This window comes from Mauremys mutica, chromosome 17 (genome assembly GCF_020497125.1).
Source record: "Mauremys mutica isolate MM-2020 ecotype Southern chromosome 17, ASM2049712v1, whole genome shotgun sequence".
Lineage (NCBI taxonomy): Eukaryota > Metazoa > Chordata > Testudines > Geoemydidae > Mauremys > Mauremys mutica.
This window is the reverse complement of record NC_059088.1, coordinates 13,780,890-13,917,785: the sequence shown is the minus strand read 5'-3', so window position 1 is coordinate 13,917,785 and position 136,896 is coordinate 13,780,890. Positions and strand designations below refer to the sequence as shown.

General features: G+C 57.0%; 5 protein-coding genes across 7 annotated transcripts; 3 read left to right on the top strand and 2 right to left on the bottom strand.

Moving 5' to 3' along the window:
- Positions 1 to 14,049: 14,049 nt before the first annotated feature.
- On the bottom strand, positions 14,050 to 17,856 carry CTU1 (cytosolic thiouridylase subunit 1). Its single transcript, XM_044991908.1, has 3 exons — positions 17,738 to 17,856; positions 16,665 to 17,172; positions 14,050 to 16,243 (listed from the first exon to the last, which is right to left on the bottom strand). Exons 1-3 carry the CDS (start codon positions 17,843 to 17,845, stop codon positions 15,615 to 15,617), a joined length of 1,245 nt encoding a protein of 414 aa, XP_044847843.1. The 5' UTR covers positions 17,846 to 17,856; the 3' UTR covers positions 14,050 to 15,614.
- A 3,888-nt stretch (positions 17,857 to 21,744) lies between these two features.
- On the top strand, positions 21,745 to 34,243 carry LOC123352083 (beta-1,4-galactosyltransferase 3-like). Of its 2 annotated transcripts, XM_044991811.1 has the most exons (8): positions 21,745 to 21,793; positions 28,224 to 28,310; positions 30,162 to 30,500; positions 30,873 to 31,108; positions 31,655 to 31,842; positions 32,435 to 32,557; positions 32,895 to 32,999; positions 33,624 to 34,243. In XM_044991811.1, exons 3-8 carry the CDS (start codon positions 30,227 to 30,229, stop codon positions 33,772 to 33,774), a joined length of 1,077 nt encoding a protein of 358 aa, XP_044847746.1. In that variant the 5' UTR covers positions 21,745 to 21,793; positions 28,224 to 28,310; positions 30,162 to 30,226; the 3' UTR covers positions 33,775 to 34,243. The 2 variants fall into 2 exon arrangements, with proteins under 2 accessions (XP_044847746.1, XP_044847747.1); XM_044991812.1 differs by lacking the exons at positions 21,745 to 21,793; positions 28,224 to 28,310 and adding an exon at positions 29,330 to 29,429.
- An 11,984-nt stretch (positions 34,244 to 46,227) lies between these two features.
- LOC123351411 (transmembrane immune signaling adaptor TYROBP) lies at positions 46,228 to 54,659 on the top strand. 2 transcript variants are annotated; one of them, XM_044990732.1, is made up of 5 exons: positions 46,238 to 46,494; positions 51,424 to 51,444; positions 52,144 to 52,281; positions 53,594 to 53,640; positions 54,235 to 54,659. In XM_044990732.1, the coding sequence occupies exons 1-5, from the start codon at positions 46,434 to 46,436 to the stop codon at positions 54,295 to 54,297; spliced, it is 330 nt and encodes a 109-aa protein (XP_044846667.1). In that variant the 5' UTR covers positions 46,238 to 46,433; the 3' UTR covers positions 54,298 to 54,659. The 2 variants fall into 2 exon arrangements, with proteins under 2 accessions (XP_044846668.1, XP_044846667.1); XM_044990733.1 differs by lacking the exon at positions 51,424 to 51,444 and having other exon boundaries at positions 46,228 to 46,494.
- A 1,092-nt stretch (positions 54,660 to 55,751) lies between these two features.
- Positions 55,752 to 87,812, bottom strand: LOC123352004 (B-cell receptor CD22-like). Its single transcript, XM_044991688.1, has 17 exons — positions 87,659 to 87,812; positions 87,048 to 87,329; positions 86,047 to 86,310; positions 83,064 to 83,327; positions 82,505 to 82,786; positions 81,020 to 81,154; positions 75,938 to 76,112; positions 71,021 to 71,145; positions 70,178 to 70,582; positions 68,151 to 68,441; positions 67,472 to 67,732; positions 65,627 to 65,890; positions 64,916 to 65,179; positions 63,401 to 63,664; positions 59,710 to 59,736; positions 59,007 to 59,144; positions 55,752 to 57,023 (listed from the first exon to the last, which is right to left on the bottom strand). The coding sequence occupies exons 1-17, from the start codon at positions 87,810 to 87,812 to the stop codon at positions 56,980 to 56,982; spliced, it is 3,639 nt and encodes a 1,212-aa protein (XP_044847623.1). The 3' UTR covers positions 55,752 to 56,979.
- Positions 87,813 to 113,498: 25,686 nt separating this feature from the next.
- On the top strand, positions 113,499 to 115,417 carry LOC123352003 (sialoadhesin-like). The gene is made up of 2 exons (XM_044991687.1): positions 113,499 to 113,572; positions 114,987 to 115,417. Exons 1-2 carry the CDS (start codon positions 113,533 to 113,535, stop codon positions 115,415 to 115,417), a joined length of 471 nt encoding a protein of 156 aa, XP_044847622.1. The 5' UTR covers positions 113,499 to 113,532.
- Positions 115,418 to 136,896: the final 21,479 nt, after the last annotated feature.

The window sequence follows — 136,896 nt, the reverse complement described above, 5'->3', positions numbered from 1 at the left end:
AATCAGGTTCTATCAACCTCGGTCCCGCTGGGCTCCTCCATCACTTCAGTATCTGAGCACCTTACAAACGTGAATGGACCAGATCCCCGCACTGGGGCAAACCAGCTAGGGTCAATCGGCCGTAGCTCCATTGGAGTCAATGGGGCCAGACCCCAGCTGGGGTCAATGGGCCGTAGCTCCATTGGAGTCAATGGGGCCAGACCCCAGCTGGGGTCAATGGGCCGTAGCTCCATTGGAGTCAATGGGGCCAGACCCAGCTGGGGTCAATCGACTGTAGCTCCATTGCAGCTTAGAAGCTGAAGGCCTTGTCCTCATGCAAAAGTTTTTCGGTATAACCTAAGGCAGAAGCGTTGCTTTTTTTCGTTTAGTTGATGTCACTTGGGAGGGGGGTTAAGCTGAGCCGGAGAATGTCACTGTTCTACCAGCACAAGAGCATCCCTGGGGCAGGAGGTTAGAGCAGCGGACCCAGTACACCTGGCCTTTGAAGACAAGGCCTAACAGCCTCATTAAAATCCTTCCCTTGGAATCTGGTCAGTTGCATTTAGCTGCAATGCTGGGGCAGTGGGTTTGCTGCGTGTGTAGTTTGTCATGCTGACCAGTATCGTCTGGTTGTTTCCTTGCACTTTTTCTTGGCCTGTTTGTTGACTCTACCTATTGCCAATAGTCTTACACTCTAATGGGAGGGCCTGTCTTTGTGTTAGAGCTTCGTACAGCGCCTGGCACAATGGGGCCCTGGTTTCCATTTGCTACCATAAGACAAACAAGTCACAATAATTGGCCGGGGACCGTGTGCCTTCACCCTATAAACGGACTGATAGTCAGTATGGATTCTAATCACAGCGTCTTGCGATCATGTGACGCTTTATTGACCTCAAGTATCAGAGGGGTAGCCGTGTTAGTCTGGATCTGTAAAAGCAACAAAGAATCCTGTGGCACCTTATAGACTAACAGACGTTTTGCAGCATGAGCTTTCGTGGGTGAATACCCACTTCTTCAGATGCAAGACTGAATGTGAATACCCACTTGCATCTGAAGAAGTGGGTATTCACCCACGAAAGCTCATGCTGCAAAACGTCTGTTAGTCTATAAGGTGCCACAGGATTCTTTGTTGCTTTTATTGACCTCAGTCACTCCCTACACAGCTGGGAATGTGCACCCGTCTCTAGAGCCCCGCAAATCCGGAGGGATCCGCTAAATATCTTGGACCATTTTTGCGATACCAGGGTTGATGCGAATACAAATTTTGTATCTGCACAGGGCTCTGACAGTAAAAGCTGCGTGGGCAGCTGTGAGGAATCGTGGTGTGGACCCTCCACCTGCCCTGGGCAGGGGGCCTGGGGGGCAGGGTTCAGGGACGCTGGGCGAGGGATGCTCAGGCCTCCCGCCGAGGCAAGTGGAGGGACCCAGGCTCCGCACAGCTGCCAGCGCAGCTCTCCCCGGCCCGGCTCCGGTGGCTGGGGGAGGGAGGGGGTCGGAGCTGCAGCCTGGCCATGTTATCCTTGTAAGAAGCACACGGGATCTTTTTCAGGGGAAAAGGCCATACACCGCATTTATTGGAAACACAATTAGCATAGGCATTCAATCACACCACACACACACACACAGTCCCACCAGTCGATGTTATAGTTAGCAATCCAGAGTCTGGATCAATCTCGTGGCCAGCTAGGTTGATCACGGGTAGGGAGGAGCCGGGTTCCATCGGTCGTGGCACGATGCTCTGGGGAAGCCTTGGCAGGAGGAACCCAAAGTTTCACAGCAAGGGCCCCTGTTTATGTAGCGATTTTCCTTCATTGGGACCAATGAGTTTTGCACCATCCTGCTGTAATCAATTGTTGTTTGATGAGTGCTTCTTTTGGGGTTTTTTTTAATTAAGTTTTTTAGGGAGTTACCCCAGGCTGGTTTTGATTACAGCTATTCTGTCCCCATTGATAGGTGCTTGTTTTATTTTTAGAGTTGTTAATTTCCTCTTTTTTGACATTTTAATAGGGGCGTGTGGTAATTTTCTGGTGCCCTTGCGTCTGTCCTCGGTTCCTCCCTAGAACATCTGATTGGGCGATGGCCTTCACACTTACCTTCTAACACACACATTCCTCATTCACACACAAAACAGAATTGATTTACACAGAACGTTTGAACAAGAACATCAGATTGCAAGGCAAGAGAAAACGATCACGGCATTCTCTTACTTATTTTAAAAGTGGTGTTACTGACTTGAAATCAGCTCAGACACAGATTCTGGCTGATGCATCTCTACCAGTGCCCCATTAGGCCATTCCTTTCTGCTATTCAACAAGAGTGGTTGGCAGGATATGATCAAATCATACACCGATACGTTTAATACATGCTACATTATTATCTCATTATTCTTCATTCTAAATTATATAAAATGGAAACATAAAATCCTACTACTACATATCCCCTTTTGATCCCTCAAGAACAATTCTTGAGTGGGTCCTATTTTATACAACTTTTTCACAGCAAAATACTGAGAGGCCATTTGAGCGTGTGGTTTTAATTTTAACGAATATCCTTTTTGTCCAACAGCACATACAACACATTCCTAGCAAGCAAACACAACTAACACAACTAGGTAATGGGTGAAACATAATAGACAATATGCCCTTAGAAGTCAGGGACCAGACTGTAAAAACGTTGATAGGCTGTCAGGTCTTTTTGAGACCTAGCAATTTTTAGCATGTCTCCATTGGCATGTAATGTTTGAATGACACGCTGTGACGACGTGGGGAGTTTTCTTGGTTTTTTTCATGTTTTCCAGGGGGTTGCATGCAGAGGGAGGGGGACTCAGTGTCCCCGGGTGTTACTGGTTTAACGAGGGGAGGGGAGAGGGAGTTTGTTGGTACAGAGGACCAGAGAGGGAACGTGGGACCCCGGCCGATGGCCTGGAGGATGGAGACCCCAGCGACTGGTGACCTGACGACCCGGAGAACCAGGTCACAGCTGGTTCTGGCCAGAGGGAGGACAATGGGCTGCGGGGAGAGGACCCCAGTGACCTGACCAGCCGGTTCCAGCCAGAGGGGCCGGAGGGGGGCTGAGAGGAGAGGAGGCCCAGGCCACCCTGTTTACGACCCTGTTTCCTTGGAGAGAAGCCAATGGACAGAGGGGGGTTGGGGCTGGGGATATCGGAGGCCCAGCTGGGAAGCAGTGGGGCTCTGGGCTGGAGAGGGGGAGCAGGCAGGGCCCACCTGGATGCAGAGGGACTGGGATGTGCTGGGCTGAGGGAGGCCAGGCCTGAGAGTTTCCTGTGCTGTGTTCAATGCTCAATAAATCCTCCTGTTTTACGCTGGCTGAGAGTCGCTCCGGGCTAGGGAACAGGGGAGCATCAACCCTTTTGGGAGGTGGAGACCCCAGGGGTCCAGAGCAAGGGGACTCCCTGAGGGGGCCCACGGCAGAGACAGACGTGCTAAGGCTCAGAGAGGTGCGGCTCCAGGAGGTGGAGGGGCCTAACCCCCGAGAGAGAGTGGACCCCCGCGAAGGGCTGTCGCACTGGAAGGGGCACCCCCCCCACAGACCGCATGGGGCCAAGAGTGGGCACGATCTATGAGTCCATGACACATGCTTCCCTACGTCCCTCGTGTTTGTTGTAAAAACTGAGTCACCTTGGTTTCTGACCACAAGTGATCAGTTAGATCTTGCCAGTCAGGACCAAGGGTAACAGAGAAATTAACCAGGGTAGCAGTTATCGTGCTCTGTGCTCTTTCCCTTTTTGGTAAATAGTACGTGTGATTGCTAGTGTATAATACGTCCACATTCATCCACTGGGGGTTGGCTGATACCTCCATCCTCCCAAAATACTGTTTTCCAGGTTGTAACACAGACACATTGTCTGTTGTACAAAACACGCGTCACATTCTCTAGTTCGTCCCATATGCGTTTCCAATGAGGTATCTCTGCTATATGGTTCTGTAGTGACAGGTAGGGGACAAGCACACCCATTTCTGAGGGTCCACTCCGTACACCCTCGAGTGTCCACTAAGTTCTCCTCTTTCCCAGCCCACTTACCCCATAACCCAGGGGAGCCAAAAGGATCCCATGGTCAATTTTGGGAGCGGGCTCACTTTCCATATTTGTGTTTCCACAGACCCTTGGTGAGCAATTTTAACAAGAATTTCACCTAACAACAAAATCAGGCTTAACCATGCTGGAAACATATTGCACCCATTCGTGTCTGTGGGTGTCGAACAAGGACCTCGTCTGTTGTTTTAAAAGATGCCCAAACGTTCTCAGATATTACCCAAAACATTTCATGCTCCAGCGATGCTAAACTAAGAATTTGCAGCTCAGTACATCCCATGGCCAAGGCAGTTTTAGTCCCTAATTCTATTTGTTGTTTATACAGAAGCCAGGAGGTGGTGTTCAGCCACCGCCACATATTCCATGGTGCTTTTAGGTTTCCCAGACCTATTTGTAGCAAGTCCACAGTAGCATTTGCCTGCTTGGGAATGAGACTCTCTTGCAGTTGTGCCAAGAAACTTAATTTAGTCTTAATTACCTCCAGCTGTAGAGTATTCATAAGCCCTGCTCCAAAAACAATCTCCTGCATCTCATTTTGCTCGGCCATTGGGGTGTTGAGGTGTTTTTATTTAGGCTGTTATGATAGGAAGGGAGGAGGGGGAACATTTGGGTTCCAATTTAGACATGTTTGGCTGAGTTCAATCTGTACCAATTTTCCTTTTTACAAGTAGTGGATTTAACAAGACTTTTCCTGGATTGCTTTGAGTCACAAACAATTTTGGTTTCTTTATTTTAATTGCGATGTCTCTTTCGAATGCATCGTCCCTGGTCCAGGTTCTGGTGCGTGTGTCCGGGAACCATAGGTTCAGTTCACTAAGGGGTATGGGCAAGTACCCCACAATAACCATCTTAACAGGCTCATCCCACTGCTATGGTAATCGTGGGTAGCTGGAACGCCAGGTGGTATCCCCATAGGGACCTTCTATTTTAACCCCTATTTCCTAGTGGTTTGGTATTTCTGTGGTGTTTATAAGGTACACTCTAAGTCCCACGTCCCCTTCCCAGGCAAATACATTGGTATTTCCTAAGGGTCTTAAGAGTTAGCTAAGGGGAGGGATAGCTCAGTGGTTTGAGCATTGGCTTGCTAAACCTAGGGTTATGAGCTCAATCCTTGAGGGGGCCATTTAGGAATCCAGGGCAAAAATTGGTCCTGCCTAGTGAAGGCAGGGGACTGGACTTGATGACCTTCCAAGGTCCCTCCCAGCTCCATGAGATAGGTGTTTATACCGTTCCATGAGGATTACTGGATCAGAGGTAGGAATCCATGATTGGCTAGCAAGGGAGTGAACTATTTCTTAGATATTAGCTTATGAGGCCAGCTGCTGCTGCTTGTGTCAGGGACGGATATAAACTGTTCAGGAAGGACAGGCAGGGGAGGAAAGGTGGAGGAGTTGCACTGTATGTAAGAGAGCAGTATGATTGCTCTGAGCTCCAGGATGAAACTGGAGAAAAGCCTGTTGAGAGTGTTTGGGTTCAGTTTAGAGGTGAGAGCAACAAGGGTGATGTCGTGGTGGGCATGTGCTATAGACCACCAGACCAGGAGAATGACGTAGACAAGGCTTTCTTTGGACAATTAACTGAAGTTTCCAGAACACAGGCCCTGGTTCTAATGGAGGACTTCAACTGACGTCTAGTTGGCAGCTGGTATCAAGCGGAGTTCCCCAGGGGTCAGTCCTGGGGCCGGTTTTGTTAAACATCTTCATTAATGATCTGGATGATGGGATTAATTGCACCCTCAGCAAGTTTTCAGATAACACTAAGCTGGGGGGAGAGGTAGATACGCTGGAGGGTAGGGATAGGGTCCAGAGTGACCTAAAAAATTAGAGGCTTGGGCCAAAAGAAATCTGACGAGGTTCACCAAGGACAAGTGCAGAGTCCTGCACTTAGGACGGAAGAATCCCAGGCACCGCTACAGGCTGGCAGGGCCTCCCTAGCCATTCTGATGCCCTACGCAGCCCCCTCGCAGGGGGAGGGGCAGGCCTCCAGTGGGGGGCCAGCCCCAGGCCTCTGCAGGGGGGGTAGGAGCAGGCTTGGGGGGCAGGGGGAACCACCCCCCAGCAGGAGCCAGCGGAGTGGAGTAGGTTGGGGCCGGGTCGCTCCACTTCCTGCCGCCGGTGAGTGCAGGGCCCCCGACCCCTGCTGCAGTTCTCAGGGGAGTGGGGGTGGGGACGGAGGCTTTGGGGAAGGGGTGGAGTGGGGGCAGGGCTGGGGCAGAGCAGGGGTAGGAAGAGGTGGGGCTGGGGCAGAGCAGGGCCGGGGGCCATGGGGAAGAGGCAGAGCAGGGGCTGGAGCCGCACGCAGCTGTGTAGGGCACCAGGAACTTTGGTGCCCCAAATTTTCTGGTGCCCTACGCAGTTGCATACTTTGCGTAGGGGTAGGGACGGCCCTGCAGGCTGGGGACCGACTGGCTAAGCAGCAGTTCTGCAGAAAAAGCCCTGGGGTTACAGTGGAGGAGAAGCTGGATATGAGGCAGCAGGATGCCCTTGTTGCCAAGAAGGCTACCAGCATATTGGGCTGCACGAGTAGGGGCATTGCCAGCAGATCGAGGGACATGATTATTCCCCTCTATTTGGCACTGGTGAGGCCACATCTGCAGTATTGCGTCCAGTTTTGGTCTCTCCACTACAGAAAGGATGTGGACAAACTGGAGAGAGTCCAGTGGAGGGCAATGAAAATGAATAGGGGGCTGGAGCACATGACTTATGAGGAGAGGCTGAGGGAACTGGGGTTATTTAGTCTGCAGAAGAGAAGAGTGAGGGGGGATTTGATAGCACCCTTCAACTATCTGAAGGGGGGTTCGAAAGAGCTCAGCTCTTCTCAGTGGTGGCAGATGACAGAACAAGGAGCAATGGTCTCAAGTTGCAGTGGGGGAGGTCTAGGTTGGATATTAGGAAACACTATTTCACTAGGAGGGTGGTGAAGCACTGGAATGGGTTCCCTAGGGGGGGGGTGGAGTCTCCATCCTTAGAGGTTTTTAAGGTCAGGCTTGACAAGCCCCTGGCTGGGATGATTTAGTTGGGAATTGGTCCTGCTTTGAGCAGAGGGTTGGACTAGATACCTCCTGAGGTCCCTTCCAACCCTGAGATTCTATGATTCTCTCATGATTGCTCTATTTGGACAGTGAACGTTCCCAGAAGTAGGTAAAGCCAAACCTTAACACTGGAGTCTCATTTTCTGTGGATTAAAATTGTGGTGGTGAAGCAGCGCCTCGTGCTCAGGTTCTGGGAAGTCCTTTTCTGCAAAAATCACCGTCAGCATAAATATACACAGGCCGTGGGGAATTTTCCTATTGCCTTAAAACTTGATACATTCCGTGGAGCTCGGCACGCTGAGCCAATCCATGGTCTAGATGTCCCTGAATGACGTCCTCTTCTAAGTCAATGGCAGCGTATTTTACACATTTTTCCCCCTTTTACTACCATTGCACTCCCGTCAATAAACTAGACTTGCTTTTCTTGACCCACGGTATCTAATTCTTCCAGTGGGGGATGCCTCAACCAAGGCAATTCTTGGCTCCAGAGTGACCTCTGGACATTCGGGTCGGTTCCCTTTTTCAATTAGGCCACGTGTTAGCAAGTCCGGCTTGGACACTGTTTCTATGATCACCCCTCTGTTAACTAAAGTAAGTGTCCACTGGGCCATTCGGGTGGTTGAGACTTTACCTCCCATCAGTTTCCCTGATAAAATGTACTCGAGGGAAGTGTGGGTGCTTTGAATAGTAATAGGGGCCGTTCCTATGAGCGGCACAAAATATTGTACTGCCCAGACGGCGGCTAGATCCTCGCATTCACAGGGATCAACATTTGTTTCTGCGCCTTGTAATTGTCTAGATTCATACGCGGCTGGCACTCGTTTTTCCTTTTCATTGGTCTGTAACAGTGTGGCAGCCAAGGCCCTGTTATTAGCTGCCAAACAAATAACACAAGGCTGTGATTCACCGGGGAAACGCAGGGCTGAGGCTGTGAGGGCCTTGTGTTTCAGCAGGGTTAACGCGGACAGGGGTCCTGCTCTTTCCCCCGTTCCCATTTTGTCTTTTCCTTTAGCCGTTTCCACAATGGGTGAGTGATTTCAGCATATTTATACACGTGTGGGCTAAGGAAATGGAATCCTTTCAGCAGTACTTATTAACATTACCTTGATTCCAGTGTTTAATATTAACATCAAATTTATTAAAAGTATCTTGTTATACCAGGCTTTTTATTTAGACAATTGGTTTTTGAGGCCAGTATGTTCAATGCCCTCTTGAAATTTTTGCCTAGGCTTTTTAATTTAATTATAGCTTTGAGGTTTTGGTGAATTGAAAGGTAGGGGTGTCACGGATATAAGCAAACCCCTTTTGTACCTATCTTTAGACTTTAGCACTGAATACACCTACAAAAAGAATATTTGTTCTACTTAGGGTTAACCTGGGTTTGGTTGGTTGGTTGCCTTGACTCCTTTTTCCATCTTCCTCTGGAGGGTCATAATTTGAGCCTTTTGGTTTTGGGTAGTTTGTTTGCTGACCAGGTTTGCTGACCTTTATCTGCGGCTCTTTTGTGCTGCCATATATGGGCAGTTCTCGCCTTCCTCTATCAGTTAGGTCAGTTGCATGAACACAGCGGCTTTCTGGCTTGCTTCTGGCTCCAAAGCCAAGCAGCTCAGAGACTCTGTCTTAAAAGGGACCCAATCAACTTTCACCAGAGTTCTGATTACTTTTAACTTTCAACTCCTGCTTCCAAAACACACAGCCGTCTGGAAAAGAAAACACAACCTATGGTGGCTCCCTTTGGAGCCCTAATAGGATTTTAATTAAGTGGCACTGTTTTGTTTGCATTTCTTGTATCCCTTCTACAATAAACACTGCACCCGGCCTGGGGAGAATGCACATTCCGTTCATAGTTTAACTTCCATAACTGTTTGGTTTGTGCTTACAGAGTTTTCAAGTACCCTTATCAAAGTGACAGTCTCATTACTCAGAGCCACCTTAAGGCTCAGTGTTTCTAATGTTGCCTTTTTTATTTTGTGCACCTCACCCCTGCTGGTGCTCCAGAGGGGCCCTTTTTAAAAAAATCTTTTTATTATTTTACTACAGTTTTTATTTGTTATTTTGTTACCACATAACAAACCCAGAATTTCTTCCCATTCTTCTGGTTTTGACTGCCCTGCTGCAGCCACGACTTCGGTCTTTGAAAAGATATTGAACATTATAAAGCATTGAGGTACCTTAAGGATTAAATGCTAAATCCCAAAGCCAAACACCACTAGTGACCTGTGTCTGGCAAAAAGCGTTTCTCAGCCATGCAACTCTGAATGAAAGATTCACATGGATTTCAGTGGTATTATTTCAAAACCAAACCAAACCAATTCATCTTAAACCTACACAACAAGAGTTTTGCAAACCAGCAGTGTTGGTTTAGGTCAGGGGTCGGCAGCCTTTCAGAAGTGCTGTGCCGAGTCTTCATTCATTCACTCTAATTTAAGGTTTCGCGTGCCAGTGATACATTTTAATGTTTTTAGAAGGTCTCTTTCTATAAGTCTATAATATAGAACTAAACTATTGTGTGTAAAGTAAATAAGGTTTTTAAAATGTTTAAGAAATTTCATGAAAAATTAATTAAATTGCAGAGTCCCCCGGGTCGGTGGCCAGGACCTGGGCAGTGTGAGTGCCACTGAAAATCAGCTCATGTGCCGCCTTCGGCAGCTGTGCCATAGGTTGCCTACCCCTGGTTTAGATCCTAAACACTCCACATATTTACATAATCCATTTATCCGCACAGATACATACATACTCTCTTGCTCAACATCCCTTCCATTGCTTTCATTTTTACACAGCTGTACATAATTACATTTGTAGACATTTGGGGGCAGTTACGTTCCACTAGAAAACCCCTTACGTTCTTTTAGCGAATTTGACTACATTGTTCATGGTCAGATGATTTCAATCAGATTGTCTCTTTGCCTGGCTTATTTACAGACATTCCTTTGGGAAAGGGCCCATTTTCCCTTCAGAATGGCTGCAGAGAAACCAAGAATTTTCTTTCTATAACACTTGTAAAAGTGTTGTTTTTTTAAACATTCAACTGCTTATTTCCCTTCAGCCTCTGCGGAGTTAACGTCTCACTCTCTTTCCTTAAATCACTTGCTTATTTTCCAAAAAGACTCCTCCATCAGCCCAGATTTCACCATTCCAAGTATTGTCCCAGGGATCTGAAATCCCCAGGCCTGTGCTTACTGCTTCCCTTACTCCTGCCACTCTGCCCCGAGGCCTCCTAACCTGTTTTCCAATCTCTATTTGCCGCCTGCCTGGGCCCGCTCCTGCTTTCCTCGCTGAACCGTCCCTTCCGCGGACACGGGCTTTGTTCCACTACCAGTATAGCAAGGAGGGTGGGCTCCTCAGGTAGCCCCCACCCCTCCTGGTCCCTTTCCTTAAATATTCCTCTCAAAATTGTGAAATCACAATATCACTCACAAAAATACTACACTGCCCAACCTCCGATATCCTTCAGAGTTGGGTCTCACATAGAAAATACCACTTGAACTTTTTTTTTTAAACCCCTATAACTTTTCCACGCCCACGCTTGTGCTGGGACTTACACAACAGAAAACGTCTATACCCACTAAAAACTCTTCCTGACAGAGCAGGAGGGGGGAACGCTAAGCCCCCACCTTTTGGGCTCGATCCTGCTACGACCGAGGGTATATTCACCTATGCAACTTTGCCTGGACAGACAGGTAGGAACGAGGACTCTAATCCTCTCCCTTAGGCCCTGGTACCTCTACGACCGGGGGTGTATATACCTAGACAGTTTGTACAAACAGTTTACACATCTCTCTTATCTGTATAGTTTTCCCTGACAAATGGGTTGGAGCAAAGATGCTAATCCTCCCCGTATTGCCCGGTATCTCTACGACCAGGGGTGTGCACACCTGAATGATGGATCACTTTATACACGTGGGATACCTTTTAGCAGCATTTTCAGTAATCGTGTCTTTTCCCTTTCACAATTCTCCACCAAAAATGTTATGCTTATAAGAAGCACACAGGATCTTTTTCAGGGGAAAAGACAATACGCCGCGTGTATTGGAAATACAACAATTAGCATAGGCATTCAGTCACACACACACACACACACGCGATGTTATAGTTACCAGTCCAGAGACTGGATCAATCTAATGGCCAGCTCGGTTGATCACGGGTCGGGAGGAGCCAGGTTCCATCGGTCGTGACATGATGCTCCAGGGAAGTCTTGGCAGGACGAACCCAAAGTTTCAGGGCAATGGCAAGGCACCTTGTTTATATATTTTCGTTCATTGGGACCAATGAGTTTTGCACCGTCCTGCTGTAATCAATTGTTGTTTGGCGAGTGCTTCTTTTCTTAAATTGTTTTTCTTATTTTTAATTAAGTCTCTCGGGGAGTTACCCCAGGCTGGTTTTGATCACAGCTATCTTGTCCCCATGGATATGTGCCTGTCTTACTTTTAGAGTCCTCAATCTGCCTTCTTCTGACATGTCAACAGGGGCGTGTGGGAATTTTCTGGCGCCCTTGCGTCTGTCCTCGGTTCCTCCCTAGAACATCTGGTTCAGTGATGGCCTTCACACTTATCTTCTAACATACACATTCCTTATTTGCACACAAAACGTGATTGATTTACACAGAGCATTTGAACAGGAACATCAAATTGCAATGCAGGAGAAAATCACTGCTCTTTTACTTATTTTAAAATGCTAAACCTGCAACAAAGTGGTGACCCTAAAGGTCTGTCACTGCCTTAAAAATCTCAGACCCAGGGTACATCCAGACTACCCACCGTATCGGCGGGTAGCGATCGATTTTTCGGGGATGAGACGCGATATATCGATTCCCGAATGCGCTCCTGTCGACTCCGGAACTCCACCGGAGCGAGCGGCGGTAGCGGAGTCGACACGGGGAGCCGCGGGCGTCGATCCTGCGCAGTGAGGACCCGAGGTAAATCGATCTAAGATACTTCGACTTCAGCTACGCTATTCACGTAGCTGAAGTTGTGTATCTTAGATCGATACCCCTCCCCCCCCCAGTGTAGACCAGCCTCCAGATGCTGGCTGATGCATCTCTACCAACGGCCCATTAGGCCATTCCTTTCTGCTGTTCAAAAAGGATGGCTGGCAGAATATAATCAAATCATACACCAATACATGCTACAATATTATTCTTTATTCTTCATTCTACATTATATAAAATGCAAACATAAAATCCGACTGCTACATTGGGCTCTCAGCACACTCAGGCAGCATCGCGGATTTCAATGGAATCTCGATGCCTAAGGTGACTTGCCCCAGCCCACAGAGGAAGTCTGTAGTGCAGCAGAGAATCGCCTGAGTTCCCAAGTCACAGACTAGTGCCCAACAACCACTGGCCCATCCTTCCCCTGGAGCTGGTGTTTTCAATCTGTGAATCTCAAAGCGCTTCACAAAGTTCAGTATCAATACGCCCATATTAGACAAGGGGAAACTGAGTCACAGAAGGGGAGTCAGCCAGCCGGCAGGAATAGCACTTGAAATGAGTCATTTAGACACTTCCCCTCACCCCCCGAATCCACACGTCCCCACCGAACATTTTGATTTTGACGAAATGGCCGTTCCAACGGCCAAGAGAACTTGCCTCAGGGTTTTCTGCCTGGCCGTTGAGCTAGAGCAGAGCTCAGAGGTACAGTGGTTTTTCCGACCTTTGCTAGGGTCTGTCAGGTGATTAAATTCAGGGCCTATTATCTGAAACCGAGATGAGGTAGGGGTGGGGCTACAGGACCATGGTGAGCTCCAGGGCGGAAAAGACTGAGACCTTCGGCCTAGAGAATCAGATGGAAAATGTTACCGTCCTAAAGGGCGGCTGGTTGTTTAAACCCATTATAGAGCAGGGCTCCCCCTTTGAATATATTTCAGGCTGTGATTACCCCCCCACCCCCCAACAAGAAGTGACAGCAAATCACTGGACATACTCACAGGAGCAGTAAATGACACGTGTCCGCATTATCCCTGCAATCAATGGCGCTGAACCCCCTACGCTGCCCAGGCTGGAGATCAGCTCCTTCAGCCAGCCTAGGGCTGCCAACTCTGACTGAAGCCATTCCAGGAGATTTTTTTTCCCCAACATAGTGTCATTTTCTTAAAATATCCTATTATAATTCCTGGATTGCTTTCAGTGGTCACTGGGACATGAATGCCAATTCCAGGAGACTCCAGGCCAATCCTGGAAAGTTGGCAACCCTACCCCAGCCGCATCTGTCTGGGCATTGCTGGCTCACCCCACCTCCAGTGCCTACCTGGTCTCTGGACCTGGGCTAGTAAGAGCCTGCATTGGCTTCGGCTCTGTCCTCATCTCCCTCTGGCCTGGTGTAGCCAGTGATTTGAGACGATTGTTCATTTGCATGATCTGATTAACACGTTATGTCCTATGTAATCACTGTGTGCGCAATACTCACACTGTAGGACTACAGAAGCGTACGACTGATCAGTACGTAGCAGGAATAATCACGTATTAAGTATCCGAGTAAGTCGGGTTGAAACGCAAGGCCTGTGGGCTGAGGCCTGCAAGATTTTAGCTTAGCTAGTTTAGGCCTTGGAGCTAAGAAATGCTGACAGACGTAAGTGAGCGAAGAAAAACCCAACGCCCTAAGATGAGGGGGAAAAGAGGGGCCAAGAGGTACTGAGAAAAATTAACTGGAAGATGAATTTTAAATCCTAAAAATGCTGTAAAGGCACATCTGTTTCCAGCACGTGCCTTAACCACCGGAGCCAGGCTCTGCGCCAGTGCTAATGAGAATGAAGAGAGCCCACACAACCTATAGAAATCAGGGTCCCTTGAGTTTGTAGGGGACGATGTGCAGAAGGTCGCTATAGGCAGAATCACATTATAAAACCAGGGGGTCCAGAGCGGGAAAATTGAGCTCGCTATGGGAATCTCCAGCTCAAACCATGAGACCCATCAGACCTAAGACTATTAGTGAGGATGTGAGTGTAACTATATTGTAACTTGTGCGTAGAATTGCGATCGGCTTGGGTGATAACTTTAATTGTAATTTGAATAAAAACCTATAAAACAGACTAGACCTTGTACTTGTGAATGTCTGTGTGGTCTCTACCCTTGGTCTTTGTGTTCCTTGAGATTCCATCTAAAGCACGTAGCAGGGGTGACTTTCACTCTGTTAAGCTTGAAACGGGAGCAGCTAGATCTGAACCCACGGTGGTGTGTTACGTTACAAAATTCACATTACATGAAATAAATGGCCACACTGGCGTGCAAACTGTCCTCCTAGGTCTCTACTTTGCGCTTCTTGCTGCTGAGTCGTAATAAAAGTGAAACCTCATCCTCTCCCAGGTATAAGGCGCTGCTGCTGGCGGCAGCACTGCCTTCAGAGCGGCCAGAAAGCTGTACCCACGCCCGCACCAGTTCCCCTTTTCCTCTGACAGTGTCCTTCAACTATGGCACCCCCAGGTCTCAGAACCCCCCTATAATAGCCTTGCCACCCCCTTTTGGGTTGGGACCCCCAGTTTGAGAATTCTTGTTCTAGAGAATAAATGGACATTGCATCCCCGCTATAGAACAGGAATGGCAGAGAAAGGTTCCTACATGCCATTTAGTTCCACAGGGTGGATTTACTAAAAATCATTTCTGTAAAACTCTTTGCATCACTTCTGACCCTTGTGGTTTGAACCGGGCAATCTGTGACCCGGGAAAACCCGGGGCTGTGTAATCAGGCTACACGCTGTAGGTTTCTCCTGCCCCAAGACTTTCAGGAAAAAATTACCCAGCCCCAAATCAGACTGAAAAGTCCAAAGTCTCTAATATTGACATGAGAAAAACTTTTTCTTCGGTTCCAATCCCTCAAGCAGTTTCCTTTCCAATCGTTTTGAAAGATCTCATCTCTAGTTTGGACCTTTGCCCCCTTAACATGTGAATTTGCTCAAATTTCTAACCAAAAAGTTGTTTCCACTGGGAATAAAATGAAGCTCAACGTCAAACCCTGTTACAAAAAAACCTGGGAGTCGGGTGTTTCCAAATTTTGGTTTCTACGTTTTTTGGTAGAAAAACCCCTATTTTGTTCCAAATATCTCAAGCAGCCCTGTCTGAGTTTAACCCTGCGAGCCAGGTTTTTAGTTTTTAAGGGGCTGTCTGGCTTTTGGTATGTGCCTGCCAAAGATTAGAGAGGCTGTTTACCGCGTGATTTCTTCTTCCGCAAATGGTTTTATCATCAGCTCTTTCACATGCCCTTATAATCTCCTGGTACCATGAGCCATTGCTTCGTACTGAGCACTTAGCACAACCAGCTCTCAAAGCAGTTTACAAAATATAAGCTGCATTATCTCAGTTCTAGGGGGGGTGGGAGGGGGCAACTGAGTCACGGCGAGGTAAAGGTGACTTACCTAGTCACACTGTGACTTGGAAATGGAACCCAGGAGTCCTGGCTCCCAGCCCCCTCTGCTCTAACCACGAGACCCCACTCCCCTTCCAGAGCCAGGGAGAGACGCAGGAGTCCTGGCTCCCATCTCCCCCGTTGCATCCCACTCGCCCCCAAGCGGGGCTGTGGACAGGAGCTCGGCTGTTCTCAGTGGCACCCCCCACACCACTTCAGAAGTCCAGGTCCCGTGGGCCCCTCAGCTCCCGTCTGCCCCCCGGCTCCTCATCTGTCCCCAGCTCCCCCCAAGGCTCCTGCTCCTCTGGCGGCTCCTCCTCGTCCGGAGCCCCCAGGCGCCTGCGCTCCTCCTGGGTGAGGGGCTGCCCGTCCCGCAGCTTATCCCGCAGGCGCCGGTGTTTGCCGATGCCCAGCTTGGGCAGGCCGCGGTCGAGCCCCTCCAGCAGGACGCAGGCCTTGCACAGGGGCTGGCTGGCCACGTAGCCGCAGCGCTGGCAGGTGCCGCGGGCCGGCATGCGGAGGTCGGAGCGCAGCGAAAGCCGTTCGCGCGAGTGGCCCAGGTCAGCAACGGCACTGGGCCGGGCGGCCTCCAGTTCCTTGAGCAGGGCGCGGGCGTAGCCGCGGTAGGCCTGGGGGGCGTAGACGCACTCGGTGCTGAAGTAGTCCAGGCCCTGGAAGTAGGCGTAGAGGACGATCTCCTTCTCGTAGGCGTGGCGCAGGGGCTTGCAGCGGGGCACGGCCCCCTCCCCTGCTGGCCCCGCGCCTGCCCCCCGACGCAGCCGGCCCACGTCGCCCCGCAGGAAGTTCATCAGCACCGTCTCAGCCACGTCATCCGCGTTGTGGCCTGCGGGAGAGGGCGGAGGAGTCAGGCCGGAGAGGGCCCCCGGGTCAGACCCTGCGGTGACCCTTCCCCCAGTACAGAGCCCCCCAAAGCAGACCCCATAGCACCCCCTCCTCCAGCACAGAGCCCCTCCAAAATAAGACCGAACAATGTCCCCTTCTCCCCAGCAGAGCCCTCTCCCTGCAATTCAGCTCCCTCTGCCTCCATCGCATAGGACCCCCGCCCCCACGCACACTTGGGGAGATGTTGTGCATGCTGAGCAGCAACCCTCTAGCTGACACCCCACCCTATCCGCCCCCAGGGCGATCCTGGCCTCACCTCTGGCCCCCACTCTCCCATGCCACATGCTCCCCGTGGGCTCTCCTGCCCCCCCGCCCCCATCTTGCCCCTCCCAGCAGCAGGGCCCCCGGCCGCTCCCCCTCACCTGTGGCGATCTTGTCGGCACCCATCAGCAGGGCACCCCGGTCGAGGGCCTGGCGCCGGAAGACGCCGCAGAAGGTGCAGTTGTTGCGGGGGCCGAGGTGGCGGGCGATGCGGTCCATGCTCCAGCCGTAGAGTTGGCGGTAGGAGACCACGTGCAGGGGCAGGCCGGAGCGGCGCTGGTGGCGGCGCACGGCGGCCAGGGAGGCGTCGCGGTACCCGGCGATGCCCTCGTCCACGGAGAGCAGCAGCAGGCGCAGGCCATAGCCGTGGCGCTGGTCAAGGAGCTGCAGCAGGTAGGCCAGCACCGTGGAGTCCTTGCCGCCCGAGGCACCGATGGCCACGGTCTCGCCGGGCCGGAAGAGCCGCCCAGCCACGATGGCCTGGTGCGTCTCCTCCTCGAAGGCTGCCAGGAAGCAGGCGCGGCACAGGGCATGGCCCGTCTTGGGGCGCCGCAGGGCAGCCGGGCTGGCGCCGCAGGCAGAGCAGGTGGCCGGCATGGTGGGGGGGGGCTGGGAGAGATGGAGTGAGGGTTAGAGGGGGAGCACCCAGGCCAGCCCCCCAACTCACCCAGCCCCCCACTGCCCCTGCCCATTCCCCTGCCTCAGTCAGCCCCCCACTGCCCTCTGCCCAGCCCCTACCCAACTCCCCATCTCCCTGCCTCACCCAGCCCCCCATTGCCCTCCACCCAGGCCTCTGTCCCAGCATTCCCCCCCCAACACCCCACCTCCACCCAGCCTCCATTGCCCCCTGCCCAGTCCCCCACCTCACCCAGCCCCTCCACCGTCCTCACCCAGTTCCCACCCAACCAAGCGCCCCAGCCCCTGGCACAGCCCCTGCACCCGCTCCCCAGCCCCCCTCCCATAAACAGCCTCCCTCCCCTCAGCCCCCCACCCCCTCCTCTTAGCCCCCCCTTCCCCAAGCCCCCTGCCCAGCCCAGCCCCCACAAGCCACCCCCTCCCCATAGTGCCCCGCTCCACCTCTTGCCCCCCCCGCCTCCTCCCCGCACAATCTCCTCCCCGACCCTCCCGCGGGGCGCACAAGCAGAGCCCGGGGGGGGGAGGGGGTCTGACTCACCCGCTGTGGGAGCTGGAGTCTCTGCTCCTCCTGCCCCACACGCTGGCGGCGCACACTAGCCAACTCCCAGCATGCACCTGGCCAGAGCCTGTAACTCCCAGCATGCATCTGCCTACAACTCCCAGCATGCACCTGGCCAGAGACTGCCTCTCCCAGCATGCACCTGCCTACAATTCCCAGCATACACCTGGCCAGAGACGGCCCCTCCCGGCAGCCACCAGCAGAACAATAACCCCTCTCCCCATTGTTCCCTGCGCTTCCCAGCCCTTCCTGCGCTCCCCCTGCTGGTGCCCCCCAGCCCTGGGCCGTGCCCTGCAGCTCAGACTTCTGCCCTCCCAGTCCCTCACCCAGCCCTAGGGGAGGAGATGGTGCCAAGGGGCAGCCTGGGACCAGCAGTGGGGGGCCCAGCAGTGTGTCTGTCCTGCCCAGACCCCTGCTGACCACACCTCCCCTCCCCAGTTAACATCCTCCCTGTCACGATCACTGCAGGCCCCGATGCCCCTGTGCAGTGCTATGGGGGTGCCAGGCCACAGGGAGTGGGGCAGGGGACCCAGCAGGGGGCACTGGGCTGCAGGGAGACGGCAAGGGGCTCGGTAGAGGATGCTGTGCTGCGGGGAGCAGGGTGGGGGCTCAGCAGGGGGCCCTGTGATGCGGGCAGCAGGGTGGGGGCTCAGCAGGGGGCGCTGTGCTGCAGGCAGCAGGGTGGGGGCTCAGCAGGGGGCGCTGTGCTGCGGGGAGCAGTGCGGGGGCTCAGCAGGGGCCGCTGTGATGCAGGCAGCAGGGTGGGGGCTCAGCAGGGGGTGCTGTGATGCAGGCAGCAGTGCGGGGGCTCAGCAGGGGGCGCTGTGCTGCGGGGAGCAGGGTGGGGGCTCAGCAGGGGGCGCTGTGCTGCGCGGAGCAGGGTGGGGGCTCAGCAGGGGGTGCTGTGATGCAGGGAGCAGGTGGGGGCTCAGCAGGGGGCGCTGTGCTGCGGGGAGCAGGGTGGGGGCTCAGCAGGGGGTGCTGTGATGCAGGGAGCAGGTGGGGGCTCAGCAGGGGCGCTGTGCTGCGGGGAGCAGGGTGGGGGCTCAGCAGGGGGCGCTGTGCTGCAGGGAGCAGGGTGGGGGCTCAGCAGGGGGCGCTGTGATGCAGGCAGCAGGGTGGGGGCTCAGCAGGGGGCGCTGTGATGCAGGGAGCAGGGTGGAGGGCTCAGCAGGGGGTGCTGTGATGCAGGGAGCAAGGTGGAGGGCTCAGCAGGGGGTGCTGTGATGCAGGGAGCAGGTGGGGGCTCAGCAGGGGGTGCTGTGATGCAGGGAGCAAGGTGGAGGGCTCAGCAGGGGGTGCTGTGATGCAGGAAGCAGGATGGGGGCTCAGCAGGGGGTGCCGTGCTGCAGGGAGCATGGTGGGGGGCTCAGCTGGGGGCGCTGCGCTGCAGGGAGCAGGTGGGGGGTTCAGCGGGGGTCAGTGCAGTGTTGTGCAACTGTCAAACAGCTGCCCCTCCCCAGAGGTAGCTGCATTTCAGCACAGTGCAATTCCTATTGTTCCATTCACAACATTGCCCCGTAGCACCGTGCTGGAGCATCAGGGCCAGCACTGACTACCAGGGGAGAGCGCCCTGCCCTGCTCCCTGCAGCACAGCACCCCCTAAGGCCCTGCTGGGACATCGGGCTGGTCCTGACCCCCCCACCATACACACACACCGGGCAGAGCCTCTCCACTGAGCTGCCCCTATGTGCACAAACCAACCCTAAACTAAAGTGGCGTCTGGCCACATTCAAGCTCTGGAAGAAGCAGGTCTGGGTGGGAGATGCGGGGTGAGTCTCTCGCCAACTGTTTATAAGAAGCACATGTGGGACAGAGCTGTGTGTGGGAAGGGGGATGGGGGGAATAGCATTTTCTGTGCCCTCTGGATGCCAGAGCCATCTCTGCGGTGGGTAGGAGCATGGGCCAGGCAGAGCAGAGCTGGGATGTGGGGAGCTGCAGGGCAGGATCTCACCCACCCGGGGAGGGGACAGAGCCACACGCCCTGCATCACTCGGACACACGGCCTCAGTTGGGACAGGATATTTCAGGGACAGGAATGTGGAGACATACCCCAGATCAGAACAGACCCTGGTCTTTCCCTAACCCAGACAGACGTGAGGGAAATGCAGCCAGCTCCGGGGCGGGGCAGCTGGGAAACAACCCCATGGGGATGGCTCGCCCAGCACTGAGGTGCAGCCAGCTCTGGGCGGGACAGTGAGCAAACAGCCATACATAACGCCGCATGATGGCTGGCCCAGCGCTGAGATGCAGCCACCTCTGGGGTGGGGCAGCTCGGGAACAGCTGCACGGTGACACTGCACAGTAATTAAGTACCAGAAGTGAAGAGTATGTGAAATTCCCTGCAGGACGGGCCCCCTGCTGAGTCCCCACCCTGCTCCCTGCAGCATGGCACCCCTTACTGAGCCCCCACCCTGCTTCCTGCAGCACAGTGCCCCCTCTGAGCCCCCAGTCGGCTCCCTGCAGCACGGCGCCCTACCAGGACACTGGGGTTATTAGCACTGAGTGGAGGAGGGAGCGTCTCTATCCCCGGCCAGCTGGCATCATATCCTGCTGCCTCATGACTCTCCCACATGCCTCATCTGGGGGGCTGGGGCCCAGCTGCTCCGCAGATGCTTCCTGTTGTTCCTTCATCTCCCTGGCCCAGGGCCGGCCTGGCCTCTCATTTCCACCCCTCATGGCTTCAAGCCGGGGGATACTGGGGGCCTGCATGATGGGAATCAGGATGGGGGTCACCCCAGTCAGCTGCGGCTGGGGGGGATGGGGGATGTAGCTCCTCTCCACAGCAGCCATGGGGTGAGATCAAGATGCCAGGTTGGAGGCAGCTGGGGCCATGGGGCCAGGAAAGAGATACCTGGCTACCACGGCCAGACGGGACCATCTTCTAGTCGGCCCCCCTGGCCTGGGAACTGCCCCCCAAATCGTCCATCAAGCCGATCTCTTTGAGCAACACCCCGAGGGGATTTTAAACCCGCCAGTGATGGAGAATCCCCTGCGGCCACTAGGAAATTATCCCCAAGGGGAATTACTCCCACATTGCTAAAAAAATTCCCTCTTATTTCCCATCTGGATTCATCTAACTTCAAATCCTGGCAGTCAGTGGGTGTTACAGGGGCCCCTGCTGGATCAAAAAGCCCGGTATTAAATATTCGTCCCCCACGCAGGTGTTCACGGACAGGGATCAGGTCCCCCCTTAACTTTCCTTTGTTCGGCTCAACAGGCAGAGCTGCTGGAGTCTCTCACCCTAAGGCAGGGTTTCCAACCCTGAAATCATTCCCCCTGGATTCTTCTCTGGCCCCCTCCCCGATTCATCAGCAATCGGGGGCACCAGGTCTGGGCCTGGTTTGCCAGCCCAGTCACCTTGGGGCCAGATCCAGAGGGAAAAAACCCTCTCTGCTCCCACTCATGCCTCCCCAGTTGGTGCACCACAGGAGCGCCTCAGCATTACCCCGGGACTGTCATGTGCAGCTGCTGAACCCCCACAGCCCCCCTGATCTTTCTCAGCAGCGCCGGTCCCCAGGGGGGAGCCCCCAGCCTGTGGGTCTGGCTGACGCTCTTTGCTCCAACAAAGTGGGGATTTGCCGCAGCATTTTTTGCCAGGCCACTGCGTGCCTCAGTTTCCCCCGTGTTTGGCACAGCTTCCCCGGGTGGCGAGTGATGGGGGAGGAGAGGGAAAGGGGCAAGCTAGAGCCATGGGCCTGAGCAGGGGGTAAAAAGTCCACACACACCCGCCCCGCCAGCTGTGAGGTACAGCCCCCCCTACTGCCCCCCCCCGCGTAGATAGTTGGTCTCTCCCCCTCCCCCCTCCCAAGTTGGTCTCTCCCGCCACTCCCAGGTTGGTGTCTCCCCCTGTGGACGGTCTCTCGGAACCCCCGCTCGCCTCTGACCCTCCGGCCGAGCCCCGCCCCCTCTCTCGGCCAATGGGAGCCCAGCCGCCCCGGTGACGCGATAGCCCCGCCCCCGGCGGGGCAGGGAGGAGCGGGGGCGCGCAGCGGGCACGTGCCCGGCCCGGCCGCCCGGAGACAGAGCGAGAGGGTGAGAGCCGGGGCCCGCGCCCCGCCCCCCGTGGGGAGCCCCCTCCCCTCTGCGCCCCCCGGGGTATCCCCTGTGCACCCCCCGGGGACCCCCGCCCCCTGGTCACCCCTCCCCTATGCACCCCCGGGATATCCCCTGTCCCGTCCCCCGTGGGGAGCCCCCTCCCCTCTGCGCCCCCCGGGGTATCCCCCGCCCCCTGGTCACCCCTCCCCTCTGCGCCCCCCCCCGGGGTATCCCCCGCCCCCCGTGGGGAGCCCCCTCCCCTCTGCGCCCCCCGTGGTCTCCCCCGCCCCCCGTGGGGAGCCCCCTCCCCTCGGTGCCCCCGGGGTATCCCCCGCCCCCCGTGGGGAGCCCCCTCCCCTCTGCGCCCCCCCGGGTTATCCCCCGCCCCGGACCCACCCCGCCCCTCTGCGCCCCCCCGGGGTATCCCCCGCCCCGCCCCCCGTGGGGAGCCCCCTCCCCTCTGTGCCCCCCGGGGTATCCCCTGTGCACCCCCCGGGGACCCCCGCCCCCTGGTCACCCCTCCCCTGTGCACCCCTGGGATATCCCCTGCCCCGCCCCCCCTGGGGAGCCCCCTCCCCTCTGCGCCCCCTGGGGTATCCCCCACCCCCTACCCACCCCTCCCCTCTGCGCCCCCCCGGGGTATCCCCCGCCCCGCCCCCCGTGGGGAGCCCCCTCCCCTGTGCGCCCCCCCCGGGGTATCCTTCGTCCCCTACCCACCCCTCCCCTCTGCGCCCCCTGGGGACCCCCGCCCCCGGTCACCCCTCCCCTCTGCGCCCCCCGGGGTATCCCCCGCCCCCCCCCGCCCCCTCCCCTGTGCGCCCCCCGGGGGACCCCCGCCCCCTGGTCACCCCTCCCCTGTGCGCCCCCCGGGGTGTCCCCCGCCCCCCGTGGGGAGCCCCCTCCCCTCTGCGCCCCCCGGGGACCCCCGCCCCCTGGTCACCCCTCCCCTGTGCGCCCCGGGGTGTCCCCCGCCCCGCCCCCCGTGGGGAGCCCCCTCCCCTCTGCGCCCCCCGGGGTATCGCCCGCCCCCCGTGGGGAGCCCCCTCCCCTCTGCGCCTCCCCCCGGGGTATCCCCCGCCCCCTCCCCACCCCTCCCCTGTGCACCCCCGGGGTATCCCCCGCCCCCTGGTCAGCCCTCCCCTGTGCACCCCCGGGGTATCCCCCGTCCCCTACCCACCCCTCCCCTCTGCGCCCCCCGGGGTATCCCCCGTCCCCTACCCACCCCTCCCCTGTGCACCCCCCGTGGTATCCCCCGCCCCCTGTGGGGAGCCCTCTCCCTTCTCCGCCCCATGGGTATCCTCCCCCCGGGAGCACCTCTCCCGCTGCTCCCTCCCCTGTGCGCCCCCGGGGTGTCCCCCGCCCCCCATCCACCTCCCCGCCTGCCCCTGGGGTATCTCCCCTGGGAGCACCTCTCCCCTGTGCACACCCAGGGACCCCCACCCCCTGGTCACCCCTCCCCTGTGCGCCCTCGGGGTGTCCCCTGTCCCGCCCCCTGTGGGGAGCCCCCTCCCTTCCCCTCTGTGCCCCCAGGGTATCCCCTGCCCCGGGAGCACCTCTCCCCTGAGCACCCCTGGGATATCCCCTGTCCCGCCCCTCCCCTGTGCGCCCCCCCGGGATATCCCCTGTCCCGCCCCTCCCCTGTGCACCCCCGGGGTGTCCCCCGCCCCACCCCTTGTGGGGAGCCGCCTGCCCTGTGCACCCCTGGGGTATCCCCCGCCCACCCCTCCCCGTGTGCCTCCGGGGAACCCCCCCCACTGGGAGCACCTCCCCCCCTTGCTGCTCCCTCCCCTGTGCACCCCCCCCCGGGGACCCCCGCCCCCTAGTCACCCCTCCCCTTTGCGCCCCCAGGGTATCCCCTGCCCCGCCCCCTCCTCTGTGCGCCCCCGGGGTATCCCCCCTGGGAGCACCTCCCCCCCTGCTGCTCCCTCCCCTCTGCGTCCCCCGGGGTATCCCCCGTCCACCCCTCCCGGTGTGCTTTTGGGGTACCCCCCACGGGGGGAGCTCCTCCTCTGCTGCTCCCTGCCCTGTGCACCCCTAGCATATTCCCTGCCCCCTGTTCACCCCTGGGGTATCCCCTGCCCCCTGTTCAGCCCTCCCCTGTTCCCCCCTCCCCGGGTATCCCCTGCCCCGCCCCCCCAGAGCACCTCCTCCCCCTGCTGCTTCCTCCCCTGTGCACCTCTGGGATATCCCCAGCTTCCTGCTCACCCCTCCCCTGTGTGCCTCTGGGGTACCCCCCACGGTGAGTGCCCCCTCCCTCCTTCCCCTATGCTTCCTCCCATGTGCACCCCTGCGGTACCTCCTGCCCCCCCACAGAGAGCTTCCCCACCCCTTCCCCTGTGCACCCCTGGGATACCCCGTCCCCTACTCCCACAGCCCACCCCCATGAGGAGCACCTTCTGCTGTGCATGCCTAGGGTACCTCACGCCCCACCCCCCATTGGGAGCCCCCTCCCCTGTGCACCCCCAGGGTACCTCCCACCCCTGCTTCCACCAGCCTGTCCCCCATGGGGAGCACCCCCTCCCCCTCCTCCATGCACCCCCGGGGTATGACCTGCCCCCCACGGAGAGCAGGCTGCCTCCCCTGGGTACCCCCCCACCCCTGCTTCCCCCAGCCTGCCCCCTGTGGGGGGCGCCCCCCCCGCCCCCTCCTCTGTGCAGCCCCGGGGTACCTCCTGCCCCCTGCTCTTCCCAGGCCATCCCCCACGGGGATCGCTCCCTCCCCCTATGGGAGTATGTGGGGGTGGGCAGGCTGACCCCCCCCCCCCGGGAAGGGTAATGAGCTGGGGTGCTCCTCGAACTCCAGGTGCTCGGCGTTCGGCCCTGCCCCATGGGGCTCCTCATGCCGGCCCTGCCCCCATGCCCGTTGGAGGGCCGGATCAGCCCTTTGGGCCCTTCCCTGCCCCCCTGGGTCAGACCTCACATCTAGCTGGGATCTCACCCGCTCCGTGCCCGCCCCCCTCACTCCGCCCCTGGGCCCCTCCAGCCTGCTGCCCCCGTCCTCTTGGGCTGGGCAGGAGCGCAGGGCCGGGAAGCGTGGCGGTGGCCGGCTGTCGGCGCTGGGGGGTCTCCGGGCGGCAGGGGAGATGCTCGCCCAGCCCTTGGGGCGCTGGGCTATAGAGTTGCAGGCCTGGCACCCCTGCTCCTGACCCCACTCCCCTCCCAGAGCTCGGATAGAACTCAGGAGTCCTGGTTCCCGGCCCTCCTCCTTCCACCCCCTAGATCCCACTCTCCTTCCAGAGCTGGGTCCACCTCCGTCCAAGTCCCACCCGCCCAGCCCGAGGCAGTGCCGAGCAGAAGCTGCCAAGCCCCTGGTTACGCAGCAGCCTGTGGAACTCGCTGCCACTGGAAGTCCCTGCGGCCAGAAACAAAGCGACTCTCCAAACGGACGGCGCCACGTGCACAGGGGGTTTTATTCCTTCCTGACCCAGTTTCACCCGCAGACGCTGCTGGATGCCAGCACTACCCAGTTCCAGCGTCTCTCTCCCGGTGACTGAGAGGCCAAGCCGGTCTCATGAGCTCATCAGGACTCCTGGGTTCTCTCCCCAGCTCTGGGAGGGGAGTGGGGTCTAGTGGTTAGAGTAAGGGGGGCCTGGGAATTAGGACTTCTGGGTTCTCTCCCCAGCTCCGAGAGGGGGAATGGGGTCTAATGCGAAGGTGGGGAGATGGGATCAAGACTCCCAGGTTCTGCCCCTATCTCTGGGAGGCGAGCGAGGTCTGGTGGTTAGAGCGGGGACGGATGGAGCTGGGACTATCCCGGCGCTGTCAGTCCCAGCATGCAGTGGGGCGGTTCCTTGGCCCGTCGGATCGGTTCTGGTGCCGAGTTTCCCCTGGCCTCTGCTTTTCGCCAGCGCTTTCTGGGCGACTTTTCCCTGTGTGCGGCAGGATGAGGCCAGCGCTGCGCCTGGGCCTGGGGGGTGCTGGTTGACGGGGGCGGAGGAGAGACCCCCAGCGTGATCGCGGGACGGGAGAAGAGGCCCGGTAGCGAGCCCGTCGCAGCGAGGACGGAGCAGCGAGGGTCGGGGTGCGGGGGGGGAAATGGGAGGCTCGTGGATCTAGCCAGGAACCAGTGGCTGGAGGTTAAAGCCGGGCAAATTCCACCTCAGGCGTGGGGTGGGGCCACGGGGCCGGGCCGGGAGCTGGCGGGACCCCCGGTGTTGCGGCCCTTTATAAAGCAGCTGGTGGGGAAACTGAGGCACAGAGCAGGGGCGTGGCTTGGCCTTGCTCGTCCCGCTTCCCTCTCTCCCTCCCCCCGTGGGCACCCACCCCCTCCCCCCACATTCCACCCCGTGCCTGCACTGCCCCCCAGCACAGGGGCCAGACCCCCAGGGCTAGCTCAGCACTGCCGGGACCTCCCATCTCCAGCTGAGGGTCCCGGGACTCCCCCCCCCCCACGCACCCCGTGGGCTCCCGTTAGCCGGGCGGGTGCCGGCTCTGGGCGTGGACCTGGCCCTGTCTCCGAAAGGGCCTGTGTCGGGCCGTTGGTCTGGGCCTGGCTCCGTGCCCGTCTCCCTGCTGGCTCTGTGCCCCTCCTGGGTGCAATCCCCATGCGGTGCCCAGCTGCCTGGGCCCTGCTGGCTGTTAATGAGCCATTGTCTGGCGAGGGAGCCTGCTGGCGGCTGGCTGCAGGGGAGTCGGTGGAGCAGAACCCGTCCCTGCTTCTGGGGATGGATCAGGGCTAGCACCCACTGGGGGGGGGGGGAAGGGCCCCATTCCACCCCCCTGAGCCAGGCGGTCCCCTGGCCTGGGGCCGGATTGGGGTGCAGGGGTTGGCATGGCCTTGCTGTGCGGAATGGTGCCAAGGGCCATGCTGTTGGCTCACGTCCATCCCCCTGACGTCAGGTCTGCGCACGGCCAGCGCTTGTGTAAATGCCACATTAGTGCCGGTGCACGGAGGAGTCAGCTGAGCTTAGAAGGTGGGGTGGGGCGGGGCTGGGAGCCAGGACTCCTGGGTTGTATCCCCAGCTCTGGGATGGGAGCGGGGTCTAGTGGTTAGAGCTGTGGGGGCTGGGAGCCCGGACTCCTGGGTTCTATCCTTGGAAGAGGAGTGGGGTCTAGTGGTTAGAGCGAGGGGGGTTGGGGCGTGTTGAGGACCAGGACTCCTGGGTTCTATCCCCAGCTCTGGGAGGGGAGTGGGGTCTCGTGGTTAGAGCTGTGGGGGCTGGGAGTCAGGACTCCTGGGTTCTATCCCTGTCTCGCATGCCCATTCCTTCGCTGCAGACTTGCAGTCCTTGCTGGGGTGGAGCCGGCTAGGGAAGGCAGGGGGGTTGAGGTCTCACACGGGAGCAGTGTTGGCTCATTTCACCTTGCGGCTTTACTGGTATTTGTCTGTGGTGGGGCGCGCAGCTGGTTCCCTGCACAGACAGAGGTAGAGCAACCTCGGACTTCGATCCTTCCCCGTGTTTCCCCTCTGGGCAGTGTACACCGAAACTGCAGTGTAGAACAAAGAGAGGCTGGGTTTGCATCAGGGCGTGAACACTCGCTCGTCCTGCGCTGCTGACGTAAATCCACCCCCAGCTCTGGGATAAGGGCAGGTCACTGGGTGGCTGTTCCCCGGCTGCCCCACCCCAGAAGTGGCTGCATCTCAACACTGGGCGAGCCATCCCCAGGTGGCACTCCCGTGGGACCTTTGTAACCCAGCCAGGGACTCAAACACGCTCCATCCTGCTTTCTTCCTCGCGCCGCAGGCTGATAGCTGCCGGCGGTGAGGTGGGGGGGTCTGGGCACACGCCTCACGCTGTCAGGAAGGGGCATCTGGCAGGCACCCTGTGGTGGGGTTTGCTGCTTTCCAAACCTCGGGCCCTTTAAGAGGGATGAGGAGTGGCTGCCTGGCAACCCCTGGTTGTCTAAGCAACAGCACGCTGGCTCGCCCGGCAAGGGGGGGGGGGGGCTGAATCCAGCGGGCTCTGTGCCTGCCCCCTGGGGTCCAGGCTGGGTTTCTGGGGCCCTGGCATGGCCCATGCCCGCCTTGGGGTGAGAGCCCAGGTGCCCTGGCATCTCTCGCTGGGCAGGGCTGGGCATGGGTGGGAGACCTGCAGGGAGCGGAGCTGGGGGCTCTGTGCTGTGGGGAGCAGGGCGGGGGCTCAGTAGGGGGGGTGCCGGGCTGCAGGGAGCGGGGCAGGGGGGCAGCTCTGCTGCAGGGAATGGGGCAGCTGGGGGGTTCATTTCCTTTTCCCTTGGGAACCCCAATTTCCACAAGCCCTGCCCCATTTCCCCTTGGACGTTTTTCTCCTGGCGCAGCGTTGTTGGGGTCGTGGCCAGCTGCCGCGCTCTCCCCCAGAGGTGGCTGCATTTCAGCGCTAGGTAAAGCGGTGGGATGGGAAAAGGGGGTGGGTCTTTTGTCTCAGCCCCTATTCCACTCCCCCCCCCCCCGCTTCCCCACTGTATCCTTCCTGCTTCCTCTCACACTCTCCTCCTCTTCCTCCCCCCAGGCGCCCCACGGACACAGCCCAGAGCCAGCTGCAGGGAGTGAGAGCCGTCCCGGCGGAGCGGGCTGGGGGGGCGCTGCCCATCTCGAGGTGAGTACCCCGGATTCCGCTCCCCCAGGCCAGGCTGGGCACTGGAGCAAACTGGGGGGTGGGGACACAGGGCCTTTGCCTTGTAGGGGGGCGCTGGCTCTGATCCAGCCCTGTGGAGGTGGGGTTGGGGAGACCCTGGACCCCTCCTGCCCTGGCGTGGGCAGAGGCTGGGCACCAGCTGTCAGTCCAGGATACGGATCAGAGCGGCCAGGCCCTGGAATTGCACAAGTCTGGTCAATCCGGAGAAACCAGTTCCCAGACCTAGGGAGCGGGGGCAGGGGACACCATGATGGGTAGCGGCTGGGAGCCAGGACACCTGGGTTCTGTGCTGGGGAGGGGAGTGGGGTCAAGTGGGTAGAGCGGGGGGAGGAGGGACTGGGAGCCAGGACGCCTGGGTTCCCTTGGTGCTGTTGGCCTTGCTGCTGGAATGATCCCCTCCCCCTAACAGCAGCAGGCCCAGGGACAAAGGGTTCCTGCAAAGTATGTCAAACATCCAGCCCCGGGGCACATGAAAGCAGCCGCCTTCAGGGGTCAGGGCCTGGACGCTGGGCTAGGTGGAGCCGAATCCCAGCAGGGGAGCACCCCACAGCCAGGACCCAACCAAGCCAGCCTCAGCGCCAACCACTGCATCCCCCTCCCAGAGCAGGAGATAGAACCCAGGAGTCCTGCCTTCCAACCCCACATCCCTCCCAGAGCAGGGGATAGAACCCAGGAGTCCTGCCTTCCGCCCCCACACCCCTCCCAGAGCAGGGGATAGAACCCAGGAGTCCTGCCTTCTGCCCCCACACCCCTCCCAGAGCAGGGGATAGAACCCAGGAGTCCTGGCTCCCAGGCTCCTCCCCTTCCCAACCACTAGACCCCAATCCCATCCCAGAGCTGGGATAGGACCCAGGAGTCCTGGCTGGCTCCCAGCTGTCTGGTGGGAGGGGCGGGGAACCTGGGCGGAGACACTTGTTGAGCCAGGGGCTGGCTGGCTTTTGTCTTCCCTGATTTCCCCATTCCTGCCACCCCTCCTGCAGCAGCATCTGACTCACACCTCAGGCAGGTGAGGTTGTGAGCCGGTATCCAGGACGCCTGGGTTCTTCCAGAACGCCTGGGTTCTTCGCCAGGCACTGGGAGGTGAGTGGAGGCTAGGGGGTTAGAGCAGAGGGCTGGGGAGCCAGGACTCCTGGGTTCTCTCCCCTGCTCTGGGAGGGAAGAGGGGCTTGGGGGTCAGAGCAGGGGGACGGGGAGCCAGGACTCCTGGGTTCTCTCCCCTGCTCTGGGAGGGAAGAGGGTCTAGGGGGTTAGAGCAGGGAGGGGCTGGGGAGCCAGGACTCCTGGGTTCTCTCCCCTGCTCTGGGAAGGAAGAGGGTCTAGGGGGTTAGAGCAGGGAGGGGCTGGGGAGCCAGGACTCCTGGGTTCTCTCCCCTGCTCTGGGAGGGAAGAGGGTCTAGGGGGTTAGAGCAGGGAGGGGCTGGGGAGCCAGGACTCCTGGGTTCTCTCCCCTGCTCTGGGAGGGAAGAGGGGCTTGGGGGTTAGAGCAGGGAGGGGCTGGGAGCCAGGACTCCTGGGTTCTCTCCCCTGCTCTGGGAGGGAAGAGGGGCTTGGGGGTTAGAGCAGGGAGGGGCTGGGAGCCAGGACTCCTGGGTTCTCTCCCCTGCTCTGGGAGGGAAGAGGGGCTTGGGGGTCAGAGCAGGGGGACGGGGAGCCAGGACTCCTGGGTTCTCTCCCCTGCTCTGGGAGGGAAGAGGGGCTCGGGGGTCAGAGCAGGGGGGCGGGGAGCCAGGACAGGTTCTTGGGGATCAGTGGGGTTGGTTTACAGGTGGCCCAGGGGCTCATGCTACCTTCCTCCTCCCGGCCTGTCCCCAGGACGCGGGGCCGTAGCCGTCCCCGCCCGCCCGCCGGCCATGGCTAGATGATCCCGGCCCCGCGCCATGCTGCAGTCCCGCGGCCGGTACCTGCTGCTCCTGCTGGGGGTGCAGCTGGTGGTGATGGCGCTGCTGTACCACGAGGGCTACCGCCGGCGGGTCGCCTACTTCCTGGGCATCTTCTACAAAGGGGGGGCCCCGGCCGGGCTGGGGGGCCCACAGGGCGCCGCCCATAACGCCTCGCTGCCCGGCGACGTCTACGCCAACCTCAGCCTCATCGCCCGGCCCCCGCTGCGGCCCGAGGAACTGCCCTACTGCCCTGAGACCTCCCCGTTCCTAGGTAAGGGGCGCTCGGAGCCCTGGCTCCGGGGGGTGGGGGGGGGGAGTGGTGACCGTAGGGGGTGCTGGGCTCAGGACAGCTGGGTTCTGTCCCGTCTCTGGGAGGGGAGTGGGGTCTAGTGGGTAGAGCGAGGGGTTTGGAGTCAGGACTCCTGGGTTCTCTCCCTGGCTCGGTCGGGAGAGTGGGGTCTAGTGGTTAGACCAGGGCAGCTGGGAACCTGGACTCCTGAGTTCTGTCCCTGGCTGTGGGAGTGGGACAGAGATTTGGGGGCTCCTATGGATTTGAAGCCTCTCTGTGGGGTATGGGGGGGCGGCCCCCCAGAGCTGTGAACCCCAAGTTTGCTAGGGCTCAGACGTTTGCTTTGCCCTGCAGGGGGCCCGATCCGGGTGACCTTCCCCCCGGGGCTGACCCTGGAGGAGATTGTGCGCAAGAACCCCTACGTGACGGCCGGGGGCAGGTACCAGCCCCCCGACTGCGACCCCCTGCACCGCACGGCCGTCATCATCCCCCACCGCAACCGGGAGCAGCACCTGCGCTACCTCCTCTACTTCCTGCACCCGTTCCTGCAGCGCCAGCAGCTCAGCTACGGCATCTACATCATCCACCAGGTGCATTGGGTGCCGGGGGGCGGGGGGGGAGCGCGTCGGCTCTTGGGGGTTAGAGCAGGATGAGCTGGGAGACAGGACTCCTGGGTTCTATCCCGGCTCTGGGAGGGGAGTAGAGTCTAGTGATTATAGCAGGGAGGCTGGGGGCCAGGACTCCTGGGTTCTATTCCGGCTTGGGGCAATGAGTGGGGCATATAGGTTAGAGCAGGGGGGCTGGGAGCCAGGACTCCTGGGTTCCCTCCCGGCTCTGGGAGGGGAGTGATGTCTAGTGGTTAGAGTAGGGAGATTGGGGGCCAGGACTCCTGGGTTCTTTCCTGGCTTGGGGTGATTAGTGGGGCATATAGGTTAGAGCACGTGGGCTGGGAGCCAGGACTCCTGGGTTCTATCCCGGCTTGAGGCAATGAGTGGGGCATATAGGTTAGAGCACGTGGGCTGGGAGCCAGGACTCCTGGGTTCTATCCCGGCTCTGGGAGGAGGGTGTGGGCTAGTGGTTAGAGCAGGGGGCTGGCAGTAACCCTCCGTTGTCCCCCCCCTCTTCCCACCCGCCAGGCAGGGAACTACACCTTTAACCGGGCCAAGCTGCTGAACGTGGGGTTCAAGGAGGCGATGAAGGATGAGGACTGGGACTGCATGTTCTTCCACGACGTTGACCTCATCCCTGAGGACGACCGCAACCTGTACACCTGCGACCGCTTCCCCAAGCACGCCGCCGTCGCCATGGACAAATTCGGATACAAGTGGGTCCCTGCACCCCCACCCCAGAGGTGGCTGCATCTCCATGCTGGGCAAAGGGTGCCCAGATAACCGGCCCGCCACGTCTTCACGCCGGGCAAGGATAACCAGCCCCTGAGCACCACCACAGAGGTGCTGTGTCTCCGTGCCAGGCGAGGGGTCCCTGGATAACCAGCCCTGCACCCCACCCCAGAGGTGGCTGCATCTCCATGCTGGGCGAGAGGTCCCCGAATAAGCATGCCCCGCCCCAGAGGTGGCTGCATCTCCATGGTGGGCGAGGGGTGCCCAGATAACCAGCCCGCCATGTCTTTACGCCGGGCGAGGGATCCCTGGATAACCAACCCCCGAGCCCCACCCCAGAGGGGCTGCATCTTGCCAGGCAAGGGGTCCCCGTATAATCGGAGCTCGTGCCCCGCTCCAGAGGTGGCCACATCTCCATGCTGAGCGAGGGGGTAACCTGTATAACCAGCCCCCGTGCTCCACCCCAGCGGGGGCCGCATCTCTGGCAAGTGTGATTGACAGCCTGGATTCACCCTCCCCCACCATCACTGCCCATCTGGAGTGCCCCCCGCTGACGCTGCCCCCTCTTCCCGGTAGGTTGCCCTACAAGACGTACTTCGGGGGGGTGTCGGCTTTGACCCCGGAGCAGTACATGAAGATGAATGGTTTCCCCAACAACTACTGGGGCTGGGGGGGCGAAGACGATGACATCGCTGTGAGGTAGGGGGCGGGGCCGTGGGAGAGGGGGCGGGGCCTTGGGCAGCCTCACAGCCAATCACCCCTTTGGGTTCTCCCACCCGGGGTGGGTGGGGGTGAGGATTCTCATATGACACCTGCTGGGCTAGCCCAGGTTTATGGGAGGGGCCACACGGTCTGTTATACAGGTGGGGAAACTGAGGCACATGTGTGGCATAGCCGGGGAGAGAACCCAGGAGTCCTGGCTCCCGGCCCCCCTGCCGTGAGGCTGGATGGGCCTGTGGGTGGGATGGGCGGGGGGACGACAGGATACCAGGCTCGATGGGCCCGTGGTTTTTAACCCTGCCTCCTCTCCCCGCAGGGTGGCGCTGAGCGGGATGCTGATCTCCCGGCCCTCCATCCAGCACGGCCGCTACCGCATGATCAAACACGGCCATGACAAGGGCAACGAGCAGAACCCCAGGAGGTGACGGGGGCAGGGGAACGGTGGGGTGGGGGTGGGGGGAGGGATCCCCTCAGTGGGCGAGGGGAGTGGTGTTGGGAGCTCGGGGATCCAGGCAGCGGGGGAGGGGAGCAGCGTGTGGGGGTTTGGTGGGGGGGAATCCTGGCAGTGGGGGAGGGGAATGGGGAGGGGCGTGGTGGTGGGGGTTCTTGGCAGCAGGGGAGGGGAATGGAGTGGGGCTTGGTGTGGTGGGGATCCTGGCGGGGGGGGGGGTTCCTGGCAGCAGGGGAGGGGAATGCGGTGGGGCTTGCATGGGTGGGAGGAGGATCCTGGCAGCGAGGGAGGGGAATGGAGTGGGGCTTGGTGGGGGGGGGATCCTGGTGGTGGGGGGGGATCCTGGCAGCGGGGGAGGGGAATGGGGTGGGGCTTGGTGGGGGGGGGATCCTGGTGGTGGGGGGGGATATTGGCAGCAGGGGGGGAATGAGGTGGGGCTTGGTGGGGGGGATCCTGGCAGCGGGGGAGGGGAATGGGGTGGGGCTTGGTGAGGAGGGGAAATCGTGTGGGAATTGGGCATCATCCCAGCAGTGGGCAGGATGGGGGGGGGGGTCCCTTGTCCGGCTAACCCCATCCCCCCCCCACCCCCCCCAGGTTTAACCTGCTGGCCAAGACGCGTCGGACCTGGCGCCAGGACGGCATGAACACGCTGGACTATCAGCTGCTGGCCAGGGAGCTCCAGCCCCTCTACACCAACATCACCGTCGCCATCGGCACCGAGAAGGGCCTGCGCCGCCCCACGTGACCTCCCCGCCCGCACGGGGGCTGGGACTTGGGGGGGGGGCGTGGCTGGCCCCCGGCCTGGACCCCCCGATCCACCCTGGACTGAGCAACCAAAGATGCCCAGCTGGAGGGGGTGGGGCCTTGGGCTGGTGCGGAGGGGGGAGCGATTGGGCCCCTGAGCTGGGGCAGGGGATGTGGGGTGCACCAGGGAGTGGGGCCCTGATTGGGGGGGAATTGGGCCCCCAAGCTGGTTGGGGGGGGTGCAGGCAGGGGAGGGGGCCCCTGATGCCCCTGCTCCTAGAGGGCGAAGGGGGGAGGGAATCAGGGCCTGACTCCCCCAGAGCCATTCACCAGGGCTGGTTTTTTATACAGATGTCTCTCGGGGGGGCGGGGTTTGTCTCGGGGGGGCGGGGTTTGCTGTCCTGCCCATAGAGGGGGCTGCCCCCCCTGTGCACAGACTTTCTTATTAAAGTGCAATTTATTTTACTGCAGCCGTGTTCCCCTCCCCCCAGCCTTGTTTGTTCTTGGGCGGGGGAGGGGGGCATTGGCCATGGACAGGGCTGGGCCACCTGGCTGCCATGGGGGGGCACCGGCCGTGCTGGGCCCATGGGGGAGGGGAGGCATTGGCCATGCCACGGCCCCAGCTCTGATTGCCCTGGGGCTGCCAGCACCTGTGTCCCTCTTCTCTGCCCCCAGGGGCTCCCCAGAACGCCAGGCCCCAGCGCCCAGCTCCCTCCTGCAGCAACAAGCGCTGCCAGAGACCCACCCTCCCCTGGGCTGATGGGATGAGTTGGGGGAGGGGGGGGGAGCATGAGACTCTGGACCCCCTCCCCCACAGCCCCCCATGCAGTGCCCAGGGCCTGGGGCTACCTCCCCAAATGGAGATGGGGCTCCTGGTCACGCAGCCGTAGGTGGGGGGAGGGGACTGAGGGGCACCAGCAGAGCCGGGTGGGGAGGGGCAGGGCTCGTGTGGCAGGGGGCTGCAGGTTAGGATTGAGGGGAGCCCAGGGCTGGGCTATCTAGGGGCTGTGGGTGGGGATTGAGGAGCGGTGGGGGGGCAGGAGAGCTCAGGCCTGGGTCCCCCAGTGTCACCACAACCCTACACTGCAATTCTCTAGCGGGGCTCATTCCCTGGTGCGGGGGGGGGGGGGGATCTCCCGCAGCTGCTTCCTCCCCCTCTCCCAGCTGAAGGAAGTGAGAGTGAAAAAGAGCAGTTAAAAGAAACACACATTCCCCCCCCCCCAGCCCCGGCTGCAGGAAGATCTGGCCTGGGGGGCGGCTCCGGAATCTCAGCCGTCAGTTAACAATACAGTTCTGCTTCGAGCCCCTGCCAGTGGGGAGAAAAGCTGAAAAGTCTGGGGAGCTGCCCCGGGGACACGCGACACTGCCTGAGTCTGCCGAGAGCCTGAGCCCAGTGCTGGGAGAGGAGGGAGAACTGTGCCAGGTGGGAGCGACGCTGCCTGAGTCTGCCAAGAGCCTGAGCCGTTCACTGGGCAGAGCTAGGCCAGGTCCTGGGGGGGTGGGGGGAGGTGTCACTGGGTCCAATTCTCGTACAGCTGGGCCTGATCCTCGGCAGGCAGAGAAAGTTCCTGGTCCTCCAGCCCAGCAGCATTTCAGGGACGCTGGGCGTGGCCCCCCTGCCTGGGCCCCTGGCGTCCTCCCCTGCCCCCCCGGTTGGCATCAGAGTTGCCGCAGGCCCTGTGCAGCTTCCTGGCTGGGGGTGCCCAGGAATCCCCCAGCTGGTCGCAGTGCAGGGAGAGGGTGTCCCCAGCTGGGCCCACAGAAAGCTGCGGTGTGAGGCCGGCCGGGGCCTCCACCTGTAGCCTGTTCGCCTGGGGCAGGGGGCAGTAGCCAAACCAGGGATAAAGCCCAGGAGTCCTGGCTCCCATCCACCTCCCCTGGCTCTGCCCACTAGACCCCACTCCCCTCCCAGAGCTCACATAGAACCCAGGAGTCCTGGCTCCCATCCACCTCCCCTGGCTCTGCCCACTAGACCCCACTCCCCTCCCAGAGCTCACATAGAACCCAGGAGTCCTGGCTCCCATCCACCTCCCCTGGCTGTGACCACTAGACCCCACTCCCCTCCCAGAGCTCACATAGAACCCAGGAGTCCTGGCTCCCATCCACCTCCCCTGGCTCTGCCCACTAGACCCCACTCCCCTCCCAGAGCTCACATAGAACCCAGGAGTCCTGGCTCCCATCCACCTCCCCTGGCTCTGACCACTAGACCCCACTCCCCTCCCAGAGCTCACATAGAACCCAGGAGTCCTGGCTCCCAGCCCAGGGCTTGAGCCCTCTGTCTCAGCCATGCCAGATGGCCCATCATCCTCACCCCACTGCGATGCCCCGCTGTTGGGTGGGGTCGCCTGGCCCCATGCCTGTTAAACATAACACAGCCTGGGGTGAGAGTCGCTTCAATTCTTTCACTCACCTGTCGGGGCGGGGCCTGTGCTCCAGCCAGAGAGGGCTGCGTGCCAAGTGTGGGGGGGGGGGTCCCTGGGGAGTTTAGCTGCTGCCCCCGGGGAAAGGGGATTTGAATGGCCCCGCTTGGGTAACCCTCCCAAGGGTCTGGTTTGCTCTGCGATCGGCGCTATCGCAGCCAACCACCAGGTGGCGCTGCTGTCTCCTGTCGCCTGCAACTCTGGGAGTTCTCTGCTGGGGTTTTAGGACTTGTGCGTCGGGACTCCTGGGTTCTATCCCTGGGAAAGGGAGGGGGGGATCTGGTGGGTTAGAGCAGAGGGGCTGGGAGCCAGGACTCCTGGGTTCTGTCCCTGGCTCAGGGAGTGGAGGGGGATCTGGTGGGTTAGAGCAGAGGGGCTGGGAGCCAGGACTCCTGGGTTCTATACCTGGGAAAAGGGCTGGGGATCTGGTGGGTTAGAGCAGAGGGGCTGGGAGCCAGGACTCCTGGGTTCTATCCCTGGGAAAGGGGCAGGGGATCTGGTGGGTTAGAGCAGAGGGGCTGGGAGCCAGGACTCCTGGGTTCTATCCCTGGGAAAGGGGCAGGGGATCTGGTGGGTTAGAGCAGAGGGGCTGGGAGCCAGGACTCCTGGGTTCTGTCCCCAGGTCTAAGAGGGGAGTGGGGCCTGGGGGGTAGAGCAGGTGGCACTGGGGCCAGCATGTGTGTGTGAGTGAGGAATCATGCATGCATTGTTGTTGGTCTCTGGTCCTGTGCATGCATTTTTCCTTGCATGTTGCAGCTGGAGCATGTGGGCAGGCTTTTGCACCTGTGCATTTGGAGCTGAGTGTGCAGTTTGGTGCATGGAGGGGGTGCATTTTTGCACGAATCCGTGTGCATGCATGTCACGGATCCACAGGAGAGCCCTGCAGTGGGACTGGATCTCATGGGTTCAGTAGGACCCGCTGCCATAATAGTAGGGGTGGGTGAAATATACTTTGTTGCTGGTGGGCAAATACCCTAGACTGCAGCAATTTGCAGGAACACATGAAATCTTCCATCCGTTTGGCAGAAAGAGAATCTCAGCAATGCAAAGCCAGTCTGCCTGGTTTTAAATGAAAGTTTTCATACTTCAGGTTAAGCGAGGGATAGAAAGAGATTTCCTGTCTCTTATAACAGGAGTGAAAGTATACAGGGCTTAAGCAAGATTTGTTTGATTCTTTCAGTGATAAAAATTGTGTCTGAATTCTGTTTATATAGATCATATCTTCACCCACCGGCTTTATGCTGGTTTTTTTAGCAGTGTGGGGGAATCTGTCTTTCTTGTGGGATTTGCAGGATCGAAGATTTCTGGGATGAAAATGGAAGAAAGGCGGGAGTGGGTGGGAGCAGGTCCTGCAGGTGGGACGCGCAGGGGTCTATCATGCGTGTGTCGCTGTCGGCCCGTGCGTGAATTTTTGCTTGCACGTCGCTGCGGGAGCGTGTGGGCGTGCGCTTGCCCATGTGCGCTTGGAGCTGAGCGGGCATCTCGGTGCGTCGGGGGGTGTGTGCATTTTTGCACGGATCCGCGTGTGCACGTGTCACAGATCCAGGGGGCCAGCCCTGGGGAGGCCCCCGTCAGCGTGTCAGTTTCCCCCCCCACACACACACACTAGGAGCAACCACCTGGCGTCACCGCCTCCTGGGACCTAACCTCGGAGTCTTCCACCCCCCTGCGTCACGCCAAGAACAGAAAGTTACGGCCTGGTCCATCTGGGTCAGTCTGGAGTCCTCTGACCCAGCTGTAACTCCAGTCCAGACGCTTCTCGCTTCCAGCACCCCACAAGTAACAACCCCACCAGACCCCTCCTCAGCCCTTTGTTCTCCGGCTTGTCAGACCCTCCTGGCTCCCTGCTGCGGGGTCCATCCACGGGTATTAGCTGCTAGGTGCCAAATGTCCAGGCAGTTGGTATGGCCATTATCTTCTCAGAGGCTCCATGGGTGTGGGGCCCAGGCAGGTCGGTGTCAGCCACACCCGGCTTTCTGCAAAGAGTAAATGTTAGCCAAAAGGGCCCGTTCTCCCCGGAGCTTACCCAATTACACCAAGGAGGCACGGAGGATCAGAGAGACGAGTACCATTATCTTTATTGATCGGTCAGCTGAGCGGGTGCTCTCATCTCGGCTCGTGCCAAAGAGAGAGACACACCTTACATGGCCAGATGGGCCTACCTTTATACCCCGAAACAAACAACTTAGCCTACGTTTGTCTACGTCATTTGGTTGACCTGTAGAACCTGTACATGCATCTATTAGGGGATAATTGGATACGCAGGATACATATATCATTTTGTGGGGGCTACAAGAGACATACAGCTGTTGAGGATACATTTGTCATTCTGAAGGGGACACAAGATACATCCGTTGACCCTTTGTACTAGATACTTTGGATGCATACATGTGAACACAGCTGCATACACTTGGGGAGCCAACATATACTTGGGGAGCCAAACAAAACTGATAAGCGAAATAGCTGACTTAGGTAGATACACGGCCTTCAGTCTAATGAGTTCTGTAAGCTTTCCAACACAGTTTGGACAAGCATAACATAACTTTGGTTTACTCAGGCCTAATACAGAAAGGCTTCATTAGCACTATAATTTTCCAACAACTCCCCCCTTTGAGAATACTCACCAAACCTTTTGGCTGAGTTTTCTCACACTTTGAGGCCAAAAAGCAATGAAGCTCTGCAGAAATATTTACAACTGCTCTTTTAAGCTTAGTCACCCCCAACCCAGGAATGAATGCATGGACGAAAGAGTGGAACCTTGTTCATTTAACAACTAAGGGATCGGGGCACTGACTATAACTCAGGTAGGCATACTTAATGGTTTAATTTCCCAGATGCCTCGGTGAATAATTTAGTCCCATATGCATCCTCCCCATGGACCCGGCAGGATTCGGTATGTGGGAGCCCACATCCACCCTAACCGGTCCATATGCTTGGAAGGAGCACTGTAAATGTACACACTTTCATCCAGAAAGTGTCCAAATATGTTTCCATGACCACAGATCAGATGGTACTCCTGATATGTCTGTAAGGGCAGTGGGTCAAGTCTGGTGCTCAAGATCACTTCAAATGGCCATCAGCTGGTCATCGAGGAAATCCTGAAATTTTAAACATACTAGATCCCACTGCAATACCTTCCCAGCCTCAGTGATATTCAATACCATCTCTGTCAGTAACTTCTGGGTTATAGAACTAAGGGTGGAAATGACATGTAACTCACCAACTTCAGCCTATACTTGGGTTAGCTGAACTTCAGAAATAAGGCTAGTGGCCCTTTCTAGTCGGCCCAATTTCTTATTATGTTCTTGGCCTTTAAGAATATTCCAAATGGCTGCTACACTATTGGCCCCAGCCCACAGGGATCTGGTCAATTCCCTTTCCTTCTATAGGAAATAACCCAGGCTTTTTGTTGTGCTAATCTAATGGCAGCCCCTTGTGAGCAATCTGGGTATGTAAAAGTGATCTGAAAACTGGATAAAGGCAATGTCATTTAAAATCCAATTAGGGAGGGCAATACATACTAAAGGATTTATCCAAAACACAGGGCGCAGCCTGTAGAATAAACCCCAAAATTCAATTAATACCACATTTCCAAACAGGATCCCACAAGTTTCTTCCTGCCAGTGTAGAATTTTTGTTTCTTTACCAGGGTCAGTTCTCAATGTCCTTTTTAGTCAGGAATTCCTGGACTTTGGCAATGTCAGTGGAGTGAGTGTTTTTTTCTTCTTTCCCAAAACAATTGTAGTTTAGCATTTTACAGGGGAGAGATTATCAGCACATCACCCTGTAATGGTTTTTGATTCTTCTAGAAAAGTTCAAAGGCACAGTAGGTCTGTCAGCGGACAAGGGAGAGGTTAGCTAGCACGTCACCTTGTCCTTTTTCCCTGCTGTCCAGAAGCACAGTTGAACTAGAAGAAAGAATAGGCTAATCATATAGGAGAGTTCTCCTGATGTGGACGGGTCTTTTTGCAGTGAGAATCATGGGTCCAAGCAATCAGTCTTTGGCACATCACAGCGGTGTTGGTAGTCAGCAGGACTTAATAAGGGCCGTTCCAGCATGGAGCCAAAGCAGTCTTTCGCTGGAGGTCTTTCACATTGATCCGGTCTTCTCGTTCCATGGAGTGGCAGGGCTGCTAGGGTCTTCGGGTAGTGCGTCTTTACCTGTGTAAAAAGGAAACCTAACACATTGCATTAGTGTCTTTGCAGATTGTACAGCCCCCCTTTTCTGGTTGTTAGCCAAGTGTCCTTGAACGAAGTCAGTGTATCTCTTTTTTTTTTTTTGGACTGAGCTTGCTAGTTAAAGTTTTTCTCATTTAACTCGTTCTTTTTCCTTTTCCCCTTTTTGGCTTCCCTTTTTAACCTACAAAGGAAACTTTTACTTTTTACTTATACACCTTTTGTTAACAATGAACACATACACATTGCTGTTATACAGTACATTAGTCTTATTATTTAATGTATGCCACATATACCCTTCTACTAAAATAACCTTATTACAGAGCTTTGGAACAACAAGCCAGGACAAGCACACCCACTTTGATGAGTTCATTTAATACAAGCTCTAGTTCAATAGCTTCCCACCATCCCCAGCCCTCTGGCTAGAAATCTGAGGTAGCCAGAAGGATCCCATGTACAATATGGGGAGTGGGTTAACTTTTTATGTCCTTGCTTCCAAAGACTGTTAGTATGCAGTTTGGCCAATGCAGTTTTTTTCTTTTACTTAAGAAAATACATAAGACTTTAGTATATCACATTTTTCTGATGTATCCAAACACTTTGTATTTTAAGTTGAACAAAACAAATATCTGCATTTCAATTCAAGCCTTCTGCTTTATTTCAAACCAGACCATCCCATGAAAATATTAATCACAACAATTTGGCTACAAGACAAACACCACAAGACAGAACATAGAACACAAAACTTAATTTTTACTCTGCCAGTAAATCACGATACGTTGAATGCTGTTCAGCTGGCATTAGTTTTCTTTGATTATCTGAAAGACCAAAACAGAGGTCTACCCCTTCTGGGCAGTCAATTATTGCTTAAAATATACAAATACCCTTGTTGATTTCAGGCAAAACAAGGGAATTATCCCATATTGTCTTATATGTGTTTCATAGACAGCCCAGATTTCAGTGGCTTTTACCTTATCAGTTAGATAATTTGCATTAATACAGATGCTTTCTGGCTTGCTTTTTACTTTTAACTCCTGCTTTTAAACACTGAAAGAAAACATCACCACTTATAGTGCCTTAGAGCCTAATAAATTTTCATTTACATAGCACTGTATACATTCTTCAGCTAATTCAACAAAATTGTTCATAGCCAAATGATTACAATCTAATAATTTCTTTGCCTGAATTTATTTACAAACATTTAAAAAAAACACCAAGAACTTTTCTCTTTAGCATTTTTACAAAGTTCAACTACTATTCCCTCCAGCAACTACAGAGTTAACTTTTCACTCTCCTTTAAAAATCACTTGCCCTTCCCTTAAATCACTTGCCTGTCTTCCAACAGCCACTTACCAATTCAAATCACCATTCCAAATATCATTCTGAGTATTTGAAATCCCCATGCTTACACTTACTTTCTCCTTCCTTCCACTAGACCCTCAAAAGTTTCCAACCTGTTCTCCAAGCTCTCTGTCTGTTGCCTGGCCGCCTGGGCCCGATCCTTTTTTTTTTTTTTTTTTTTTTTTTTGGCGCTGAACCGTTTCTTTCATGGGCTTCTGCCCCCACCCTTCTGGTTTTTTTTTTTTTTTTTTCCTAAAACATTTTATTCACAAGACGACCCGAGTCCTCCCTCGTGAGGCTTGCCACCTGGGCAAAACGCATGGCCCACTGGCGTTAACTATTTAATTGCCTCTTGTAGCAAACACACTGCTGTTACGGCATATGCTGAGCACGAATGGTTACATTTTAACAAGTCCCTGAAGGACTGGTACTTGCTTAGCCAGGGCTTCCTTTTCTCCAACTACTCTATTGCCCAGTCCTGCTACGACTGGGGGTAGATCCTTTCACCTGCCACCCTTCCTGGTCAACCAGGGTGGAGAGAGGAATGCTAAACCCTTCTCCAGTTCTCAGACTTACTGCAGCTGAGAATGGGCACACCTTTAATTATGCAATCCTCAACATATAACACCAACAGAACCAAATAAAACAAACATAAAACAACAAGGGTAAAACAAATAGATGGTGTAAATTCTGCAGGGCTCCCCCATTCTCTATTGCTCACCAAACTGTGACAAATTTCTGTTACCAATTATCCCTCATGTCAGGTGATCAAACTGACACTGCAGGACGTTGCAGGAGGATAGAGAAAATACACCATATAACCAAATTTTAAAGCTTCATTAAAATGATAAAACAACAATGGAGAGCGTTGGGAACGCTTCCACATCACTCATAAAAAATACGAATGCCCCATACTTACACATATCCAGACTGGCCACGTCTGTATATAACATTCAGAAAAGGGGAATAGGTGGACGGGAGATTATCCTGTATATAGCTTGTTCAGAATTTCCAACATGCTTCCGCTCTTGGGAAGGCTGTTCTTTTACACCCTGGAATCTCCTGCGGTGTCTCTTTCAGAGATTCTAGTCCAGGTCAGCTACCTCTGGCTTCTCCAGTGTCACCAAGCCACACCAGCACCGGCATCCGTCACAAAGTCAGACTGTTGGATCTCACCAAACAGTTAAGCTTTGCAAATGTAATCTCAGTTCTGTAACTTGTACTGCCTTTGGTTTGCTTGACCTTGAGCATAAAACAACTTTCTCTTTTTATCTCTGGGCGAAGCTGAGTTTTAAATTAACCCGTTTCTAGACAAATTGCTCACACTGTGTCAGAGGCTTTTCTTTGGTGATTAAAAGCTCCTCTGAGATATATGATCTTATCTAGATTAAAGGTACCTTTTAATGGGCATTGTTTAGATGGATCTTCACGCGTATAAAGATTCCAATTCTCTAAATACCTGCAGGTTTTAGAACCATAATGTACGTACATATAATATGCTGGGGTACCCTTAGGGGGTGAGGTGGAATGTTTAGACTGTCCCTTACCCACACGGAAAAGAAGGGGGGGGGAGAGAAGATGGGTTCACACGCTCCTAGACCCGATTACAGTTTTGGCTTCCAGCATACCAATAGAACAAGAAACAAAAGTACCCCTACCAAAAAGAAAAGCCAGCCCTGGGGCTGCTCTAAGTCCCAGTAATTGTTCAGCACGGCCCACGGACTCGTGGAGTTAATGGAATTATTCATTAGCCGTGTCTGAACCTAGGTACCTTAACCAGAAAGCTTTTACCCACACTCACCTTCCTATTTGTGGGTTCCTTTACCATTAGGGGCCCAAGGTCCCAACCCTCACTCTTCGGGGGCGTTAATCCTCAAACCCAGGAGGTAACGCACTTACCACGCCCGGAGTGGCCACGTCTGGCAGGTGGACTCCCCTCTTCTGGTACTGTCTTGCCTCCGTGTCGTTTGGAGTTCTCTATGGAGGGGGCGTAGCCGTCCCGGCCGATTGCGGCGACCCGGAGCTTGAGCAAACCAATAGCTCAAGGTGGCCACTCTCCTGAGCCGTCCTCGGCCGCCGGTCAGCGCCCCCAACAGGGAGAGAAGTCCCATCTGGGGTGCCATTTGTTAGCCAAAAGGGCCCGTTCTCCCCGGAGCTTACCCAATTACACCAAGGAGGCACGGAGGATCAGAGAGACGAGTACCATTATCTTTATTGATCGGTCAGCTGAGCGGGTGCTCTCATCTCGGCTCGTGCCAAAGAGAGAGACACACCTTACATGGCCAGATGGGCCTACCTTTATACCCCGAAACAAACAACTTAGCCTACGTTTGTCTACGTCATTTGGTTGACCTGTAGAACCTGTACATGCATCTATTAGGGGATAATTGGATACGCAGGATACATATATCATTTTGTGGGGGCTACAAGAGACATACAGCTGTTGAGGATACATTTGTCATTCTGAAGGGGACACAAGATACATCCGTTGACCCTTTGTACTAGATACTTTGGATGCATACATGTGAACACAGCTGCATACACTTGGGGAGCCAACATATACTTGGGGAGCCAAACAAAACTGATAAGCGAAATAGCTGACTTAGGTAGATACACGGCCTTCAGTCTAATGAGTTCTGTAAGCTTTCCAACACAGTTTGGACAAGCATAACATAACTTTGGTTTACTCAGGCCTAATACAGAAAGGCTTCATTAGCACTATAATTTTCCAACATAAACAACCTTTTCCCACCACCTGGGGAACCATGCACCACTGAGGGGAAACTGAGGCACCCACCACATTCCCACAAAATGTCAGAAAAGTGCCCCGCTGTCCCAGCGCGTTGCTATAGCTGCATGGCTGTGGTCGTGCGTTGGTAAGATAAGGCTGCAGAGGCAAGTATTTATGCCTTGGTGCACGACTTTGTGTGTGTGCGTGCACGTGCATTGCCATACAGGCGTTTGGGTGGGCAGGTGCATTCATTTGTGTGTTGTGCATTTGCAGAGGGGGATGTGTACATGCAGTTTTCTTGGTGCCTTTGTGAAGAAGATGTGTGCGTGCATCCCTGGGGGGGTATTTTTGTGAGTATATGTGTGTGTATATTTGCAGAGGCATCTGTGCACAAAGGGGTGTGCATTTTTGCACTGTTTTGCACTTGTGTGCATCTGTTTGTGTTGGCAGGTGCATGCATTTGTTCCTGAAGGTGTGTGCACCGATGATGTGTGTTTGCATCCATTGGGGGTGTGCATTTTGTGCAGGAGGGGTGTGGGCATCTGGTGTGTGTGCCTTGTGCATAAGGGGTGTGTATTTTTGCCTGCCATTATGTGTGTATTAGCTCAAACACATTGTGTGTGTATGTGCGTCTGTGGGCATTTGTTTCTCTCCCGTACGTGTGGTGCTTTTGTGCCGGGCTCCATGTGCATGTAGCACGGGTGCGTTGCTTTTCGCATGCACCGACAGGTATTTTGCACGTGTACTGGTGGCTGTGTGCAACCTCACACACGCTTTAGCACTAGTGGGTGTGTTACTGCTCACACCCTTTCTCCTCTGTCCCCCCTCCCCGTGCCACGGACGGGGGAGGGGTGTGGGCGTGGAAGTGGCTGCAGGTTTCCGGTGACCAGGCTCAGTTCCCAAATGGGGAGGGGCTTGGATTAGGCTCCGCCTCCTCTGGGGCAGCGGGGGGAGGGGTGTACAATAATGCAAGGCGCAGTGGGTGTGTGGGGACAGTGCTTGGCAGAATGGGGTGTCTGGGGGAGCAGTGAAGTGTGAGGGTGCAGTGAGGTGCAGTGTGGGAGTGGGGTTCAGTGGGGGTGGGGGGATGCAGTGGAGCACTGTGCAGGGGCAAGGGGGTGAAGTTCCGTGGGGATGGGGGATGCAGTGACTGGTGCAGTGCAGTAGGGTGTGGATTGTGGGGTATAGTGGTGCGGTGCCTTGCAGTGCGGTGTGGGGGTGCAGTGCCCTGTGCAATTAGGCATGGGGGTGCAGTGAATAGTGTAGTGTGGTGATTCAGTGCTCAGCACAGGGAGGGCGCAGTGAGGCATGGAGTGTAGTGGGGTGCAGGGGTGCAGTGCCCTGTGCAGTTTGGCATGGGGCACACTGAGGTGTGATGCAGTGCCTAGCGCAGTGGAGTACAGGGAGGCATGGGGTGCAGTGCCCCGTACAGTGGGTTGCACTGAGACGGGGGTGCAGAGGTGAGGAGGGGGAGGTGCAGTGCCAGGCACAGTCTGGGGGCGCAGTGACCGGTGCAGCGAGGTGCAGTGATGCAGTGCCCAGCGCAGTGGAGTACAGGGAGGCATGGGGTGCAGTGTCCCGTACAGTGGGTTGCACTGAGACGGGGGTGCAGAGGTGAGGAGGGGGAGGTGTAGTGCCAGGCACAGTCTGGGGGCGCAGTGACCGGTGCAGTGATGCAGTGCCCAGCGCAGTGGAGTACAGGGAGGCACGGGGTGCGATGCTCAGTACAGTGGGTTGCAGTGGGGCGGGGGTGCAGAGGATTGCAGTGCGATGGGGGAGGTGCAGTGCCAGGCACAGTGGGGAGGCAGTAGTTAATGCCGTGGTAGGGGCGGGCTGTGCACTGCGGTCTCTCGCTCCCCCACCTCCCCCCGGCCGCATCCCTTCCTCTTTTCGAGGGTTTCCTGTCCGTGCTGTCGCTTGGCTCCGTCCCCAGCACCCGGCCCCTCCCGCAGGGACCCCAGCGCCCGGCAGAGACCTCCGCACCCCAGCACCATGGGACCTCCGGGCCCCCCACCCCTCCACACCCTACTGGGCTTGGCCTGGGCACTGCTGGGTGAGTCTGACCCCCCGCCACAGCTCCCCCAAACCTCCCCTGCATTGCAGCTCCCCCAGATCTATCCCCTCCCCCACAGCCCCCCAGCTATATCCCAGCCCCCCTAGACTCCCCCACCAAGCAACAGCCCCCCAGCACTCCAGAGGAGCGTTGCCCGTGGATGCCCATGGGATGCTGGGGACCCCTCCGGGGCTGGGGGGTATTGGGGGCAGGAATGGTGGTCCCAGCAGGGTCCTGTCTCCTCCTCCACCCTGCCCACCCTCTGCTGTGGGCTTCCCAACCCCCTCTCCCCCCAGGGCCTCCCCTTCTGCACCCCCTGCTGCTTCCCCTTTCCAAGAAGAGACTCAGCAAAGAGCAACACGAAGGGGACGGGCAAGGCCAGGACTCCTGGGTTCTCTCCCCAGCTCTGGGAGGGGGAGTGGGATCTAGTGGTTAGAGCAGGGGGGCTAAGAGCCAGGACTCCTGGATTCTCTCCCCAGCTCTGGGAGGGGAGTGGGGTCTAGTGGTTAAAGCAGGGGAGGCTGGGAGCCAGGACTCCTGGGTTCTCTCCCTGGCTCTGGGAGGGGAGTGGGGTCTAGTGGTTAAAGCAGGGGAGGCTGGGAGCCAGGACTCCTGGGTTCTCTCCCTGGCTCTGGGAGGGGAGTGGGGTCTAGTGGTTAAAGCAGGGGAGGCTGGGAGCCAGGACTCCTGGGTTCTCTCCCTGGCTCTGGGAGGGGAGTGGGGTCTAGTGGTTAAAGCAGGGGAGGCTGGGAGCCAGGACTCCTGGGTTCTCTCCCCGGCTCTGGGAGGAGAGTGGGGTCTAGTGGCTAAAGCAGGGGAGGCTGGGAGCCAGCTAGGAGCAGGAGTGTGTGGGGTTGGGACAGGGAGCCATGGCTCCTGGGTTCCACCCATGCCGGGCCTTGATCAAGTCCCTTACCCTTATCTGTGCCTCAGTTTCCCTTGGCTGAGTGATGTTAATGGGATGTCACAGATGGAGCTAGCAGTGGAAGTGTGGGGGGGGCACAAGCTGTCTGGGTGCCCTGTGGGGCTCAGGCTCCTACTTATGGGTCTCCCCTCCCCCCACACTTCTCTGTATCCTTCCTCCTTCAATCTCCAGCCATAACGTGCTTAAAAATACCCAGCCACAAGACTCGAGCTTCCGGCCGCCTCAGCCCTGGCACACCCTGGTCACATTAATGCAATGGAACCCAGGAGAGCAGGCGCCAAACCCCTCTGCTCTAACCACTAGACCTCACTGCCTTCCCAGAGCCAGGGAGAGAACTCAGGAGTCCTGGTGCCAGCCCCAGGGGTCTATGATACGTAGGGGTCATTGGTACGGTGCCCCAGTGGCATGGTGACCTCAGGGTGTTAGACACAGCCTAAGAGGGAGATTGGGGGGCGGGATCCTGCTGTCCCCCAGTACAAACACAGAGCAGGGGCAGGCCTCAAGCAGAGAAACCAGAGCTGTGAAACTGACCACGGGTGGGGCCTGCAGCAGCTAGGGCCAGGCAAACTGATCGGAAACACTTGCGGGGTGTGTGTGTGTGTGTGTGTGTGTGTGTCACTGCACAGATAGCACATAGGAGCTGAGATCAGACCCCAGCCCTGCCCCCACTGAAGTCAGGGGTGACTCCGGATCAACGCGGGGGAGCTGAGATCAGACCCCAGCCCTGCCCCCGCTGCAGTCAGGGGTGACTCCGGATCAACGCGGGGGAGCTGAGATCAGACCCCAGCCCTGCCCCCGCTGCAGTCGGGGGGTGACTCCGGATCAACGCGGGGGTGCTGAGATCAGACCCCAGCCCTGCCCCCGCTGCAGTCAGGGGTGACTCCGGATCGACCTGGGGGAGCTGAGATCAGACCCCAGCCCTGCCCCCGCTGCAGTCTGGGTGTGACATTGGATCGACCCGCAGGAGCTGAGATCAGACCCAAGCCCTGCCCCTGCTGCAGTCAGGGGTGACTCCGGATCAACGTGGGGGAGTTGAGATCAGACCCCAGCCCTGCCCCCGCTGCAGTCAGGGGTGACTCCGGATCAATGCGGGGGAGTTGAGATCAGACCCCAGCCCTGCCCCCGCTGCAGTCAGGGGTGACTCCGGATCGACCCCGGGGGAGCTGAGATCAGGACAGTCTCGCAGATAGGACCTTCGGAAGGGACTTTGCCCCAGGTCTCACAGTCACCCCGCTGCAGTCAGGGGTGACTCCGGATCGACCCGGGGGAGCTGAGATCAAACCCCAGCCCTGCCCCCGCTGCAGTCAGGGGTGACTCTGGATCAATGCGGGGGAGTTGAGATCAGACCCCAGCCCTGCCCCCGCCGCAGTCAGGGGTGACTCCGGATCGACCCGGGGGAGCTGAGATCAAACCCCAGCCCTGCCCCCGCTGCAGTCAGGGGTGACTCTGGATCAATGCGGGGGAGTTGAGATCAGACCCCAGCCCTGCCCCCGCCGCAGTCAGGGGTGACTCCGGATCGACCCGGGGGAGCTGAGATCAGACCCCAGCCCTGCCCCCGCTGCAGTCGGGGGGTGACTCCGGATCAACAGAGGGGTGCTGAGATCAGACCCCAGACCTGCCCCCGCTGCAGTCGTGGGGTGACTCCGGATCAACACGGGGGTGCTGAGATCAGACCCCAGCCCTGCCCCCGCTGCAGTCAGGGTGTGACATTGGATCGACCCGGGGGGAGCTGAGATCAGACCCCAGCCCTGCCCCCACTGCAGTCAGGGGTGACTCCGGATCGACCCGGGGGAGCTGAGATCAGACCCCAGCCCTGCCCCCACTGCAGTCAGGAGTGACTCTGGATTGACCCCGGGGGAGCTGAGATCAGATCCCAGCCCTGCCCCTGCTGCAGTCAGGGGTGACTCCGGATCGACCCGGGGGAGCTGAGATCAGACCCCAGCCCTGCCCCCACTGCAGTCAGGGGTGACTCCGGATCGACCCGGGGGAGCTGAGATCAGACCCCAGCCCTGCCCCCACTGCAGTCAGGGGTGACTCCGGATCGACCCCGGGGGAGCTGAGATCAGATCCCAGCCCTGCCCCTGCTGCAGTCAGGGGTGACTCCGGATCGACCCCGGGGGAGCTGAGATCAGACCCCAGCCCTGCCCCTGCTGCAGTCAGGGTGTGACATTGGATCGACCCGGGGGGAGCTGAGATCAGACCCCAGCCCTGCCCCTGCTGCAGTCAGGGGTGACTCCGGATCGACCCGGGGGAGCTGAGATCAGGACAGTCTCGCAGATAGGACCTTCGGAAGGGACTTTGCCCCAGGTCTCACAGTGAAGCTGGAGCCGTGTCCGTCCCAGGCGGATGTTAGCGCAGATGGCTGGGGAGGGAACATTGGCATTGGATCAAGGTGCGCCGGGGAGCGATAAGCGAGCCGGGGAGCCGTAGGCGTCTGGAAACGGACCTCGCGGAGCTCGACCGCTCGGCTCGGCCAACAGCCCCATGGCCCATAAGAGCGATTCCCTCCCCTGCCCGCCTCCTCGTGCTAATAATCCAATTTACACAGCAGTCTGGGGCAGATCTGGGATGAGAACCCAGGAGTCCTGGCTCCTGGCCATCCCCCCCAACCACTAGCCCCCACTTCTCTCTCAGAGCTGGGGAGAGAACACAGGAGTCCTGGCGGAGGTGAAAGTAAGCCGGTCTGGTATGGTACGGCATACCAGCAAGAGCCAGTACGCCGTGCTGGACCGCACCGGCTTCCACGGCGGGGATTGAAAGGGCTCAGAGCTCCCTGCCGCTGTGGGCAGCCCAGAGCCCTTTAAATCCCGGCCGCGGCTCTGGAGGCCGGGCTGGGGCCAGGATTTAAAGGGCTCGGGGGCTCCCCTCAGCGGCAGGGACTAGGGACCAAATGGCTGGGCAGCAGTTCTGCAGAAAAGGACCTAGGGGTTACGGTGGACGAAAAGCTGAATATGAGTCAACAGTGTGCCCTTGTTGCCAAGAAGGCTAATGGCATTTTGGGTTGTATAAGTAGGGGCATTTCCAGCAGATCGAGGGATGTGATCATTCCCCTCTACTCAGCACTGGTGAGGCCTCATCTGGAGTACTGTGTCCAGTTTTGGGCCCCACACTACAAGAAGGATGTGGATAAATTGGAGAGAGTCCAGCGGAGGGCAACAAAAATGATCAGGGGGCTGGAGCACATGACTTATGAGGAGAGGCTGAGGGAACTGGGATTGTTTAGCCTGCAGAAGAGAAGAATGAGGGGGGATTTGATAGCTGCTTTCAACTACCTGAAAGGGGGTTCCAAAGAGGATGGATCTAGACTGTTCTCAGTGGTACCAGATGACAGAACAAGGAGTAATGGTCTCAAGTTGCAGAGGGGGAGGTTTAGGTTGGATATTAGCAAAAATGTTTTCACTCAGAGAGTGGTGAAGCACTGGAATGGGTTCCCTAGGGAGGTGGTGGAATCTCCTTCCTTAGAGGTTTTTAAGGTCAGGCTTGACCAAGCCCTGGCTGGGATGATTTAGTTGGGTTTGGTCCTGCTTTGAGCAGGGGGTTGGACTAGATACCTCCTGAGGTCCCTTCCAACCCTGAGATTCTATGATTCTATGGCAGGAGCTCTGGGCCCTTTAAATCCCTGCCCCAGCCCGGCAAAGCTTGGGGTTCTCCCCGGTGGCCGGAGCCCCGGGCCCTTTAATTTTCCCCTGAGCCCCAGGGGGGGCTCCCAGCCACCTCTGCAGCTGGGAGCCCCTGGTTGATTTAAAGGCCCTGGGTCTCCCAGCCACAGCTGGTGCCCCAGGGCCTTTAAATCTTGAGAGGCCACGCCCCTTCTTGGTGAGGCCACGCCCCCTCAGGATTCCTGCAGTACCTGTAAATTACTTTCACCCCTGCCTCCTGGTCTAACCACTAGCTCCCACTTCCCTCCCAGAGCTGGGGAGAGAACCCAGGAGTCCTGGTTCCCAGCTCCCAGCCCCCTCCTCCCCCCACCCATTAGACTGAGGATCCTTTTCTTTGTCTTGCAGGTTCTGTTAACGCACAGAGAGGTGAGGAGCCGCCCCACACCTAGGGGCTGGAACTCGGGGGGCTGGGGGCTGGCCGCGTCCTCTGGCTTGAGGGGGTTTCCAGTTTGGTTCAGTGGCTCTCAGCTGCCCCCCACACTCCCACTGTGCAAATTGTTCCAGTGCCCCTGCCCCACACCCCATTCTGCCCCTGCCCCCCAGCTTGCTTCCCTGCCCCCTGCATCTATACTCCCCACTCCCTGCCCCCCACTGCCTCTACTCCCCCACCCTGCCCCACACCCCATTCTTTCCCTGCCCCCCTGCATCTCTACTCCTCCACCCCTTCCCTGCCCCCCATTGCCTCTACTCCCCCACCCTGCCCCACACCATATTCCTTCCCTGCCCCCCAACTTGCTTTCCTCCCCTCCCTGCCCCCCTGCATCTCTACTCCCCCACCCCCTCCCTGCCCCCACAGCCCTTCCGTGCCCCACCACTCTGGTCTCAGCCTCCTGCCCCAGCTGGCTACCCTCCATTTCATGCCCCCTTTGCCTTCTCTCTCTCAACCCCCACCCCTCCTGGCCCGCTGCTCCCAACCCCCCTCTCCTTCTCTCCCTGCGCCCCACTCCCCAATCTCCTCCCCCTCCTCCCCCACATCCTGCCCCTCCTCCCCCCTCTCTCCTCCCCCCCCGTACCCCACAGATCCCTGGCTCGATGCCCATCTCTCTCTCTCTGCCCCCTGCCCAGATTGCACTGGCTGCCCCCAGCTGAGCGGGGGGCTGATCGCGGGGCTGGTCGTGGGGGACCTGCTGCTGACGCTGCTCATCGCTCTGGCTGTCTACTGCCTGGCTGGCAAGATCCACCACCTCCGGGGGAGCGCACAGGGTACGGCACCGGGGGTGGGGTTGGGGGTCATACAGGGAACGGGGGGTCACCCAGGGGATGGGGCGGGGGATGAATTTGGGGGGTGCACAGGGTATGGGGTTGGGAGTCACCCAGGGGATGGGGTGGGCGAAGGATCGGGGACACCCAGGGGATGGGGTGGGGAGGAATTTGGGGGTGCACAGGGTATGGGGTTGGGGGTCATACAGGGAATGGGGGGCACCCAGGGGATGGGGTTGAGGAGGAATTTGGGGGGTGCACAGGGTATGGGGTTGGGGGTCATACAGGGAAAGGGGGGCACCAGGGGATGGGGTAGGGGCAGAAGTTTGGGCTGCACACGCTAAGGGGTAGGGCGTCGTACAGGGAATGGGGGGCACCCAGGGGATGGGGTTGGGGAGGAATTTGGGGGGTGCACAGGGAATGGGGTTGGGGGTCAACCAGGGAAGGGGGGCCACCCAGGGGATGGGGTTGGGGAGGAATTTGGGGGTGCACAGGGTATGGGGTTGGGGGTCGTACAGGGAATGGGGGGCACCCAGGGTATGGGGTTGGGGAGGAATTTGGGGGTGCACAGGGTATGGGGTTGGGGGTCGTACAGGGAATGGGGGGCAGCCAGGGGATGGGGTTGGGGAGGAATTTGGGGGTGCACAGGGTATGGGGTTGGGGGTCATACAGGGAATGGGGGGCACCCAGGGGATGGGGTGGGGAGGAATTTGGGGGTGCACAGGGTATGGGGTTGGGAGTCACCCAGGGGATGGGGTGGGGGAAGGATCGGGGGCAGCCAGGGGATGGGGTTGGGGAGGAATTTGGGGGTGCACAGGGTATGGGGTTGGGGGTCATACAGGGAATGGGGGGCACCCAGGGGATGGGGTGGGGAGGAATTTGGGGGAGCACAGGGTATGGGGTTGGGAGTCACCCAGGGGATGGGGTGGGGGAAGGATCGGGGGCAGCCAGGGGATGGGGTTGGGGAGGAATTTGGGGGGTGCACAGGGGATGGGGTTGGGGGTCGTACAGGGAATGGGGGGCACCCAGGGGATGCGGTGGGGAGGAATTTGGGGGAGCACAGGGGATGGGGTTGGGAGTCACCCGGGATTGGGGTGGGGGAGGGATCGGGGGCAGCCAGGGGATGGGGTTGGGGAGGGGGCCAGGGACACCCAGGAAAAGTGGGGGCTCCCAGCGAGAAGGGTTGAGTGGGACTGCATGGGAGGGAGTGTCTCTGCTGCCACCTGCTGGCAGGATGGGCCCTGCTCTTTCTGTGTCCGTTTGTCCCTGATCCCCCCCTGCACGCACAGACGGACGTTCATTTCTTTCCCCCCAGCGGAGGTCAAGAAGCCCCCCGCCACTGAGATGGAGTCGCCGTACCAGGTGAGCAGGACCTGCTGTTTCCACTGGCCCCCGCCCCTCGACCCCACAATGTATCACGACCGGCCTTGTCTCAGCCACGTGTCAGGGCCCCGCACTGACCAGAGTGCCTGGGGATTTGCCCTCAGTTACAGCCACTAGCTGGCAGGGATCTCGGCTCCTGACTGCTACGAATGATCCTTGGCACCATCACTTACCCTCCCAGACCCTGCACAGGGAGGGGGCAGGGAAAATAGCATTAGCCCTGTTTGATATGATGGGGAAACCAAGGCACAGATCAGGATGTGATTTGAATTGGTGGCAGAGCTGGGGATAGAACTCAGGAGTCCTGGCTCCCAGTCCCCCCTGCTCTAACCACTAGACCCCACTGCCCTCCCCACGCTGGGGTAGAACCCAGGAGTCCTGGCTCCCAGTCCCCCCTGCTCTAACCACTAGACCCCACTGCCCTCCCCACGCTGGGGTAGAACCCAGGAGTCCTGGCTCCCAGTCCCCCTGCTCTAACCACTAGACCCCACTGCCCTCCCCACGCTGGGGTAGAACCCAGGAGTCCTGGCTCCCAGGAGCCCTCTCTGACGCTCTCCGTTTCTCCTCTTGTAGGAGCTCCAGGGTCAGAGATTGGATATTTACAGTGACCTGAAGAAGTCGGGAGCCAATTATTAATGCCCCGTCTCCGTCCCATGCCCGCTCTGCACCCAAGCGGCTGGTGCCAGGGTGTCGAATCCATGCAGCCTGCGTTGTTTATCTCCGTGCCACCCGCTCTGAGCACCGTTCCGTGCAAACATGCAGCCCCCCTCAATCTGCAGCGTTGATCCCACCCCGCATAGGCGCCGACTCCGTGGGTGCTCCGGGGCTGGGGCACCGACAGGGAAACAGCAGCTCCCCCAACCCGCCTCCCTACCCCAGCTCACCTCCGCCTCCTCCCCTGAGCGCACTGCCCCGTCCTGCTTCTCCCCCCTCCCTCCCAGTGCTTGTGCCGCAAAACAGCTGTTTCGCCCGGCAAGCGCTGGGAGAGAGGAGGAGGAATGCGCCACGCTCAGGGAAGGGGCGGAGCCAGGGTGGGAATTTGGGGAGGGGTCCAATAGGGGCAGGGAGGGGGCGGAGTTAGGGCAGGGCCGGGGCAGGGCCAGGGCGGGGTGGGGGCCGCAAGCTCCCACAGGCGCCAAGTTCTTCAGAGATGCATTTCCTCTCTGCTGGACTCATTTAATCTCCAGTTCAAGTGCCCTGCTTGTGTCCGGGTGAGGGGGTCACAAAGACCCCGACCCTGGTCGTGGTTTTTCGATCTTAACAAAGTTTTTGGACTGGGAATTTCCTTCCTTGCTGGTTTTTCTCCTCAACGTTATTGGTACAATTTCAGCTTTAACAACGTCTTCCCCCAGGGAATTTTCTTAGTCGTTTTTCCTTCACCGACGTTATTGGTACAATTTCAACGTTAGCCACGTTTTTTTTTGCTTGGAAATTTCCTGACTTGCTTTTTTTTTTTCCGTTAAAGTTCTTGGGCTGATGTTCACAAAGTTTTTTGGCTGGAAATTTCCAAAGTTGCTTTTTTGCTTTATGGAAATTCTTTGTCCTGTTTCTATTTAAATGAAATGTTTAGCTTGTGAATGATCATAGTTTTTTCTCTATTCCATTCCGGTTGCTATCACTGGCCCTAGGTCAGTGTTAAAGGTTTTTTGACGGAGGTTTCTGAGTTGCCGTTTTTTTTCCTGGTTAAAGCTATTGGGCCAATTTCCACGTTAACGTTTTTTCGGCCAGGAATTTCTCAGATTTGTTGTTTCTGTTCGTGTGGAAGTGCTTGGCACGATTTCAAGTTTAATAAAGCTTTTTTGCTGAGAGTTTCCTCAGAGGCAGACGCATCTGTTGACAGAACAAGGAGCGATGGTCTCAAGTTGCAGTGGGGGAGGTCTAGGTTGAATATTAGGAAACACTATTTCACTCGGAGGGTGGTGAAGCACTGGAATGGGTTCCCTAGGGAGGTGGTGGAATCTCCTTCCTTAGAGGTTTTTAAGGCCCGGCTTGACAAAGCCCTGGCTGGGATGATTTAGTTGGGGTTGGTCCTGCTTTGAGCAGGGGGTTGGACTAGATACCTCCTGAGGTCCCTTCCAACCCTGGTATTCTGTGATTCTATCTCAGCACCTGGTGAGCCATCACCATGAGGTGTTATGTGCGGCTGTTACCCCGCTGCCTCGCCCCAGAGGTGGCTGCATCTCAACACCGGCTGAGTCATGCCTGTAGTTAAGATGGCTAAAGTGCTAGCGCCCCCTAGAGAGGGAAGGCCCCGTGTCCCATTCCCTGCACCCCTGAGCTAGCCAGACCCAAACCCTGGGATTGGATGGGAGCCGGTGCCCCCAGAGGGGAAAGACCCGGTGTCCCATTCCCCACCCCCCTGAGAGCCAGCCAGTCGCTGCCCTGGGGCTGGATTGGAGCTGCAGAGAACAGGGTGGGGGCTCAGTAGGGGGCGCCGGGCTGCAGGGAGTCGCAATAAAGCACCACTGGAGTCAAAATAAACAGGCCCCATTTGTTTTAATGGGAAAGGTGAAGAGAAGCAGGGAGGTGGCTTCTAGCTCCAAATCCTTTGACGCTTGGGGCTGATGGGGGTCGGGTGGGGGCAGAGGGGGGGTGTCTTGTGTTTCCTCCCCCCATCCCTGGGGGTGGCTGGGTAGCACCCCCAAAAGTTGGCCCTCCCTCAGCGTTAGCCCAGGAGCTCACTGGCTCCCTTTCATTGCCCCCCAATGTGAGCCCCCACCAGCTTCCCCCCCCCAGATCTGGGGTGTCCCTCTGGCAATCGGAGTGTTTCCCCCACCGATCCAGCCCTTCCCCTGCTCGGAATGGAGCTAAATTCTGCACCCCCTGAGCTGATCCCAGAGTCCCCCCTCCAGGGCTCAGCCCCCCTAAATTACAACCCCCCAAAGGGGAATGAGCCCCCAAATCGACTGCCTTTACATTCACCCCCAAACTGGGGAAAGCCCTTGGGATTGGCCATGAAACTGGGAACCCCCGGCTGCACCCAAGCTGGGGCTAGGGCCTGTGATTCTGTCACCCAACAGCAGGGGGCAGTGGGGAGCCAAGAGTCCACCTGCCTGCACCCCAAATCCCTGACCACAGCAGCTCCCCCCGCACCTGGCACCCCCCGTGTCCCATTTCTCACCCCACCCCCTCTGCCGCCAAGCCAGCCAGTCCCCCGACCTGGGACTGGATTGGAGCCAGCGCCCCCAGAGGGGAAAGGCCCCGTGTCCCATGTGTTGGGGCAAGGAAGCGCTGGTATCAGCGGAGAATGTCTATCCCCCGGTGGCGAGGATGGTGGCAGGAGTGGGATCAGCTAGGTACTTGGGGGGGGGGGGAGGGTCAGTTGACTCTTCCAGGCATGTTCATATAAACCTTCTGGTCTTCTACAGAGCGAGACAAGCAAAGAGCATCCGTTAGCAAACAGCCAGTCTGAGTCGGGAGGAGGGGAAATGGCGGCGGGGCAGGGGGTGGGGATCCCGGCAACAGGAGAGGGGGTGGCATGGGGGGATCCAGTGAGGAAGGGGGTGATGTGGGGCACACAGGTTGGTGGGGATCCCAGCAGCAGGGGAGAGGGCAGTAGGCCGGGGGGATCCTGGCAGTGGCAGAGGGGGTGGCATGGGGGGGATCCCGGCTGGGGGGGGAGGGGCAGTAGGCTGGGGGGATCCTGGCACTGGCAGAGGGGGTGGCATGGGGGGGATCCCGGTGGGGGGGAGGGGCAGTAGGCGGGGGGGATCCTGGCAGTGGCAGAGGGGGTGGCATGGGGGGGATCCCGGTGGGGGGGGAGGGGCAGTAGGCCGGGGGGATCCCGGCAGTGGCAGAGGGGGTGGCATGGGGGGGATCCCGGTGGGGGGGAGGGGCAGTAGGCCGGGGGGATCCCGGCAGTGGCAGAGGGGGTGGCATGGGGGGGATCCCGGTGGGGGGGGAGGGGCAGTAGGCCGGGGGGATCCCGGCAGTGGCAGAGGGGGTGGCATGGGGGGGATCCCGGCGGGGGGGAGGGGCAGTAGGCCGGGGGGATCCTGGCACTGGCAGAGGGGGTGGCAGGGGGGGGATCCCGGCAGGGGGGGAGGGGCAGTAGGCCGGGGGGATCCTGGCACTGGCAGAGGGGGTGGCATGGGGGGGATCCCGGGGGGGAGGGGCGGTAGGCCAGGGGGATCCCGGCAGAGGCAGGGGGGGGGGCATGGGGGGATCCTGGCAGGGGGGGAGGGGCAGTAGGCCGGGGGGATCCCGGCAGTGGCAGAGGGGGTGGCATGGGGGGAATCCCGGCAGTGGGGGAGGGGCAGTAGGCCGGGGGGATCCTGGCAGTGGCAGAGGGGGTGGCATGGGGGGGATCCCGGCAGGGGGGGAGGGGCAGTAGGCCGGGGGGATCCTGGCAGTGGCAGAGGGGGTGGCATGGGGGGGATCCCGGCAGCAGGGGCGGCTCTAGGCACCAGCAAAACAAGCTGGTGCCTAGGGCGGCAAAATCTAGGGGGCGTCCCCTGCCGCCGGGGGGGCGGCAGGCTGGGCCGGGGGACCTGCCGCAGTCATGCCTGCGGCAGGTCCGCTCGTCCCGGGCTCCGGTTGAGCTGCCGCAGTCATGCCTGCGGGAGCTTAACCGGAGCCGCGGGAAGAGGAGACCCGCCGCAGGACCGGGGAAGGGCGGCGCAGCGCACCGCGCTGCTTGGGGCAGCCTCATTTCTAGAGCCGCCCCTGCCCGGCAGTGGGGGAAGGGCAGTAGGCCGGGGGGATCCTGGCACTGGCAGAGGGGGTGGCATGGGGGGGATCCCGGTGGGGGGGAGGGGCAGTAGGCCGGGGGGAACCGGGCACAGGCAGAGGGGGTGGCATGGGGGGGATCCCGGGCGGGGGGGAGGGGCAGTAGGCCGGGGGGATCCCGGCAGTGGCAGAGGGGGTGGCATGGGGGGGATCCCGGCGGGGGGGGAGGGGCAGTAGGCCGGGGGGATCCTGGCAGTGGCAGAGGGGGTGGCATGGGGGGGATCCCGGCAGGGGGGGAGGGGCAGTAGGCCGGGGGGATCCTGGTAGTGGCAGAGGGGGTGGCATGGGGGGGATCCCGGCAGGGGGGGAGGGGCAGTAGGCCAGGGGGATCCTGGCAGTGGCAGAGGGGGTGGCACGGGCGGATCCCGGCAGTGGGGGAGGGGCAGTAGGCCGGGGGGATCCTGGCAGTGGCAGAGGGGGTGGCATGGGGGGGATCCCGGCAGTGGGGGAGGGGCAGTAGGCCGGGGGGATCCTGGCAGTGGCAGAGGGGGTGGCATGGGGGGATCCCGGCAGTGGGGGGCAGTAGGCCGGGGGGATCCTGGCAGTGGCAGAGGGGGTGGCATGGGGGGGATCCCAGCGGGGGGGAAGGGTTGGGGCATCTCCCCCCCAACACTCACCGCTGTTGTCCCTGGGTTTGCCGCAGCGTTTGGTGCAGTGATACACCCCGGCGATGAGGAGCAGGGTGAAGACTAGGTCTCCGAGCACCAGGCCGACGATGACGGGCGTCTGGATCTGGTAGCAATCCCCGCACGGCTCTGCAGGAGAGCGGCTGTGAGCCCCATAGCGCAGCGCGGCATTAGGGGCGCTGGGCTGCGGGGAGCGGGGCGGGGGGCTCGGCCGGGGGCGCTGGGCTGCGGGGAGCGGGGCGGGGGGGGCTCGGCCGGGGGCGCTGGGCTGCGGGGAGCAGGATGAGGGGGCTCAGCAGGGGGCGCTGGGCTGCGGGGAGCGGGGCGGGGGGGGCTCGGGAGGGGGCGCTGGGCTGCGGGGAGCGGGGCGGGAGGCTCGGCCGGGGGCGCTGGGCTGCGGGGAGCGGGGCGGGGGGGCTCGGCCGGGGGCGCTGGGCTGCGGGGAGCGGGGCGGGGGGGGCTCGGCAGGGGGCGCTGGGCTGCGGGGAGCGGGGCGGGGGGGCTCGGCCGGGGGCGCTGGGCTGTGCGGAGCGGGGCGGGGGGGCTCGGCCGGGGGCGCTGGGCTGCGGGGAGCGAGGTGAGTGGGTGTGTTTGCTGCCCCCTGCTGGAGGGGCTGAGCCCTGTGCTATGTGGCGGGGCCTCCCCCCCCCGCAGTCCCGCTCTCCGTGGCTCGGCTCCGTCCGGCTTCACTCACCCTGTGCCTGGGCGGAGACGGCGTCTGCTGCGGAGAGAAAGGAAACGGGGCGTGATTCAGCTCCAGCCCCACTTCTACGAGCGTCTGCCCCTGTGCCCCCCTTGTCCCCTGCCCCCCTCAACGCCCCGACGCCCTAGCCCCCCCTTGGTCCCCGCCCCGCCGATCCAGTAACGCAGCAGTTCCCTGGGGGGTTACTCAGTAACGATCAAAAACCCAAGGAAATTCCCTCCCCAAAAACTCCGTTCAGCTGCAATTCAATTGGCTTCTTTCTGCTCCGCCCCCACTGCAGCCCTCCCCCCAGGCCCCCTCACTCCCGACCCACAGCCCCCCCGTCAGCCCAGCCCTGGGCTCCCCCCAGCTCTGCCGGTGTCCCTCACTCCCGACCCACAGCCCCCCCATCAACCCAGCCCTGGGCTCCCCCCAGCTCTGCCGGTGCCCCTCACTCCCGACCCGCAGCCCCCGCCAGCCCAGCCCTGGGCTCCCCACCCCCCAGCTCTGACCCACAGCCCCCCTTGCTGTACAGAGCAGTACCCAGTTTCCTTGCCCAGCTGTGGGGGGCTCTGGCTGTGGATATGTGGGGGCTGAGGGGTGGGGAATGGCCACTCTGTGCGGGGGAGCCGGGTGTGCTCACGACCCCCCTGGGCAGCGTCTGCTGGGGTTCAGCAGCGACGAGGAAGCGAAAGGGACGTTTTGAGACACTTCCCTGTCCCTGCTCCCAGCCTGGGGATTGCACAAGGGGATGTGGCAGCAGCAGGAGCTCGACCGCATCTTCTCTGGGGAGATCTGCCCAACCCCCTCCCTGCTGCTCTCCCTGCCAGGGGCCATCGTCCCCCCCCACACACACACACAATCCCCTCGGGTCACAGCCCGCCGTGCCCACAGCTCCCCCCATCTGTCACTTAGTACAAGGGGATTGTCCCCAGAGCCTGGGAGCCCGAACTCCTGGGTTCCCCGCAGTGTTGCCAGTGGAGAGGGGTCTAGTGGATTAGAGCAGGGGCGGAGGGGTTGGGAGCCCGGACTCCTGGGTTCTCCCCACTGCTGCCAGCGGAGCGGGGTCTAGTGGGTTACAGTGGAGGGGGTGGGGGCTGGGAGCCGGGACTCCTGGGTTCTGTCCCCGGCGCTGGGAGGGGAGTGGGGTCTGGTGGTTTAGAGCAGTGGGCTGGGAGCCCGGACTCCTGGGTTCTCCCCACTGCTGCCAGCGGAGTGGGGTCTAGTGGATTAGAGCAGAGGGGGCGCGGGCTGGGAGCCCGGACTCCTGGGTTCTCCCCACTGCTGCCAGCGGAGCGGGGTCTAGTGGGTTACAGTGGAGGGGGTGGGGGCTGGGAGCCCGGACTCCTGGGTTCTGTCCTAGGCGCGGGGAGGGGAGTGGGGTCTGGTGTTTTAGAGCAGGGGGGCTGGGAGCCCGGACTCCTGGGTTCTCCTCACTGCTGCCAGCAGAGTGGGGTCTAGTGGATTAGAGCAGGGGCGGAGGGGTTGGGAGCCCGGACTCCTGGGTTCTCTCCCCAGGCGCCAGGTGGACACTCACCAATGAGGAGGCAGAGGAAGGGCAGGGCAGGGCCCCACATGACGAGCTCGCCCCGGGCAGGCCTCCGGGCAGCACCACCGGCGCTCAGCCGCTCTCCCCTCCGGCAGCGGCCAGGCGATTGCTACACGTTTGTGACGTCCCACCTGGGGCCCAGCACCCGCCACAGTCACCCACATCCGGGGCTGGAGCACGGCCCAGGGAGCCCAGGGCAAAGACACACAGGATGTGGGGGAGTGGAGAGCGCAGGGGCTGAGTCACATTTGCCAGTCACATTTGCCAGCCCCCCCCTGCTCTAACCACTAGACCCCCCTCCCCTCCCAGAGCCAGGGAGAGAACCCAGGAGTCCTGGTTCCCAGCCCCCCTGCTGTAACCCCAGACACCAGCTGAGGGTCTGGCCCCATTGACTCCAACGGGGATCCGGCCCATTGCCGCCCACTGGGCTCTGCCAGTCTCTCCTCGCACCGCGTGAGCGGAGCCCTCGTGCCGGCTGGGAGCAGGTTTCTGTTTACAAACTGTCTCCCCCGAACACGCCTCACTCGGCTGGCTTTGAAATTCACTGTGATCCTTCGCCCGCCTCCCTCCCCGCCCCGTCCCAGACACGCCCTGGCGCTGAGCGGGAGCCCCCGCCCCTCGGACCCTTCACCTGCACTGTGGACAGAACCTGGGGTTTATGCACCGTTACTGCCCCTTCACCCTTGGGCTCACCCCATGGCAAGAGAAAACCCCCTGCTCCACTGCGGACACAACCTAGCCCACGCAGCGCTCCCATGAGACACGCCAGCTCTCGCAACATACGTGTGCGCCTCTTTCCCCTGACGCCACAACCAGGCAGGGGGCACAGAGAGTGGCTCACAGACACTCCCCAAGGAGTGCAGCCTCCCCCCCCAAGGTCAGCCCATGCCCCAGTCACATCTCTGCCAAGCTGCTCCAACCAACCAACCCACCTGGGGGCAAGGTGACCAGAGAGCAAGTGTGAAAAATTGGGACCCTTTTTTGTTTGTGGGTGGGTGGTGGGGTGTGGTGTGGTGTGGGGATAATTGAGCATTTAAGACAAAGTCCATAATACTGGGACGATCCCGCTGTTGTCGGGATGGCTGGTCACATCCCCAGGGGGCAGAGTTAAGGTTACCTGGCTGTAACCTAGGTGGAGGGGGAGGGGAGGGGAGGGAAATCAATCCACTCCCCAGTTCTGTGCTACAGAATTCCTCTTGCCGGCTCTAAACTACTTATCTGCACAAGCCACGAATTTCTGTCCTCGCCCGAGACTCCGGCCGGATTTTCGATAGCAACCCTTGAAATCCGACAGGTGGTGACTATACTAGGAGCCGCTTCCCCTAGGCATCCCCAGAAGACAACTACCCACCCCCCACCCTCCCAGAATGGCCTCTTGCTACGTAACTCGCCAGCGATCACCCCCGCACCGTAGCCAGCCCAGCTAGAGGCTGGGGATTTGCCTTTCCAATGCAGAATAAGCCCTACACTAGAGCGATTTCTGTCACCCTCCATAATACGGCCTGGGATGGGGACTCCGGAGAGTCGGAGCTCTTCTGCTTTCACCTACGCTCACCCGGGGCGTTCTACTGACCATTAAATACAGCGTCACTCCTGCCCCTGAGCCGACTGGCCCAGCACCCGCGCTCTTGAGGGCAGAGATGTCGTCAAAGGAGAAAAACCGGGCCATGCGTGTCACGCCCTGTCTCGGCCCCGCTGACGTGTCGCCTCCTGAAGCCGGGGGTCGCCGGCCTGCAATCCCTGCTGGCTGCTGGGTTCCCCGGCCGGCGTCCCACGGACGCCTGCAAAACGCCCAATTCATTCAGGGTCCCCAAGCGGCTCTGGGGAGAAGGCTGGATCGGACCGGGGTGCACGCTGGCCGCCAGTTCCGTCCCGCCTGGCAGCACACGCTGCTGAGCGCAGGGGGGTGGGGGGCGCGTGGAGATGCCTGCCTGTCATGCCAAAGTCCACACATGCAGTTTTTTTTTTAAGGCCAAAACATGAGAGACAAAGACGATTTTTCTAATGGGAGAAAACTGAATTTTTTTGCTCTTTGAAAAGCACCAATGGAATTAAAATGTTGAGCTGGAAGAACAAATAATTTTTTTCCTCAAAATTTTGCAGCAGAAAATTCCAAGAGACCTTCGACTGGGAAGCCAGGTGGCGATTACTTACACTGCACAGCCACTGAGACAGGCGGAGACTGTCTAGAGCCGATCGCGTTCTGAGCCTCACAGCTGTAGCTACCGGACCGCTCCTCTGTGGCAGGGAAGGTCAGGACGCTCTCCTGGGTCTCCTGATACCAGCTGTTATCCTTGTACCACGTGTACTTGGTCACCGGGGGGTTACTGCTGCCCACGGAGCAGTTCAGCGTCACCGCGTCGCCTTCCCGGATGCGCGGGGGGTTTTGGAGGGTGATTCGTACCCCCTTGGGGGGGTCTGGAAAATAATCCCGGTCAGGGTGTGTCTCGGTGTTCAGTGGGGGGGTGTTATAGGCAGGAAATAAAAAGGAGGGAGCTGCCTCAAGCATAGCTGATGCTGCCTAAACTGGACCCAGTTCTCCAGATGAGGCCTCACCAATGTCGAATAGAGGGGAATGATCACGTCCCTCGATCTGCTGGCAATGCCCCTACTTATACAGCCCAAAATGCCGTTAGCCTTCTTGGCAACAAGGGCACACTGCTGACTCCTATCCAGCTTCTCGTCCACTGTAACCCCTAGGTACTTTTCTGCAGAACTGCTGCCCAGCCATTCGGTCCCTAGTCTGTAGCAGTGCATGGGATTCTTCCGTCCTAAGTGCAGGACTCTGCACTTGTCCTTGTTGAACCTCAGATTTGTTTTGGCCCAATCCTCCAATTTGTCTAGGTCCCTCTGTATCCTGTCCCTACCCTCCAGCGTATCAACCACTCCTCCCAGTTTAGTGTCATCTGCAAACTTGCTAAGGGTGCAGTCCACGCCATCCTCCAGATCGTTAATGAAGATATTGAACAAAACCGGCCCCAGGACCGACCATGGGGCACTCTGCTTGATACCGGCTGCCAACTAGACATGGAACCATTGATCACTACCTGTTGAGCCCGACGATCTAGCCAGCTTTCTATCCACCTTATAGTGCATTCATCCAGCCCGTACTGCTTTAACTTGCTGGCAAGAATACTGTGGGAGACCGTATCAAAAGCTTTGCTAAAGTCAAGGAATAGTCAAGAAAAGTCAAGAAATCGACTCCCCCAACGCATCTCACTCAGCTGGCTTTGAAATTGGCTGTTACCCTTCGCCCGCCCCCGTCCCCGCCCCGTCACAGACACGCCCTGGTGCTGAGCAGGAGCCCCCGCCCCTCGGACCCTTCACCTGCACCGTGGACAGAACCCGGCGTTTATGCACCTTCGCCCTTGGGCTCACCCCATGGCAAGAGAAACCCCCCTGCCTCACTGCGGACACAACCTAGCCCACCCAGCACTCCCATGAGACACGCCAGCCCTCGCAACATACGTATGCGCCCCTTTCCCCTGACCCCACAACCAGGCAGGGGGCACAGAGAGTGGCTCACAGACACTCCCCAAGGAGTGCAGCTCCCCCCGCCAAGATCACCCCATGTCCCAGTCACCTCTCTGCCAAGCTGCTCCAACTAACCCACCTGGGGAGAAAATTCCAAGAGACCTTCGACTGGGAAGCCAGGAGGCGATAACTTACACTGCACAGCCACTGAGACAGGCGGAGACTGTCTAGAGCCGATCGCGTTCTGAGCCTCACAGCTGTAGCTACCGGACCGCTCCTTTGTGGCAGGGAAGGTCAGGACCCTTTCCTGGGTCTCCTGATACCAGCTGTCATCCTTGTACCACATGTACTTGGTCACCGGGGGGTTACTGCTGCCCACCAAGCAGTTCAGTGTCACCACGTCACCTTCCCGGATGCGCTGGGGGTTTTGGAGGGTGATTCGTACCTCCTTGGGGGGGTCTGGAAAAGAATCCAGGTCGGGGTGTGTCTCGATGTTCAAGGGGGGGTTATAGGCAGGAAATAAAAAGGAGGGAACTGCCCCAAGCATGGCCAATGCCTGCCTGAGTCTGCAGAGAGCCTGAGCCCATCGCTCCAGGACGGGGGATCCATCCCCGGGTGTTAACTCCCAGCTCCATTGCGCTGAGGTCCTGTGTCCAAGCAGGGGCTCTGTGAGGCAGGAGGGGGAGAGCATCCCACCCATGAACAGACACCTTGGGTGCTGAGGTACAAACTGGGATCCCACCGCTCACACCAATGCTTCTGTAGAGAGCGGAAGGAGGTCCTAGGGGGAGGCTACAGCTCCTGCCCCTCTGGGATTCATACAGACTCTGCCCCACCAAGCTGGAGTGCAGATCCTGGATACCCCAACCAACTGCAGCGCCCCCTGCTGGTCCCCTGGCTACTCACACTGTATGTCTACTGTAATGGCCGGCGACTCCGACATCCCGACTCTGTTCTGAGGCTTGCAGTGGTGGGAACCGGACTGGTTGGGATGGATCTTGTCGAAGCGAAGCTCCTGCTGGGTTTGTTCTGGGATGTGCTGCCCGTTTCTGTACCATGTGTAGCTGCTGACGGGCGGATGAGCCCTGCAGGAGCATTTGAGCACAACCGTGGTCCCTTCCTGGATTGGAGAGCCGGTCACCAGTTCAACACGCACATCCTTTGGGGCGTCTGGGGAATAAAAAGGCCCTCATTTAAATGAATTATTCTGTGGGAAACCGTAAGTGACTTGACCAAGGTTACCCAGAGAGTCCAGTGGCAGAGAACAAACTGAACTTAGTTCCCTGGTGAACACCTGACGCACAGGGCAATTCTGTCTTTAGAGGTACGGTGGGGAAACTGAGGCAGTGTCAATGCCCAGCCCTGCCTGATTTGGGGAAATGGCCATTATTTCTCTCAGGAAGTTTTGGAGGGTTACATCTGAAATATTCATGTTTTCAACGAAAACTCCCCAAACGTTTCCCATGAAAAAAAATCAATCTCTAGTCTGTGATGGGGTGTTCTCCCACACTGGAAAGCAAGGGGTTAAAAGCAGCCTTGTGAGGCTGCGCAGGGAGCAGCCAATCGCAGAGCGGCTGAATGGAACAGCCAATCAAGTCCCCCAAGGCTCACATAAAAGAAGCTGCAGGGGCAGCAGCAGAGGCAGTCAGTGTCTGCAGGGTGCCCAAGGAGAGGGGACGGGGTTCTTAGCAGGCTGGGGGGCCCTGAGACGAGGGCGAAGGAGATGCTGGGGCCATGGGGAAGTGGCCCAGGGAACTCGAGCAGCAGGTCTGCAGGTGGTGACGATGACGGGCGACATCACCAGGAGGGGGTTAATCCCCCAGACGGCCAGCAGGAGGCACCGCTCTGGCGAGTGAACCCCATCACACGGTCTCAGGAAACGTTCAAAACCCTGAATATATTTGGATTTTCAACGGGCTGCGGCCCACCCCCACCCCACAAAACCAAACCAATTGTCCAGTGACACGAATGATCTGTCTGTGACAGTTTTCTGTCTGTCTCCAACAGCTGCGGGGGCAGGGGGAGGGAAAGTGCTTTTTGGTCTGTGGGTTTTTTAGCACAATCTGGGACATTTCACCCCAAAAGCAAGTGTTCCTCTTGCATCACACGTTGTTTTCTGCATACGCCAGGGACCAAGTGTGACCCACCAAATTCGAGGTGACAGGTTGAAAAACCTTTCAAACGTTTGAAACAGCCAAGTCGCTTCTGCTTCAAAATGGGCCGACTTGGGGAGGGGAAATGTCACATTTTTTAAATGACAAATTTTCCGGTTTTCTCCTGTTTGCCCCTGAGTGCAATAAAATAAATTGTTCCTTTGTGTGTGTGTGTGTGTGCGCGCATGCGCGCGCGCACACACACACACACACACACACACCTCCCTACTGCCCCATGCTGGAGAAGTCGAATCCTGCTCTGTCTGTGTAAGCACTCCCCCTGCTGGAGGGAATGGGTCAGATCCGCCTCTCTGTGTGAGAGACTAGGCACATTGCCCTCTGCTGGCTGGAACCAGAATTGTCACACTGTGTGTCAGAGGCCTTGTACTGCTAAGAGCTAATGGAGATTCCCCTTTAACTTTAGTTCCTGTCTTTTCTAAGGCCACAAGCCCTGCCTATTTCACCTCCTCTGATGACCACATCACGAGCACCTACGGAAGAACCTCCTAATCTCCCTCCTTGCGCTCAGCAGAGGTATCTAGTCTCGGGCAGTTCCACTGACCCTGCCTTCCCGTCTGGCCCCAGCCCCCACACTCACACTGAACGTCTATCCGCAGCGCTGGGGATGGGACCGTGCGAATTTCATTGGTGGCTTCGCAGTGATAGGAACCGGAATGCTCGTCCCCCTTGGCTTCAAACTCCAGCCTCTGCCCCTGGTGCAGCCACTGTGAGTCCTTATACCAGTTGTATGTGGAGACCGGGGGGTTGCTGCCCTTGGTTACACACATCAGCACGAGTCTGTCCCCCTCTCGGATGGTCTCTCCGGGTGTCGCTTTCACCTGGACTCCTTGAGGGGCATCTGGAGCAAACCAACACACGGGTGAACAGCTGAGATATGGACACTGTCCAGACGTGGGGCAGGGAATGGGACACGGGGCCTTTTCCCTCCAGGGGGCGCCAGCTCCCATCCAGGGCAGGGACTGGCTGGCTCAGGGGGACGGGGGATGGGGCCTTTCCCCTCTAGGGGGCGCTGGCTCTGACCCTCGTGCCCATCCCTGCCCAGCGAGACGGCCCCACCCTTCCTTCAAAATACAGCCAGCTCCCGCCCCATTGGCCAATCTGCTTCCACCCACCTGGACCCCAGTCCACCTCCCTGGTGCCCCCCAGGAACTGCAGCCCATACAGGGCTTTATGGGTCAGTGCCAGAGTTACTGGTGGGGCTGGTGCTGTCAGACCCAGAGGCACCCAGTTCAACCCCCCCCCACACACACACTCACATTTCACGTCCAGCACCACGCTGCTCTCGGAGCTCGGTGTCCCAGCCGGGGGGCTGAGCCGGCAGGTTAAACTTGTCCCATGGTCCTGCCAGGTGGGCGTGAAAGTCAGTGAGCTCTGAGTCCTTCCACTGTCCATCCTCGTGGTGGGCTCAGGGGTCCCATGCCCCAAACTGACCCACGTCAGGGTTATGGGGTAGTCGGGGCAGTAATAGGCTATGGAGCAAACTGCCTGGGCCGGGATTGACTCCCTGAGCTCGCCGGGTGCTTGGATTTGAGGAGCTGGAGGTGAAGCTGCGTCAGGGGGACAAAGGGGAAGTTATTATGGAGAACACTTTATTATTAGGTGGTGGTAGATGTTCGGCTGCGTGTGTGTGTGTGTGTGTGTGTGTTCTCTGTGTGCTGTCCCAGCTCTGCGCAGACACCTTGAGCGAACTGCCCAATGACCACTAGATCCGTTAAGGTACGAAGGCACCAGGCCAGGTTTACTGTCGACAAAGCAGGATAGTAGCACCTGGCAGACTCTACGAGGACACTAAGACATGGATGCCCGTTACAATGGACACAGCTCAGTCCATGGTGGGACTTTCCACTGCCCCCTCGGCTGACCAAAGATTCTCTCTCTGAGGCTTTGTCTGCACTGGAACTTCATCGGCAAAACTTTTGCCATTCAGGGGTGTTAAAAAACCCACACACCCCGAATGACAAAAGTTTTACCGACAAAAAGTGCAGGTGTGAACAGTGCTTTGTGGGCAGAAGTGCTATCCCGCCGACAAAGATGCTGCTGCTCATGGGGGGTGGAATTTTTTTTGTCGGCAGGAGATCTCTCTCCTGCGAACAAACAGCGGCTACACTGCGCACCTCTTAGCAGCAGGGCTGTAGCGGCACAGCAGTGTCGCTGAAAGGTGCCTAGTGTAGACAAAGCCTTAGACACATCCTTATACCCTGCTATAAACAAGTTCCGTACTGTCAGCCTGATCTTATCTGTTAGGAGGGGTCAATGTGTTCCCGTTATCCTGGGGGAAGGTTTTTGTACCTTCCTCGGTACCACTTAATCTCGGGCTGTGTGTGCGTGAGTGCTCTGTGCCTAGCACTTCTTAGCAATGTGAATCTCTGCACAATCAGCCCTGTTCTTGCCACATTCTGTGAGCAGGGCCTGCCTCACACCAGGCCTCTGATACAAGGGCTCGCGTCACAGGCTCTCTTCCTACTGCATTAGGTACGTTACGGTAGAGTCCCTGCCCCAGGTGAGATCTGGGCCCTGTTGGGCTGGGCGCTGCCCAGACACAGCGAGAGACAGTCCCTGCCCCAAAGAGACCACAGTGGAAATAGGCAGAGGATTATTCTCCCTGATTTTCATTTGGGGAAACTGAGGCACAGAGAGCTGAAATGACTTTCCCTGGGGCATCCGGGGGGAAAGAAAACATGAAATGACAAAACCCAACCCCCGACATCCTTCCTTGTGCTGCACTTGGGGTGAAAAGGGAATAAAAAGCAAGTGGAAAAGTGAAATTCAAGATTTGTGAGTAAAATATTTCAGGAGAAATGTGGAAAAACACCATAAAACAGAACAAACTTTGACGTTTTCCACCCAAACCCTTGTTCTGTTTTGCTAGAGGCTCTGCTGAACAGCACAGAGGATAACAACCTACTGCTTCTGCTAGGTAAGGACCCATCTCCTTTAGCTCGACTGGCAGAGGTCAGTGCTGCTCTCGTGCAGACAAGGAGTTCAAGGCTGGCTGTAGCCCCAGACTTTAGCGAGAGTCATTGCCTCATTAAAGGGATGGGACAGAGGTGGAGAAAATAGGAACAGCCGGCCTGGATGTCATCCCAGGTGCACTGAGCTGCATCCCCAGCGATGGCTGCTACCAGAGCCGGGTCTAGTGTTTGGGGGGCCTGGGAGCCAGGACTCCTGGGTTCTCCCCCCAGCTCTGGGAGGGGAGTGGTGTTGAGTGGTTAGAGCAGGGGGGGGGGTGGGCTATGAATCTTTAATCTGTTCCTACAAGGAAGCCCAGGACTTTCCCTCTTACCTGTCACATTCACACTGATCCTAGTCATCGACTTCTTCTCCTCCTGCTTCCGCTTGGGGTTCGAGATGATCAGTCTCAGCCCGTACGAGCCGTTCTCGCTGGCCCGCAGGTCAGACAGCTGCAGGCTGCAATCTCTCTCCAGGTCCCCCAGGAACCTCACGCGCCCTGCGAAGGCCGGGCTGATGGCGGCGTTGTGTTTATACAGGATGGTGCCACTGAAATCTTTCTTCTCAGAGTCATACACAGGGTTCAGGTACCAGGCCAGGGAGCTGATGATCAGTTTGTTTGTTCTTATGGGGGTCCCGACACAGGCTTGATAGTGGCACGGGATGGACAGACAGGCCCCCGTCCAAGCGATCAGGGACTCGGGGACCTCGACAGGTGGGTCACATTGACACAGGAAGCCTGGAAGCAGCAGAGTGACAGAAATGGCAGTGAGGGGCAGGCTGGCCGGGTGCTTCGGTGCCGAACTGGGACTCAGGAGATCGGGGTTTGATTCCCAGCACTAAACTCCCTGTTCAGCTCATGGTGTGGCTCTGGGCCTCAGTTTCCCCATCTGTACAATGAGGAGAACCCAGGAGTCCTGGCACCCAGTTCCTCCCCCCCACTCTAATCACTGGACCCCACTCCCCTCCCAGGGCCAGGGATAGAACCCAGGAGTCCTGAATCCCTGCCCAACCCCCTATCATTGAATTGCACCAATCTAATGCAAGAGGAGTAAATCTCACAGAGGAACATCTCCCTCTGGGCTTGTGACCCCCTGGCCGGGTCTCTCCTCCCTTCTCCCCTGCCCCCAGGGCTCTGAGGGAGCCAGATGTTCAGGGCGAGGGGAAGGGGCCTTACCCGGGAGGAACAGCAGCCAGATGAGACGCCTCATGGTGACCCCTGGGCAGCCGCGGCGCCGGGGAGCAGAGGAAAGAGCAAAGGGCTGGTCAGTTCCTGCGATGACCCAGAGCAACATCAGCCACCTGGAGCGGAGAGAGACCAGCTAGAGGGGAGACTGCAGGGAACCCGCTACCTGCCCTAACCACTAGACCCCACTCCCCTCCCAAGGGTGAGAGAGAAGCCAGGCGTCCTGGGTCCCAGTCCCCCTGCTCTGACTAACTAGCCCTGCCAAAAGGCAGATGAAATAGCTGCCGGATGGGTTTGTCGCACATGGCGTGGTGCAAAGGGCATCACATTTACATAGGGAGGGGAACCGTTACACACCCTGCTGCACTGGGTTCTGTTACTACAGGTCTTGGTACAACCCCACCCACACCCCCCAGGAGCTCACACCGGATGCCTCTAATCGGTTAGGGGTGGGGGCTGGGAGCCAGGACTCCTGGGTTCAATCCCTGGCTCCAGGTGGGGAGCAGAGTCTAGTGGTTAGAGCAGCAGAAAAGCCCAGAACTCTGAGCCCACTTGTGAATGAGGGTCTTTCATTCACCCCCGTGCCTCAGTTTCCCCAGATGCACAGCGGGAACCCAGACGCACGTCTGCTGTCAGGCTGTGCATCGCCGCAGGCCGGGCACGGGGCGGTCCAGAGTCAAAGGCCCCGGCTGCTTCTCATGTTTGACCCTGTAGAGGAGCAGACTCACCCCTGTGGCGCCTCCTGCTGGTGACTTCTGGGAATTAGCTCAGTTCAGCTCTGGAGCGGCCTCTGCAGGCCGGTGATCCATCTGTCCTCTGGCCCCCATGCCCCTCCTTGGACCCAGTGCCCTTTTACAGGGGGTGCTGCCCCTGGCAGTAACTCCTTTCTCTCTGGGTCTCCCCACCCCGGGGAACCCCCACCCTCTATCCCCACCTTGCCTCAGTATCAGGCTACTGCCAGTCATTGTCTAGCCCCACGCCCTGGGGCAGGCTGCAGTATCAGCCACTCAGCACTGGCAAGGAGGGCTTGGACCTGCTGCCTTGGCCTACCCCTGGGCTGCCCTCTGCAACCCCCAGTACCTGTTAGCCCAATGCTAGGCCGCAGCCTGGGGCTTTCCAGGCTGGAGCCCCCCAGCTCCTCTGCCTTTCCCCAGCCCTGCTTCACCCAGGTACCCTGTGTCCAGCTCCCTGCAGCCAGGCCCTTCTAGAGAGACTCCCTAGGCTGTTGGCTCCCAGCCTCTTATAGGGGCCAGCTGGGCCTGATTGGGGCCTGGCCACAGCTGAGCCTGTTTCCCCCAGTCAGCCCAGGCTTCTCGCCCAGCCTAAAGCTGCTTTCTCCAGCCACAGCCCCGTCCCAGGGCTCTTTTTAACCCCTTCAGGGCAGGAGCAGGGGTCCACCCTGCTACAGATCCCCAACTCCCTGTTCTTTTATTAGTCAGCCCCTGAAATCAGTTGGGTTCTGAGGTCCTGTAGATCCTCCCCTTAGGCTGGGGGCGGGGGGATCCCTTAGCAGTGGGGGGCTTCCGCCCGCCCAGTTCCCGGAAACCCAATAGGTACAGATCCCCAACTTAGGGGACGGGGGCGAAGAGCCCTGAGAAGGCTCCTCCCCCACTTCCCAGCAGCGCAGGGCACCAGAGCAGCTGTTTCCCCCGCGTCAAGGGTCACTGGCTGGGCCTCGGCCCGGGGTATTTTTGTCACAGAGACGCTGCCACTTCCTCTGGGCATTGAGCAAACCAAAGTGAGGGGGAGGACGTGGGACAGCGGCCTCAGGGCATGAGAACCGGCATTGTCTGCCCCTGCCTCCCTCGCAGCACAGCGCCCCCTAGTGCCTCTACCCTGCCCCCCCACAGCACAGCACCCTGTAGAGCCTCCATCCCCCCGCAGCACAGTGCCCCCTAGTGCCCCCATCCTGCCCCCTGCACCACAGCACCCTGTAGAGCCTCCACCCCCCCGCAGTACAGCGCCCCCTAGTGCGTCTACCCCCCGCAGCACAGTGCCCCTAGTGCCTCTACCCCGCCCCCCCGCAACACAGCGCCCCCTAGTGCCTCTACCCCGCCCCCCCACAGCACAGCACCCTGTAGAGCCTCCATCCCCCCGCAGCACAGTGCCCCCTAGTGCCCCCATCCTGCCCCCTGCACCACAGCACCCTGTAGAGCCTCCTCCCCCCCGCAGCTCAGCGCCCACTAGTGCGTCTACCCCCCTGCAGCACAGTGCCCCTAGTGCCTCTACCCCGCCCCCCCGCAGCACAGCGCCCCCTAGTGCCTCTACCCCGCCCCCCCCGCAGCACAGCGCCCCCTAGTGCCTCTACCCCGCCCCCCCCGCAGCACAGCGCCCCCTAGGGCCTCTACCCTGCCCCCCGCAGCACAGCACCCCCTAGTGCCTCTACCCCGCCCCCCCCCGCAGCACAGCACCCCCTAGTGCCTCTACCCCGCCCCCCTGCACCACAGTGCCCCCTAGGGCCCCCACCCTGCCCCCTGCACCACAGCACCCTGTAGAGCCTCCACCCCCCCGCAGCACAGCGCCCCCACCCCACCCCCTGCAGCACAGCGCCCCCTAGTGTCCCCACCCTGCCCCCTGCAGCACAGCGCCCCCTAGCACCTCCACCCCACCACCTGCAGCACAGCGCCCCCTAGCGCCCCCACTCTGCCCCCTGCACCACAGCACCCTGTAGTGCCTCCACTCCCCCTGCAGCACAGCGCCCCCTAGTGCCCCCCCCTGCCCTCTGTAGCACAGCTCCCGCCAGCACACGCCCCCGCCCTCTGCAGCACAGCGCCCCTTAGTGCCAGGGAGAGTTCACGGCTCCCAGGAGCAGAGACCTATTGATTGGAGGGGTGGGGGCAGTCGACCAACCAGATGGAGGGAAATGGGGGACACACAGAGCTCCCCTCATCTGGTCAGAGCAGCCACAGCTCCAGCCGGCTCTGAAATTGATGGTAGATCTGGGAACCGGCTGGGGGTACCATTGACGCCTTCCAGCCCTGCCCCCAGCCCCAGCTCAGCTCTGCCCAGTGTCCCAATGGGGAGGGGGCACAGACTGAGCCCCTGGCATGGGGGGAGCTGGTAGGGGGGGAAGTGGGAATGGGGGACTCGGAGGACCCCTGGCCTGGGGGTTAGATTGGGGGGCCCTGGTGCAGAGGGGAAACGGGGGCACCGAGAGCCCCGGCTAAGGGGAAAGAGGTTTCAGGGAGTCCCTGACCCAGAGGCGGTGGGAGGGGGGCACACACGGAGCTGTGGGGATGGCGAGAGCTCTGCCAACAGCCACTATGAAGTGTGCTGCCCCCAGTTGATTGTTTCTCCTGAGCCCCAGTGCACCCCAAGGGGCTGGGTTAGCCTGGGAGCACAGGAGGGCAGGGACCATCTCTCAGTGTGTCTGGGGGGCACTCGGCGCAACGGGGCTGCACTGAGCTGGGAAAAGAACCCAGGAGTCCTGGCTCCCAGCCCCCTGCTCTAACCACTAGCCCCCACTGCCATCAGCAGGAGAAGGTGCAAGTACCTTATAGCGCGTCCTGCAGCCGCGGCTCCGGCAGCCAATCTGGCCAGGGGAAGCTGAGCAGCTTTGGAGGGCAAAAGGGGAAGTGGCACTGGGTGGGGCGGAGGTGAGATTTCTGCGGTTTCCCCCATGGGGGCGAGCGGGGGGCCAGGCCCCAGAGCACCTTGAAAGGCGGCTCCAAACGTCCCCCTTTTGCTGACATGCAGGGGGTTGTTTAGCAGCGTCTGAGTCCTTCACTTTCCTCCCTCTGGCTCAGCAGGGCCGGGCACGATCCGGGCATGGAGGGGAGATGGGCAGGGAGCAGGGTGGGGGAGGGGCTCTCCCCTGGCAGGCAGGACCGGCCCCAATGCCCCAGCCCGGCACTAGGGGGCGCTGGGCCACAGGGGAATAGGAAGGTCACTAATTGCTCAGGAGATCTCAGCCCAGACCTGCGCTCAGCCTGGGGCACAGACACTAGGGGGCGATGGTGCCCTGGGCACGGGGGTGGGGTGGAACAGACAATCCTACCTGGAACCTCAGCCCCGTTCCATGCAGAGGGGCCTTCCCTGGCCCCGCGTCCACGTCCCCCCCACGTGGGCCCAGACAGAATTACAGCGAGGGGCGGCCTGGCCTGGGCTGCGGGTTCCTTAGCACTGCGGGGCTGCGGGCTGGGCCCAGGACAGCGCTGACCCCTAGGGGTTGGGTTTCACCCTGGGGGGGGCTGTCCCCCTTTCCCGCCCCTGGGGAATCACTAGCTGCAAAGTGGCCAGAAAGAAAAACCCTTTGTTGTGAATGGAGCCATGTGCTCAGGGGAGTGAGGGGTTGGAGCCACAATTTGGGGGCACATCGTTTCAATGGCAAAACTGAGCCCCTCCCTCAGCTTCTGTCTATCAGCCCCTCTCCTGGCCTGGTCTCCACCTCCTGGCCCAGCCCTTCCTGCCCCCACCAGCAGATGTTCTGGACCTGCCCCAGATCCCCTGGGCATGCTCAGGAGCAGCAGTGCAGGAGACCTGGATGAGGAGCGTTTCTAGCAGACATGTCGGACAGCCCAGCCGATGGAGAGCGACGCAATGGGGTCAGAACAAAGTGCCCTGCGCTAACCACTAGACTCCTCCCCACATTGGGGATAGAACCCAGGAGTCCTGGCTCCCAAGCTCTGCCTCCCACTCACTAGACCTCACTCTCCTCCCAGAGCTGGGGATAGAACCCAGGAGTCCTGGCTACTAGTCCCCTGCTCTAACCACTCCTCCCCCCACTGCCCACAGGGCCAGACACACACACACACACCTCCAGCTGGGGGTGTGATCGCTGGTCTTCAGCCCCTCTCTCCCACCGTGTGTCGTTCTGTGTCCCCAGCAGGAATCCTGCGCTCCGGGGATATCGCCAGCCCCTCGGACAGTCCTGGAGACGATTATAGCAGCCTGGGGGGCTATTCTAACCGAGCCCGGCCGAGGTCCCTGCGAGCCGTGGTCCCCTCTGCGCTGCCAGGACCCTGAACCCGAGGAGACTCCACCGTCAACACCCCAACCGGCCTGTGTTCACCCTCCTCTAGGAGCCGGGAAACCCCCTGAACCAGCTCACGCCCACTGCTCGGCCCCCAGCGGCTGCGGAGCCCTAGGGTGACCAGATGTCCGGATTTTATAGGGACAGTCACGATTTTTGGGTTTTTTTCTTACATAAGCTCCTATTACCCCCCACCCCCATAGCGATTTTTCACATTTGCTGACTGGTCACCCTACGGAGCCCGGGTGCAGCCCAAACCCCGCTTAGGGCTGGGAATCGCTGCTGTCACATGCCGGGTTCTTCTGTCTTTGACTTGAGCTGGGAATTTCCTGCTTGTCTCCTCTTCGGGATTTGAAATCTCCCGAGTTCTCCTCTGCTTTGCACCTTGGTACTTGCAAGTTAATCGAAGATTTTTGTCTAGTGGGCTGTGAGGTTCCCCTCTGGTGTTATCCGGACCAGTGATCTGCTAGGTCACTCCAGTCCTTGCCTCTGGGAGCCGGCCCTACCCTGCTGTGCTGTGAGACCCCCACTCCTGGGCTGTTCACACACAGCCTCTGCCATGTCAGCTGCTCCTTGGATTGTGCAACCGAATGACACTAGCCAACATCTCCGGTCTCAGACACAACCCTGCAGTGCCCAGTTATGCCCGCTGGATGCTGCAAGCGTATATGAGTTTGTCAGTTGAACAGAGCAATTGGTATGTACCAGGCTTGTTTTCCCAAGGGGAGTCTCTGACACGCTTCAAACCAAACGCACGGCTCCAGGCAGAACAAACAAACAGATTTATTAACTATAAAGATAGATTATAAGTCAAAGCTCAACAAGTCAGATTTGAGGAATCAAATGAAATAAAAGGAAAACACACTCTAAGCTGATCTTAACACTTTCAATGTCCTTAGACACTGAGATGCTTCTCCCCACAGGCTGGCTGGGTGCTCTGCAGCCAGGCTCTCCCCTTTGATCAGCGCTTCAGTCCCTTGGTGCTGGTGTCTAGTCTGTCGATGTAGGTGGAAGAGAGAGGAAGAGCCTGGCAAATGTCTCCCCCTTTTATCATGTCCTTTCTTCCCTCTTAGCTTTGCCCCTCCCCCCTTCAGAGCCAGGTGAGCATCCCCTCATCGCCGTCCCAAACTGCCCCAAGGAAGGGGGGTGACTCCTTCAAGGGTCTAACAGATTCTTTTGCTGCTGCCTAGGCCAGCGTCCTTTGTTCCTGTGAGGCTGGGCTGGGTTTGTCCCATCCATGCCCTGATGAGGTGTGAACTGCCCCTCTGCTCTTGGAGAGTTTTTGCTGGGGGCTTATCTTAAGCCATGAAGACACATTTTCAGCCTCATAACTATATACATGGAATTATAACCTGTACACTACTATAACCCTTGGTGTTCATATCTCAGCTGCTAGAAGAAGGCCTCATCCTCCCTGATTGAACTAACCTCATTATCTCTAGACTGATTCTTACCTGCCTCTGGAAACTTCCACTTCATGCATCTGATGAAGTGGGTATTCACCCATGAAAGCTCATGCTCCAATACATCTGTTAGTCTATAAGGTGGCACAGGACTCAGTCGGTTACTACTATAACATTACTGTAACAACAATCCTCAGTGCATCATGAGCCTTCAGAAGACACCCGAAATGACAAACTTTGCATTAGATACCACTCAATCATATTATAAGGATGAATATGGGGGTAAAGGGTGTTCCCACGAGCTACAGGTACTTCCACTGTTTTTTATAAAGTTGATATAGAAAAAAAATGACCTAATCCCTGCATTTTGGTGCTATTTATTCCCAGACGAAGTCCCCAGTGGAGTGATGGCCATGTCACCGCAGCTGGGGGTCTGGCCCCATTCATTCCAATGGAGCAACGGCCGATTGGCCCCAGCATAGGTGCCAACTCCATTGAATGGTGGGTGCCTAGCATGCACAGGCAACCTCCCGTCAGTGTTTCCTCCTCCCTCCCCGCACCTCCCGCCTGCCGCAATCAGCTGTTTCATGGTGCAGAAGGCTGGGGGAAGGGGAGAGGAACGAGGATGCAGCATGCTCGGGGGTGGGAAGAGGTGGGCAGGGGTGAGGTAGGGGTGTGGCCTTGAGGGAAGGGGTGGAGTGCGGTTGAGGACTGGGGCAGAGCCAGGGGTCAAGCACCCCCAGCACAATGGAAAGTCGGCGCTTGTGAACCCCCGCTGGGATCTGGCCCCGTTGAGCGATGGCTTCTCTTTGTGTTTAAGGTCCCGGACGTGCAGAGGGGTCCCCGGCTGGTCGGGATTTCGGCGGAGCTCAGTGGGAACCAGCTCGGAGAGAGTCCAACTGGCTGTAAATATCCTGGGTCGGTCCTTGGAGTTCCTGTAGCCCAAACAGAGACCCAGTGAGATCCCTGCTCAACGGGCCCAGGGCCAGCGGGGTGGGTGCTGCCAGGACCGGACACTGAGCCGGTAGCAGGACGGGGTCTGACACACACACTCAGGCATCACCGGATCCACCCAGCAGGGGGCAGGGATTTGCACTACGGGGGATGGGGAGTAGTGGCTGCACCCGCACACACCCCTGCCAGCAGGGGGCAGCAGGGCCCAGGGGGAGGGTAACAGACCCTGCACTCACCTCATAGGGTGACTCCGTCTCTGGCCCGAGGGAAAACTCAGCACCTCGTGGGAAAGAGAAAATAGTTTCTGTCATTAGATCTGGGTCCCCCCAAACCACCAGCCCCCTGAATCCCCCAAGTGTCTCCCACCAGCCCCCCTGAACCACCAGCCCCCCGATCCCCTGATTGTCCCCAAATATCTCCTTCAAGCTCCCCCACACCACCAGCCCCCTGAATATGCCCTAGTTTCTCCCACCAGCCATCCCAAACCACCAGCCCCTGGATCCCCCAAGTGTCTCATGAGCCCCCCTCCCCAAACCACTGCCCTCCACCCCCTGGAGCCTTTGTTTTTATCTAAAGTGAATGCCAGTGAGGTGACATTACAGCAGTGAGGGGCCGGTGCTGGCGGCTGCCATCTCCGCTCAGCAGAGTCACCTCAGCCTGGTTTAGATCCAGCGTCACCGGGACACAGGGAGGCCCAGGCCAGTAACACAGACCGTGGCAGGCACAAGGTCCCGTCTCTGCTCAGTTGTTCTAAAGTCACCAGCTGAGTGATGACTGTCACCGCGTGTCCAACTCCTAGATGGATCCATGCACCAGCGAGAGCTACACACGGACTCACAGCCTCCAAGGCAGTGCGAGGGGCTGCTGGGTCTCCCATGGATCGATCGTCAGCAGAGGGATGGTTCCCGCTGGAGTTTTCCCAGATAAAGCTCAATTACCCCATTCTGCCCCCCCCCCTTTTTATAAGGCGAGTCGGCCTATAGCGACCTTCAGTGCATGTACCTGAAAGTTTCCCCACTTTTCCCTTATGGGTCTGCGTCCCCATGACACTTAAGCCCCCCCGATTTCTATAGGTGGGGCCCTACCAAATTCATGGCCATGAAAAATGCGCCATGGACCATGAAATCTGGTCTCCCCCCTGTGAAGTCTGATCTTTTATGTGCTTTTACCCTGTACAATACAGATTTCATGGGGAGACCAGCGTTTCTCAAAGTGGGGGTCCTGACTCAAAAGGGAATTGCAGGGGGGTCACAAGGTTATTTTAGGGGGGTCTTGGTATTGCCACCCTTACTTCTGCGCTGCCTTCAGAGCTGGCTGGCCAGAGAGGGCAGTCGGTGGCCGTAGAGCGGCGGCTGTTGGCCGAGCGTCGAGCTCTGAAGGCAGCGCCGTCGCCAGCAGCAGCACCGAAGTGAGAGTAGCAGTACAACAACCCCCCTATAATAACTTTGCAACCCCCCGCCCCCAACTCCTCTTTGGGTCAGGATTCTACAATTACAACACCGTGAAATTTCAGATTTAAAAAAGCGGAAATCCTGAAATTTACTATTTTTAAAATCCTGTGGCCGGGAATTGACCAAAATGGACTGTGAATTTGGTAGGGTCCTCGCTAGATGTTGTGTATTTTCTCTTTGATCTCATTAGCACTGACACACGACCCGCAGCCTGTGGTGCAGACACACGCTGGAGCCAGAGGTGCAGCTACAGCATTTTTCTGATTTAAAACTAATCTTCCGGCTGATTGTTGGTAACATTGCCCCTTGGTGCCTCTTTTCCCAGCATCTCGGGGCATCGGGGTTTCCTTCGCTCACTTACGTCTGTCAGCGTTTCTTAGCTCCGAGGCCCAAAATAGCGAAGCTAAAGTCTTGCAGGTCTCGGCCTACAGGCCTCATGTTCCAGCCTCCTGCCTTCGCTCTAATACAGCGGTTCTCAAACTGTGGGTCGCGACCCGATTTTAATGGGGTCGCCAGGGCCAGCGTTAGACTCGCTGGGACTCAGGGCCGAAGCTGAAGCCCGAGCTCCAGCCCCACCTGGAATGGCAGGGCTCAGACTGTGGCCCCCTCTGGAGCCCATCTGGGGGGGGAGGGGGCTCGGGTTCTGCCCTCTCCCGGGGTCGCAGTAACTCTGTGGTCAGAAGGGGTCACGGTGCAATGGAGTCTGAGAACCGCTGCTCCAATACATGGTTATTCCTGCTAAATACTGATCAGTCTTAGACCTCTGTAGCCCCACAGCTCCCCGCTACTGACCAGACAGTGACTTTATGTTAATGAATCAGAACATCACACAGTAAATGAATCATAAACTAAAATCCTTGGCTACACCCCTGCATTCCCCCAAGTGTCTCCCCCAGCCGTCCCAGACCACCATCCCCCCACCCGCTGTATTTCCCCATCTCCCACCAGCCCCCACAAATCACCCATGTCTCAGCAGCCCCCCAGCCCTGTGTTACCTCATGTGTCTTCCACCAGCCCCCCAAACCACCAGCCTCCACCCCCCAAATCACCCACTGTCTCCCCCCAAACCACTGGTCCCAACCCCCCAAATTCTCCCAAGTGTCTCCCATCATCCCCCCATCTCCCCATATGTCTTCTACCAGCCCCCCAAAATCACCCACCCCCTGCACCAGCCCCATCCCTGTTCCCACTCACCCAGCCCAGCTCTTACCTTCCGCGGCCCCCTTGTCTCCTGCCTGCCTCTGGCCTCTCACGAGCAGGTAACAAACCCCCAAGTTAACAAGGACGAGGAGCAGGATGGCAACCACAATGCAGGCCATGAGGCTGGGGCTCAGACAGTGGCAATCTGAGGGAAGACAGGGGCTGATGTCACCGGTGTGGGGTGCTGACAGCCCGGCCCAGTGGCCCAACCTGGGCAGCACGGGGCCCGGCGGGATCAGAACCCACAGCCCAAGGGTTTGCCAGCCTGCGCCTTGGGTGTGCCTGGGGTACCAGGGACTCTCAGGATCTTCTGCGGATGGCCATGGTGACGGCGGAAGCGGGGGGCGCTGGGGGGCGGAGCGAGTCGTCCCCACCTGGTTCTGACCCTCACAGCGATATTCTCCAGCATGCCTGGCTGTGACACCTTGAAGCGCCAGCTCCGGCTGCGACCCCCACAGCCCAGGGGCGGCTCCAGGCCCCAGCACGCCAAGCGGGAGGTCCGCCAAAGCCGCAGGAGCAGCGGACCCTCCTCAGGCAAGCCGCTGAAGGCAGCCTGCCTGCCGTGCTTGAGGCGGCAAAATGCCTAGACCCCCTCTGCCCCAGCCTGGTGTTATCCTTGTAGCAGGCAAGGTGACATCAGCGGGGACACTGCTGTTGAAGGGGCAGGTTACATTCACAGGGTCCCCTTTGTGCAGGTGTAGCCGTGATGTTCGCGCCTTTAGAGATGTCTGGAAATGGGGGAAGAAAGGAGCCGGGGAAAGGATGAGAAAAGTGGGGTTGTGTGTCCTGGGCTGGTGCCACTTTAAATAGGTGGTGAGCCTCTGGGGCGCTCGCCGTGTTCACGCTTTAGAAAGCAGCCGTGCGTGCGGGTAGCTCGGCCTGGCGGCTGCGTGTGGTTAATAGACACGCGTATTGGAGCCCTGCCGGCTGGTGGGGTCCCTCCCCTGATCATTGTCACTGAAAAGGCAAAGGACACTTCAACAAGTGGGAGGGGCTCTGGGGCAAATGGGCACTTCTCAGAGACAGAGTTGGGGGGGGGCCTGGCCCAGAGAGGGGAAGGGTTTCAGGGGAGGAGATGAGGGGCAAGGCCTGACCCATGTGGATCCTGGGGGCGAGAACAGGCAGGATGGCAGGGGGATAAAGGACAGGGGGCCCCACAGAAGGATCTGGGGGCTCACGGTAGGTGTGGGGGGGCATGGGAGGGCATGTCCCAGACAGAAATGGGGCCCAGACTGAGCTGGGAGCCCAAGGCAGGTATGAGGGGGACACAAACTGAATTTGTTACTGCTGGACCCAGCCACAGGGGTGATGCAGAGGAGCAGGGGGGCCCAGCCCTGGCAGCTCTGGGGTTGACCAAACGTGGTGATTACGAGGCTGAAGTGGGTGGGGTGAAGCAGGGGGATGAGGCAGGGGCACATGGGGCTGTTCCAGGAGGCCGTGTGGGGCGTATCGGGGGCTGCGAGGGAGGAGGCTCTCGCCAGCCCTTGCTGCTTACATTGAACTTCGACCAATTCCCTCGCAGAGAGGCTCAGATACCCCCAGCCGGGGCCGGAGACCCAGACCCCGCACGCGTAGCTCCCTCCGTCAGAGACGGCTGCCTTGTCAACACGTAAATCCTGCCTGGTTTCTGGCAGCCACACGTCCCCGCGGGACCAGATGTACCCGGCGACGGGCTGCAGGGCAGCAGCCTGGCAGTGCAGGGTAAAACCGTCGCCTTCCCTCAGCGCTGCCTTCCCTGCCGGCCACGGAACCTCGACCCTGGGCACGTTGGGGGCGACTGAGGGTGAGAGTCAAATGAGAGTTCATCAGTGGGGCCCTGGGACTGAATGAAGGGGCAGATCCCTCCCCGTCCAGTCGTGCAGGGAAAGAATATTTCCTAAAGCCAGATGACAGTTTTTGAGGGAATAGAACCCAGGAGTCCTGATTCCCAACCCCACCCCACTCTCACCCACAGACCCACTCCCCTCTCTGTGCCAGGGATAGAACCCAGGCATCCTGGCTCCCAGCCCTCTCCCCCCCGTTCTACCCATGCCATGTCTAGCAGCACAGCTCACCTGTCCCCAGGGGCTGAGACTGGTTGGAGTCACACTCATCCCTGTATCCATCCACCTGGCATCTCAGCGCCGCGCCGGGGTCCAGCTGGGACGGGGATATTTGCAGCTCGGTGGCCCCAGCTCTGCCCTGGGTTTGCCCTGGGCTCCGCCGCGCGCCATCTCGGTCGTACCAGGAGGGGCGATGGGGGCAGGTGGCCCCCACGGAGCAGGTGAGGGAGGGTTCCGGTTCCATTCGGTGCCCCAGGGAGGGCTGGCACGGATGGGCTGTGAGGAGAGGAGGGGTGAGGAGCCATTGAACCCTGCTGGGCCCTGGGGCTGGCACCTCCCAGGGGCTGCGGCCTGGCTGCAGAACGGGGAGCAGCCCCCAGGGGGCGGGCGCGGCCCAGCCTGGGAGCTCGGCTGCCCGGGGCAATGAGGGCTCGTGGCAATGGGGGAGAGCAGCAAAAGTTGGCCTGAGATACGGGGAGCACTGGGTCTGCCCGGGGGGGGGGGGGGCAGCCGCCAGTGGGGGCACCACACGTCGGGCCTCAGAGCAGAGCCCTAAGCGGGACTGTTTTGAATTTTGTCCCATTCCTGTTGTTCAAGTGCCCGGCTTTGGTTTTTGCATTTTCATCCCTCTCCTGTCCCAGCCACAAAAATCTTAGATCCCGCAAATCCCGCAAGAGAGACAGATTCCCCCACGCTGCTAAAAACCAACCAATCGAGAGAAACCGGTGGGTGAAGATATGATCGATACATAAATGGCTATTAGCCAGGATGGGTAAGGAATGGTGTCTCTAGCCTCTGTTCATCAGAGGATGGAGATGGATGGCAGGAGAGAGATCACTTGATCATTGCCTGTTAGGTTCACTCCCTCTGGGGCACCTGGCATTGGCCACTGTCGGTAGACAGATACTGGGCTAGATGGACCTTTGGTCTGACCCAGTACGGCCATTCTTATGTTCTTATGTTCTTACCAATGGAATTCAGACCCAATTTTTACCACTAAAAGAATCAAACAAATCTTGCCTGAGCCAGGTACAAACACACTGTAACTCCTGTTATCACAGAACGCGTCTCTGACCTGCCTTGGGCCAGTGCATTTCCCCAGGTTTGGTGCAAGGGAGAGAAACATGGAGAGGAAAGAGAAGCTCAAACAAAATATTTAGCAATTTCCCCAGTAGGCGACTCTTGGTACGTTTATAAGATTTAGTGTTTTCCCGCCAATTCCCACAGCCTATATTTTTGCCCACCTGAACCCACCCACAACTAAGCACATTTTACCTGCTCCCGCTGTTCTGCCGGGGGGTCCTGCAGGGCCCCAGTCCCACTATCAGGCTCCCCCCGAGAGCCCCTCACGCCTGCTGCATTACGCTGGCTGCAGGGTCAGTCTCAGCGGCTCTTCAGCACAGGCCAAGGGTTAGACAGAGTGACGGGGACACGGGTCTGACAACACAGCCCAGGCGTCTGACCCACAAGTCCCCTTTGCTCTAACCACTATCCCCCACTTCCCCTAGAGCTGGGGAGAGAACCCAGGAGTCCTGGGAGAGGCCAGCATCAGCTCAGCCCCCAAACCAGGGGCTTTAAAACACAATTGGGGATGTTGTGTTGTGGGGCTGTCTGAGCCCTCCGCCCTCTACTGGTGTGGGGTGACAGTGAGCCCAGCCAGTGCTCCACTGTGAACTGGGGAAGGGGAGTTTGGAGATGCCTCCCCCAACATCAGTCCATCCCCTGCCCAGCAATTAATCATCCCAGCCCCCAATTACTCCTGTCCCATCAAGTTCTCCCATCAGTCCAGGCCAACCCCCTCCCCCAAAGCTGTCCAGCCCCCTTCATTCTAGTCTGTCCTCTCCATCCCATTAATTCACCTCCCCCTCAGTTCAGTCCCCCTAAATCACACAGCCAGCTCCCCAAGACCTCTGGCGAAGGCAGTGATGGGCACAGGGAAGGATGAGCCATAGAATCTAAGGCCAGAAGGACCAGCTGGGTGACACAGGCCCCAGGACTCCCCTGAATTCATTCCCATTTGAACGAGAGCAGATCCTTTAGCAAAACCTCCCAGTGTGATTTAAACATCCCCCGGGACGGAGAATCCACCACGTTCCCAGATCGTTGTTTCAATGGCAAATTCTCCTCCCTGTTTAACATTTGCACCTTATTGCCAGGCTGAATTTGTCTAGTTTCAGCTTCCAGCCCCTGGGTCTCTGTCTGCTCGGCCGACGGGCCCATGATCAACGTTCTCTTCTCCGCGTAGGATCTGCCAGACGGGGCTCACGTCCCCCCTTCCCCTTCCCCTGGTTCAGCTAAACACACGGAGTCCTGGAGTCTCTCCCCCTAGGGCAGGTTTTCCAACCCCTGACTCTGTCTCCTGGCTCGTCTCTGACCCCTCCCCAGCTGATCAGCACCTCCTGGGAGTGCAGGCCCCAGAACTGGGCACAGGACCCCGGCCGCGGTCACACCAGGGCCAGATCCAGGGGAAAATCCCCTCTCTGCTCGATTCCAGATTGCCCTGTTCATGCACCCCGGGATCGCACTAGCCCTGCTGGCCACCGCGGCGCTGGGAGCTCCTTGTGAGCTCGTGATAAGAACATAAGAACATAAGAAAGGCCGTACCGGGTCAGACCAAAGGTCCATCTAGCCCAGTATCTGTCTACCGACAGTGGCCAATGCCAGGTGCCCCTGAGGGAGTGAACCTAACAGGCAATGATCAAGTGATCTTCCTCCTGCCATCCATCTCCATCCTCTGACGAACAGAGGCTAGGGACACCATTCTTACCCATCCTGGCTAATAGCCATTTATGGACTTAGCCACCATGAATTTATCCAGTTCCCTTTTAAACATTGTTATAGTCCTAGCCTTCACAACCTCCTCAGGTAAGGAGTTCCACCGCGATCCACCGCGATCGCCACAACGACCCTCCCGAGCTGGGCCTGCGGCACAAAGGCACAACCCCAGCCCCTCCCCCACCCCGGAGGTCTCTTTTCACACATCCCCGGCACTTACACCGCACAGTGATGGTGATGGGGGCGGACGGGGACTGGCCGATCCCATTGTCGGCCTGGCAGTGATACTCCCCAGCCTGCTCCGCCGTGATGTTCTTCAACACCATTTCCCGCCGGGATCCCTCCAGCTGCCGGCCGCCCCGGTACCAGGTGTAGGAGTTGGGGGCGGGGAGGCTGCTGGTGTAATTGCAGGTTAGCGTCACCGATTCCCCTTCTTGCAGGCTGGTGCCCGGCGCTGCCGTAATGCAGACACATGTGGGGGCGTCTGGGGGGCGAGACGGAGACACGGGGCGTGAATGGAGAGAGACAGAGTGGGGGGACCTGGCCCAGAGGGGGGAAGGGATCCAGGGCAGGGGGTGAGGGGCAGGGCCTGGCCCATGTGGCTGAAGGGGTCCAGAAGAGGCAGGGTGTCATGGGGATAAGGGGGAGGGGTCCCTCAGAAGGGTCTGGGGGCTCAAGGCAGGTCGGGGGGAGAAGGGTCTGGCCCAGAGCAAGCTGGGGGCCTGGGGCAGGTGAGGGGTGGGACGGGGCCTGGCCTATATGGGCCTAGGGGTCTGGCGGGGGGGCAGAGACTGTCCCAGAGGAGTCCGGGGACACAAGGCAGATGGAGGGGCAGGGCCTGGCACAGAGGCGGCTGGACACCCAGGAAGGTGGAAGGGGACAGGGCCCAGCTCAGTGTGGAAAGGGGCCCCAGGGCAGGTAGGGGGATGGGCAGTGGCCCAGAGGGGGCTGGGGGCCCAGGGCAGGTGTGGGGGGGACACAAACTGAATTTGTCGCTGCTGGGCCCAGCCATGGGAGCCCAGAGGAGCAGGTGGCCCAGCCTAGAGCCAGCAGCACTGGGATTAACCAAATCTGGTTATTAGGTAGCAGGGGTAGAATATGGGGCTGGGTCTCATGAGGTGGGCACGGTGAAGCAGGGAGATGGGGCAGGGGCACATGAGGCTGCTCCAGGAGTGTCGGGGGCTGTGAGGGAGGAGGCTCTCGCCAGCCCTCGCTACTTACACTTAACTTTGACCGATTCCCTCGCAGAGAGGCTCAGAGACCCCCAGCCGGGGCCGGAGACCCAGACCCCGCACGCGTAGCTCCCTCCGTCAGAGACGGCTGCCTTGTCAACACGTAAATCCTGCCCGGCTTCTGGCAGCCACACGTCCCCGCGGGACCAGACGTACCTTGCGACTGGCCGCAGGGCAGCAGCCTGGCAGCGCAGGGTAAACCCATCGCCTTCCCTCAGCGCTGCCTTCCCTGCCGGCCACGAAACCTCGACCCAGGGCACGTTGGGGGCGACTGAGGGAGAGAGTAGGGTGAGAGTTTGTCAGCGGGGCCCCGGGACTGAACGAAGGGGCAGGTCCCTCCCCGTCCAGTCCCATGGGGCAAGAATAGAGCCAGATGGCAGTTTTTGAGCTGGGGAAAGAACCCAGACTCCTGACTTCGAGTCTCCCCCTCTTTGGCACACTAGACCACCCCTCTCCCCAAAGTGGGAATAGAAACCAAGAATCCTGACTCCCTGCTCCCCCCTCTAGCCACTAGTCACCACTCTTCTCCCCTCCCTGTGTCAGGGATAGAACCCAGCCCCCTCCTGCTCTACCCATGCCATGTCTAGCAGCAGAGCTCACCTGTCCCCAGGGGCTGGGATGGGGCAGAGTCACACTCATCCCTGTATCCATCCACCTGGCATCTCAGCGCCGCAGTCCAGCTGGGACGGGGATATTCGCAGCTCGGTCGCCCCAGCCCTGCACTGGGTTTGCTCTGGGCTCTGCAGTGCACCATCTCGGTCGTACCAGGAGGGGCGATGGGGGCAGGCGGCCTCCACGGAGCAGGTGAGGGAGGGTCCCGGTTCCAGTCGGTGCCCCAGGGAGGGCTGGCACGGATGGGCTGTGAGTAGGGTGACCAGATGTCCTGATTTTATAGGGACAGTCCCAATTTTGGGGTCTTTTTCTTATATAGGCTTCTATTACCTTCCACCCCCTGTCCAGATTTTTCACACTTGCTGTCTGGTCACCCTAGCTGTGAGGAGAGGAGGGGTGAGGAGTGTGATGGAGCAAGGCCGGATGGCTACAGGAAAGTACTGAGGAGCAGGTATGTTAGCTCCAGGCTAAGCAAATCCCTAGTACCATGGGAACCAAAATGGCAGTTGCTCCAGGCTAATCAAGGCACCTGGGGCCAATTAAGAACTTTCTAGAAGGCACCAGAGAGAGCTACATTGATTGGAGCACCTGCAGCCAATCAGGACAGGCTAATCAAGGCACCTGGTATAAAAAGGGGCGCTCACTCCAGTCTGGGGAGGAGGAGCCAGAGGAAGGAAGTGCGCATGAGGAGCTGGGAGCAAGAGACACAAGGAACTAAGAACTGAGAGGGGGTACTACTGGAGGATTGAGGAAAACACCATACAATCAAGCAGCATCAGACACCAAGAGGATCCTGTGGTGAGGATAAAGAAGGTGTTTGAAGGAGGCTATGGGGAAGTAGCCCAGGGAGCTGTAGCGGTCAAGCAGTGGTTACAAGTAGCACTATAGAGACTGCTGCAATTCACAGGGCCCTGGGCTGGAACCCAGAGTAGAGGGCAGGCCCGGGTTCCCCCCTAGCCCCGCTACTCCTAATCAGACATAGGAGTAGTTGGTCCAGACTATGGGTTTCATCCAAGGGGAAAACCACTGAGGGGAAGAAATCCACCAATAAGCGCAGGACCTACTAGAGGAGAGGAGGAACTTTGCCACAACTGGTGGCAGAGGTGGGATCTTTGGTGTGCACAGCGCGGCGGAAGAAGGAGGGTGATTTAAAAACACACAAAAAAAAAAGGGAAGGGGGTTTACAATTTGTTACCACAATGGATGATGTAGTACGGGCACTGATACAAGCCACGGCGGCCCAGCAGGAGGCTACCCGTGTCCAGGCAGCTGCCCAGCAAGAAGCAGTGCGGCTGCAGCAAGAAACTAATCGCCTGTTGATGGACCAAGCTGTTCAAGACGGAGCTATGTTGCAAGAACTGGTAAGCCAGGTAAAGACCCTTGCAGAGCTGAACTGTGGGCATGATGGGACACGGCTCATACGGGCTAACCATTGGCTGCAGAAAATGACGAGGGAAGATGATGTAGAGGCATACCTTCTGGCCTTTGAGAGGACAGCCCTATGGGAGGCCTGGCCTCGAGATCAGTGGTCTTGCATCCTTGCCCCATTCCTGTGTGGAGAGGCCCAGAAGGCCTACCATGATCTGCCTTAAGAAGCTGCAGCAGACTACTCCCAGCTGAAGGCAGAGATCTTGGCCAGATCTGGGGTAACATCCGCAGTACGGGCCCAGCGGTATCATGAGTGGAGGTACCGGAAAGACAAAACCCCATGATCCCAATTATATGACCTCGTCCACCTCGCACGAAAGTGGTTGCAAACAGAATCCCGGAGTCCGGAAGAGATACTAGAGGTTCTGGTCATCGACCGGTACACGAGGGCACTGCCACCAGATCTCCGCAAATGGGTAGGCCAGAACGATCCGTGCACCTATGATGAGATGATCACGCTCGTAGAAAGACGCATGACAGCCAGGGAATTGACCCAACTACGCAAGGAAAGCCCCTTCCGTAGCAAACACCCAACCCCAACCCTGGAAGGAGGGACAGCCAAACCCCTGGGGAGTCCTAGGTGGAGGAAGAGGGGGGCTGAAAACCAACAGAGACTCCAGAAGGAAGGGATAGGCCTGAGTGGAGGGAACCCTGGGACTAAACCCCCTGGCCCACAGGATGGGAGACTGACTAGAAATAGTTATAGATGTTATGCATGTGGGGAGTGGGGACACATAGCAGCACAATGTCCCAGCACCGAAGAGCCTATGCAATGCAACTTGGGGGATTGGGAGGTCCCATGCTCCCTTATCCACCTTGCATGCGTTGCGTTAGCCCCACATAACTATACCAGGCCAGTGAAGATAAATGGAACAGAGACTACAGCACTGGTGGACTCAGGAAGTGCTATCACCCTTATATTGGGTAAGCTGGTAAAAAGTAGCCAGCTGCTGCAAGCCAAACGTGTAGCAGTGACATGTGTGCATGGGGCCATGAGCCAATACCCCACTGTAGCGGAGTGGCTATCCGCTCCCGCCTGGTGGGGCTTTAAAACAGCCCTGGAAAGGGGCTTTTGGCTGAGCTGACTAGGGAAGTGGCTGCAGCTGGAGGCCACGCCCCAAACTGAACAGGGATTATAAGAAGGCAGGGAAGCCAGGAGCAATCAGTCTCTCTCTGCTTCCAGAGAGAGATGGGCCTGGCTGCTTAGGGCTTGAGACTAGATACCTGAGTGAAGCAGGGCTGGGGGACAGGCTGAGGAGCTAGGGAAGCTGATAGTGCAGTCTGCCCCAGGGTGTGGGGCTAGACCATGACTGTCAGTGGCCACTACTGAGGCAAAGTGGGGATAGTAGGGTGGGGGTTCCCCTGGGAGGGGGAGACCCAATTATAGTAAAGGGGGCACCGGGTCCTGGGAGGGACACGGGGCTGATAGTAAGAAGGGGGATCACCGGCCTGCAGAGGGCGCTCCGGGCTGAAAAAGAGCCAATTCCCCGGGAAAACAAGCAGGAGGCGCCACGGCGGTGAGTCGGCCCGTTTACACCCACCATCCCAGTGGAGATAGAGGTTCAGGGGAACCCCATTGAGGTGACAGTGGGCGTTGTACCTAAACTCCCATATCCTGTAGTTATTGGGAGAGACTATCCAGGGTTTGATAATTTACTTCCCCCTGAGAGGCTGCAGGGAAGTGGAGACCCTGTTGACAGTGACTCATCATTGGGAGAATGTCAACCCCCCATGTTTTCTGAGTTTTCTCAGGATCTATTCTCAGCCCCCCAAAAGGCCCGGAAGACAAAAAAAGAAAGGAAGGCTGCGAAGGCTTTGGGAACCCAGATTCTGACCCAGGGCCAGAAGACTGCGCTAGTAGGCAGACGGGCACGAGCAGCCAACAGAGAAACTACCAACACGGAAGGTGAGCCGGAGGCTGGCCCCAGCAGTCTCTATAGTGCTCCGTGTAACCACTGCTTGACTGCTACAGCTCCCTGGGCTACTTCCCCATAGCCTCCTTCAAACACCTTCTTTATCCTCACCACAGGATCCTCCTGGTGTCTGATGCTGCTTGATTGTATGGTGTTTTCCTCAATCCTCCAGTAGTCCCCTCTCAATTCTTAGTTCCTTGTGTCTCTTGCTCCCAGCTCCTCATGCACACTTCTTTCCTCTGGCTCCTCCTCCCCAGACTGGAGTGAGCTCCCCTTTTTATACCAGGTGCCTTGATTAGCCTGTCCTGATTGGCTGCAGGTGCTCCAATCAATGTAGCTCTCTCCGGTGCCTTCTAGAAAGTTCTTAATTGGCCCCAGGTGCCTTGATTAGCCTGGAGCAACTGCCATTTTGGTTCCCATGGTACTAGGGATTTGCTTAGCCTGGAGCTAACATACCTGCTCCTCAGTACTTTCCTGTAGCCATCCGGCCTTGCTCCATCACATATCTCCCCCCTCTGCTCAACACCATAGGGTTGGGGAACTTGGGACGCCAGGCAGTGTGCTCGTGAAAGACCATCAGCGTTGCCGTGGTGGCATCCAGCCCTAAGCCGTATACGGAACTGGAATGGTTGGAGGGATAAGAACCACCTGGTGACCCTTGCATTCTTTTCCTTATTCCTCTCCATCCACTGGAGGGGTGCGTGGTCCGTCACAAGAGTAAATCGCTGGCCCAAGAGGTAATAACGCAGCGTCTCCAGCCCATTTGACAGCGAGGCATTCTCTCTTGACTACTGCATACTTCTGTTCTCGTGGGAGCAGCTTTCTGCTTAGGTAGAGAATCGGGTGTTCTTCATCTCCAATCATTTGTGACAGAACTGCCCCCAACCCCACCTCAGACGCATCTGTCTGTAAAATAAATTCCTTGGTAAAGTCTGGGGCTATGAGTATGGGGTCATTACAGAGGGCCGTCCGAAGGTCTACAAATGCCCCCTCTGCAGCGTCGGTCCGCTTTACCATGTCTGGACCTTGAGCCTTCACCAGGTCCGTTAGAGGACTTGCCCTACTGGCGAAGTGGGGAATAAACCGTCGGTAGTAGCCTACCACGCCTAGGAATGCACGGACCTCCTTCTTTCGGGTCGGCCGGGGCCAGTTTTGAATCGATTCTAGTTTATTAGTTTGGGGCTTCACTATACCCCTTCCTACAATATATCCCAGGTACCTAGCCTCTGCTAGTCCTATGGCACACTTAGCAGTATTAGCGGTGAGGCCAGCCCGCCTTAAGGTGCGTAGCACTGCCTCAACCTTCTCCAAGTGGGTTCCCCAGTCTGGCGTATGGATGATGACATCATCTAGGTATGCAGCTGCATAACTAGTATGGGGGCGCAGCAGCTTATCCATGAGGTGCTGGAATGTGGCTGGGGCCTCATGTAACCCAAAAGGGAGAACAGTGTACTGGAATAGCCCGTCTGGGGTGGAGAATGCTGTCTTTTCTTTCGCTTCTTTGGTCAGGGGAATCTGCCAATACCCTTTTGTCAGATCCAGTGTAGTCAAGAAACGGGCACTACCCAGTCGGTCAACCAGTTCGTCGATGCGTGGTATGGGGTATGCATCAAACTGGGATACTTCATTCAGTCGGCAAAAGTCATTACAGAATCTTGTGGTACCATCAAGTTTGGGCACTAGAACAATTGGACTGCACCACTGACTGTAGGATTCTTCAATAACGCCTAATTCTAACATTTTCTTTACTTCAGCCTTGATTTCTTCTCTTTTGGCTGCTGGGATTCGGTAGAGTCTCAGTGTTATTTTGGCTCCAGGGATCGTGCGGATATGGTGATAGGTCTCAGTTGTCCGCCCCGGTTTTGTAGAGAAAACATCTCGGTTACGATTAATCATATCGGTTGCCTCGATCTTTTGGATTGGCGTCAAGTCGGGTGATATCTTTACTTGCTCATGTACGTTATCCTCCTGGGGAAGAGTCTCCCGGGTGACTAAGCATGCCTCTCGATCATGCCAAGGTTTTAGAAGATTGATGTGGTAAATTTGCTCCAGTTTTCTGCGGCCTGGCTGCCGTACCTTATAGTTTACTTCTCCCACGGCTTCAATTACTTCATAGGGTCCCTGCCACTGGGCCAACAGCTTGCTTTCTGCTGTGGGCACAAGGACCATTACTCGATCCCCCGGTTGGAACCGTCGAAGCTTTGCTTGGTGGTTATAATGGGTCCGTTGGGTCTCCTGTGCTTTTTCCAAGTGTTCTCGTACAATGGGTGTAACCTGGGCTATCCGATCCCTCATCTGTAGTACATGCTCAACTATGTTCCTTCCAGGATTTGGCTCCTCTTCCCAGGCTTCTCTGGCTATATCCAATATGCCTCGGGGGTGGCGCCCATATAGTAGTTCGAATGGAGAGAAACCTGTGGAGGCTTGTGGAACTTCCCGGATGGCAAACATGAGGTAAGGCAATAGGGTATCCCAGTCTTTCCCATCCCGGCTCACCATTTTCCTGATCATGGCCTTGAGGGTCCTATTTCCACAAGGCCGTCTGTTTGTGGTTGGTATACAGAGGTCCGTAGGGCTTGTATATGGAGCAATGAACAGAGATCTTTCATCAATTTAGACACGAAAGGTGTCCCTTGATCAGTCAGCATCTCCTTGGGAAGCCCAACCCGGGAAAAGATCTGTACTAACTCCTTAGCTATTGTCTTGGAAGCTGTGTTGCATAGGGGGACAGCTTCCGGGTATCGGGTTGCATAGTCTAGTACAACCAGCACATGTTGGTGGCCCCGAGCTGTCTTCTCTAGGGGCCCAATCAGATCCATGGCTATGCGCTCAAATGGTACCTCTATTATTGGAAGAGGTATCAAAGGGGCCCGTAAGTGTGGGCGAGGGCTATGTAGCTGACACTCTGGACAAGAGGTGCAGTACCGCCTGACATCTTCATGTATTCCTGGCCAGAAGAACCTCCGCAGGATCCTGGCCTGGGTTTTCTCTACCCCTAAGTGTCCTCCAAACAAGTGACTGTGGGTGAGGCTCAATATGGCTTTTTGATGTTTTCGGGGCACCAGAAGTTGATGTATCTCCTGCTCCTGCATTTGCACCACACGGTACAGGAGATCTTTCTTCACTATAAAGTAGGGTACTGGACCTCTGACCTTCCCTTCCACTGCTATCCCATCTATCTCAGCCACCTCTTTCCTGATGTTATCATATCTGGGGTCCTCTGCCTGGTCCCGTCCGAACGTCTCTCTCCCAGGACTAACCTGCCTGAGCTCCCAGGGGCCGGCTTCTGCTTCTTCCAATGGCCTGTCGCCCTCATGGGCTGGAACCCGGAGTAGAGGGCGGGCCCGGGTTCCCCCCGAGCCCCGCTACTCCTAATCAGACATAGGAGTAGTTGGTCCAGACTGTGGGTTTCATCCAAGGGGAAAACCACTGAGGGGAAGAAATCCGCCAATAAGCGCAGGACCTACTAGAGGAGAGGAGGAACTTTGCCACAGGAGCCATTGAACCCTGCTGGGCCCTGGGGCTGGCACCTCCCAGGGGCCATGGCCTGGCTGCAGAGCGGGGAGCAGCCCCCAGGGGGCGGGCGCAGCCCAGCCTGGGAGCTCGGCTGCCCGGGGCAATGAGAGCTCGTGGCAATACAGGAAAGCAGCAAAAGTTGGCCTGAGACACAGGGTGCAATGGAATTCAGACACAGTTATTACCACCAAAAGAATCAAACAAATCTTGCTTGAACCAGGTACAAACACACTGTAACTCCTGTTATCACCGAACGTGTCTCTGACCTGCCTTGGGACAGTGCATTTCCCCAGGTTTGGAGCGAGGGAGAGAAACATGGAGAGGAAAGAGAAGCTCACAGAAATATTTTGCAATTTCTCCAATAGGCGACTCTTGGTACATATAAGGGGACTGTTGCCTCCTTACTAACATTCAGTGTGGGGGTGTTTGGTTGCTAGCTCCCAGCACTAAAAGGTGCGGGGTCGATAGGAAATCAGGAGCCTGAGACTGAGTCCCCAGGAACAATGGCGAGAGGCCAGTGCTCCAGGTCAGCCTGATGGACAGGGCGGGCAGGCTCATCAGGGATGCAGGAGGCCAGGGGGGTCCCATCCTCCCTGAGAGCTGGAGTTGCCTGGGTCAGACAGAGCCGGGCTGAGCTAAGAGGGGAGCAGGGGTCCCGGGCTGAGCTGCTGGGAGCAGAGCTGCAGCCCCAAAGCCAGAGCACAGCCCAGAGGGAGCAGACCTGCCTTGGGAGCAAAGCTGCAGCAACCAGAGCCAGAGGGGCCAGAGAAGCAGCCCAGGGAGCTGGAGGCAGAGCAGCAGCAGCCGGGCTGAGGCAGAGTGGAGCTGGGGCTGGATCAGTCCAGAGCCAGGTGCGGTGAGCAGCTGGGGAGAGCGAGGGGGACCCTGGGCAGTGGGCCCAGTGCAGGGAGATGCCTCAGCTAAGAGGCTCTGCAGGCCAGGCTTGGAGGGGGATCATAACCCTGACAGGGCGGGGGCGACACTGGGAAGAAGGGTCCTGCCACCCAGAGCCTGAGAGTGTGTGGTCACCGCCAGAGCAAGTGTCCAACCCGCAGCGTCCCTGCAGCACAGCCAGGGCCTGAGAAGGAGGCCTGGGACCTACAAGGAACAGACTGTGAACTGCCCTGATGTTCCAGAGACACTGCGATGTTCCCTGCCACGGAGCGGGGTGACGTGTTTTCCTTTAACCTTTCCCATTTCTCCTTATTCCTTTTTAAATTAATTGCTGATTAAATAACTTGTATTTGCTTTAAATTGTATGATGTGATCAGTAGGTCAGGGAGGTGCCCAGTGCAGAGAGAGCCCCCCGGAGTGGGGACACCCAGGCCCCTGTCCTAGGGGATCACAGCAGGGTTGAGGGTCGAGCCCCCCAGGAACCCTGGGCCCAGCCTTGTCGGGGTTACGAGGACTCTGCCAGACAGGAGAGTGGAAGGGGAGCCCTCCAGGGCAGGGAGGCCTCTGGGTAAAGGAAGTGGGAGTGAGGACTCAGATCCTTCCGCTCGCCCATTTCACTGGGGTAGCGCAAAAGCCAGGAAAGTTCCCCACAATAGTGGGACCGTTCCCCCGCTTACATACATTTATGAGATTTAGTGTTTTCCTGCCAATTCCCACAGCCTGTTTTTTTGCCCACCTGAACCCCCCAACAACAAAGCACATTTTACCCGCTCCTGCTGTTCTGCCAGGGGGTCCTCAGGGTCCCAGTCCCACTATCGGGCTCCCCCTGAGAGCCCCTCACGCCTGCTGCATTACGCTGGCTGCAGGGTCAGTCTCAGCGGCTCTTCAGCACAGGCCAAGGGTTAGACAGAGTGACGGGGACGCGGGTCTGACAACACAGCCCAGAAGTCTGACCCACAAGCCCCCCTGCTCTAACCACTATCCCCCCCTTCCCCTAGAGCTGGGGAGAGAACCCAGGAGTCCTGGCTCCCAGCTCTAACCACTTGGATTTCAAAGCAAGGCAGGAGAGTGTGTGTGTGTGTCCCTGCTGCCCCCTGCTGGAGGGGATGAGCTCTGCTCTGTGTGTGTGCACTCGTGTGTGGTGCCCTCTCTGAGGTTATCCAAGGCCTCTGTGTTGAACAGGGGGTGCTGGACGGAACCTGGTTACCGGAGACACTGAGCTGCTGTCCTGGCTCACTCATCGATGCGTTACGGCTGCTGCCATTGGTCACTACTTCGAACCGGAAGCGGTAGGTGCCCTGATCGCTGGGGCGCAGCCCCGCCACCCGCAGGGAGCAGTTGTGCTGCAGGTCCCCCAGGTAGCGGACGCGCCCCTTGAAATCACCATGGACACGAGCCTCGTCCGAGTGATACACGATTTGATCCATGTCCCGTGTCCAGTTCACGGCACTGACCGTCCACCCTGCGGGGTAAGTGAAGGAGCAGGGGATGGTCACGCAGGAGCCGACCCATCCAGCCAGGGGCCCTAATGCGAGTGTCACATTCCACTCCTGTGCGTAGGTACCTGCTGGGGACAGGAATCAGGGATCAGACCCGCGCCCGGCCCCAGCGAGTTGGGATTTTGGAGAGCTCCCCCCCGCCCTGCAACATCAGCCCGTCCCCTGCCCAGCAGTTAATCACCCCAGCCCCCAGACAGGACGTGGCGCAGGAAAAACAGCAGCCCGGGGGCCGAGAGCGGCTGAGGCCCTCGCTGCTCAGCCCAGGGTGGCCGGGGCTAGACCAGGCTGACTCTGCCCTGAGGACCAGGCGTGTTCTCCACCGGGGTGAAACCAGCAGCAAGGACCCGGCCGCTCGGGGTCAGGGTCAAGGCCAGACGCCCCCTAGGCTTGAACTGGAGCCTCCTGGCAGTGTAGACGCACTCCCAGGGCTGGGAAACGGCCCCCACCAGTCCCCTGGGCGGCAGCGCGGCGCGTCTGTGTGAATTACTCACCGCTCAGAAGGCAGAAGGCAGCGACCAGCACCAAGGCCATCTCCGTCCAGCACAGAGCGCTCAGCCGGCCTGGGGGGGAAAGGGCCAGGAATGAGTCACCTAAGGCTTGGAGACTGGGCCGATGGAGCCATTTAATTTCCATTCCTGCGTGCTTTGTGAGCTGTGTATGCAGGGCTCACACCTCAGAGGTGCAATGCAGCCACCTCTGGGGAGGGACACGTGGCTGTTTGGCAGCTAACAGCAATGCGAAGGACGCTTTCAGACAAGATAAGAGGAAGGTTCCTGTGTGGAGCTGACACATGTAGGGAGATTCAGGGAGGGGGAAGGGAATAAACCATGTTAGGGTGCAGCAGGGACCCCAGGGAGTCGTCCTGACGCCTTGGGATAGAGCCATGTGGGGGAAGGGTATCACAGGCACAAGGAGCAGGGTTGGGGTTCAGTGTCTCAGCTGGGAACAGCAAAGCCCCAGAAGCAGAGATCAGCCCTGACTGCGAGGGGGGAGCACCCCCTATGGAGCCCCCCGGCCCATCCTGCAGCTCCGCCCCCCAAGCGCTTTCTCTCCAATAGCTGGATTGTTTATCAGGGGCTCTGACCACAGCCTGGGCAGAGCCAGTATCGGATGTTACCTAACCATTCTGAGAACATCTCTCTGGGTAATGGTGCAACTGGCCAGCAAGGGTCTGAGAGCCTGGGTGTGTCAGGAAATATATTTCCCTTTGCAGAGCTGGGACTAGAATCCAGGAGTCGTGGCTCCCAGCTTCCCCTCCTTTAACCCACTAGCCCCCAGAGCTGAGATAGGACCCAAGAGTCCCGGCTTGCAGCCACCACCTCTAACCCAAATACCAGGCTCCCTCTCCAAACAGTAGCTCCATCTGATGTGTTCTCTCCCATAGGACCTCAGGTCCCTTCACAATCTGCCCAGCTGTTGAGCTTTTCAAGCAGCAGTGAAATGCAGCCTGCTCTGGGGTGGGGCAGGGCAGCCGTGTAACAGTGCAGGATGATGTTGCCCTGCCATGTTCGGTCCCTGTATCTTACACCGTGAGCTCGTCAGACAGGAACTGGCTCTCACGCCGTGTTTGGGAAGCACCCTGTATATTTACAGTGCTAGCACAAGTTGCTGTGGTCTAGTGGCGAGAACAGAGCTGTGGGACCCAGGACTGTGGTTTCTCCTCCTAGATGTGCCATGGCCCTGCTGTACGATTCAGTTCCCTGTTCTGTGCTTCAGTTTTTCCTCCCACCCATTGTCTATTGTAATTGCCATTTCTTTGGGGCAGGGACTGTCTCTGGCTGTGTCCATGCAGCACGCTGCTCCCCAGACCCCGATCTCAGCTGGGGCCCCTCCCATAAGATTCTCTCACCATTGAATCTCCTTTCAGTGATGTAGAGATGCGAAGAATCATTCTCCCCCATCTGGCCTTTTGCCCCAAAACAAGGAACAGCGGCTCTTACCTGGGCCCTGGGCCTGGGGTAGCAGCTAGGACTCTGGTCTGATCCCACCGCTAACACTAACGGAAGAGAAGGGCGGTTGGGGCAGGTAACTAGTAATCGTGTTCATCTACATCTGTGGCAATAGCCCCAGGCACCGTGAGTGGCTGATGGCTCAGGGGAGGAAAGGGAACCATGATAGTGTCTTCATGACCTTTAACGGAAATGTATTTGTTATTTAGGTGGCAATAAAGTCTAATGGTTAGAGTGGCTGTGGCATGCTGTACTGCAAAGCAGCCCCCTGGGACCCTCATATTCACCACTGTCACATAGGTATGATGTGTTGTGTACCAAGTCTGCCTTGTGAGGTATCAGTTTAAAAGGCTGGATCTGTTGAACATTAATGCCCTGTTGGACTGACTGTGCTGTCGTTGCATGGGGGGCTGTGACGTTTTGCTACGTGTGTGTTACTGAGATATGTTGTGAGGTGGGGAACCCCCCACAACCAGCCTTTCGGGTACAACACTGGAGCAGCCAGACATGCTGATGGCCCATTAAAGGATTCCACACTCCCAAGGACTATCCCAGGAACCGCGTACAATGGAGACTTCTCAGGCCCTGTCTACACTGGCAAGTGTCTGAGCAGTAAAGCAGCTTCCTGCGCTGTAACTCCTGAGGTGCACACGCTGCCAAGCCACTTAGTGCACAGAAACTGTGCAGTTGTAGCACTTTAAAAAAAACACCCCAAGAGGTGTAGAGCTTCCTGCCCAGATGCATGCAGCTGGAGCTACAGCGCCGCGGTGCCAGTGTAGACACCATGGCGATTACAGCGCTGTGATTGGCCTCCGGGAGGTGTCCCACAATGCCTGTTCTTGCCTCTCTGGTCACCGGTTTGAACTCTACTGCCCTGCCCTCAGGTGACCAGCCCTGTACATTCCTTTGCAAATTTGAAAGTCCCCTTCCCGTTCACTCGGTGACGCGTGCAGTGGTCTCAGCGCATCTTTCCAGGTGGCCCTGCCTGCTCCATGCACCAGCCGATCCCCAGCTTGGAGCAAAGCTGAGCTGCTGGACCTCATCAGCATTTGGGGAGAGGAGGAAGTGCAGTCCCAGCTGCGCTCCAGCCATAGGAATTATGATACCTACAAACAGATTTCACAATGCATGAGAGAAAGGGGCCATGGCTGGGACACACTGCAGTGCAGGGTCAAAGTGAAGGAGCTGGAGAACACCTACCACAAGGTGCGGAAGGCAAACGCCGCTCCGGTGCTGCACCCACAAGCTGCTGGTTCTACAAAGAGCTGGACGCGATATTCGGTGGTGCCCCACCTCCACTGTGCCAGTTGAGAGTGGACCGAGTCTCAGCTGTTGGAGATTGTCAAAGTGCAAAGAAGAGAGGAGACCCCTAGTCAGTGGGTCTGATTTTGGGAATCGTTGAAGTGAGTTGTTGGGGGCAGGAGGGTTGCAGAAAGCAGGCTTGTCTCCCACCTCATGCCTACTCTGAGCGGCAGAACGGGCTGTTGATAGACTCCCTCACTTCACAGGAATCTCCCTGAGATATCTCCAGGAAACTCTTGTGGAGATACTGGGCAATCTGCTGCCACAGGTTCTTCTGCAGAGCTGCTTTGTTTCTTGCCGCATTAACGGTAACGTTCCCGCACCACTGTGCCATCACAGGGTAGTGGGGACCATGTCTGCACGCAGGCGAGCTGTATAGGGGCCTGGGCGGAAGCTACAGGCTGGGAGAAGACCCTCCCTTGATTCCCTGCTCACCCTCAGCAGCGATATCGCTTCCATAATGATCATCTCCTGTGGAAAGTGTGGGGACAGGAATGATTATCAGCCCCCCCCTACAGTGCTGGCTCTCCCCATAGCCCAGGTCGCCAGTGTACAGCAGGGTCCGGGAAGAGTGATTTACCCTGCCCCTGCGGCTACTCACCATTTTGGGGTCTTGTGGCTCATGTGTGCTTGCCTGGGGTCAGCCAGTTAGTGTCAGGTGTGTGAGTACTGGCTGTGTTTTAAATCCCATAATCAGTGTTGTCTGTGTTGCAAACAATACTGCTTCTGTAAAATGTTGTGTTTAAACTTCACAGAAATTACCTGGGGAGCCCAGCCTCCGGCTTTGTTATCACTGGCTGAACAGCTGCGCAGAATGAGAAAGTGGCCAAGAAGAACTCAGGAGGACTTTCTGCGTGAGGTCATGATGCCCTCCACCGCCGAGAAACAGGAATTGCAGGAGTGGCGGGACAGCGAGAAGAGGGACTGAAAGGAGAATCCTGAGATTCTATGATTCTATGATGAGAACGCGGCTCGCCAGAATGAAGCCACGGAGCGGCTCATAACGGTTATGGAGCGCCAAGCAGACACGCTCCGGGCCATACTCGCTCTTCAAACTAAGCAGATCCGCGCCCACCCTGCCCTGCAGCCACTGTCGCAAATCTCTTTCCCATGTGCCCCCCCTCCACACACACAAACTGCCAACACACTCTTATCAACTCCTGGCTCCAGTCTGTACCCACAGCATCTCCCTTCCCCCCCTCCCCCCCGCACAGTCCAGCACTGCGGACTCCCACTACCAAATGCACTCAACACCCAACCCTCTGTAGTTAGGCCCTGCTGAAGTATGGTACCCGCTACATTGTACTCCAAAGGAGAAGGTTGGATATGTTCCCTAGCCATATACAAATCTTTAGCCGTACCAGAACCCCTCCTCCTCCTCCTGGGATCTTCCCTTCCCCCAGCTCTGTCCCTCCTGATGTTTTTGTTTGTTTGTTTGACTCTCTCCTCTGGTTGTTGTCTTTAAATAAAATAATTGTGTTGGTGTGAAAGCAATCTTTATTCTATTAATTGAAAGCAAAAAGAGCCCTGCAAAACAACATACAATTATGTTAAGGCCTCTTATTGCATCATGTACACCAACCGCCTCCTAGCATTACAAGCAGTGCAATTCCGAGCATAGCAACAAATATTAGTGGCTTTCAGCTTCAAATTGCTGCCCCAAGGCATCCCTGATCCTTATAGCCCTGTGCTGTGCCTCCAAGCGCTGAGCCTCTGCCTTCCAGCCCTGAGTGAAGCTTTCACCCTTCCCTTCACAAATATAATGGAGCATTCAGCACGCGGCTATAAGCCTAGGAATATTGTCATCGGCCAGGTCCAGCTTCCCACAGAGGCAGCGCCAGCGGGCTTTTAAACGGCCAAAAGCACACTCAACAGTCATTCTACACTTCCTCAGCCTGTTGTTGAACCGCTTCTTGCTGCTGTCAAGTTGCCCCGTGTATGGCTTCATGATCCACGGCATTAAGGGGTAGAAGGGGTCTTCCAGGATCACAACAGACATTTCGACTTCCCCTATGATGATGATCTGGTCTGGGAAGAAAGTCCCTGCTAGTACATTTTTTTCTTCAGTAGGCCCTGCTGTGTTATTGCCAGGGGCGGCTCTAGGGCTTTTGCCGCCCAAAGCACGGCAGGCAGGCTGCCTCCGGCGGTTTGCCTGCGGAGGGTCCGGACCAGCGGACCCTCCGCAGGCAAGCCGCCGGAGGCAGCCTGCCTGCCGCCCTCGCGGCACCGGCAGAGCGCCCCCCACGGCTTGCCGCCCCAAGCACGCGCTTGGCGTGCTGGGGCCTGGAGCCGCCCCTGGTTATTGCTAAGCAAAACAGGCCATCAAGGCAAACTCATTATAACCCACTTTGATCTCTACACTCACTGCTTATAATCCCTTGAAATCCATCGGTATGTAGTGAATAAACTTGGTTTCTGATTGGGCGTGTCTGCAGTCTTTACATCTGGAGACCCTTTCGGTGGTTCTCAGGCAGGTTTTCAGTGACTCAGCCCTCTGGCCGAGTCACACTGTCTGCACATTAGCCAGCAGGGGCGGCTCTATGTTTTGTGCCGCCCCAAGCACAGCAGTCAGGTGGCCTTTGGCGGCATGCCTGCGGGCAGTCCGTGGTCACTCGGATTCGGTGGTGTTTCTGCGGGTGATCTGCTGGTCCCACGGCTTCGGCATACCCACTGCCGAATTGCTGCCGAAACCCTGACTGCCACCCTCACAGCAACTGGTGGGCCGCCTCCCGCGGCTTGTCGCCCCAGGCATGCGCTAGCTGCGCTGGTGCCTGGAACCACCCGTTAGCCAGCACAAACCCCTTTCGAGGGATACAGTCCACAGGGCCTGTCTCTCTCTAGCCCTCCTTGGGCTAGAGTCTTTAAGTAGCCCAGCTCTGATATGGGGCCGTATCCCCAGGGCTTCCTCCCTGGAGACACCATCTTCCTGCAGCCCTCCCCAGGCTCAGTCCTTCCTCAGTCCCTAACAGCCAGCCAGGAGCCTCTCGCTCCCCTGGTCCCTGCCAGCAGACTTAGCTGCCCATAGTCCTGCTGCTCTTCCAGGCAACCAGGCCTGAAGTCCATTCATTGCCTGCTCCATGCAGCAACTAACTATTGCTCTGGGCTGCAGCTCCTCTTATATGGCCCTCCTGGGCCCTGACTGGCTGCTTCCCCTGCAGCCACTCTAGCCTGCTTGGAGGACCTCTCCAGTGCTCCTTTCCTGGTAGAGACCTGAGGCCTTCAGCAGGGGCCTTTGGTCCTAGTCCACCCCATCACAATTGGATAATAAACATACACTGTTCAGGCTTCTGACCAGGGCAGGATGGTACAGACCTGGGATCTTAGCTGGAGAGCTGGGGGATCGGCTGGAGCCTCTATTGTTGGTTCATGAGTGTCTGGGAGACCATTACTGGAACTCAGCTGGGTGCAGGGATTTCCTAGCCCTCTCCGAATTTCCCTAATACTCCCCCACCCCCAGTTTTGTGAACTAGTTACATGCAGTGTTGTGTCGGAGAAAAACTCAGTTCTCTCCCTACAGGGTACTCACACAGGAGAGACTCACAAAAATGACCACGACTCTCCTACACCTCCCTTCAGGAAAGAGCGTCGGCTAGTCTCTGGGAGATGGCGCCGCTTACTCTGATTGCATCCAGTGAGATGATCAGACTGTCAGTAGCTCACACGGAAAGGAAGGGGAGGGAAGATGGGTTCACACACTCCTAGACCCAGGTAGCTTCCTCGCCGGACTATGCCAGGCCGAGTCAGCCCACCATGGGTCGGATCTCCTAAAGATCCACTAGTTACCGGGCTTGCGTTAGAGTAGTCCTGATCATGAGCATTTGCTTCACAGGGTATTCTGGGCGTCTTCCGGTAACAGCCACTCACACTGGTGTACACACACACACACACACCAAGGCCTCTTTTTTTTTTTTTTTCCTTTTTAACCTTTTTATCTCTTTTTAAATTTTTTTTTTTTAACCACGATTGATCTTTACCTGGTCCGGACCAATACCATGAGGCGGTATGACAACCCCTCTTGAGGCGGTAAAAACCCCTCAGCACCGGTGCATTCTAATGCATTTACCTATGCATTACCTTATGCATTTACCTATGCATTTCCTTGTTGGCCAACTCAGCAGTTCCCAATACTGCTATAAACTAACCTTGTTGGGGCCTTTCCCCAATACCACTCTGCATCTGATCTTGCTGCACAGTCAATAAGTTCAGATGGCGTGAGCCCAACAGAGACAGACGTCCCCACGGACAGTCCTCCTCCGATACCCCAATAGAGATTTCAAAAGGTCTCATACCTCTCATGTGGCGCCATGGGGTTCGAAGGGGAATGATCCGTAGTAGCCGTCTGTGGGTCCGTGGGCGTTGCCATCCCGGACGAGCCCCCAAATTGTCGGAGAAAAACTCAGTTCTCGCTTTTTGTTTGGGTGCAGCAAAATCAAATACTTTATTATTTCTCCAGTAATTACAATGGAGGGAGAGAGTGCCATAGGACACAGGGTCGCCCCAGTCCTGGACAGGTCTCTCAACTGGTAAACAATTACAGCAAGCCTTTATACTTTTGTTACAGACAATAACTAGCAATAATACAGACAATAGAGAGCAACACTACATTTTGTTTATACATAAGCCTATCTGCTATCTTATTTGTCTCACTCCTAAGAAAAGCAAGCCTGCATATTTGGTTATCAGTTACAAGGTCGTAATAACTTTGTACACAGTTCTTGTCCTCTCGCCTCGCACTATCCTTGCTTCTACAAGTCTCACGTCATTAGGGTTACAGTATGGCCTGACTCTTGCTAACTGACTGACATGCATTAAAATCCCCTTCAAATCCTTGTTAATTATTTCCCTGCTTCCACAGTTGCCAATTTAGTGATTGTTTGGAAATTTGAATTGAAATTGAAACATTAATACGCACTTTAAAAGCATATAAAGTGTATGATAAAATACGTGTAGCTGAAAAAAATATTAGATTTGAAAAGTATGAACATAGATTAGCTTCCTTATACTGGGGGGAGGGATAGCTCAGTGGTTAGAGCATTGGCCAGCTAAACCCAGGGTTGTGACCTGTCACAGACTCACAGATCGTGCCCACTCGTGGCCCCGTGCGGTCCGTGGGGGGTGCCCCTTCCAGTGCGACAACCCTTCTCGGGGGTCCACTCTCTCTCGGGGTCAGGCCCCTCCACCTCCTAGCTGCCCCTCTCTGAGCCTCAGCATGTCTGTCTCTCGCTGTGGGCCCCCTCAGGGGGTCCCCTCGCTCTGGACCCCCCCGGGCCTCCACCCCCAAAGGGGTTGATGCCCCCTGTTCTCTAGCCCGGAGTGACTCTCAGCCAGCGTAAAACAGGAGGGTTTATTGAGGGTTGAACACAGCACAGGAAACTCTCAGGGCCTCAGGCCTGGCCTCCCTTAGCACAACACATCCCAGTCTCTCTGCATCCAGGTGGGCTCTGCCTGCTCCCCCTCTCCAGCCCCGAGCCCCCCTGCTTCCCAGCTGGGCCTCCAATATCCCAAGCCCCGCCTCTGTCCATTGTCTTCTCTCCAGGTAAACAGGGTCGTAAACAGGGTGGCCTGGGTCTCCTCTCCTCTCAGCCCCCCTCTGGCCCCTCTGGCTGGAACCGGCTAGTCAGGTCACCGGGGTCCTCTCTCCGCAGCCCATTGTCCTCCCACTGGCCAGAACCAGCTGCGACTCCTGAGCTGGATCACCGGGTCACCAGGTCACCGATTGCTGGGGTCTCCATCCTCCAGGCTATCGGCCGGGGTCCCGAGTTCCCTCTCCAGTCCTTTGTAACAACAAACTCCCTCTCCCCTCACCTCATTAAACCAGTAACACCCGGGGACACTGAGCCCCCCTCCCTCTGCATGCAGCCCCCTGGAAAACACGGAAAACCCCAAGAAACCCCCCCACTTCATCACATGAGCTCAATCCTTGAGGGGGCCATTTAGGGGCCTGAGGCAAAAAAACAATTATATGGGGTTGAATTAGATACCTCCTGAGGTCCCTTCCAACCCTGGTATTCTATGATGCAGCTGTTTTTTATGTCAGTGCATTCATTTAGGTGATGTTGGTCAACCTAATAACTTCAAATGATGATTTGGAAGCAAAGTCTGAATGAGCTCTCCCTGACAGCGAGTGATGAGCTGGGGGCTGGGGGGAAAGGCTTCAGGACCAGATTGTATTTACATTCACACCTAATCTACCTGGGTATCCAGCAAACACAGCTGTGTTGCCCAACTGATAGATTTTGGCTGGGGTTGGGTTACAAATCACTTAAATGCGGGTGGAGAAATGTTGTTGTTCTTATTGTATGAGTAAAGGGCAGTAGAACTGTACTTAGCCTGTGCTGATTGAGGGCATCAAGAGAGAGGGTGGGGACAGGGGTTTTGCTTGATGGTCTCCCCGAGTCACAAGTACTATTTGACCTGCCTCTCTCCACTGTTTAAAGACGGAGCTGATTAGGCTCCATAGAGAGTCTTTTGTTCTGTTAAGTGACCACTACAGCTGAACTCACTGATAATCAGGTCTATGTGCTTAGTCCTGCTGTGAGACAGTGTTTCTGTGGAACAGACGGCCCAGCCTGCACTAGCAGCGAGGTTCCCCCACTGAGAGCTCAGGTGAAATCACTGAGAGCTGGTGGAACCTCAAGAGACCAACTTGCAGAGGTCACAGTGACAGCAGAAGGTGACGGTGCAGGGCCATTGGCAACAGAGCAATGGAGTGAACGGTGGCCCAACGAACAGCCGTGGCCAGAGTGAACAGTGAGCAGCTGGAGGAATGAGCAAGGTGCCTTCTTGCCCCCGACTTGGGTAGTGAACTCATGTGAAAGCACCTCTGAACTCTGAATCTCCGCTGACCAAGGACAACACCAGTGAGTGTTAACGAGGCTGTTAAGAATACTGGAGACACAACACAGTTCATGCAAACAAACATGGCTGTGGCATCATACTTTCTATTTAAGCAAGAGATACCACACCCTACAAACTGGAGGCCAATGTTAAGTGCATTGTCACTTGTTCATCCTGAAGTTGAACACTGGTTCTGAACAAGACCAGCAAATGCTCACTATCTTTCTGCAACAAACTCAACTGACTGGCTAGAAGCATGTGATGCAACAGTGAAAGACTCAACAGTTTGAAAAGTGAAGAACTCTCTCACCACATTCAAAAAATGTGCACACATGACTGATGAATGAACCGATGCAAATGGGCATCAAGTATTAACTCATTGTGTACATTATCTTGATGTTAGTGGTAGGCCAGTAAATGCATTTCTAGATGTTTGAGTTATAGAAAACACATCATCTGCATCTGTGACAACCCAGATCTTAGAAGAGTTAAATGCTTGTCAAGTGGACCCCAAACAGAGGGCTGCATTTGATAGAGCTGCAAACTTCTCTGGAAGACATGGTGGAGTACAAGCTTTGCTCAGAGAAAAGTGTAACCCTAATCTCTCCAATACACACTGCAGAGGTCATCTACTCCAACTAGCGCTAGTACAAGCTGCAGACTCTTCAAAAGACATTTAAAAAGCTATAAATTTAATGTCTTCATTATATACTTTTTTCAGCAAGAGTCCAAAAAGACTGAATATCTTGGAAAATATAGAAGATACACTGGGACTGAAGTTCAAATTAGTCCAACCTGGGAAAACCCTCTGGCTTTCTCATGAGTGAGCTTTGGCTGTTGTCTTAAAATTACTCCAGCCATTATTACTGGCTTTGGAAGGTATCTACCAAGATGGGATGGATCTAGGGATGTGATCATTCCCCTCTACTCAGCACTGATGAGGCCTCATTTGGAGTACTGTGTCCAGTTTTGGGCCCCACACTACAAGAAGGATGTGGATAAATTGGAGAGAGTCCAGCAGAGGGCAACAAAAATGATTAGGGGGCTGGAGCACATGACTTATGAGGAGAGGCTGAGGGAACTGGGATTGTTTAGTCTGCAGAAGAGAAGAATGAGGAGGGATTTGATAGCTGCTTTCAACTACCTGAAAGGGGGTTCCAAAGAGGATGGATCTAGACTGTTCTCAGTGGTAGAAGATGACAGAACAAGGAGTAATGGTCTCAAGTTGCAGAGGGGGAGGTTTAGGCTGGATATTAGGAAAAACTTTTTCACTAGTAGGGTGGTGAAGAACTGGAATGGGTTACCTAGGGAGGTGGTGGAATCTCCTTCCTTAGAGGTTTTTAAGGTCAGGCTTGACAAAGCCCTGGCTGGGATGATTTAGTTGGGTTTGGTCCTGCTTTGAGCAGGGGGTTGGACTAGATGACCTCCTGAGGTCCCTTCCAACCCTGAGATTCTATGATTCTATGATTCTAGGTAGTGAGGCTGGTGGATTACTTTTGCTGCTACGTTCAGAGAAGACTATTGCCAATCTCTCTCTCATAAGTCTACTGTTGAAACCACTTGGGTCATTAAACAGTGCCATCCAGGCATCTGCTACAACAGTAGTAGATCTTTGTCCAGCAATAGAAGCTACATTTGGATCAATCAGAAAACTATCCATTGAAAAAGTACTGGAAGAAGCAAAGACTTCAGTCCAGAAATTGACTAATGAAGGTACTTAGATTGACTCCTTAAGTGAAGAGGACAAGAAGTGTTTGTTAAGACAACTGAAAAAGTACACAGACTTGATTCTTAAAAATCTACAACTGTGACTTCTAGATTCTACGCAACCTCTACGTAGCTTTTACAGATCCCTGTCCTATAAAACACCGACAGCTGAGTGGAGTGAGGCACTGCCAGCAGTGGGGCTGCCATGTGCTGAGGACAGAATGGAGAATTTGAACACAGAGTGGAATATCATATGATAAATGAATGACTTCAGTTTCTTTTTTATCATCACTAGTGGCTCGACCCGATCTTTGTGCTATGTTTCCTGGGCTGAAAGAAGTAGGACTCCATCTCTTGTTACTCCTGTTAGGCCTGAATAAAGATGTAGCACAAAACCAGTTATGCCAAACTGACCGAAGTCAGGCTAACAGAGGTTTCTGGGTAATCCTAGAGTGGAAAAATACTGAGAAGCAGCATTGTCTCACAAAGCCCTGGGAAAGCGTGAGATAAGTGAGGGGCTGGTACCAGCTGTGTTGTGTTAGGAACAGTGTTTGAAGAACTGATAAGAAACACAAGCATCCCACAGTTCTGACTCTAACTCCCTGGTTTAGTGTTCGGTGTGTTTTTAACTCCCTTACATTCCTAACTTTTGGCGCTTGTTAAGATATTAACAATCTAATGCTTTAGACACAGAGACTAGGCATGTGTGTATATTAGAGGTGTCTAGTTTCCAGTTGTTAGACAAAGAGGGGTGGGTTGCTCAAGTGAATGATGTATGACGTAATAAAACTGTCTATATAGGCTAACACTAAGCTGTAAAGGGGGGCTGGTTCTCTCTGGAGCCGAGCTGCTCTCTATTGATGCGTGCACTTGTCAATAAAGAGCTTTTGATCGGACCTTGCTGGTGTTGCCTGTCTCTCTGCGGTCAGACAACGAACTTCGCTGTCGGGGTTAGAGTCCCTGACACTCCGAGTCACAACAGCTACAGTTGAGTGTTCTTTTTCACCATTGAATAGAATTTTGTGTTCTGAAAGAAGTCGCCTTCTGCCTGATCATGTGAATGAACTAATGAGCAGAGAAGCCACCAAAGATGAACGCATTGCATTCAAGAAGTTCATTAACAGAATTGTTCAAGAAGGATGTAGATGTCGTGCTTCACAGAAGGCTTGAGTAGCCAACTTTAATTTGTGTGATGATTTTAAAACATGAGTTAAATCTACTAAAATGGTAATGAAACATTTTTCAGTTTTTACTATGGTGCCATACAGCCCACTATAGCAGGGTGGTCACCCACTCCTGCCCTGAAGGGCTTGAAAGCAGCCCTGGAGAGGGCTGCAGCGCTGAAAGCTGGGCTGATTGGGGAAGCAGCCACAGCTGTAGCTGGCTTAATAAGGGCCCAGCTGGCCCTTATAAAAGGGCAGTGAGGCAGGAGCAAGTGGAGATTTTTTCTAGCGTTGAGAGGGAGGGACCTGCCTGCAGGGAGCTGAGAGAAGGTACCTGGAGTGGAGCAGGGCTGGGGAGCGCCGGCCTGGAAACCGCCCAGGCTGTGGCCTAGTGGAAGGCCCATTAGGTACTGGGGTTGTGGGGGGCAGCCCATGGGTAGGCCGAGGCAGCAGGTCCAACCCCCCCTTGCCTATGGCGAGTGGCTTTTACACTGCAGTCTGCCCCAGTGAGCGGGGGCTAGACGCTGACTGGCAGTAGCCCACAACTGAAGCAAGGTGGGGATAGAGGGTTGGGGGGTCCCCTGGGTGGGGAGACCCTGAGACTGCGGGAGTATTGCCAGGGGGCAGCACCCCAAAGACAAGGGGCACCGGGGGCCAGTGGCAGCGGGACACCGGCCTGCAGAGGGCGCTCCAGAGGCTAGAAACGCTAATTCCCTGAGATGACCAGCAGGAGATGCCGCAGCAGTGTGTCACACACTGTCACACCCATCTTCACCTTACGGTTTCACCCCTCATTGGCCCTGACCCCCACCCCTGTACATTTGAACACCCCCCCCCACGCACACTAATTTCAGTTCCTGGGGAAAACAATGGCTGGGTGTGTCCCTGCCTGGGGATGGCTGTGTAAGTGCAGGATCTGCCAGAGGTTTGTAGCTTGTCACAGCATCACAGTGTGAGAGGGACCCCAGGCTGGTTAGCCGGTGGCTCAGTGGTACCCTAGTTCTAAGTTGCATCCCAGGGAACCTGACACAGTGGCTGGGAGTCAGGACTCCTGGGTTCTATCCCCAGCTAAGGGAGGGGAGTGGAGTGGAGTCTAGTGGGTTGGAGCAGTGGGGCTGGGAGTCAGGACTCCTGGGTTCTAGTCTTGGTTCTTGGGGGATGGGGACCCTCCTCTCGCTCCGAGGGCTGAACGGCTCCTCTGATGCTTTGAGATCCCAGCTGGCCAGTGCTAGAACAGGACCAAGCCACCTCCCTCCACCAGGGTCTCTCAGAGCACAGGGCTCGTGGTCCTTCTAAATCTGACCCAACAGGCTGGTTTGGCCTGTGGCTGGGGAGTCTCTGGGGCTGGATGGGGTTAAAAGGAACAGGCACCACCACACACACACCCCATGTAACCAGCGCTGGGGCTGAGCTTTCGCAATTTCCAGAGAAAGGGGAAGTTTCTCTGCTGCAGATAGACAACAAAGTAAAAGCAGCAAAGAATCCTGTGGCACCTTATAGACTAACAGACGTTTTGCAGCATGAGCTTTCGTGGGTGAATACCCACTTCTTGCATCCGAAGAAGTGGGTATTCACCCACGAAAGCTCATGCTGCAAAACGTCTGTTAGTCTATAAGGTGCCACAGGATTCTTTGCTGCTTCTACAGAACCAGACTTAACACGGCTACCCCTCTGATACTTAACAAAGTAAAAGGCTCCCACCAAAAAACTGGTGCGGGAAGCCAGAACCCCCGAGTCCTGACTCTCAGCCCCCGGCTCTAACCACTAAACCCCACCACCTCCCCCAGCTGGGGATAAAAACCAGACGTCCTGAGTCTCAGTCACTGTAACCACTAGACCTTATTGCTACCAAACAGCAAGTACGTTGCCTTTAAAGGCCAGGAACACACTATCACGGTTCCTTTTCCTCCCCTGAGCCACCAGCCACTAACAGCACCTGTGGCTACTGCCACAGATGTAGATAAATATGATTCCTTGATACCTGCCCTCAACCTTCCTGCTCTCCAGTTAGTGTCAGAAGTGGGATTAGACGGGAGTCCCAGCCATTAACCCAGGCCCAGGTAAGAGCAGCTGTTCCTTGTTTTGGGGCAAAAAGCCAGATTTGGGGAGAATGATTCTTCACATCTCTAAATCACTGAAAGGAGATTAAACGGTGAGAGTTTCTTATGGGAGGGGCCCCAGCTGAGATCACGGCCCCATTGTGCCAGGCACTGTCCAGACACAGCCAGAGACAGTCCCTGCCCCATAGAAATGGCAATTGAAATAGACAATAGGAGGGAGAGAAAACTGAGGCAAAGGGAGGAGCAGTGACTGACCCGCTATTGTACGGTGGGTCCATGATAGATCTAGGAGTAGAATCCAGGGCTCTGTGTCCCACTGCTCTGCTCTAGCCACTGGGCCACACTGTCACACTGGGGGTAGCATTGAAAATACACTGGGGGCTTCCCAAACCCGGCGTGAGAGCCAGTCTCCGCCCGACGAGCTCACGGTGCAGGATATGGGGACTGAACACGGCAGGGTAACACTACCCTGTGCTGTTAAACAGCTGCTGTGCCCCACCCCAGAGCAGGCTGCACTTCCCTGCTGGTTGAAAAGATCAACAACTGCGCAGGCTGTGAAGTGTCTGAGATCATATAGGGGAAACCACGCTAGACTGATCAACTGTTCAGAGAGGGAGCCTGGTGTTTGGGGTAGAATTGGGGGGCTGGGAACCAGGACTCCTGGGTTCAGTGTCAGCTCTGCAAAGGGAAATTTATTTTCAGACACACCCAGGCCCTCAGACCCTCGCTGGCCAGTTGCCCCATTACCCAGAGAGACGTTCTCAGAGTGATTGGGTAACATCAGACACTGGCCCTGCCCAGGCTGTGGTCACAGATACACACAGAGACGGCCCCCGATAAACAATCCAGCTATCGGAGAGGAAGCAGTAGAGGAAGCGCTGGGGGTGAGGAGCTGCAGGATGGGCCGGGGGGCTCAGTAGGAGGCTCTCTCCCGGTGCAGTCAGTGCCAGCCCCAATGCCCCAGGGTGGTACTAGGGGGTGCTGTGCTGCGAGGAAGGGGGGCTCTATAGGGGGGTCTCCCCTCACACTCAGGGCTGCTCTGTTCCCAGCTGAGACACTGAACCCCACCCCTGCCCCTTGTGCCTGTGATACCCTTCCCCACATGGCTCTATCCCAAGGGGTCAGAATGTCCCACAGGGGTCCCTGCCGCACCCCAACGTGGTTTGTTCCATTCCACCTCCCTGAATCTCCCTGCACATGTCAGCTCCAAGTAGGAACCATCCTCTGGCCCTGCCCTGAAACTGCCCTCTGCGTTGCTGTGAGCTGCCAAACAGCCGCGCGCCCGTTCCCAGAGGTGGCTGCATTTCACCCCTGAAGCTGTGAGCCCTGCACACACGGCCCGCAAAGCACACGGGGATGGAAATGCAACCAATCCTTGCTCCATTGGGCCAATCTCCGAGGTTTACTCTCTTCTGGTTAGGAAATTGTTTTACAAAGAGCCCTAGGTGTAAAATCCCTGGTCATGTAGCCGATCCCGCGGCCGGACGCCATCGCCCGGCGCAGACGAGCTGCCCCCCAGAAATGCTGCAGGTGACTCATTCCCGGCCCCTGCCCCCCCGCCCCAGGCCGGCTGAGCGCTCTGTGCTGGACGGAGATGGCCTTGGTGCTGGTCGCTGCCTTCTGCCTTCTGAGCGGTGAGTAATTCACACAGACGCGCTGCGCTGCCGCCCAGGGGGCCGGTGGGGACCGTTTCCCAGCCCTGGGAGTGCATCTACACTGCCAGGAGGGGGCTCGGAACCGGGTTCCAGCACAGGGACGTCCCAGCCACTCGCGCCAGCAGCTCCAGTTCAAGCCCAGGGGGTGTCTGGCCTTGAACCTGACCCCGAGCGGCCGGGTCCTCACTGCTGGTTTCACCCCAGTGGAGAACACGCCTGGTTCTCACTGTTCCCTCTAAGCTGTGCGTGTGCACACAGATCCTAAATACTGCGCACATGGCGAAACACCACTCGCACAAAAATTTGCACAGAAGAAATTTTTTGTGCACACGGCCTGTCAAAAATTAGAGGAAACATTGCTGGTTCTCATCTAGCCCCGGCCACCCTGGGCTGAGCAGCGAGGGCCTCAGCCGCTCTCGGCCCCCGGGCTGCCGTTTTCCCTGCGCCACGTCCTGCCTCCAGGCTGCTCTGGCGAGTCGGGGTGTCTCCTGGTCTGGTCTGGAGAGCTCTGCTCCCTGCCCTGCCCATCTGCCCAACTCCGGCCAGGCTGGCCCCTGCCCATGTCCGCACCCGGGTCCTTGTGCACGGGAAGCACCTGACCTAGGGTTGCCAACCCTCCAAGATCGTCCTGGAGTGTCCAGGAATTAAAGATTAACCTTTAATTAAAGACTGTCATGTGATGAAACCTTCAGGAATTTCTCCAACTAAAGTTGGCAACTCTAACCCGACCCCTCACCAGTGGGGCTCCTCCTGCAGTCAGGACCTCTGGTCCAAGGGCCAGACACTATGGGGGGGGTGCTAAACTGAGGGGATACGGAGGGGGTACACTGAGGGGCTATATGGCGGGCTGATTTGAGGGGGGCTGGGGAGGTGAACTGAGGGGGGCCGGACTGAAGGGGGTGGCCGGGGAGCTGAGCTGAGCAGAGATTTTGGGGGACTGAAGTGAGGTGAACTGAGCGGTGGTGAACTAATGGGATGCAGAGGACAGACTAGATGGAAGGTTGGCTGGGCAGATGTGGGGGAGGGGGTCGGTCTGGACTGATGGGAGAACTCGGTAGGACAGGAGTGATTTGGGGGCTGGGGTGATTAATTGCTGGGCAGGGGACAGGCTGATGTTGGGGAGGGGGATCTCCAAACCCCCCTTCCCCAATTCACAGGGGAGCGCTGGCCAGGCTCATTGTCACCCCCATGCCAGGCAGGGGGGTGGGGGGGAGAGGCTCAGACAGCCCCATAACCCAACATCCCCCATTGTGTTTTAAAGCCCCTGGTTTGGGGGCTGAGCTGATGGTGGCCTCTCCCGGCGGGATCTGTGCGGCAGCCCAGCCTGCGGGGCGGGTTCCCCAACTCGCTGGGTCCAGTGGCCGGTCTGATCCCCGATTCCTGTCCCCGGCAGGTGCCTACGCCCAGGACTGGGGTGTGACACTCGCACCAGGGCCCGTTGAAAGATGGGCCGGCTCCTGCGTGACCATCCCCTGCTCCTTCACCTACCCCGCAGGGTGGACGGTCAGTGCCGTGATCTGGACACGGGACAGGGATCAAACCGTGTATCACTCGGACGAGGCTCGTGTCCACGCTGACTTCAAGGGGCGCGTCCGCTACCTGGGGGACCTGCAGCACAACTGCTCCCTGCGGGTGGCGGGGCTGCGCCCCAGCGATCAGGGCACCTACCGCTTCCGGTTCTATGCAGCGAGCGATGGCAGAAGCGACGCATGGACGGGTCAGCCAGGACAGCAGCTCAGTGTCTCTGGTAACCAGGTCCCATCCAGCACCCCCTGGTTCAACGCAGGGACCTTGGATAACCTCGGAGAGGGCATCACACACTAACGTGCACACACAGAGCAGGGCTCATCCCCTCCAGCAGGGGGCAGCACGCGTGCGCACGAGCACACACACACACACACACACACACATATATATATATATATTTCTACCTTTCTCTGAAATCCAAGTGGTTAGAGCTGGGAGCCAGGACTCCTGGGTTCTCTCCCCAGCTCTAGGGGAAGGGGGGTGTAGTGGTTAGAGCAGGGGGGACTTGTGGGTCAGACTCCTGGGCTGTGTTGTCAGACCCGCGTCCCCGTCACTCTGTCTAACCCTTGGCCTGTGCTGAAGAGCCGCTGAGACTGACCCTGCAGCCAGCATAATGCAGCAGGTGTGAGCAGTGATGAGCTGCCAAAATCTTAAGAACCGGTTCCCTACCGGGTCTTCGGCGGCAGGTCCTTCATTCGCTCCAGGTCTTCAGCAGCACTTTGGTGGCGGGTCCTTCAGTGCCACCGAAGACTCGGAGCGAGTGAAGGACCTGCTGCCAAAGTGCTGCCAAAGCCTTGGAGCACTGCCCAGTGAATAAGCACAGAGGAGGTGTCTTGTCTCCCAGCAGCAGCCGGCTGCTGGCTGTATGGTAGCCCTAACAACCGGTTCTAAACCGGCTTCTAAATTTAGCAACCGGTTCCTGCGAACCGGCTCCAGCTCACCACTGGGTGTGAGGAGTCTCAGGTGGAGCCCGATAGTGGAACTGGGACCCGGCAGAACAGCGGGAGCCGGTAAAATGTGCTTTGTTGGAGGTGGGTTCGGGTGGGCAAAAACCCCAGGCTGTGGGAATTGGTAGGAAAACACTAAATCTCATAAATGTACCAACAGTCGCCTACTGGGGAAATTGCTAAATATTTTGTTTGAGCTTCTCTTTCCTCTCCATGTTTCTCTCCCTCACTCCAAACCTGGGGAAATGCACCGGCCCAAGGCAGGTCAGAGACGCGTTCGGTGATAACAGGAGTTACAGTGTGTTTGTACCTGGCTCAAGCAAGATTTGTTTTCTTCTTTTAGTGGTAAAAACTGGGTCTGAATTCCGTTGGTATCGATCATATCTTCACCCACCGGTTTCTGTCGGTTGGTTGGTTGGTTTTTAGCAGCGTGGGGGAATCTGTCTCTCTCGCGGGATTTGCGGGATCGGAGGTTTTTCTGGCTGGGATGGGGGTGAAAATGCAAAAAATAAAGCCGGGCACTTGAATAACAGGAACTGGACGGGGAGGGACCTGCCCCTTCGTTCAGTCCCGGGGCCCCACTGACAAACTCTCACCCGACTCTCGCCCTCAGTTGCTCCCAACGTGCCCAGGGTCGAGGTTTCATGGCTGGCAGGGAAGGCAGCGCTGAGGGAAGGCGACGGTTTTACCCTGCGCTGCCAGGCTGCTGCCCTGCGGCCCGTCGCCGGGTACGTCTGGTCCCGCGGGGACGTGTGGCTGCCAGAAGCCGGGCAGGATTTACGTGTTGACAAGGCAGCCGTCTCTGACGGAGGGAGCTACGCGTGCGGGGTCTGGGTCTCCGGCCCCGGCTGGGGGTATCTGAGCCTCTCTGCGAGGGAATCGGTCGAAGTTCAGCGTAAGCAGCGAGGGCTGGCGAGAGCCTCCTCCCTCGCAGCCCCCGATACGCCCCACACGGCCTCCTGGAGCAGCCCCGCGTGCCCCCCCCCCCGTCGCCTCTTCTTCGTCAGACCCATCTCGGTGGCCTCAGCTTCATATTCCGCCCCCGCCTCGTAATCACCACGTTTGGTTAACCCCAGAGCTGCCGGCTCCGGGCCGGGTCCCCCTGCTCCTCTGCATCACCCCTGTGGCTGGGCCCAGCAGTGACAAATTCAATTTGTGTCCCCCCCCCTCCTGCCCTGGGCCCCCCACCTGACCTGGGGCCCAATTCCTGTCTGGGCCAGGCCCCCTCACCGCCCACCTACGTTGAGCCCCTGACCCTTCTGGGGGACCCCCCGTTCCTAATCCCCCTGCCACCCTGCCTGTTCTCGCCCCCTGGAGCCAGGTGGGCCAGGCCCTGCCCCTCACCCCCTGCCCTGAAACCCTTCCCCTGTCTGGGCCAGGCCCCCCCAACTCTGTCTCTGAGAAGTGCCCATTTGCCCCAGAGCCCCTCCCACACATTCAAGTGTCGTTTGCCTTTTCAGTGACGATGATCAGGGGAGGGACCCCACCAGCCGGCAGGGCTCCAATACGCGTGTCTGTTAACCGCACGCGGCCGCCAGGCCGAGCTACCTGCACGCACGGCTGCTTTCTAAAGCGTGAACACGGTGAGCGCCCCAGAGACTCACCACCTATTTAAAGTGACACCCGCCCAGGACACATTTTACCTGCTCCCGCTGTTCTGCCGGGGGGTCCTGCAGGGCCCCAGTCCCACTATCGGGCTCCCCCCGAGAGCCCCTCACGCCTGCTGCATTACGCTGGCTGCAGGGTCAGTCTCAGCGGCTCTTCAGCACAGGCCAAGGGTTAGACAGAGTGACGGGGACGCGGGTCTGACAACACAGCCCAGGAGTCTGACCCACAGTCCCCCCCTGCTCTAACCACTATCCCCCCTTCCCCTAGAGCTGGGGAGAGAACCCAGGAGTCCTGGCTCCCAGCTCTAACCGCTTGGATTTCAGAGCAAGGTAGAAGAGAGAGAGAGAGAGACAGACCTGGGGTTGCTGGACGGTACCTGGTTACTGGAGACACTGAGCTGCTGTCCTGAGTCACTCGTCCATCTGTCACTCCTGCTATCGCCCGGGCGTGGCACTGGAAGCAGTAGGTGCCCTGATCACCATCCCCCGTCCAGCTCACGACCCTGACCTGCGGGGTAGGTGAAGGAGCAGGGGATGGTCACGCAGGAGCCGACCCATCCAGCCAGGAGCTCTGGTTCGAGTGTCACACCCCACTGCTGGGCGTAGGCACCTGCCGGGGACAGGAATCGGGGATCAGACCGGCGCCCGGCCCCAGCGAGTTGGGGAACCCGCCCCGCAGGCTGGGCTGCCGCACAGATCCCGCCGGGAGAGGCCACCATCAGCTCAGCCCCCAAACCAGGGGCTTTAAAACACAATCGGAGATGTTGTGTTGTGGGGCTGTCTGAGCCCCCCACCATCCGGCGTGGGGGTGACAGTGAGCCCGGCTAGTGCTCCCCTGTGAAATGGGGAAGGGGAGTTTGGAGATGCCTCCCACCCCCAACATCAGCCCGTACCCTGCCCAGCAATTAATCACCCCAGCCCCCGAATCACTCCTGTCCCCCCGACTTCTCCCATCAGCCCAGGCCGACCCCCTGCCCCACATCTGCCCAGCCACTCTCAGTTCAGTCCATCCTCCACATCCCATTCACCCCTCTCCATTCAGCCCTCCAAATCCGCTCAGCTCAGCTCCCCTGGCCACCCGCTTCAGTCCAGCCCCCCTCAATTCAGCCCCCTCCTCACTTTAACCCCACTCAGTTCAGGCCCCCCCCCATATCGCCGCTCAATTAAGCTGCCCATTGCCCCCACAGATCCCCTCCCCTCCCCCCCAAATCAGACCCCCACCTGTCTCCCTACAGGTCACCCCCAATGCCCCTCAATTCAGCATCCTAAGTCCCCGCTCAGTTCAGCTCCCCGCCCCCCATCCCCCGCCAGAGCTGGGCATCTGGCCTTCAGGCCGGAGGACCTGACTGCAGGACAAGCCCCACCAGTGAGGGGTCAGGTGCTTCCCGTGCACAAGGAGCCAGGTGCGGACGCGGGTAGGGCCCAGCCAGGCCGGAGCTGGGCGGAGGGGCAGGGCAGGGAGCAGAGCTCTCCAGGCTGGCCCAGGAGACGCCCCGACTCGCCGGGGCAGCGAGAAGCCCGGAGGCAGGACGTGGCACAGGGCAAACGGCAGCCCGGGGGCCGAGAGCGGCTGAGGCCCTCGCTGCTCAGCCCAGGGTGGCCGGGGCTAGACCAGGCTGACTCTGCCCTGAGAACCAGGCGTGTTCTCCACCGGGGTGAAACCAGCAGTGAGGATCTGGCCGCTCGGGGTCAGGGTCAAGGCCAGACGCCCCCTAGGCTTGAACTGGAGCCGCTGGCGCGAGTGGCTGGGACGTCCTTGTGCTGGAACCCAGTTCCGAGCCCCCTCCTGGCAGTGTAGACGCACTCCCAGGGCTGGGAAACGGTCCCCACCGGCCCCCTGGGCGGCAGCGCGGCGCGTCTGTGTGAATTACTCACCGCTCAGAAGGCAAAACACAGCGACCAGCACCCAGGCCATCTCCGTCCAGCACAGAGCGCTCAGTCGGCCTGGGGGGGACAGGGGCCGGGAATGAGTCACCTGCAGCATTTCTGGGTGACAGCTCGTCTGCGCCGGGCGATGGCGTCCGGCCGTGGGATCGGCTGCGTGACCAAGGATTTTACTCCTAGAGCCCTTCGTAAAAGCATTTCCTAACCAGAAGGGAGTAAAGCTCGGAGACTGGCCGATGGATCCATGTCATTTCCGTTCCCGCGTGCTCTACAGGCCATGTTCATGGCTCACCCCTCAGAGGCGCAATGCAACCACCTCTGGGGAGGGGCGTGTGGCTGTTTGGCAACCCACAGGAACATGGAGGACAGTTTCAGGGCAGGACCAGAGGAATATTCCTGTGTGGAGCTGACATGTGCAGGGAGAGTCAGGGAGGGGGAAGGGAACAAACCACGTAGGGGTGTGGCAGGGACCCCAGGAGGACATCCTGACCCCTTGGGATAGAGCCATGTGGGGGAAGGGTATCACAGGCCCAAGGGGCAGGGTCGGGGTTCAGTGTCTCAGCTGGGAACAGCAAAGCCCCAGAAGCAGAGATCAGCCCTGACTGCGAGGGGAGAGCCCCCTACAGAGCCCCCATCCTTGCAGCACAGCACCTCCTACTGCCACCCTGGGGCATTGGGGCCAGCACTGATTGCAACGGGAGAGTGCTCCCTGCTGAGCCCCCCTGGCCTATCCTGCAGCTCTGCACCCCCAGCGCTTCCTCGGCTGCTTCCTCTCCGATAGCTGGATTCATAGAATCATAGAATCATAGAATCTCAGGGTTGGAAGGGACCTCAGGAGGTATCTAGTCCAACCCCCTGCTCAAAGCAGGACCAAACCCAACTAAATCATCCCAGCCAGGGCTTTGTCAAGCCTGACCTTAAAAACCTCTAAGGAAGGAGATTCCACTACCTCCCTAGGTAACCCATTCCAGTGCTTCACCACCCTACTAGTGAAAAAGTTTTTCCTAATATCCAACCTAAACCTCCCCCTCTGCAACTTGAGACCATTACTCCTTGTTCTGTCATCTTCTACCACTGAGAACAGTCTAGATCCATCCTCTTTGGAACCCCCTTTCAGGTAGTTGAAAGCAGCTATCAAAACCCCCCTCATTCTTCTCTTCTGCAGGCTAAACAATCCCAGTTCCCTCAGCCTCTCCTCATAAGTCATGTGCTCCAGCCCCCTAATCATTTTTGTTGCCCTCCGCTGGACTCCCTCCAATTTATCCACATCCTTCTTGTAGTGTGGGGCCCAAAACTAGACACAGTACTCCAAATGAGGCCTCACCAGTGCTGAGTAGAGGGGGATGATCACATCCCTTGATCTGCTGGAAATGCCCCTACTTATACAACCCAAAATGCCATTAGCCTTCTTGGCAACAAGGGCACACTGTTGACTCATATTCAGCTTTTCGTCCACCGTAACCCCTAGGTCCTTTTCTGCAGAACTGCTACCCAGCCATTCGGTCCCTAGTCTGTAGCAGTGCATGGGATTCTTCCGTCCTAAGTGCAGGACTCTGCACTTGTCCTTGTTGAACCTCATCATATTTCTTTTGGCCCAATCCTCTAATTTGTCTAGGTCCCTCTGTATCCTATCCCTACCCTCCAGCGTATCAACCACTCCTCCCAGTTTAGTGTCATCTGCAAACTTGCTAAGGGTGCAGTCCACACCATCCTCCAGATCGTTAATGAAGATATTGAACAAAACCGGCCCCAGCACCGACCCTTGGGGCACTCCACTTGATACCGGCTGCCATCTAGACATGGAACCATTGATCACTACCCGTTGAGCCCGACCATCTAGCCAGTTTTCTATCCACCTTACCGTCCATTCATCCAGCCCAGACTTCTTTAACTTGCTGGCAAGAATACTGTGGGAGACTGTATCAAAAGCTTTGCTAAAATCCAGAAATAGTACATCCACTGCTTTCCCCTCATCCACAGAGCCGGTTATCTCGTCATAGAAGGCAATTAGGTTAGTCAGGCATGACTTGCCCTTGGTGAATCCATGCTGACTGTTCCTGATCACTTTCCCCTCCTTTAAGTGGTTCAGGATTGATTCCTTGAGGACCTGTTCCATGATTTTTCCAGGGACTGAGGTGAGACTGACTGGCCTGTAGTTCCCTGGATCTTCCTTCTTCCCTTTTTTAAAGATGGGCACTACATTAGCTTTTTTCCAGTCATCCGGGACCTCCCCCGATCGCCATGATTTTTCAAAGATAATGGCCAATGGCTCTGCAATCTCATCGGCCAACTCCTTTAGCACCCTCGGATGCAGCGCATCCGGCCCCATGGACTTGTGCTCGTCCAGCTTTCCTAAATAGCCCCGAACTACTTCTTTCTCCACAGAGAGCTGGTCACCTCCTCCCCATACCGTGCTGCAGAGTGCAGCTGTCTGGGAGCTGACCTTGTCTGTGAAGACAGAGGCAAAAAAAGCATTGAGTACACTAGCTTTCTCCACATCCTCTGTCACTAGGTTCCCTCCCTCATTCAGCAAGGGGCCCACACTTTCCTTGACTTTCTTCCTGTTGCTAACATACCTAAAGAAACCCTTCTTGTTACTCCTAACATCTCCGGCTAGCTGCAACTCCAAGTGTGATTTGGCCTTCCTGATTTCACACCTGCATGCCTGAGCAATACTTTTATACTCCTCCCTGGTTATTTGTCCAATCTTCCACTTCTTGTAAGCTGTTCTTTTGTGTTTAAGACGAGCAAGGATTTCACTGTTAAGCCAAGCTGGTCGCCTGCCATATTTACTTTTCTTCCTACACATCGGGATGGTTTGTTCCTGCAACCTCAATAAGGTTTTTTTGAAATACAGCCAGCTTTCCTCGACTCCTTTCCCCGTCATGTTATTCTCCCAGGGGACCTTTCCCATCAGTTCCCTGAGGGAGTCAAAGTCTGCTTTTCTGAAGTCCAGGGTCTCTGTTCTACTGCTTTCCCTTTTTCCTTGTGTCAGGATCCTGAACTCGACCATCTCATGGTCACTGCCCCCCAGGTTCCCATCCACTATTGCTTCCTCTACTATTTCTTCCCTGTTTGTGAGCAGCAGGTCAAGAAGAGCTTTTCCCCTAGTTGGTTCCTCCAGCACTTGCACCAGGAAATTGTCCCCTACACTTTCCAGAAACTTCCTAGATTGTCTGTGCACCGCTGTATTGCTCTCCCAGCAGATATCGGGGTGATTAAAGTCACCCATGAGAACCAGGGCCTGTGATCTAGCAACTTCTGTTAGTTGCTGGAAGAAAGCCTCGTCCACCTCATCCCCCTGGTCCGGTGGTCTGTAGCAGACTCCCACCACGACATTACCCTTGTTGTTCATACTTCTAAATTTAATCCAGAGACACTCAGGTTTTTCTGCAGTTTCATACTGGAGCTCTGAGCAGTCATACTGCTCTCTTACGTACAACGCAACTCCCCCACCTTTTCTGCCCTGCCTGTCCTTCCTGAACAGTTTATATCCATCCATGACAGTACTCCAATCATGTGAGTTATCCCACCAAGTCTCTGTTATTCCAATTACATCATAATTCCCTGACTGTGCCAGGACTTCTAGTTCTCCCTGCTTGTTCCCCAGGCTTCTTGCATTAGTGTATAGGCATTTAAGATAACCCGCTGATTGTCCCGCTTTCTTGGTCTGAGACAGGAGTCCTCCCCTCTTGTAATCTCCTGCTTGTGCTTCCTCCCGGTATCCCACATCCCCACTTACCTCGGGGCTTTGGTCTCCTTCCCCCGGTGAACCTAGTTTAAAGCCCTCCTCACTAGGTTAGCCAGCCTGCTTGCAAAGATGCTCTTCCCTCTCTTCGTGAGGTGGAGCCCGTCTCTGCCTAGCAATCCTTCTTCTTGGAAGACCATCCCATTGTCAAAGAATCCAAACCCTTCTCTCCGACACCATCTGCGTAGCCATTCGTTGATTTCCACGATTCAACGGTCTCTACCCTGGCCTTTTCCTGCCACAGGGAGGATAGACGAGAACACTACTTGCGCCTCAAACTCCTTTATCCTTCTTCCCAGAGCCACGTAGTCTGCAGTGATACGCTCAAGGTCATTCTTGGCAGTATCATTTGTGCCCACGTGGAGAAGCAGGAAGGGGTAGCGATCCGAGGGCTGGATGAGTCTCGGCAGTCTCTCCGTCACATCGTGAATCCTAGCCCCTGGCAAGCAGCACACCTCTCGGTTCTCCCGGTCAGGGCGGCAGATAGATGACTCAGTCCCCCTGAGGAGAGAGTCCCCGACCACCACCACCTTCCTCCTCCTCTTGCATTGTTTATCTGGTCCCGTCTCTGTGTGAATCTGTAACCACAGCCTGGGCAGAGCCAGTGTCTGATGTTACCCGACCGCTCTGAGAACGTCTCTCTGGGTAATGGGGCAACTGGCCAGCGAGGGTCTGAGGTCCCGGGTGTGTCTGAAAATAAATTTCCCTTTGGAGAGCTGGGTGTAGAATACAGGAGTCCTGGCTCCCAGTTCTACCCCAAACATTATGTGCCATCTCCAAACAGTAGCTCCATGTGATGTGTTCTCCCCCCTACGACCTCAGGTCCCTTCACAATCTGTCCAGCTGTTGAGCATTTCAAGCAGCAGTGAAATGCAGCCTGCTCTGGGGTTGGGCAGGGCAGCCATGTAACGGTGCAGGATGATGTTGCCCTGTCACGTTCGGTCCCTGTATCTTACACCGTGAGCTCATCAGGCAGGAACTGGCTCTCACGCCATATTTGGGAAGCACCCTGTATATTTACAGGGCTAGCACAAGTTGCTGTGGTCTAGTGGCTAGAACAGAGGTGTGGGATCCAGGACTGTGGTTTCTCCTCCTAGATGTGCCATGGCCCTGCTGTACAATTCAGTTCCCTGTTCTGTGCTTCAGTTTTTCTTCCCACCCATTGTCTATTCTAATTGCCATTTCTTTGGGACAGGGACTGTCTCTGGCTGTGTCATAGACTCATAGATTATTAGGGTTGAAAGGGACCTCAGGAGATCATCTAGTCCAACCCCCTGCTCCAAGCAGGACTAATCCCCAAATGGCCCCCTCAAGGATTGAACTCACAACCCTGGGTTTAGAAGGCCAATGCTCACACCACTGAGCTATCCCTCCCCTCCAGGTGTCCATGCAGCACGCTGCTCCCCAGGCCCCGATCTCAGCTGGGGCCCCGCCCATAAGATTCTCTCACCGTTGAATCTCCTTTCAGTCACTTAGAGATGTGAAGAATCATTCTCCCCCTATCTGGCTTTTTCCTCAGAACAAGGAACAGCTGCTCTTACCTGGGCCATGTACCTGGGTTAGCAGCCGGGACTCTGGTCTGATCCCACCTCTGACACTAACGGGAGAGCAGGTAACTAGTAATCATGTTCATCTACATCTGTGGCAGTGGCCCCAGGGGCCGTGAATGGCTGGTGGCTCAGGGGAGGAAAGGGATCCATGATAGTGTGTTCCTGGCTGTGACTGTGGTCCCAGTAGGGGGCCAGCTGTGGTCACTCAATGAGGATGAACTGCAAAGAATGGGGCAGACAATCCCCATCAAGCTGGTGGACGTTCCAATACTTAGGGCTTGGCTACACTTGAAAATTGCAGCGCTGGTGGAGGCTTTCCAGCGCTGCAATTAGTAACCGTCCACACCTGCAAGGCACATCCAGCGCTGCAACTCCCTGGCTGCAGCGCTGGCTGAACACCTGGTCTGGTTGGGGTGTAGCGAATGCAGTGCTGGTGATCCAGCGCTGCTCATCAGGTGTGGACACACACCAGCGCTGTAATTGGCCTCCAGGGAATAAGGAGATATCCCAGAATTCCTGTTCAGCCACTCTGCTCATCAGTTTGCACTCTACTGCTCTGGCCTCAGGTGACCCACCCTTTAAATGCCCCGGGAATTTTAAAAATCCCCTTCCTGTTTGCTGCAGCCAGGTGTGGAGTGCAATCAGTTAATCTTTCTAGGTGACCATGCCTCCACGCGGCAAACGAGCCCCAGCATGGAGCAATGGCGAGTTGCTGGACCTCATTAGTGTTTGGGGGGAGGAAGCTGTGCAGTCCCAGCTGCGCTCCAGCCATAGGAATTATGATATCTTTGGGCAGGTATCAAGGTCCATGCTGGATAGGGACCATGAGCAGGACGCGCTGCAATGCAGGGTTAAAGTAAAGGAGCTGCGGAGTGCCTATTACAAAGCCCGCGAGGGGAACCGCCGGTCTGGCGCTGCCCCCACGACCTGCCGTTTTTACAGGGAGATGGACGCGATACTTGGGGGTGACCCCACTGCTAATCCGAGGACCACGATGGACACTTCTGAGCAGGGTGGGGGACAGGAGCAGCAGCAGGAGGAGGTGGGGGGTGGAGGAAACCGTGAGTGAAGCTACTGGGATGGGGGAAGACACCCCAGATTCCCAGGGGGCATGCAGCCAGGAGCTCTTCTCAAGCAAGGAGGAAGGTAGCCAATTGCAGCAGCCAGCACTTGGTGAAGGACAAGCAGAGGAGCGGGTTACCGGTAAGCGGCTTTTATTTTTAGGGTGGAAATGTTTCGGGAGAGGAGGGGGGGTTAGGGCTGCATGCATGCATGCCTAGATGTGGAATAGCCCATTGATGTGGTCTATCACGTCGCGGTAATCGGCTGCAGTAATCTCCTCAAAAGTTTCAGCCAGAGCGTGGGCAATGCGCCTGTGCAAGTTTATAGGGAGAGCCACTGTGGTCCTTGTCCCAGTCAGGCTAACGCGTCTGTGCCACTGTGCCGTGAGGGGTGGGGGGACCATTGCTGCACACAGGCAAGCTGCATAGGGGCCAGGGTGGAATCCGCATTGCTGTAGAAGACCCTCCAGCTCTTCCCTGGTGACCCGCAGCAGCGAGATATCTTCCAGGATCAACTCCTGTGGAAAATGTTGGGAGAGTGTTCAGTGCAGATGCCCCCTGTAGCTGTTTGCTGTCCCCAACGCACAGAAACCCCTGCACAGCCCTGAAGCAATCAGTCCCCCTTACTCACCATTTCGTGGCTCCTGTAGGTTATGTGTGCTCCGTTTGGGTATGGGAAAAGTATGCTAAAGTGAAGACTGTAAACTCCTTCAGTGTGTGGGAATTACTGTCTGGATGAGATAATGAACAATGGTACCCTGTTAACTGTTGCCATTTTTGCCTTCCAAAAGTGACCTTGACTGCCGGACTGCCCGGCTCCACCACTGCACAGAGACTACAAAATCTGAGGAAAAAGCCGCGAAAAACCAAGGAAGACATGCTGAAAACAGTTATTGATCACTCTGCTAGAGAGAATAAAAACCTGCAGGACTGGAGAGAAAGGGAAAGCAGGATCCGCCAGAGGGAAAGCAGTGGCCAGGAGGAAAAGCACAGAGCAGCTGCTAAGCATCCTGTCGCGCCAAGCAGACTCTATCGAGTCACTCGTTGCCATGCAAGCAGAGCACTACCGTGCTACTCCCCCGCCCCCCCCGTCCCAAAGCTTTTTCCTTTGTGCCCCAATGTCAGCTCAAACCCCCCTTCCCCAGCATCCAGGTTCTTACCACCACCAGCTGCCTCCAACACCTGTACGTTCACCAACCAGCCCTGAGAGCTACGACCATTACCCTCTGCACTCAACCCCCATCACCATGCAGTATATGCACCCTGAAGTGCAGCACTCATTGCACAGCACTCCAGACAGGACATATGCAAACTTGTGACTATACAGTTCACCAACCCACCCCTCTTATGTTCCCGAAATGTTGTGTGTCTGTCTGTCAAGGAAGTTTTTTTCTTTTCAATAAAATAATTCTTGTCTTTGAAAACAGTCTTTATTATTGCAGATAGTGAAAGATACCTTAGCCCAGTAAAGAAACAGGCACTGCAAATCATTTTAGGGATAATAGAATCCTAGCAGTGTAACCACTGCACTTCACTCCCATGCAAGGCAGCAAACATTACTGTTGGCTTTCAGCCTCAAATTCTTCCTTCAAGGCATCCCTAATCCTTGTAGCCCTGTGCTGGGCCTCTCTAGTAGCCCTGCTCTCTGGCTGTGCATATTCAGCCTCCAGGACTTGAACCTCGGTGGTCCATCCCTGACTGAATGCCAGCGGGCTTTTAAACGCCCAAAAGCACACTCCACAGTCATTCGGCACCGGCTCAGCCTGTAGTTGAACCGGTCCTTGCTCCTGTCAAGCTTCCCTGTATAGGGTTTCATGAGCCAAGGCAGTAACGGGTAAGCGGGGTCTCCAAGAATCACAATGGGCATTTCGCCGTCCCCTACTGTGATCTTCCTATCTGGGAAAAAAGTCCCTGCCTGCATCTTCCTGAACAGGCCACTGTTCCGAAAGATGTGTGCATCATGCACCTCTCCAGGACAGCCTGTGTAAATGTCAATGAAACGCCCACAGTGATCCACAAGTGCCTGAAGAACCATAGAGAAATACCCCTTCCGATTAATGTACTCTGATGCTAGGTGGGGGGGGGGGGTGCCAGAATAGGAATATGCGTCCCATCTATCGCCCCTCCACAGTTAGGGAAACCCGTTTGTGCAAAGCCATCCACAATGTCCTGCACGTTCCCCAGAGTCACGGTTCTTCTTAGCAGGATGCGATTAATGGCCCTGCAAACTTGCATCAACACGATTCCAATGGTCGACTTTCCCACTCCAAACTGGTTCCCGACCGACCGGTAGCTGTCTGGAGTTGCCAGCTTCCAGATTGCAATAGCCACCCGCTTTTCCACCGTCAGGGCAGCTCTGAATCTTGTGTCCTTGCGCCGCAGGGTGGGGGCGAGCTCAGCACACAGTCCCATGAAAGTGGCTTTTCTCATGCGAAAGTTCTGCAGCCACTGCTCGTCATCCCAGACCTCCATGACGATGTGATCCCACCACTCAGTGCTTGTTTCCCGAGCCCAAAAGCGGCGTTCCACGGTGCTGAGCAGTTCCGTGAATGCCACAAGCAATATAGTGTCACACGCGGCAGGCGACTCGATATCATCGTCGGACTCCTCACTGTCACTTTGGAGCTGAAGGAAGAGCTCAACTGCCAAACGTGTTGTGCTGGCGACACTCATCAGCACAGTCCTCAGCAGCTGGGGCTCCATTTCCCACAGAAATCGCGATTCCCAGAGAGAGTAAAACACAGCAAGCGACTCACAATGGCGCCAAACGTGGCCGGAAAAACTGTGAATGCTGGGATGTGAAGCGATGCACCACGGGGCGTTGGGACAGGAAGCGGAATGACCCGCACCCTTCCGTCCCCTTCCCACAACCCACGGCGCCAAAACGGGACGAGGTGCTCTGTGGGATAGCTGCCCACAATGCACCTCTCATTACAGCGCTGGAAATGCTGCAAGTGTGGCCACACTGCAGCGCTGTTAGCTGTCAATGTGGCCACACACCAGCGCTGTCCCTACACGGCTGCACGACCAGCGCTGTAACTCCCAGCGCTGCAATTTTCAAGTGTAGCCAAGCCCTTAGATTCACCGAGTCAGCATAAAACAGCTTCTTTATTACCTCGCTGGTTACTCAGACGTCCGAACAACACAGTCCCCTTAAAGCGACCCAGCCTCAGGCCCCCATCCAGGAACCCACATCGAATATGATGAAAATTTCTGTAAATCTTATTTCATCATATAAAAGAAAAGGTTCTACCAACCCCAACGGATCGGACGCATCACCTCCCAGGTTAAGGAACGGTTCAGCTCTTACCCAACTACACGCTACAGCCAGTTCTTATTAACTAAACTAAAATGTATTAAAAAAAAACAACAAAAGAGAGAGTGTCTGGTGTAAAGATCAATATACAGACAGACAGGAGTTCATCTACAGATTCCTAGCAGAGATGCTGAGCTTTGTAGTTGCGAGGATTCTTTCAGAAATAGTTCATAGTTTACAGTCCAACGTCCAAATCTCACATTCAGGCTGTACCAGCAGAACTGGGACCTCAATCTTGTGACTCAAACTTCCCCCGGAGAAGCTTCAGCAGATCTGAGATGACAGAATCAGGACCCAAGGATCTTTTATGAATGATTTTTAAAGAGGTCCCGCTTAGCTATACAAATTAACATAAGGCCATTTGCTGTTTCCTCCACCATTCACAGCACATTTCAAAGAGAGGTGAATACCAAGATATCCCGTGTTTACAATTCATTTAAATGATATCAGAATACAGCATAGAGAGGGACTGTTGGTTACATTGTAGACCCTACTCATACATATGCAAATACACAAAACCACAAACATTATCTCCCCACATGTCTTTTGAGGGTTATTTATTTTGCAGGATGTTTAACCCTTTCTAGCCTTGCGTCACATCCCCAATGTGAGACTGATGTGGAAGGGTGAAATTAGAGCTCCCGGATACACCTTAAGGACCTTCCAACATTGATATGGGCTGGGTTTATATTGAATTCTTTGTAAGGCCAAATTATTGAGCCATGCTTTGACGCCAGCCAAAAACTTAGCCCATAGTTTGTGAAACACTTTAGTGATTCCAGGGTTTGGTCCATGTGTTCACTTAATGTAGCCAGTAATGTTCTTCAAAGAGCACTTACCCTGGCACCCAGCCATGAAGGCTGTGAGCTGTTGTGCCTCAGTTTCCCTTTGTGCCCAGCGGTTCAAGCTTGCAGTGGTTTTTCTGCTGTGGAAAGTTTTACAAATCTGTCACAGCAGTAGCTGTGAAGCCTCAACATGATGAGGCTTTTTAACACACGGTGTGTTCTTGTTGAACCAAACAGCATAATCAGCAGGGTTTCTACCATGCACCACTCTTAACATGTTCCAGGGCTTTTCCAAAAGACTCTGCACATTGTACGTTTACAGTTCTTGGTATCAGCCACAAGTTAGTTACAATCATTAGCAACAACATTAACATCAGTTCTATCCCATGTACATCTATAATCATGTGTGTCATGCCAAGTCTTTGGTTTAGGCAAATCATTCCTTAGGTCAGCTTATCCCAGATCCCTTTTGAAACTTTGTAGCTTTCTCTTGACCTCAGGGACTTTCTTAACATGGGCTTTCAGTTTAACCACTTCCTGCCACCACTGAGAACAGCGGATCTCCATCCTCTCTGGACCCCCCCCCCTCAGGTAGTTGAAGGCTGCTATCTAATCTCTCCTCACTCTTCTCTTCTGCAGACTAAACAATCCCAGTTCCCTCAGCCTCTCCTCATCAGTCATGTGTTCCAGCCCCCTGATCATTTTTGTTGCCCTCTGCTGAACTCTCCAATTTGTCCACATCCTTCTTGTAGTGGTGGGCCCCAAACTGAATGCAATACTCCAGATGTGACCTCCCCAGTGCCAAATAGAGGGGAATAATCACTTCCCTCGATCTGCTGGCAATGCTTCTACTAATGCAGCCCAATAAACTTCTTGGCAACAAGGGCACACTGCTGACTCATATCCAGCTTCTCATTCACGGTAATCCCCAGGTCCTTTTCTGAAGAACTGCTGCCTAGCCAGTCAGTCCCCAGCCTGTAGCAGTGCCTGGGATTCTTCCGTCCTAAGTGCAGGACTCTGCACTTGTCCTTGTTGAATCTCATCAGATTTCTTTTGGCCCAATCCTCCAATTTGTCTAGGTCACTCTGGACCCTGTCCCTACCCTCCAGTGTATCTACCTCTCCGCCCAGCTCAGTGTCATCTGCTTACTTGCTGAGGGTGCAATTAATCCCATCGTCCAGATCATTGATAAAGATGTTGAACAAAACCGACCCCAGGATACTCCGTTTTATACCAGAGATACCATCTTAAAGAGATACCAGCCATTTTCACTAATATGTTAGACTCAAGGTTTTTTGTTCTTCCCTTACCAACCTCCACTTCCACATGGAATCAGATGTCTAGTACACTAAGGCCTTGTCTACACTACAAGACTATTTCGAATCTACTTAAGTCGAATTTGTGGATTCGACCTTATGAAGTCGAATTTGTGTATCCACAGTAAATACACTAATTCGAATTTCTGAGTCCACAGTAACGGGGCTGGCGTCAACTTTGGAAGCAGTGCACTGTGGGAAGCTATCCCACAGTTTCCGCAGTCCCCGCTGCCCATTGGAATGCTGGGTAGAGCTCCCAATGCCTCCTGGGGGAAAAATGTGTCGAGGGTGCTTTTGGGTAACTGTTGTCATTGAACCGTCAATCACGCCCTCCCTCCCTGAAAGCTCCGGCGGGAAATCTGTTCGCGCCCTTCTCTTGTCAGTTACAGCGCGTACGCCACAGCACTGCGAGCATGGAGCCCGCTGCGATCATCGCTGCACTTATGGCCGTTGTCAACTCCTCGCACCTTATCGTCCACCTCTTCCATAGTCAGCTGCTGAGAAATCGGGCGAGGAGGCTCCGGCAGCGCGGTGAGGACAGGAATTCACAGAGTGGCGCAGATCTCTCACAAAGCAGGGTACGCCGTGCCGTGGAGATCATGGTGGCAATGGGTCAAGTTCATGGTGTGGAACAGCGATTCTGGGCCCGGGAAACAAGCACGGACTGGTGGGACCGCATAGTGCTGCAGGTCTGGGATGAATCACAGTGGCTGCGAAACTTCAGGATGCATAAGGGCACTTTCCTTGAACTCTGTGACTTGCTGTCCCCTGCCTTGAAGCGCCAGGACACCCGGATGCGAGCAGCCCTGAGTGTGCAGAAGCGAGTGGCCATAGCCCTCTGGAAACTTGCAACGCCAGACAGCTACCGGTCAGTAGCGAACCACTTTGGCGTGGGCAAATCTACCGTGGGGGTTGCTGTGATTGAAGTAGCCCACGCAATCGTTGAGCAACTTCTCTCAAAGGTAGTGACTCTCGGAAACGTCCAGGTCGTCATAGATGGCTTCGCCGCGATGGGATTCCCAAACTGCAGTGGGGCTATAGATGGGACTCACATCCCTATCCTGGCACCAGCCCACCAGGCCAGCGAGTACATTAACCGAAAGGGCTACTTTTCAATGGTGCTGCAAGCACTGGTAGACCATAGGGGACGTTTTACCAACATCTTCGTTGGGTGGCCGGGCAAGGTTCATGACGCGCGTGTCTTCAGGAACTCTGGTCTGTTTAAATGCCTCCAGGCAGGTACTTTCTTCCCGGACCACAAAATAACGGTAGGGGATGTGCAGATGCCTACAGTGATCCTCGGGGACCCAGCCTACCCGCTAATGCCCTGGCTCATGAAGCCCTATACAGGCGCCTTGGACAGAGAGAAGGAACTCTTCAACTACCGGCTGAGCAAGTGCAGAATGGTGGTGGAGTGTGCTTTCGGACGTCTCAAGGGGAGATGGCGGAGCTTACTGACTCGCTCGGACATCAGCGAAAAGAATATCCCCGTAGTTATTGCTGCTTGCTCTGTGCTACACAATCTCTGTGAGAGCAAGGGCGAGACCTTTTTGTCCGGATGGGAGGTTGAGGCAAATCGCCTGGCTGCAGTTTACGCTCAGCCAGACAGCCGTGCCGAGAGAATATCCCAGCGGGAAGCGCTGTGTATCCAGGAGGCTTTGAAAGTAAGTTTCCTCGGAGAGCAGGGTAACCTATGACTCTCCACTTGCTTTCAAGAGAAACTGACCCTGGGCCTGTGTCTGTATGTGTCGATTTCGATCTGCGGTTACATACCCCGTTCTCCAAGTTTCCCCCACTTCCAAAGCACGTTTTAAAGCAAATTAATTGTTACACTCATTATTAATAAATCTTTGTTTTACTTTGCATTTCTGTTCAGGTGTTGAAACATGGACGCATACTGTGCTGGGCACGGTGTGCACTGATGTACAGACCGCTTGTTCCATAGAGGAATGACATCCTCCTGCTCCTACATAGGTCTCTGGGGTGGGGGACGGTTGCAAGTGGTTGTGCATGAAGGGGAGGGATTGCAGGAAGGGGTGGGTTTGCAGGAAGGGGCGAGTGGTGCCTTCTTTGGATAGGGGTTTGGATGACGGCAGTGGGCTGCGGGTTTGGGCGTAGGAAGGGGTGAGGGGTGTGGGGGAAGGGTGAGTATCTGTCCGTGGATGAGGGCTCTTGTTGGGGCTCAGGGCAGCGGAGAGGCTCGTTGCTACGGTGGAAGTGCATGGTAAGGGCAGCGTGCCTTAACATTAAGGGGGTGGCAGGCGCTAGGACCCTGGACAAGCATACACATCACAGAATGACCCGGGGCAACATACACCACACAGAGTGACCCTGGTGCCTACTGACTGCAGTGTGTGTGTGCCCTGCAGTTGATCATGCCCCCAAGTCTGTACCCTGGTAATGTAGGCTATACCGTGCAATTATAAATCCCCTCCCCCCCCATACACAAAAAAATCCTCTGACATGAAAGACGTGACCGAAACAGTGAATAACAGCAAACAGCTTTTAATAATCTAATACACAGTGGGGGGATGAAACTTGGATTTGGGACTGGGTGAGCCTGTAAGGGAAGCACTTCTACAAATTTATAGCGTGAGAGGTGTGTGGTACATTAGCGCTATGCAGTGGTGCAGTGACAGTTCTCACGGCCCCTACCGCCCCTCCGTCTTGTACTTTTGGGTGAGGGGGGGGGCAGGACTTCTTGGCGGGGGAGGGTGGTTGCAGATACACTGCAGGGGGGCTCTGTCCTCCTGCCTGCGGTCCTGCAGAACATCAACAAGGCGCCGGAGCGTGTCCGTTTGCTCCCTCATTAGCCCAAGCAGCGTTTGAGTCGCCTGCTGGTCTTCCTGCCGCCACCTATCCTCCCGTTCGATGTGTGTGCGATGCTGTTGACATAGGGTCTCCCTCCACTGTCTCTGCTCTGCCGCCTCGGCTCTGGAGCAGGCCATCAGTTCCGCGAACATCTCGTCCCTAGTCTTTTTCTTTCGCCGCCTAATCTGCGCCAGCCTCTGCGAGGGGGATGCCGGGGCAGTCCAGGAAAGAGCCGAAGCTGTGTGATGGGAAAAGTAACTGATTTCCTTGAACAGATACATGTTTGCGAACAGTGAACACAGTCTAGTCAGTTTCTCTGAACAAGACCATACAGGGCAACAAGTCTCACGAGATCTCAGGACAAGTTTGAGATTTCGGAATACGCTCTCATTGGCTGCGGCATTGCACAGGAGAGCGGACAAGTGGGGAGAGACAGCTGAATCCGTCTAGCAGACAGTCCTGGTAAGCCTTACAGTACATTCTGCTTATCAGTTAATGGATAGCTGTGCCCTCCCGCTAAAGGCAATCTGGAAATCATATACTCTGACCCTTTTCCAGCCACTCCCGCCAGTGCACGGGAAAGATCAATGTATGCTTTTCCTATGTGGCCTACAACACGTGGCTGTTAAGCGAGGGTCATTGTTATGCAAAGTAAAAGTCAACCATTCACAACAGTAACAATACACTAATTGCCCTAATTAGATGCAGCATTTCATGAACGAGATCACCCTGATGCGGGTCCCTCGGAGTCACAAAGAGCGGATGCTAAGGGAAGCCCTGCAGAGACCAGGACCATATGCGGCCATGCTTGTGGAGGCAATGATTCCCTTCTACATAAGGATGTCCTGGCGCGGAAGAGTGTGCTTCCACGGAGCACCCAACAAGGCACCTCTCCCCAGGAACCTCCTGCGGAGGCTTTTCGGGGACCTAAATGAGACCTTTCTTGAATTGTCCCTGGAGGATTATTGTTCAATCCCTATATGTGTGGACCTACTTTTCATATAGTTTTTCACTGAAAATTTTATATATAGTATTTCTATTTTTTTATACCTGTTTTATAAAAAATAAATGTTTACATGTTTATAGCACTTACCGCCTGATCCTTCCCCTGATTCAGAGTCCGGGTTAACGGCCGGGGAGGGTTGGTAGGGGATCTCTGTGAGGGTGATGAAGAGATCTTGGCTGTCAGGGAAAGCGGTATTGTGTTCGCTGTCGCCTGCGCCGTCCTCCACAGACCCTTCCTCATCTTCCACATCGGCGAACATCGAGGAGGAACTGTCCAGGTTCAGTATGCCATCCACTGAGTCCACGGTCACTGGTGGGGCAGTGGTGGCAGACCCACCTAGAATGGCATGCAGTGCCTCGTAGAAGCGGCATGTCTGGGGCTGGGCTCCGGAGCGTCCGTTTGCCGCTCTGACTTTTTGGTAGCCTTGTCTCAGGTCCTTGATTTTCACGCGGCACTGCATTGCATCCCGGCTGTATCCTTTCTCTATCATTGCTTTGGAGACCTTCTCGAAGGTCTTTGCATTCCGCTTGCTGGAGCGCAGCTCCGACAGCACAGACTCCTCGCCCCACACACCGATCAGATCCAGGACTTCCCGGTCTGTCCATGCTGGGGACCTCTTTCTATTCTTGGATTGGCCGGACTCCTCTGCTGGAGAGCTCTGCATCGTTGCAGGTACTGCGGAGCTCGCCCCGATGTCCAGCCGGGACGTCAGATTCAAAGTGCCCAGACAGGAAAATGAATTCAAATTTTCCCGGGTCATTTCCTGTGTGGCTGGTCAGAGAATCCAAGCTCCGACTGCTGTCCAGAGCGTCAACAGAGTGGTGCACTGTGGGATAGCTCCCGGAGCTACTAAGTTCGATTTGCATCCACACCTAGCCTAATTCGAGCTAGCCATGTCGAATTTAGCGTTACTCCACCTGTCGGGGTGGAGTACCGAATTCGAACTAAAGAGCCCTCTAGTTCGAATTAAATGGCTTCCTGGTGTGGATGGTTGAGCGGTTAGTTTGAATTAACGCTGCTAAATTCGATTTAAAGTCCTAGTGTAGACCAGGCCTAAGGGATTACAAGACATATCCAGAATATCTAGATATGAGAGTTTACCTGCCATCCCCTGTATTCTCGAGATATTAACTGCACAACTCTCCTCCTGCTCTGCAGATTCAGCTGTCTGGTCGTCCCTCTGAACCTGATATACAGACTGTTTACTCAAAGAATCGACATGGAGACAGTCCTGTCCCAACACCATTGTCTCCCCAAACAAGCTAGTTAAGCTTATGGGGCTGTTTAAACTCCCTAACAATTTTTATTCCATCTGAAATCTCCTCAAAGCTCCCCACACTGGATTCTTTCAAAGCAAGTTCAGTGGATTCATTTTCATTTGAAAGACTTTGTCCACTAGGCACCAACACATTTTCCCCAGAAGAGAGACTGTTTACTATCAAAAATAGTCCTTTAAGGGTCAATGGAAACAATTCCCTTTTCACAGGGTTTAAAGACTAAGAAATGCCTTTTCTTTTGCCATATCCTGCACGGCAACAGGTTCTTTCTGAGCTTTATTTATGTCCAGAACCGACTTTGGCACAACAGACAAATCACCAAACTCTTTCTGAGTTTCGCATACATCCAGAATCACCTCTGTCCCATCGGGAGGATTTTCACACAACCCCCTTTCAGGTAAACTGCTAGACTTCATAGTCACAGGATTAGAAGCTCTCTTCCTGGTTACGTTTCCACACTGTCAGTGG

Coding starts and splice junctions, on each gene's coding strand:
- CTU1 (XM_044991908.1), bottom strand. CDS start 17,845: ATGCATGCTGGGAGTTACAGGCTCTGGCCAGGTGCATGCTGGGAGTTG. Junction 17,173..17,737: donor GACTCCAGCTCCCACAGCGG/GTGAGTCAGACC, acceptor CATCTCTCCCAG/CCCCCCCCCACCATGCCGGC. Junction 16,244..16,664: donor TGCCGACAAGATCGCCACAG/GTGAGGGGGAGC, acceptor CCTCTCCCGCAG/GCCACAACGCGGATGACGTG.
- LOC123352083 (XM_044991811.1), top strand. CDS start 30,227: ATGCTGCAGTCCCGCGGCCGGTACCTGCTGCTCCTGCTGGGGGTGCAG. Junction 31,843..32,434: donor ATGGACAAATTCGGATACAA/GTGGGTCCCTGC, acceptor TCTTCCCGGTAG/GTTGCCCTACAAGACGTACT. Junction 33,000..33,623: donor AACGAGCAGAACCCCAGGAG/GTGACGGGGGCA, acceptor CACCCCCCCCAG/GTTTAACCTGCTGGCCAAGA.
- LOC123351411 (XM_044990732.1), top strand. CDS start 46,434: ATGGGACCTCCGGGCCCCCCACCCCTCCACACCCTACTGGGCTTGGCC. Junction 51,445..52,143: donor TTCTGTTAACGCACAGAGAG/GTGAGGAGCCGC, acceptor CCCCCTGCCCAG/ATTGCACTGGCTGCCCCCAG. Junction 52,282..53,593: donor CCTCCGGGGGAGCGCACAGG/GTACGGCACCGG, acceptor CTTTCCCCCCAG/CGGAGGTCAAGAAGCCCCCC.
- LOC123352004 (XM_044991688.1), bottom strand. CDS start 87,812: ATGGTGCACTGCAGAGCCCAGAGCAAACCCAGTGCAGGGCTGGGGCGA. Junction 86,311..87,047: donor GGAATCGGTCAAAGTTAAGT/GTAAGTAGCGAG, acceptor CTCGCCCCCCAG/ACGCCCCCACATGTGTCTGC. Junction 71,146..75,937: donor AGGGACCTCGGCCGGGCTCG/GTTAGAATAGCC, acceptor TCTCCGCTCCAG/GTGGCTGATGTTGCTCTGGG.
- LOC123352003 (XM_044991687.1), top strand. CDS start 113,533: ATGGCCTTGGTGCTGGTCGCTGCCTTCTGCCTTCTGAGCG. Junction 113,573..114,986: donor TGCCTTCTGCCTTCTGAGCG/GTGAGTAATTCA, acceptor TGTCCCCGGCAG/GTGCCTACGCCCAGGACTGG.